At 49.5% G+C, this 119,094-nt stretch overlaps 3 protein-coding genes across 10 annotated transcripts; all 3 read left to right on the plus strand.

Annotated features, from left to right (window-relative positions):
- The first annotated feature begins 5,369 nt into the window (after positions 1 to 5,369).
- Positions 5,370 to 8,620, plus strand: IL1F10 (interleukin 1 family member 10). The gene is given in 4 exon segments (XM_036872397.1): positions 5,370 to 5,401; positions 7,667 to 7,754; positions 7,985 to 8,110; positions 8,408 to 8,620. Coding segments are annotated over 4 exon segments (459 nt in total).
- Positions 8,621 to 52,506: 43,886 nt separating this feature from the next.
- IL1RN (interleukin 1 receptor antagonist) lies at positions 52,507 to 58,834 on the plus strand. 2 transcript variants are annotated; one of them, XM_036874056.1, is made up of 5 exons: positions 52,507 to 52,701; positions 52,841 to 52,892; positions 54,891 to 54,979; positions 56,115 to 56,227; positions 57,495 to 58,834. In XM_036874056.1, the coding sequence occupies exons 2-5, from the start codon at positions 52,879 to 52,881 to the stop codon at positions 57,708 to 57,710; spliced, it is 432 nt and encodes a 143-aa protein (XP_036729951.1). In that variant the 5' UTR covers positions 52,507 to 52,701; positions 52,841 to 52,878; the 3' UTR covers positions 57,711 to 58,834. The 2 variants fall into 2 exon arrangements, with proteins under 2 accessions (XP_036729951.1, XP_036729950.1); XM_036874055.1 differs by lacking the exon at positions 52,507 to 52,701 and having other exon boundaries at positions 52,752 to 52,892.
- Positions 58,835 to 72,868: 14,034 nt separating this feature from the next.
- PSD4 (pleckstrin and Sec7 domain containing 4) lies at positions 72,869 to 113,570 on the plus strand. 7 transcript variants are annotated; one of them, XM_036873429.1, is made up of 20 exons: positions 72,876 to 73,000; positions 93,443 to 94,528; positions 95,615 to 95,740; positions 96,038 to 96,116; positions 96,609 to 96,990; positions 100,451 to 100,660; positions 101,109 to 101,189; positions 101,326 to 101,438; positions 101,654 to 101,712; positions 101,874 to 101,963; positions 103,016 to 103,059; positions 103,430 to 103,590; positions 104,566 to 104,636; positions 104,741 to 104,904; positions 105,432 to 105,576; positions 105,866 to 106,009; positions 107,530 to 110,334; positions 112,882 to 112,934; positions 113,045 to 113,128; positions 113,550 to 113,570. In XM_036873429.1, exons 2-17 carry the CDS (start codon positions 93,554 to 93,556, stop codon positions 107,785 to 107,787), a joined length of 3,102 nt encoding a protein of 1,033 aa, XP_036729324.1. In that variant the 5' UTR covers positions 72,876 to 73,000; positions 93,443 to 93,553; the 3' UTR covers positions 107,788 to 110,334; positions 112,882 to 112,934; positions 113,045 to 113,128; positions 113,550 to 113,570. The 7 variants fall into 7 exon arrangements, with proteins under 7 accessions (XP_036729328.1, XP_036729324.1, XP_036729322.1 ...); XM_036873430.1 differs by lacking the exon at positions 113,550 to 113,570 and adding an exon at positions 86,409 to 86,480 and having other exon boundaries at positions 72,984 to 73,000; positions 113,045 to 113,398; XM_036873427.1 differs by lacking the exon at positions 113,550 to 113,570 and having other exon boundaries at positions 113,045 to 113,398.
- The last annotated feature ends 5,524 nt before the right edge of the window (positions 113,571 to 119,094 follow it).

The raw sequence follows: 119,094 nt of genomic DNA on the forward strand, positions 1-119,094 counted from the left end.
GGAGAAGGTATAGGTTAAGTCAAGTCAAGATTTTTAAATATTTAGGACCACAGATTTTAGAAAGTAACTTCAGAAGAAATCATCTAGGCCAGTGGTATTCAACAATGTTTGGTGAAGCTTGAGTTTCCTTAGAGATGCCCCAGTGCCTTTTTGTTTTTTGAGTTTTTTTGCAGTGTACGTTATTTTAGTTTTATTTTTTAAAAATTTAAAAAATTTTTAAAGGTTAATTTTTATTGGAATATAGTTGATTTACGTTGTTGTGTTAGTTTCTGCTGTAGTGCAAAGTGAGTTATACATATACATCTTTTTTAGGTGTATACATCCACTCTTTTTTAGATTCTTTTCCCATATAGGTCATTACAGTTTATTGAGTAGAGTTCCCTGTGCTATACAGTAGGTTCTTATTGGTTATCTATTTTACATATAGTTGAGTGTTTAGTTACCAAGGGGGAATGGGGGCAGGGATAAATTGGGAGATTGCGATTGACATACACACCCAGTGCCTGCTTAGTAGTCAATGCTAGCTGGGTCCTGGTGCCACCATCATTCTCTGCTTCTGCAAAAGCAGGTGTCTTTTATCCATTTAACTTTCATTAGTGTCTGTGTAAAATTTCCTTGTGAAACCTAAAATAGTTTTGAAAAATATTAACCTTGTTCAACCTCTCATTCCAATGATAAGAATTTGGAGGCCTAGGGAAAAAAGGAATTTTCCAAGGTGACAAAACAAATTGGTAGCAGAGTTAGGTCTAGAACCAACCTTGCCATCCGAATCTGCGGTGTGTTTCTATGTCCTGCTCATAAGCACCGATGTGTCTTAGTTGGGGCAGATGGAGAGGGCTACAAGCTATGCTTTGTGGCTTCAAGAGCTTGTTAACTTTTATAAGGGAAAAAATGCCTATACATAAAACAATAAATAACACACTGAAATTTAATGGGAGTTCAGAGTAAGTTTGCAATGGAAAAGGAAAGAGTCTTTAAACTCTGAGTCATGGAATCATTGATAGTTTGATCTTGAAAGAATCTTAATAACCACATACTCTAACTCCATGATTTTATAGATGCTGAAAACTGAAGATTGGAGGTTAAGTGACATGAACTTGTATGTCTGAGCTGTTTCTCTGAGCTGATAATTAACTTGGCAGAACTAGATACTCAACCTATAGATAATAATGCCATGTCCAGTGACCTTAAAGTCAAAAGATTTGAATGGACAATGGTGAAGAGGGATGACTTCTGAGGTAGGGAAATGAAAGATAACTTTGAGTATGCCTACTGAGAAGATAAGAAAGAGGTCTCATTGCTGGGGAGGTGGTTTAGTGTCCACGGAGAAGTGAGATACACTTAAGATAAGTATATCATACAATGGGAAGCCAATGTAGATTCTAGAGCTGGATGGGAATGTGATGAAAGCAGTACTTAGAATACAAGTCCAGGAACCTCACATAGGTTGGGCTGGATTGAAGGCAGAGGAACCAGGAATACAGGTGCAGTTCCAAGGGCTATGAAGAAAACAAAGTTATATTTTAAAGAAGTTATTTATTGGGACTTGATAAATCTGACATAGGGTCAGGAAAAGTGGGAGAAATTGTCAACAGTTCTCAGGATTTGAATCTCACTGTCTAGAGAAAGATTATGGCAGTGAGAGAAATGAAACCGGGAGGGATGAATGAGCTGGGAGGAGAAGGTGAATTTGACCTTAGATGAATTTGGTTGGGTATGATGGCAGGATATCCAAAGGGCGGTGTCCTGTAGGCTGTTGGAGATAAAGGAGGATGTTCAGTCTGGACTTGGAAGGCATTAGAGAAAGATGATCATGCAGCTGTGGAAATGAATGGATTGCAGCTTCATGGGGTATGAAACAGAAGAGCTTAGGACCTTGGCCGGTGACTTCCAGGTTTAGGGGTGACCCCCAAACAAAGGGAGAATCTACAATGCATCTGAGAAGGAGAGAATGGAGAGGTGTGAATCAATATCAAGGGCTCCCACGGGGACAATGGCCAAAGATCAGAGGAATCAAAAAAAAAAATCTTTGGATTTGGCTCCACAGAAGTTGATATTTGTCTTGGAGAGATCAGATTCCATGGAGATAGTGTGTAGGAGGATGAAGGAGAGGCTGGAACAGGTGTGATGTGCAAAAGAGCATGAGGAAGCCCAGGGCTATTTGGTGGTGGTATTTGATCCAGGATAGGTGAACTGATGAGGTCTGAGACAGCCAAGGATGGGGTCCAGAGAGGGGTATAGACCAAAGTCCAGTGAAAGGTCACTTGGGGACAATAGGGAAGGGAAAGCTTGGGGAATGGAGTTTGTGGTGCACTGGGAGGGATCATGGCAAACACTCAACACCAGGAGCCCAGGCTCAACACCAGGAGTCAATTTCTCACTCCTACACAATCCTCACTTCATCACAATCTATACCAGGACCCCAGGCAGGGGTTCCTGATATGGGAGTCTGTAGGAGAGACACTGGAATTTGGGGCTGGACCAGGACAAGAGGACCCCAGTGATCCAGCTGGACTTGACCAGTCCTGAATTTCTGCCGGCTCTTTGAGCTGACACGGACCAAGGATGGGAGTCATCAGCTTGCCTATCCAGCTTTACACAGGGACCCTCCACTTCGTCTGCCCCGGCCAGCCCTTGGCACAGCTGCTAGGCTGCCCATATTTCTGCTGCTCCGACCAAAGAAGCCCCAGTAGCTTGGCCAAGGGAGAGCACAGCATCTCACTCACATGGGCTTGCACGGAAGCCATGCTGCTGTCGACCTATCAGGGCTGGGGGATCATCTGGTTCTTTGATACTAAAAGTGTGGTCCAGGGACCAGCAACATTAATATCATTTGGTTGCATGTTTGAAACGCAGTCTAAGGTCCCACCCCAGACCTAGGGAATCAGAATCTGTATTTTAACAAGAGCTGCAGGTGATTTACACGTTTATTAGAGAGTGAGAAGAACTGAGCTAGTGTATAAGTTCCCAAGACCAGTTGATCACTGAGTCACTTCAAGAACCTTCAGCCCAGGAAATAGTACTTCTCAAGAGTCCCCCAGGTGATTTGATGGGCAGGCACATTTTGGAAAGCCAACGACTGTAATCGAACCCTTCATTAAAAAAAAAAATTAAAACTTACCATATACTACAAAGGAAATTTATATTCATATAAGGAAAAATGTTGAAATGTTAAAGTAAATAAATAAAAATCACCCATAATCTTGTCAGCCATAGATAAGTGCTGTAAAATATCGAACATCTTTGTTTCTCTGTATGTGGGCAGATTTAAATGGAATCATAATGCACACATTATTTATAACCTGTGCTTTTCACTTAATGTATTTTGACTATTTTTATATTTATAAAATGTTTTTCTACATCGTCTTTAATGTACACATACTTTCTTATTTACCATAATTTTTAACCAATCACCTATTATTGGGCAGGTAGATTATTTTCAGCTTCTTGTTATTATTAAAAATGATGCCATGAACATCTTTTTTATTAAACATTTGGGCAATTTATTATTTTCCCATAGAATAAGGGCAACAGATGAAATTACAAACTACATAGAATGCTTTAAGACTTTGATTCACATCACCAATATCCATCCAGAGTTTGTACTCCTATTGGTGTCCTGTGATCCTTTGCTCTCACCAACACTTAAGCTCTCACTGCAAAGCCAAGGGATAGGAAATGACTTGTCCAAGGTGATCAAGTGGCAGATCCAGTACTAAAAGCCACCTTGGCTAAGTCATCCTTCTTCTAAGATCCAGGCCATGTTGCTCAGGGATGCTGAGATGGCCGGAAGTCCTGCCATCAGCATCAATCTGCTCCTCCTTACCTGCTTCCCAAAATGTCCCTCAGTGTCACTCTCTCCTGCTCTGAGCCCTGCTTCTTCATTCCTACCTTTCTCCCATTTCCTCTTCTTTTCTGCTTTCTTATCTTTTCTCTTCTCTTTCCCTTCTTCCTTGGTGAGAGAATCAGCCCTAGCCATCCTTGCTTTTACTTTTCTGGGCTATTCTCCAAGTCCTACCACCCTCATGCCCTGATTGGCTCTGGGTTTCTTTCCATGCTGGATTCTGGAATGGCCTTTCTGGAGGTGGTCATTTCAGGGAAACGCTCTAGGGACGGATGATCCAACCGGAAGGAGTGGAGCCATGTGAAGCTCTGTGGTTTAGGGTCTGTACAGGAACACTGGCATCAGTTTTTAGATCATTCCTCCTCAAAAACACAAGTCTGTGTATCTCAAGCCTGTGCTGTTTTCCATCTGGAACAGAACGGGGGAGTGTGCATGGTCTCTCACAGATCACAGTCTTGGCAAAGCGATCCAGTCCCCAGAACGACACTCTCTAACTGCAGAGAGACCCCGACCTGGCTGCAGGCGGGAGGTTCCTCCTAGTAGTGCTGTCCAGAGGAGGCAGGGGGAGGTGGTGACTCTAAGGCCAGGATGGGAATGGGACAGGGTTTCAGTCAGGTTCATCCTTTAACTGTGAGGCTAGAGCTCACCCCACCCCAGTCTGAGCCCCAGGAAGGGCTCCTGGCCGAACTCTTTGGGAAACCTGTCATCCTGTTTCCCAGAACCGGCACCAGTGCACAGTCAAGCTCACACCCCTGCCAGCTCGACTCGGATGGCCCCAAAAGAGGGAGACTCAGAGCTGCCTGGAGCTTGCTGGGCTGAGGAGCCCTTGGTGGATTCTGGTATGCCTCTTATAGATAAGCACCTAGTGGGAACTTTCCGCCCTGTGATTGGGTAATTTGGCTCCTTGGGATGTCTGTTCCCTAGCTCCACCCCCTTCTTTCTCTGACAGCCCCCCTTTTTTAATAAATTACAGCCATTCTTTTTTAAAAAAAAGTTTACTGAAATATAGTTGATTTACAATGTTGTGTTAGTTTCAGGTGTACAACAAAGTGATTCTTTTTTAGATTCTTTTCCATTATAGGTTATTACAAGATATTGAGTATAGTTCCCTGTCCTATATAGTAGGTCCTTGTTGGTTATCCATCTGTTTTATATATATTAGTGTGTATATCTTAATCCCAAACTCCTAATGTATGCCCCCTCTTTCCCCTTTGGTAACCATAAGTTTGTTTTCCATGTTTGTGAGTCTATTTCTGTTTTGTAAATAAGTTCATTTTTATCATTTTTTTAAGATTCCACATATAAGCGATATTATATGATATTTGTCTTTCTCTGTCTGGCTTATTTCACTTAGTATAATCTCTGGGTCCATCCATGTTGCTGCAAATGGCATTATTTCATTCTTTTTCATGGCTGAGTAATATTCCATCGTGTATATATGCCACATCTTCTTTATCCATTCATCCTCTGACAGCCCTTTTTTCCCTTCCCTCTCAGCAAGGACCAGTCACCCCTGATTGCAGGAATGTGCTCCCTCCCCATGGCAAGATACTACATGTAAGTCTTCCTGGAGTCTTCCCTTTCCTAATCAGGGGGTCTGGAGATGACAGAGGAAGAGGAAAGAGGGCTGAGTCAGAGGGATGAGTCTCCTTCTCACCCCAGAAATCTCAAATGCCCCATAACTAAGCTTAATCATCATCATAATCACAAGAGCTTTCTTTCCTGAACTTCTGCAAGATGCCAGCCATTCTACTGCCCTGCCTCCAACCTGAGAAATCTACAAAGGGGGCATTACTAAGCCCATTTTATAGGTTTGGAAACTGAGGCTCAAAGAGGTTATAAAGTACCTAATGTCACACAGCACCAGGACTCAGACTCCAGGTTCTCTGTGCTGCTCTGGCCTCCAGTCTCTAAAAGCTCAGAGATAATTTTGAATCTCAGTGACAGCATCTTTGTATGTTAGCCTCTGTGGCCTCTATTCCCAGTCTGGGCTTCCAACTCTTACCTGCATTTTATCTCACTTGACATTTGAGTCTTTACTTTTAGTTTACCACTTTATTGTCTGTGATTTTTGTTGTAAATGATCTCAAGCTCTTCGAGGAATGAGTTTAGGCATAATAAAAATAAAATAAGATTGACACCTGGGATGCATTTCCTCAGCTTCTCCATGGGCCCATCCTATCCTAGACATGGGGGGCCGGTCAGGGCCTCTGGGAAGGTACAACGTAGCTGGGAAGACAAGACACAAGTGCATGGCGCACGTAAATGACAAAACAGATGTCAACTCTCTGGAGTATCTAGCCTGGGCTCTGGTCTCTGAACAGAATATTGCTGGCAGCTAAGTTAGCCACAGTTCTTGGTTGTGCAGGTTGGAGGGAGAAGGCCAGCTGGCAAACCCAGGCTCTTTCCAGATCTTCATTTTTTTTTTTTTTAATTAAGATTTTACAACTAGGAAGTGTGGGAGCAGGAGGTATCTTAACTGTGACTTTAAGACTACATACATATTCTCTGCAATGTCTTCTAGGCTCTTTTTAAAAATTTATTTATTTATTTATTTTTGGCTGTATTGGGTCTTCGTTTCTGTGCGAGGGCTTTCTCTAGTTGCGGCGAGCAGGGGCCACTCTTCATCGTGATGCGCGGGCCTCTCACTATCGCGGCCTCTCTTGTTGCGGAGCACAGGCTCCAGACTCGCAGGCTCAGTAGTTGTGGCTCATGGGCCTAGTTGCTCCGTGGCATGTGGGATCTTCCCAGACCAGGGCTCAAACCCGTGTCCCCTGCATTGGCAGGCAGACTCTCAACCACTGCGCCACCAGGGAAGCCCCAGATCTTCATTTTTATTGGACAGGGGAACCTGCTTTAAACACATGCAGTCATTAGCCAAGGGTGTTATAATTAGCTGTTACTGAGAGAGTAGAATCTCCTGGGGGCGTGGTGTTGGCCAGGAGGTTCTGCTCTTGAAGGTAAGGAGGGCTCCCCAGGCCTGAGAGCAGCCAATGACCATCTCTGAAACCAACCAGCCATGGGCTAGTAGCATGGGCGTGGCTTTGGTGCTGCACGGACTCACCACGGTTCCTTCTCAGCCTCCCTGGCACGCGTTTACCCCCCAGGCTGATCGTCAGAACCACAGGCAATCCCAATGCCTGTCATCAGGCCCTGCTCCAGCCCCCTGCTAACCACCTGTATTTGGCATCCATAGCCCAGCCCAGCCCAGCCCACCCCTTACACACTTGCACACTCACCGGAGCAGGGTGGCCAGGCTGGCATGCTTACCGTCACATCGGACTTTTTTTCCCCTTCATTTGTGGATTTTCTTCTATAAAGAGCCTTTAAAGTATCTGGAAAACAAACCACACGTTATTGTATACTCAACTAATCCCTTTACTGAAGAGAATAAACATATGAAAACTTGGGTGGGCCCAGAAAATCTGGGATAAGGCTCAGCATATCCCAGAGGCATCGGAGCCTCGTTAGGAAATTTCTCAGGGGAGGCACGGAAAAGGGCTGGAGCATCAGGAAAACTCTCTACCCTTCAGTGGGAAGACGCAGGCTCCCGTCACCACCCTGAGGGCCTGACAGAGGCCAAGCCTGGTAGAGACAGAGGTGCGGTCTCTGAAAAAATCACGAGCCCTGGGAAAACTTCCTTTGCCTAAGGCTGACCTGGTCTCGACATGCTCTTGGGTGGAGTAGCACCCCTACTTCTCTCCTGAAGAAGGAGAAGCGCCCCTAGTGCCCCATGTTGTCCTTCAGAGTGTGGGGTGCGAGGGGCGTGGGGCTCAGTGGTGCCTGAAGGGGTCGCGCCATCAGCACTGCCTCCTGTTTCAGAGTTAAGGATGCATATCTGGAGGCTCTGTACATGAGAGATGGCCACTTCCTGGTGGGAGATCCCGACGCAGACAACTGTCGTGCAGGAGCATCTGGGGTCTCGACGCCCTGGGACTCACCCAAGCTCCGCCTACCCCAAGCTCTCCCTTTCCTACTGAAGGGTCAGGACCCCTGTCGGAGTCCTAGCTCACCCTGCAGCATGCATGTAGGGGTCAGGCCAGCTGTGCCCTGGCCCAGCTCCTTCCTGTTCAAGCCTTAGCTTGCGATCTGGGGTCCCCTCATCTCCTGGCTCTCTTTTCTCCTCCATCCCCCCCAGAGATGATCTGCATACTCCCCAACAGAGGCCTGGGCCACACCAGTTTCCCCATCTTCCTGGGGATCCAGGGAGGCAGTCGTTGCCTGGCATGTGTGGAGACAGGGGTGGGGCCTTCCCTGCAGCTGGAGGTGAGAGACCGCACCCTGTTCTGGGGGAGCCTGCAGACCTGGCCAGGCCTCCAGGGTGCTCTGGCATCTCTGTGCTCATCTGTGGGTTCTGGCCAGGCGCACACATCCCTCCTGTTCAGGTTTCCACCATCTTTCCCTGCATCCAGCACCCAGACCCTTGCCTCCAGAACCTTCAGAGGGCAATTCCCTGGGGAAAGAGCCACCCTCTCAGGTCCCTTGTTGGCCAAGCCCCAGAAGCCTCGAGGGCTGACACGCAATCAGCAGTTTTATCCAGCAGCCGCCGCCTTGCCCTCACAGGATGTGAACATCGAGGATCTGTACAAGGGCGGTGACCAGGCCACCTGCTTCACCTTCTTCCAGAGACGCTCGGACCCTGCCTTCAGGCTGGAGGCTGCTGCCTGACCTGGCTGGTTTCCCTGTGGCTCGGCTGAGCCCCAAGAGCCCGTACGACTCACCACGGAGAGTGAGTCCTCAGCCTGCACTGAGCTCTACTTTGAACAGAGTCGGTAGAGAGGCAGGAAGCTGGGTTCCGGCCTGGCGCCCCCAAACCAAGCTCATCCTGCTAGGGTCTGTGGGAGGCAGAATAACGGCCCCTCCGCAAAGAGGTCCACATCCTGATCCCCAGAACCTGTGAATATGTTACCTTACATGGCAGAAGGGACTTCGCAAATGTGATTAAGGCTGATCCATCCTGTAGTATCCCAGTGGGCCCAAGGTAATCAAACACCAGGGTCCTCCTATGAGGGAGGCGGGAGGGTGAGAGTCAGAGGGAGACTGGAAGATGCTATACCGCTAACTTTGAAGATGGAGGAAGGGGCTGTGAGCCAAGGAACGGAGGTGGTCCCTAGAAGCTGGAAAAGGGCAGGGAATGGGTTCTCCCGTAGAGACTCCAGAAGGGGCACAGCCATGCCAACAACTTGACTTGAGCCCAGTGAAAACCATTTCAGACTTCTGACCTCCAGAACTGTAAAATGATAAATTTATGTTGTTCTAAGCCATTGCATTTGTGATGACTTGTTACAGCAGCTGTAGGAAACTAACACAGGGAATGAGTGGGCCTCTGTGTGCAGTATTCAATGCAAAGGGACTGGATAACTTGGCGAGTCCTTCTTGGAAGCATGGCCATGTCTTCTCCTCCGGCATCTCTGCTCCAGAGCTTCTAGAAACAACTGAGAAACTCCAGGCAGAACCCAGCTCTCCTCCTCTGTCCATGGACAATGTCTTGGGCTGCTTACAATTTCAGTTTTAGTTCAGGTCACGATTTTTCTATCAGATACTTCACAACGAATCAGTCGTCCAACCGACTGACCGGTACCATTAGTTGCCTGCTAGTATTGATGTGTGAGGACCAAGGAGGAGCAGTGATGGAAAGGCAGTGAGTTTGGACTGGATGTACTGAGCTTAAGGTTACTGTGGAACTGATGAGTTGAGTTGACTGTTTACAGCTGGGAATATAGGGTTGGACCTCAACTGAGAGTTTGTAGTTAGAACTGACACTCATCCTCAGAGCCCCAAATCCCTCTCCATTTCGTAGAGGATCCATGGTCAAACAAGCTAGAGCAGAGAGCCCGTGGTATCAGGGCTCAGAGGGGTGGACTGCTGGTTCTCTTCCTCTTGTACAACCACTCAGCATCTGTCCAACACGTACTGTGGGCCAGGACATTTAAGAACAGTGTATCTTCACCCTCACAGTGACCCTGCAAGGCAAATATTCTTACCTGCATTTGACAGGTAAAGAGACTAGACTAAAAGAAGTGACATACTTAACTTGCTGAAGGTCACATAGGCTGTATATGTACATCTGGTCCATTTGACGCCAACGTCGTTCCACAAATTTTTATTCCACTCTTATTCTAGGAGCAGCAAAACTAAGCTTCCTTGGAACTGATAATTGAGTGGAAGAAACACTAAACAAGCAAATTCACAAACAAGAAAACAAACAAGGGCAATTTACATGAGGTGAGGGCGGTAGGTATTCGATGGTAACATTAGAGAGGGTGGTCGGGGAGGTGACCCTGACTTTTTGGAGGAGGTGACATTTGAGCTGAGGCTGAAGGGCAGGAGGGACTGGGACTAGGAAGTGATGCAGGAGAGAAATAGCAAATGCACAGCCCTGAGACAGAAGGGGCTTAGTGTGTCTGAATAGCAGTGGAAGGCTGGGGGGCTGGATCCTGGAGAGGATTAGGAGGTGGGCAAGAGAAACAGGGGCTGGATCATGGGGGTGTCTTGAAGGCAAATAAAGGTTTCTATTTATTTTTAAGTGAAAAAGGACGCTATGGGAAGATTTTAAGCAGAGGAGAGACATGCTGAGATTTATGACTCTGATAAATTTAGATTCTTTCCCTGCCTCTACATGGCCTTCATGTGCCCCATTATTTTATCACCTGGCGATCACATCATAACTATGTATTTATGTGCCGGGACTACTCTGTGCTTTTTGAGGGCATGTAGTTCAATTTTGTGTCACCAGTGCCCAGGGCAGCTGCTGGTACATTGAAGGTGATGAGTAAGTGCAAAGTCTTGAACAAATTAATGGATGATCATTTGGTTCTTGTTAGACATTCAGGATACAGTGTGAGGACATCTATGGCAGCAAGGTAGATGGACGCCACTGTAGTGTGGAGGTGCAGCTGGTGGAGAGGGCTGGACGGGTCTTCACAAAGGAAAGGGCATTTAATCTGGGCCTCAAAGAAAAAGTAGTTTCAGGGCAGAGAATGTGTGGATGGGCATTTCTAAACAGAGGGAGCAACTAAGGAAGGTGTGATGGAGGAGAGCTCCCAGCACACCTGGGGTGTGATGAGTCATCCACGTGCAGGGACCCGAGGCTTGTGGCTGAGGAGTTGCCAAAAATTAAGAAGATGTATGGGGCCTGACTGTAGATGCCTGGTGAAGGAGTGAAGGAGGAAGCCTGGAGGAATCATCCAAATATTTCAAGTAAGACCCAGATTTTAAGCCTGGGCCCCGAGGTCAGCACTGGACCAATCCGCCTGCTTCTAGGGCTTCTGCTCATCTCAGCTTCCTCTTTACCCTACCTCTTGCCCCACCTGCCTTCTGTTTGGCTCTGCCCTGGGATCAGCTTTGATGCTGTGGTTCCATGGTTGGCCTGACCCCTGCTTCATCCTTCCATATCAGCTCATCTCCTTCACAGGTGGTAACTCAACTTGACCCAGCTTGGAGCAGGGCCAGGAGTGGGAGGAGACCTGGGTATGCCTGGGTGGGTGGCAGGCACATTTCACAAGAGAAGGGCCAGCAAAGATGAGTTGAACATGTTCTCTATTTAAGTAAAAACACATTTGGAGCTTGAATATATGTCAATTCTATATGAATGCTTCGGAGAGGAAGAGGATACAAGAGATTTAGAAGACACGGTCCCTACCCTTTAAAGACATATGGTGTGGGTGGGGACACTAGACATTATGAACAAAAGTCAACATCAATTGACTGCTTCCTATGGAATGACTAGTAAGCACTCCAAACATTACTCAGGAAGCCTTGGGTTGAAATTCTGCAGGGCTCAGGTAGAAATAATGATGGGATGCTGCTATTATAATTATCATTAATAATAATAATGATAGCAGCTTCTGATAGACACCCCTCCCAAGTCTTGTCCCTGAAATTCTTCCACGCCAAAGGCTTCATTCCACAACCAGCCCATCAGAGCTGTTATTATGTAAATTCCTGGGAGAGGCACACTTTAGGTCATGTCCACTATTTACATCTCAGAGTGAACTGAACTGGCAGGTCCTGAGCCAGAAACTAGTAAACAAGCGAGTAGAACACAGTGTGGTAACCTCTCCTTCAGGCAGTACCAGGGAGCTGGACTACTGAGTGGTCCCATCCCAGGGGGTCAGGAAAGGATTTAGAAGAGGTGATGTAGGCATGGGGCCAGCCAGGTGAGGGGCAGGGGGAGGTGTGGGGCAGGCAGAGGAGACAACCTTATACAGGCTTGAAGGAAGTCCTGAGTGTAGCTGCGTGTGTTAGTGTGTGCATGTATGCATGTGCACATACGTGTGTGCACATGTGTGTATGGTGTGCATGTATGCATGCATGAACCTGTGTCTGCATGTGTGTGTATGTGTGTTGACAAAAAGCTCCAGATATAGGCAGTGACTGATGCATAGAGGAACTTGTCTTTATTCCAAGAAGATCTGAAGCAACTTTATACAAAAGGGTGATGTGTTCAGGGTCTCCTGCAACCTGTGTGTCCTAAGTCACATGGATTGAAAATCTATCACACTTCCTTTGTGACCCAAATTTTCATCTTGTGATCGCAAGTCCACACTATAGCCCCTATATTACTATAGTCTCTACAAACAAGTGCTAAAAACATCACACACAGGAAGCAACCTAAATGTCCATCAACAGAGGAATGGATAAAGAAGATGTGGTACATAGATACAGTGGAATATTACTCAGCCATAAAAAAGAACAAAATAATGCCATTTGCAGCACCATGGATGGACCTAGAGATTGTCATACTGAGAGAAGTAAGTCAGACACATGTCACATATTATATGATATCGCTTATATGTGGAATCTTAAAAAATAAAGGGTACAAATGAACTTACTTACAAAGCAGAAGTTGAGTCACGGATGTAGAAAACAAACTTATGGTTACCAGGGGATAAGGGAGAGGGAGGGATAAATTGGGAGATTGGGACTGACATATACACACTACTATATATAAAATAGATAACTAACAAGAACCTGCTGTATAGCACAGGGAATGCTACTCAATAGTCTGTAATAGTCTATATGGGAAAAGAATCTAAAAAAAAAAAAAGAGTGGATAAAGGCATATGTATAACTGATTCACTTTGCTGTACACCTGAAACCAATACAATGTTGTAAATCAACTATACTCCAATAAAAATTTTTAAAAACACAACAACAAACATCACACACAGAATTACACAGGCTACACAACACATGGAAGTTCTGGGGAAGTCTAAACCCAGATTTAGGGAGGGAAATAGTAAAAGTAAAGAAGAACACTCTAATGGAAACCAAAATTTCCTGGATACCATTGGGCCCACTCACCTGTGTGCAGTAAAATCAATTTATTGACACCAGGTTGTGGTCAAGGAAAGTGCAGCATTTACTGCAGGGCGCCAAGCAAGGAGTACAGGTGGCTAATGCTCAAAAGGCCTGAACTCCCAATGGCTTTCAGGGAAAGGTTTTTAAAGACAGGGTGAGGGAGAGGGTTGCAGGGTACATGATCAGCTCGTGGACATTCTTCCGACTGGTTGGTGGTGAGGTAATTGGGAGTCAGCATCATCAACCTTCTGGTTCCAACCAGTCTGGGGTCTATGTGCTTCTGGGCAGCATACAGTTAATTTTTTCCACCTGGTGGGGGTTTCAGTATCTGCAAAACAGCTCAAAGGACATGACTCAGAATATTATCTATAGCCCTTGAGGAGAAACTAAATGTCCTTAACGTCATTTAATGGCTAAACTATTATTATTTTGTCTTGCTCGACTGTTTTCCTTTGTTTCTGCATTTTCTCACTTCTCTGATTAAATTTATTCTTTGGAACTTGAGGAAGACCTAGGAAGCTAAAGTTTTCCTAACAAACAAGAGGCAAGCAGAGGACACTGGGGAGGCGGGGTGGTCTGTCCAGGGAAGTCCCCACAGGGTCCTGCTCGGTTACACCATTCTACTACAATATGCAACCATTTCATAAATGATCATGACAGAAGTGAACATGACGAGCATAGACAGAAAAGTTAATGTCTTAGAAGCACTAGCATTTGACTACATTTCCAGTTGGATTTTACATTTGTGTAATTAAAAGGGTTTGCTAGTGATTCAACCAAAACAAAAAGTCTATCTATGCCCGAAGTAAATTCCAATCTTGGCCCCCTCAATAGGCACAGATTCTGAGCAATCCAGGATCTACATCCCATGGGCCCATTTCTGAGGCCGGGAGCCTGCAGTGGGGCCTCTGGGCTGCGGGTGGCGACAAAGATCAGTTTCCCTGCACTGCTTGTTGGGTCTGGCGCTGTGTGAGCAATTAAATTAATCCCTCCGGTATTTGGTATCCACTGTGTGTCAGTCCCTCTCCCTGTGACAGAGACGCTGCAGTGAATCATCCTCTCCTACACTCATCCCCTCTGACTCCCTTGGGACACCCTTGCCCAGACTCTGGTCATAGAATTAGAGTGACAGAGGAGGCTGGAAGTCTGGAGTTTCAGCACAGGCTCTTTTATACTGGACTGTTTCCTGCAGACGTTTTCTGAGGGCCCATCACTCGTAGAACCCGAGACGCTCAAAATACCAGTCACGTGAGTCTGTCTGCTCAGAAGACTGCAGACTTGGGTACCTCCAAGATAAGTATTTTCCAGACTGGTTCCAGGGAACACTATTCCAATGTATGTTCATGGGTTTATGGGGAAAATGGATTATTGTGACAGTTAATTTATGTGTCAGCTTGGCTGAATTAAGGGATGCCTGGAGAGTTGGTTAAACATTATTTCTGGGTGTGTCTGTGAGAGCGTTTCTAGAAGAGATTAACTTTTGAATCAGTAGAATGAGTAAAGGAGATGGCTCTCACCAATGTGGGTGGGCATCATCCAATCCACTGAGGCTAAGGATCAAACAAAAATGCCAAGGAGGGGCTTCCCTGGTGGCGCAGTGGTTGAGAGTCTGCCTGCCAATGCAGGGGACACGGGTTCGAGCCCTGGTCTGGGAGGATCCCACATGCCGCGGAGCAACTAGGCCCGTGAGCCACAATTACTGAGCCTGCGCGTCTGGAGCCCGTGCTCCGTAACAAGAGAGGCCGCGATAGTGAGAGGCCCGCGCACCGCGATGAAGAGTGGCCCCCGCTTGCCACAACTAGAAGAAAGCCCTCGCACAGAAATGAAGACCCAACACAGCCATAAATAAATAAATAAATTTTAAAAACAATGCCAAGGAAGGGTGAATTTGCTCTCTCTTTTCTTGATCTGGGATGTTCATCTTCCCCTGCCCTTGAACATTGGAGCTCCTGATTCTAGGGCCTTCGGAGTCCAAGATTTGTACCAGCAGTGCCCCCTGCCACCACAGCCCCCCTGGTTCTCAGGCCTCTGGACTCAAATTAAATTATACCACAAGCTTTCCTGGTCCTCCAGCAGATTGACTGTGGGGCTTCTTGGCTTCCATTACTGTTTGAGGATATATATATATATATATATATATATACACACATATATATCTGGAGAACCCTAATACAGTTATCTCTGATCTATTCTCCTACATGCTTCTCCCTGTTTACTCTGCTTCAGCCACATCAAACTCCTCACTGTTTTCCAGAGACAAATGCTCCAGGTCTGATACAACCCCAGGACCTTTGCACTAGCCTTCTGTCTGGAAGTCTCACTTCCTCAATGAAAGCTCCTCTGATCACTTCATTTATAACTGCAACAGGGACCCATCTCTGAATCTCAGCTCTCTTGAATCCCCTATTGTACTATCACATTCTAACACAACTATGATTTATTATTTATTTATTATTCTGTTGACAAAAAATTAATCAGTAGTCAATCTAAAAAAGAAATGGAAAATTTTACTTGAGCCAGCCTGAGGATTATAACCCAACAGACAGTCTTTCAGAAAGCTCTGAGGACTGTTCCAACCATCAGAGGTCACAGCACAGTGATACACATTTTTGAGATAAAGGGTTACACGTCACTGACAGTTTACACAATCCAGATCTGCACGTACAAAGCGAGTAGTGGGTCATCTCATCGTGACCCCTTACGAGATTAAGAAGGAATGTTATCTCCTAAGGAGGTCTGGTTAATGCAGATGCACAATGCACACTAAAGGGGAGGGAGGAGGCCTAAATGGGCAGAGGAAAATGTTATGTTAAAATTTTTCTTGTCTTGCCATAAAATATGAATTTTATTTCATTAGTACTTCTTCCCTTCTCCTTCCACTAGAATGCAAGTTCCACAGGGCGGAGGTTTTTGCCCATTTTGTTCATTTATATTTTACGAGCACTTAGAAGTTTTTATGACATGCATCAGATACTCATCAACATTTGCTGAACAGATATGGGAATAAATGCACAGGTAAGTTGGGGAACTATTGGTTAGTCAGGTCACCATGGGGAGCAGTCCCAGAAAACTCCAATAATAGTCCCCAAATGGTCTGATTTGGAGGTCAAGCTCTATGGAGAATAGCATGAGGACACCTGTACAGATTTGTCAGGAAGGACTGTGGAAGTGGGAGGGAGTAGTAGAGAAGGGTCTAGTTTCCAGAAGGAGAGCTGGTGGGGGTGGATGGGGCCTCAGGACTCCCAGACAATGTCTGAAGCCCTTTGCATGGTGTCTCAGTTAGCTCTTGCTGTGTAACAACAAATTACAAACTTACCAACTTAAAACAACAATTTATTATTTTTCATGATTCTGTGTGTTGCCCCCAGCAATATTTATTATGACAAAGGTACTTATGCTATTCTTCTGATGTTTCCTTCTTTTTTTTTTTCCCCTCCTTCCCTTCCTTCCATGTGTATTTACTGAATCCTACTTTACATTGTGTGTGAGGAGATACATGTAAGATTTGGCTTCCTAGTGTAGGAGAACAAAATTTACCACTCCCAAATGTCTTTTTGGCATGTGGATAATTTTGAGCTGAAAACAATCAAGGCCAAAAAGATTCTGGAAGAAACTTTGACCTTCCCCCTAACTGCCTAAAAGAATGTAGGTAAAGGACCTGTTCCAGGAAGGGAGATGTCACCATAGATAACTAGAGTATGAACTAGGTGTGTAGACAGGGAGGAACCTAGCAAAGTTTGTTTGTTAAAATTCCTCTCTGTTTCCCATTGTCTCTGCAGGGCCAGCAAACATTTACCAAACGTTTGCTTTTCCATTTCCATGTTAGTTGCCTTTCTTGCCTTTGAAGCCCCAAACCACTCTCCACCCTCTCAACATCCTCTTTTGTCTTTAGCTGAAGATGGTATTTAAGGTGAGAGTTTTGGCCATTTTGGTGAGTTACACAGGTTTCCTGGGTCTCTCCCATGTGTACATGTTGTTAAACTTTTGTTTGATTTTCTCCTCTTAATCTGTCTCATGTCAATTTAATTCTTAGACCAGCCAGAAGGACCTAGAAGAGTAGAGGAAAATTTCTTCCTCCCCAACACGAGCCTTCTCAAATTCTTACTTCCTTCTTGCTCTCCAAAGCCCTGAATTCAGTGTCGAGCACACAGTGAGAGCTTAATCAATGGCTTTGAATGATTCTAAGCAAACTACAGATGCAAAGAACATTTCCACCGATATCCTCAAGAGTAGCCTGACCCTCATCCAAGACTATGTCCCCTTCACATCGTACAACTCCAAGGATGCCGTTCACATTGTAGACAATTTGGATTTGTTTACTATGTTAAATTATAACTTGCCCTCAGAGCACCAGAGGTTCTCAAATGCTCTTGACCACTTACATCAGAGTCAGCTAGTGAAAAATGATTCCTGGGTCCCCATCTCCAACTGGCTGATACAAAACTATGTGGTTGAGGTATTTCTGAATTTCTAGGAAGCCTCTAGTTGATGCTTAGGAAGACTCTAAGGATCCCCAATGTATACCGAACTTCCTTCAGCATCAACTCCACAGAAATTAGATCCCGGTCAGAGTACACAATACTCTGTATGTGTATGTTTCCATGACCAAAAAGGAATAACTAAAACAGGAAGTTGAGAATCAAAACATAAATCTCCTGTACAAAAATATGTGCCTCAAATGTGACCCAATATGTCATTTTATGCTCAGGCTCATTAGTCATGGAAGATGGAAAATCATCCTCATTATGAGAGGTTGCTCATCATTCATTACTTCCCCATATACCCTACGAGAGAGGGGAAGAGGGTGATCAGCATGGAAATTCAGGGAAGCTTGGTTAGGAGAATTCACTAGAATAGACTCCACTGGGGCAGGAGGTGCTTTGCCCAGGCAGGGGCATAGTTTTTGGGTGACAGTTCAAGGCTGATGTTACATCCTTTCCTGTTCTGGAGGTCGGGTGTCTCTCCTTACTGTGTTGTCCTTGGGTACACTTTTGCTGTACCTGGTAGGTGGCACTTCCTAGGCCTGGCCAACCGCTTAACCAAAGGGATGGTAACTCCCGCCCTGAAGATATCCTGACAAGGGAATATGGGTGTGGCAGAGCCCATTCTTACTCACCCCCAATACTCTGCAGGCAGCAGGTGAATGCTTGTCCCTTTGTCAACATTCTTATTATATGGCACCAGACTGTGAGCTCCTAAGGGACAAAGACTTTGACATTTTCATTTCCATATGCTCATAAATGAGAACAAAGATGCTGGAGTCACCTCATACAGTTATGTAGGTTTTACCCCTCGGCTCTAGGGCTCATCACCCACATTTCGATATCATACTCTTTAATATTTATTATGGCAATGTTATGGCAGTCGTCAATAAACTGCCTTGTACTAAAAAAAAAAAGGTATTTCTAATGACTTTCCAGCTGATGAGAATAAAATCAGGAAAGGAAACCTTTTGCTAATTCACTGCAAGGAGCCACAAATAGCTGGAGCAAAGGGTACAAAGAAAGAGGAAGTGGCAAAGATGTGGCTTAGAGGAAAATCGAGTCCAGATCATGAACTTCATTATGGCATAACTTCATTATGGCATGCTAAAAGCCTGGTTTCCAACAGGAGGTCCCTGCAGATGACTTCAAGCAGGGTAATGACATGATCAGATTTGCCTCCTAAAATTATTGCTTCTGGCTGCTGGCTGGGGAACGGATGTTGGCACAGCCTCTCAAGTGGTTTTTCCTTGCTCCAGCATTGCTCTCCTTCGATCCAGTTGAGAGATGAGTGTCAAATGATTGTTGCAGGGGATTTGAGAGAAGTCAATGGATTTAAGGAAAAGGAAGAAGGTAGAGTCAATAGATTTGGGTGATTCATTGTATGCAGAATGAGATTGACCACCAAATTTCTAGTTTTGGTGTCTATTAATGAATGTTTCTACTGATGGGTGGTGATTCTATTGATGGATGGTGATTCCATTTACCGACAAAAGGGAGAATGGAAGAGAAGGTGGCAGTCTAGGGAGAAAGAGAATAAGATCTGCTTTTGACTATGTTGAATTTTGAGGTGTCTATAAACATCCAGACAGAGGTTTGCAGTGAGCAGATCTGGAGTTTGGGAGAGGAATTTGGAATGGAGATATAAATTTCAGAGTTTTCGGCATAAAGAAGATAATGGAACTGAGGGGGTGAATGAAATGGTGAGAGAGGTTAGTTTAAAAGAGAAGATGGTTAGGACAGAAAGATATGTGAGAATCAGGCAGAAGATTCAGAGGTTTCTGGAGGCTTAGGAGAAGCCTTCAGAGGTAGAAGGAGGACCATGAGACATGGAGTATGGATGTCTAGAGAAAAGAGGGTTCGAGGTGAGAATCAACAGCATCAAACTAACAGCACATCAAGTCTGGTCAAGTTTGAAAAGTGTCCGTGGGATCCTGGAGCTAAGACACCCTGGAGAGCTTTCAGGAAGAGGGCTGTGCAAAAGTGAAAATGAAGGGTCTTCAAGACTGAGTGGAAGGTGAGAAAGAGGAGGCAGTGGGTAGAGATAATTTTTTCAATAAATTTTGTTGTGAAGGGGGAGAGAGAGATATGGGTGTAGCTAGAGGGAGACATGGGTCTAATGGAAGAAATTTTCAAGATGTGACAGGTTTAAACAAGTGTAAAAGCTGATAGGAAGGAGGTAATGAAGAAGGACAGGCTGAAAAAAACAGGGTGGGTATACAGTATGGGTTCCTGGGTACGTGCATGGGCTCTGGAGAAAATCCATCTGACTTTAAATTTCTACTCTGCTCTTTCTCATCTGAGTAAATTGATTGAAATAGACATACTCAAGTTCCTTTTAAAATTATAAATGTCTCAGAGTCATACGCTTTTATCTTTCCATAATGCATCTGAAACAAAAGTGCCAACGACCTTCTTCAGTCTTAACAAGAAATCTTTTAGATCTTTATACCACTTAAGGATCTGGAAATGCTTTTTCAGCATTATTTCTGAGGCAACTGTTTCATTTATCTCTTATTGTGAAATAAACCATCCTGAAACTTAGTGGCTTAAAGGAGAAAAAAAAGGAGACAATATTTATTCTGCTGTGAGTCTGCAACTGAGCAGGGCTCAGGGGGGAACCTCTTGTTTCTTATCCACCCAGTATCAGCTGAGGGAGCTCAGAGGGTGGGAGCATCTCCATCATGCTGGGACCTCAGTGGGGCTGTTGCCCAAAACACCTTTGCACGTCCTCTCCATGCTGGTTGGGCTTCCTCACAACATGGTGACTGAGTTCCAAGAGTGAGTGTCTTGGGGGAGAGCCAGGCAGAGGCTGTATAACTTTTGATGACTGGCTTTGGGAGTCATTCAGCATCACTTCTACCACATTCTGTTGACTGGAAGTGAATCACTAATGTCAGCCCACATTCAAAGGAAGGAAAATTAGACTCTACCTCTTAATGAGAAAAAATCCCCAGGAATATGTTGGCATGTTTCAAAACAACAGCAACACATTACCAATTACAACAACTCAAAGAAAGAGGAAGAGGCAAAGATGTCTTTTTCTGGCTTACTTTTTTGGGACATAACAACTTCTGAAGGCTTCAGTGTTGTATAAGACCCTTTTGTTCAAATACTACTTGCAAGGGCATATTTATTTTAACTAAGAACAGAAAAGTTGGAGATAGTAATGAATATTCATACAGCTCATAATGCACAGGAAGAAAAAGTGATAGTCTTGTGGCTGTTCTCAATTTAACGTTTCTCAACATGGATTCTTTGAATTAGTTTATGTTGCAGAACGATTCTCTCTCCCATGGAAGCTGTGAGGGAAAAGGAACACCTCAGGTATTGCTGAGGTTTTTTGTTTGTTCGTTATGAAGACTAGTGCTGGAGGGAATATTATTTGTATGATAAGCAAACAGCAGGCCTTTGGCTTAATTTTGCCAGCAAAAATGGGAAAAGGACTAAACAGAATTTTATTTAGTGTTGGTGGAATAAGGACCATAAAGTGTTTTTCTCCCACCGTGGGTAAACTTGGACTAGTTAAGGGGGTGTATACAAATAGTGACCACCACATCATAGCCTTTTAGAAGAGGACTGGGTAAGCTAATGCCACAAGCCATTAGCATGGGACCAGGCACATAGGGTGTCACTAAATGATGGAGAATTACTGATGCGGTGAGGACCTTGAGGAGGCTGAATGGGATGGTATCCAAAGCAAAAGTATAGGGACTGACCTTGGATAAGAGTGGGACTCCTGCTTCTGTTGGATGAGAGGAGAGAAGAAAAGACTAAAGAAAGATTCAACAGGTTTTAAAGTGGGCTGCTGGGCAGTTGAGAAAGTCTTCTGTTATTTTGCTTCTGTTCCTTTGCTGTAAGTGAGAGATGAGGAGGTAGGGTGGAATACTGCTGAAAGTAGGGATGATTTCCTGTGGAGAGGTGACAGCCATCAAATTACAGAGACACTGAAGGGTTGCTAAAGCAACCATAAAGGTCAGTTGGTTTTGGTCCTCAATGTGCAATAGGATCCATGTTCTCTTGAGGTGATCACTGACTTTGGTGCAGGATCTGAGAGGGCAGATATTGGACAGATCCAGAACTTTGCCAGGCGGTGTAGTGAGAGGGCTGAGGGGCCAGGCAGCGGGGAATAGCGACAAAAGGCTGTCAAGTGAGGGGCTGGACGGAAGTGAAGACAGGAGGAAACGATGGAGCCAAGTTGAGTCGGTCAAAGGATTAGAGATCTCTGGTGGCTGAAATACGCAAACAGTGGGGAAGCTGGAGAGAGTGAGGAACAGAGGGAGAAGGAGAGGAGGCAGGCAGAAACAGGCCATAAAAATGGTCTGTTGTGGTCAGAGAACAGGATGTTTGAACATTTTAGAGATGAAGAGGTTAAGAGTGACGATAAGGCACAGGGCGTGACTCTGGGGGTGGATGGAAAAGAAAGTAGAGGCGGAAGTGACTGGGTGAAAAAGTCAAGGGGCTGAGAGGTCATGGTGTTGGTCATCCAAATGGGCGTCAAGGTCAAAGAGGTTTAGGACAAAGAGGAGGGCTTGGTTCCAGGTGCCAAATGTTTAATAAGTGGAGGGGCCTGAGCAGGTCAGTAGCTGAAAGCTACAAAGAGAGGTATAGGATGGTATAAACATCAAAGGACTGGGGTTTTTGTCTGTTTGGGTGGGTTGTTCATTTTACAAGGTTGCTCATGTCATATTATGATGTCAGTTGAGAGGTGACCCGATTTTGGCCCCAACTTCCTGGCTGGGAAATATCTGTGTGTAGAGGCATGAGTTCTTTCTCCTTGAGAAAGCTTCAGGGAAAGCATGGTCTTCAGAGGACAGCCAGGTTTCAGCCAAGGCAAGAATTGGGGGAATATTTAGAAAAGAGAATCAAGAGATAGAGTCATTCATTTAAAAAATAACTGTTGAGCACCTGCTTTGCATATGATCCTGTTTGAGGTGTTGGAATGTATTAAGGAATTTACATTCCAGTGGCAAGAAATGGAGAATAAACACAAAGCAAATACATACTGAATATAATTTTGGTTAGTGATGCAAGCTGTAAAGAAAAAAAAAAATAGGGCTATTAGATGGAGAGTAAAAGGTGTGCAGAGGAAGTGGGGATTTATTTGTCTCAAACTGTGTGTCTCTAAAGGGAATGGAGGGTTTTGTGGGAGTTGTGTCAATGCTAAACCCAGATCCATTTTATTGGATTAATGCTTGCTAGAATAACTGGCTCTGCTGAATAGCAGATGGAGGAAAGCACATTAGGGTGTGCAAACCATCACTGTGGGATATGAGATTTTGCAAAATAACTGTCAGGGTTTTCACAGAAACTATTTCCCATGTGGCCCCCTGGAGACGTTCTGGCCAGTGCATGACCTCTCCTACCTGTTTGACCTCAAGGCCAATGACAGACACTTGCAATCCCTGCCCATGGCTCCCATGGGTCACCGAACTGTGGAGTTTGGAGGCAGCCTCTAGGACAGTCTCAGTTTGCACACAGCTCACGAAACGATGGAGTAAAGGGAAGTGGCTAGCATTTCAGACATGACACTCATTGAGGCTTAGAGGAGACAGTTTTAGGACAAAGAAAAGGAAGTTTTACTTTTCTAGGCGTTAGTAAATATAGGAGATTTACTTTCTGAATCAATCTCTAAATAAGGTCAAAGGAAGACCAGGAACAATACCTAGGGGATAGAGCTATAACTTATTGGTAATGGGAACTGGGGACTTTGGGGAGGGTGCCCTCCGTCCAGGTGACCCAAGAGCATCCGCCCCAGGCTCCTGTGATCCTCTCTGGTGCCCTGATTTGCCAGGGCATTGGAAATGTCACTCAGGCCCAGATTGGTGCCCCCATCCTTGCCTGATTTTCCTTTTTCGTGAATCTTAGTCTTATATTTCCTGATTCTCTCTTCACCTGTGCCTCTCCTTGAGATCACATGGAAGGTATATTTTTCTGGTTAGTTAAAGCCCTTCCTTTTTAAAATGACTAAATTAACTCATTATTGATTTATTTATTCCAACTTTTTGAGCTCTTACTCTATTAAGGCACTATTGTAGAAAAGAGAATTGAAGATAAAAATGTTAGAGTTCATAATCCAACAGAGAGAACAGATCATTTTTTAGATGACATTACAAAATAATAAGTGCTACAGGGAACTATATTAAATATCCTGTGATAAATCATAATGGAAAAGAATATGAAAAGGAATATATATATATATATATATATATATATATATATATATATATATATATATGTATGTATAACTGAATCACTTTGCTGTACAGTAGAAATTAACACAACATTGTAAATCAACTATACTTCAATAAAATAAATTTAAAAAATAATAATAAGTGATGAAATACTGGTTTGTCCTTTATACTACACTTTCTCTCTCAGGCATCTCTTGGACTTCAACCATCACTTATAGATCTTTTTCTCTAGTTCAGTCTTCTAAATTCCAGGTGTGTAAGTCCAGCTGCCAACTGGACACCTCCATTTGGTGTCTCATCCACATGCAAACACTACACAACTTAGGTTGAATTAACCATCTCTCTCCACTACCCTCAGAAACAATCTGTTCCTCCTTCTTCTTGTATCTTCTTTCTCAATAAAAGGTTTTAGTGTCCTCCCATTATCTAAGCCCCAAAATAAGAATATCCTTGATCTCTCTTGTCCTTCCAAATTCAAGAGTCATGTCCTTCATTCAGTAGTCACTAAGTCCTAGTGAATTTACCTCCCAAATATTTCCGGGGCCTTTTGTCCATCTTGATGGTCATCATCATAGTTCAGACCCTTGTCTCAGCATCCTTGAGTTTCCTGAGGCAACTTCCCTACCAGCCTCCTGACCACAGCTAGCCTTGTTCTACACCTTGGTCCACACTGCTACATCTGGATGGTATGGTACCTTTTCTTCAATGGCTCCCATATGCTTTTAGCACAGACAAGATCCCTCATATTCTGGGCCCTGCAAATCCCCCAGCTCATCTCTCAGCTGCCCTCCCAGCTCTCTGCACATGCAACAGGTTACAATCCTTGTGAACCTCTCACAGCTCCTCCAGGACACTATTCTCTCTCACAAGATGTCTCTGCACAAGCTGCTCCTTCTGTTTTAGAAAATCATTCCTCTTCCACTTCCCTGGCTAATATTACTCATACTTTGGGACTCAGCTAAGGACTCAACCCTTCAGGGAAACAATATATAGCCCTATGGCCAGATTAAACATCCCTGTTCTATGGTCCAATGAGACCCTGGATCACCCCCATCATAGCACTTGCCAAACTACTTCTTAATTGTGAACCTTTTCGGTTAATCTGTAAGCAACCTAAGGGCAGGACCTGTGCCCTAGGAGTTTTTGAATCTTCAGTGACTGTCTTGTAGTAAGTGCTTCATAAATGGGTGATAAATGAGTAAATGAAAGAAGAGAAAGAATGAATGAAAGGAAGAGAGAGAGGAAAGAAGAACAAACAAAAGAATGAACAAAAGAAAGAAGGAAGAAAGGAAGAATGAAAGAAAGAAAGAGAAAGAAAGAAGGAAGGGAGGGAGGCATGGAGGAAGGAAGGAAGGAAAAAAGAAAGAAAGGAAGGAAAAAAAGGAAAGAAGGAAGGAAGGAAGGAAGGAAGGAAGAAAGAAAGAAAGAAAGAAAGAAAGAAAGAAAAAAGAAAGAAAGAGGGACTTCCCCAGTGGTGCAGTGGTTAAGACTGCATGCTCCCAAGCTCCCAGTGCAGGGATCCCAGGTTTGATCCCTGGTCAGGGAACTAGATCCCACATGCATGCCGCAACTAAGAGTTCGCATGCAGCAACTAAGGAGCCCGCCTGGTGCAACCAAATAAATAAATAAATAAGAAAGAAAGCTAGAAAGACAGAAAAGGATGGCGAGTGCATGGAAATGAGGAGGATCAGGAACTAAACCATACTGGAAGCAGGAAGTGAAGGCTTCAAGGAAGAGGTGATGTTTGAGCCAAGTGTTGAAGTATAAGTAGAATTTATCTAGGCAGAGTTAGGGCAAGAAGACTGTTAGACAGAGCCAAGAACACATGTTAAGGCAAAGAGGCGAGGAAGATGGTGGACTGTTGATTTATTTGGCAGGATTCAGCTGCAGGTAACAGAAAATACTCCAGATGGTTTAATCAGGAAATGTTTTCATATGAAGAATTGGGGACTTACAGAATCACCTGGAGGACTCAAGGAATGGTCTTTGCATTAGGCATCCAGGAATAATCCCTGGGGGAACATTCTAGAACTGGCTTGCTGGGGGCACCGTCATCTCTGCCACAATCAAAAGATGCTGTCACAACTCCTGGCTCCAACTCACACCACTTGAGCCCAATGCAGGGGTCAGAAGGCAGTTGCCATGGCTGTCGGCTCCAGAAACACAGGGGCTCACCCGTGATATGGAGACCAGAAAGCCACCCCCTGAAGCATGCCTGGCTTGCTAAAATCTGCAGTGAGAGAATGGATGACTCACCCCAAGCAATGCATTCTAAATTCGGGTCTCCCGTGGAGGTGTCTGGCAGACTTGATATCACAGGGAGTCTGAGAGATGTGTTTTCAGCTTTCCAGGCCCTGCAAGGACAAGCTGGAAGGAGGCTGAAAGATGAGGCCCAGGAGCCAGGCTACCATGTGCACTGCCCCTTCCCATGCCTACGGACTCATAGTAACCAGATGTGGTCCACATATGACCTTGGAGAGAAGGCAAAGCTCTACGCAGGGCACTTGCCTCCCACTCCCTTCCTCCCCTCCGACTGTGCAGGCTTTGCAGGGCCTTATGCCCACAGTAGAAAGCTGAGCCAAAGCTCTCGTGTTCTTCTCCATTGAAGCCCGTGCTCCTTCCTGGGTTTCCACCTTGCAGCTTGGAGCCCAGTTTAGCATCAGCATGTGTGGGGCTTGTGCTCATGTGGTGGCAGACTCACAATGACAAGTCTGATATCCTCTTATTGGGTGTGTAGTCATCAGAGCACTGGACCGAAGGAAAGGGGTGGGCTGAAGTCTTGCCCTACCATGAACTCTACTCTGCAATAGCTCTGTGACTGTGGGCAAATTACTTTGACATTCCAGATCTCATTCAGTGCTTCACGTCATCAAGATGCTCACCCATAAAGGGAGGGATTAGAATACCAGCAGCTGCCACCACTGCCATGGATAACTTAATGCTTTCTTTTTAAAAAAATTTTTATTGAAGTGTAATTGATTTACAATGTTGTGTTAGTTTGTGCTGTACAGCAAAGTGAATCGGTTATGCATATACATATATCCACTCTTTTTTAGATTCTTTTCCCATATAGGTCATTACAGGGTATTGAGTAGAGTTCCCTGTGCTATACAGTAGGTCCTTATTAGTTATCTCTTTTATATACAGTTGTGTGTATATGTCCATCCCAATCTCCCAATTTATCCCTCCCTTCCACCTTTGCCCCCTGGTAACCATAAGTTTGTTTTTTACATCTGTGACTCTATTTATGTTTTGTAAATAAGTTCATTTGTACCATTTTTTTAGATTCCACATATAAGCGATATCATATGATACTTAAACTGAGTGAAGTAACAATGCTTTCTGTGTCTTTGCGTCACTCCCTCAAATTCAAAGTTCTCAGTCGGAGCACCCAGCCGTCCCCTATTTAGTCATGTGCCCATCCCCTCACTGTCCTGGGAAGAGGAAAGGAGTATTTCGTTCTTTCAAATTATGAAATGGAAAGCAAAACCCTACTTCCTACCCAGACAAGATCGGTGGGGGATTTATCCCCAGTGGGAAGCATGTTTAGTTGGTGGCTAGAAAACAAAAAAATAGCTATACTACAGATGCATTTTTAAAATAGGAATTATCCATTTTACCCTCCTCCTCCAATGATATCCTTAAAATCACAAGTTAAATGTGAAAGCTGTATTTGTTTCTATTACATCTGAGAAAAACACATAATTATACTATTGAAATATAAAAAATATATTCTGAGAGGGACTTCCCTGGTGGTCCAGTGGTTAAGAATCCACCTTCTAACCTAGAAAAATGGTACAGATGAACCGGTTTGCAGGGCAGAAATAGAGACACAGATGTAGAGAACAAACATATGGACAACAAGGGGGGAAAGCGGCCGGGAGAGTGGTGGTGGTGGGATGAATTGGGAGATTGGGATTGACATGTATACACTAATATGTATATAATAGATAACTAATAAGAAAAAAAAGAAAGAAAGTTCTTCCTAAAAACAAAAAAAAAACCACCCACCTTCCAATGCAGGGGACACGGGTCCGATCCCTGGTCAGGGAAGTAAGATCCCTCATGCCATGGGGCAACTAAGCCCGCGCGCTCTAGAGCTGGCGCGTCACAACGAAAGATCCCACATGCCACAGCAGAAGATCTCGAGTGCCGCAACTAAGACCCGTCGCAGCCAAATAAATAATAAATAAATGAATATTTAAAAAGTTGAGATTAAAAATTTATATATATACACATATATACGTGTATATATATATATATACACGTATATATGTGTATATATATAAATTCTGAGATCTGAAATTGTCTCATAGACGGCCAGTGAGAGCCGTCACGCATTTAGTGACCTTAAATGTCTGCATGGCAGGTGGAGTGTTGACAATAATAGTGTGAGAAGCCAATCATTGTTGACAGGTCCGTCTTTATCAGCCGGGATCTGTGGGAAAAGTAATGGAAAGGGACTCAGACTAGCAGAAATAGAAAAGTAATGTATTGAAAAAATTATCAGGTAGTTTCCAGAAGTGACAGGAAGGTTGGAGAACGGGCTCAGAAAACGAGCAGAAATCAAGGGAGGCTTTTTTTCTGCAGGCATGGGGGTGGGGCGGGGCAAATGGAGGAAAAAAGAGCCAAGAAAGGATAGCGAGAAAGGCCACTCACAGAGGAGGGAGCATCCTGCTGCAGCATTCTGTTCTTTCTTTAAAGCTGGAGATATTCTGTGGTTAGACGCATCCATATTCACACCACCAGGGGCTAGTTGAGTCCTGTTTCAGGAGAAGCAGAAAATGCCAAGACGTAGTACCAGGACAGAAGCCCGCCAAGCCAAGGGCTGGATACGGTGGGAGATGGAAGAAGTGGGTCCTGGTCTTAATATCGATGAAGTTGGCCTAATGGCTGACCTTGAAGGTGCTGTGTCGAGCACGTTACCTTGGGGCGCCTCACATCAACACTTTCAGAACCCATCTGTGTTTTCAGCCCACTCAAGATGGCTGTCCTCTTGCTCTCTGTACATCCCCTGCCCGACCAGTGCCTGCTTCACGCTCACCCGTGTACCTGTGTACTTACACCAGGTCCCAGCTAGTGACAGTTTATCAAAGGGGTGGTGAGGGGTGTGCCCCTCTACTGGTTTCCCTGGTAACTAATGAGCTAACCTGATGTCAATTCCCCTATAACTGGCCATCTCCCCATCCCCATGGGAGCAAACACTGCCACAATGTCCTGCCTGCTGTCTGCCACATACAGTGGGGTGTAGCTCCAGGACCTTGCTTCAGATATGTAAGATTCCTCCCATCCATTAAACCATTGATGTCTCTGTTGCTGACTCCGGGCTCTTTCTTCCGTCTTGAAGCTGGGCAAGCACAGGACTTGTAGGCCCGTGAGGTGCAGCTGAGGTGCAGCCCAACACCATCATACAAACGAAGAAACAGAGGCTCAGAGAAGTTAGGTCACTTGCCTCGGTGAGTAAGTTTTGTAGACTAGATTCCAGTTCAGACTTTCCTGACCAAAAGCCCGTATTTGTCATCATCATTACTCACTCCTCCTTCTTCTGAGTACAGGGTGCCTAACAAGCTCAAAAAAGCCAAGTTTTAGAGCTGCCAGGAGGGTCCAAACAGCCTGTGAGGAGGAAGTGATGGCAAATGGCTGGGGCATCAGGAAGGCTTCAAGGAGGAAGCAGCATTCTGCGTGGGCTTTGAGGGTCCACCAGGATTTCAACAGGTGAATATAGGCAAGAAGGAGGACGTGGCAGTTTGAGGGAGCAAAACAAACCGAAGGAATGGGGAGCGGGGAGACTTCCAGAGACAGTAAAGAGAATTCCCTGGCAGTCCAGTGGTTACGACGCCACGCTTTCACTGCTGAGGGACCCGGTTCGATCCCTGGTTGGGGAGCTAAGATCCCACAAGCCACGTAGTGCGGCCAAAAAAAAAATAAAAATAAATTAAATTAACTAATTAATTTAGAGACAGTGAAGGGTCCATGTGACCTGTGTGGGAACGTGTGGAGGGGTCTGAGCAGGTGGGGAACCTGTTGTGAAGACCTGGGTTGGCAGAAGAAGCAAGACGGTCTCCTTTTGCAGGCAGAGGGAGGCATTAACATGTTTAGACTGAGAGTGGATTGGAGGTAGGAAGCTTACTGTGATCACAGCTATGATTTAAAACAACTCTTCACAGACTATTGAATAACTCATGGCAATAATTTTTTTTAAATTGGGGAAATCCCCTTTTAATTTTGACAAAGACCTTAATAAAAATAACAAGTTCCAGGGATTCCCTGGTGGCGCAGTGGTTGAGAATCTGCCTGCCAATGCAGGAGACACGGGTTCGAACCCTGGTCTGGGAAGATCCCACATGCCGCGGAGCAACTAGGCCCGTGAGCCACAACTACTGAGCCTGCATGTCTGGAGCCTGTGCTCCGCAACGAGAGAGGCTGCGATAATGAGAGGCCCGCGCACCGCGATGAAGAGTGGCCCCCGCTCGCCGCAACTAGAGAAAGCCCTCGCACAGAAACGAAGACCCAACACAGCCATAAGTAAAATAAATAAATAAATAAATGTGAAATTCTTAAAAAAAAATGCATTCAGTGATAGGTATGAACTTTGTATAGCATTTAGATAGGTATTTAAAAAAAACAAAAACAAAAACAAGTTCCACCTATTATCACCATTACTTCATAAAGGAAAGGCCCTTTTTACTCCCCTCTCCTCCCCCAATGAGAACTGCTTGTCCAATATACTGTATTATCAGAACTGCTTGTCCAAAGTATTGCAATAGCCCCTTTCGAACTGAAACCCTTCCTCTGCCTGTAATCCCTCCTCGGCTCCAATCTGCCTTCTATACTATTGCCAAATCTTTCAGAACAGTCGTTTCTACATATTGGTTCTTAGACTAGTACCAAATAAAATGAGAAAAAATGAGAAAAGTGAGGGCCCTGTACTTGATGCTTAAATGTGTTGGGGTACTGCTGACAACTCTGCTTTTTGAGAAGGGCTGTCCTTTCTTCTGAGAACATATTTTAGGTGGGAGGAGGGTGTAAAATTCGCCTTTTTTTTTTTCTTTTTGCGTTTCAAGCCATTAAATTTTGGTCATTTGTTACATACAGTAGTAATAGGAAACGAATACAAGAAGGGTGTGTCATCAACAGAAACAGAGTAGTCTGAAGGGTAGAGCGGGAAGCTGACGGATTCTGTTTTGGGCATTCTGGATGTCATATGTAGGGTACCTTTTATTGGGAACATGTCCCTCCAACAGCTGGAACTTCAGGGATGGAAAGTAAGGAACAACAATATTTTGAAAGGAAGACAAGTGGCTAATCAATATTTGTTGAGTACCTACAAGGTTTCTGGTTCTTTCACTAAGTTATGGCGTGTAATCCTCATGGCATCTTGGAGGTTCATTTTTTTTTTTTAACCTGATTTTCACAGGTTAGTAGCCCAGATAAGTGTCCAGAGGTTAGAAAATATGCCAAAAATTACTCAGCTAATAGCAGACAGAAACCAGCCTCACCTCTGGGTCCAATCTGATTCCAGATTGTGTGATTTTTATCATTCATTATGCGTTGTTATGGTTCTACAGCGGTTCGGAGGAAGGAAGTCAAGGGAGTTCCTGACAAATGTCTTAATTCTTCTCAGTAACACAGAAGATGAGGTCCCCAACATGGAATTTCAGGGTTAAGGAGTCACTTAGAGGTAAGTTCAGAGCAACAGTAGTAGAAGCAGAGACAAATCTTTGGTTACCTGGAAGCGATGCTTCTCAGAAGGAAAGTTTCTTCATGTCATGAGGTCATCGGCTCCAAGACCAGTGGGTGTCATGCATGATGTTGATGGTGACTCACTGTCTGTTGGCCCAGGACACGGAGGGGGCAGAAGCCCGGACAGTGGCTCAGGGTTCTGACTCCTACCCCTACAGTGATCTATTCCTGGGCCTCCTCACTGCGGGGGCAGAAGGAGATGTGTGAAGGGATTTCCCCAATGTCTGAGGGCTCCAAGGCATTTCCAGAGCTGGACTCTTGTTGACTCAAGGAGCTGGGTGTTCTGCCTATCATACACCTCCCCTGGCCCAGAAGGTGCTGCACTAAGTTGGGAGTCAAAAGACTTTGGTCTTGGTCTACACCAGGGGTTCACCGCCTGAGTGCATAGCTAACATTTGTTGGGCATTTAGCATGTGCTAAGAGCCTAATGAACAGTTTTTCTTTGACCTCTATTGTATTGATGAAGAAACAGAAGTTCAGAGAAGCTCAGCAACTTGTCCAAGGTCATAGAGCTTGTGTGTGTGGCCAAAATCTAAAATCAGGTTTATCCAACTCCAGATCCCATACCTGATCCATTTTGCTATGAATTCAACATGATTCTGATTTGGAGAAACTCTCAATCTCAGTGAGGAAACAGATGGAATGGCAATTTACTGTAACACAGTAGAGCAGTGTGGAAATAAAAAGAAGGGCAGGGAAGCCCTGGAAAGAAACTCTAACACTGATGGGGAATGCATCGGGAACGCTTCTCAGAGGAGGTGGCCTTTGAGCTCAGGGGTAAATGAGTTTCTGGACAGAAGAAGGGCATTCTGGGTAGAAGGAGTATTACACAGACATGAAGATGGTGGAAGTGTTTGGCAAGAGTGAGTAGGCTGGTGACCACGATGATGAGTCAAGAGCCTATGGCATCAGGGGTTACTGTTGGCATGAATGACGGCTGGAGAGCCTGTGAAAAGAAAACCCCTTCCAACTGAGTCCTAAAGCCTTGCTGGTTATACATTGTCCCTCATGAGAACAGAGTAGGTGAACATTTGGGTATACTTATTATTCTGTTCAGGAATCACTATGTTGCTCATTTGGTATGTGCCAGAGTAACATTTTTGGTGAGATTTGTTTGCTGAAAACTGTAAACTCTATACATGGAGTCATAGGCTTCTCAGTTTGTTACTCATACAATATGGTCATCCAATCATGAGGCACAACTATCTGCTCAGAACTTTTTTAACATAGAGGGAAATTTGCATCCTAGCTCCATATCTTCTGAGAACTGTGCACCTCAGAAATCTCCTTCTGTTTTCTGAGCCTCTAAGATGACATGAGTGTGTTATAAGCATTTTTCATGTTTGCTACTCAGTCTTTAAAATTAAACGTTTTAAATTGTTGCATAATTTTCCATCAATGTAACATTATTATTATTTTTGGAGTATAATTACTTTACAATGTTGTGTTAGTTTCTGCTGTATAACAAAGTGAATCAGCTATATGTATACATATATCCCCATATCCCCTCCCTCTTGCGTCTCCCTCCCACCCTCCCTATCCCACCCCTCTAGGTGGTCACAAAGCACCGAGCTGATCTCCCTGTGCTATGCGGCTGCTTCCCACTAGCTATCTATTTTACATTTGATAGTGTATATAGGTCCATGCCACTCTCTCACTTCGTCCCAGCTTACCCTTCCCCCTCCCCATGTCCTCAAGTCCATTCTCTATATCTGCGTCTTTATTCCTGTCCTGCCCCTAGGTTCTTCAGAACCATTTTTCTTTTTTAGATTCCATATATATGTGTTAGCATATGGTATTTGTTTTTCTCTTCTGACTTACTTCACTCTGTATGACAAGCTCTAGGTCTATCCACCTCACCACAAATAACTCAATTTCATTTCTTTTTATGGCTGAGTAATATTCCATTGTATATATGTGCCACATCTTCTTTATCCATTCATCTGTCAATGGACACTTAGGTTGCTTCCATGTCCTGGCTATTGTAAATAGTGCTGCAGTGAACACTGTGGTACATGGCTCTTTTTGAATTATGGTTTTCTCAGGGTATATGCCCAGTAGTGGGATTGCTGGGTCGTATGGTATAACATTATTAATTAATTTTCCTTTTTTGCACATTGAGGTCTCTTCTAATGTTTTGCTGTTTTCATCTATGCTGAAATAATCATGTGGTTTTTATCCTTCAGATTATTTTCTGTTGAAAGAGTCCCTGAAATGGGATTAAAGGATCAAAGAGTCATGATTTTTTTTTGATACATGTCACACAATCGCCTTCTGAAAAAGTTTGAACAATAGCTTGTCACCATCATCAGATTTCACTGCAACATCACCCATGTTGGGAAGTGTGCTTTTCCTAATTTTTGCTAATTCATCAGGTGTAAATACCTTATTTTATCTATGATTTCCTTGTTAATGGTGAAAGCTAAGCATTTTCTGTATTTCTGTTTTGCATCTGATTTCAACGTTTTGTAAAATTTCCTTTGCTCATTTGTCTACTGGAATTTTAATATTTTTCTTTCAAATTTGTATGACTCCAAAATCACACATGAGAAAATAAGCTAAGGTCTCTCTTGGAAGCCACAGAAATGAAGGAATGGATTAAGAAACAGAACAGTTAAGGGGATAGTGAAGAAAGATACAAAATAATACCTGAGGGTTTATTTTCATTTCTGAAGTTTCTCCGGAGTAGTGATTCTTAACCTTTTTTGAGATTATACATCCTTTTTAGGTATGAGTCTTTATCCCCAAGATGAACCTGACCTATGGCATAAAATTTAAATGAGTTTATGGCCCTCAGGCCTATACATAGACCCCTCTTAGGTTGGGATCCTTTGTTTTGTAATAACTGCTTTAACTAAAATGTTCATTTAATTATTGCTATTTTTAGCTATCTTAAAGAGCTAAACTGTTATGTTTTGTGTTAGAAGGTTAATGTTATAAATAAAATTCAATGTGGTCTTTATTTCTTTTCCTTTTTTTTTTTTTTAGGAGAGTTTTGAGGTTATTGCTGGGTGGACTTCAAATCCCAGATGGAAATTTGACCTCACCATTCAGACCTCCAACTTTGGGTATAAGATAGTCCCAGTGATGTGGGAACCTCAGAGTCTGAAACAAAAATAACAGATTGAGACCCCCAAAGACTTCAGATTTATCAGATTCAGAATTTTAAATAACTACTTGTAAAATATTTAATGTAAAAATTGAATCAAGGGCTTCCCTGGTGGCGCAGTGGTTGAGAATCTGCCTGCCAATGCAGGGCACATGGGTTCGAGCCCTGGTCTGGGAAGATCCCACATGCTGCGGAGCAGCTGGGCCAGTAAGCCACAACTACTGAGCCTGCGCGTCTGGAGCCTGTGCTCCACAAGAGAGGCCGTGATAGTGAGAGGCCCGTGCTCCGCGATGAAGAGTGGCCCCCGCTTGCCACAACTAGAGAAAGCCCTGTCACAGAAACGAAGACCCAACACAGCCATAAATTAAAAAAAAAAAAAAAAAGTAAAAAAAAAAAAAATTGAATCAAAAATTGAGCAAGAGACAAATATAACAAATGATCTGGCAGTTTGGGGAAATAAATTGAGCTTTTAGAAATAGTAAATATAGTTTTTAAAATAAGAACTCAGTGAGTGGGTTTAAACAGCAGAATGAATGACTAATTAAAGAAGAATTATTGCACTGAAAACTCCAGTCCAAAAAAAAAAAAAAAATCACACAGAATGCAAAACAAGGAAACAGGGCAAATTCAATATATGACAGACATGTTAAGACACTGTAAGCATAGCATGAGAAAGTGTAAAACATACATCTAATTACAGCCCCTTAAGGTGGAAATAGAGAGCCGGGAGAAAAACAATACTCAAAACGTTAATATCTTAGAATATTCCAGAACTGATAAATAAGTGAATCCACAGATCCAGGAAACAAAGCTCATAAAAAGACATATAAATAAAGGTACACACATAGATACATTGCAATGAATCTGTAAAACACCAAAATTAGAGATTATTTTTCCAGTAGACTGACAGCTGACTTCTCCATATCCATGGAAGCAGGAAGACAGTTGAATGCCATCTTCAAAGTGCTGAGAGAAAATTAACTATTAATATAGAATTGTGTACCTATTGAAACTATCTCTCAAGAAAAAGGACACAATAAACATATTTCCAGATAAATAATAAACGAGTTTACCACCAATTAGCTCTCATTAAAAGAATAGCTAGGGACTTCCCTGGTGGCGCAGTGGCTAAGAATCCACCTGCCAATGCAGGGGACACAGATTCAAGCCCTGATCCGGGAAGCTCCCACACGCTGTGGAGCAACTAAGCCCGTGCGCCACAACTACTGAGCCTGCGCCCTAGAGCCCTTGAGCCACAACTACTGAGCCCACGTGCCACAATTACTGAAGTCTGCGTGCCTAGAGTCCATGCTCCGCAACAAGAGAAGCCACCACAATGAAAAGCCAGCGTGCCACAACGAAGAGTAGCCCCCGCTCGCCTCAACTAAAGAAAGCCCACGTGCAGCAATGAAGACAATGTGCAGCCAAAAATAAATATATAAATTTATTAAAAAAAAAGAATAGCTAAAGAGTGTTTTGAAAAGAGGGAAAATGATCCCAGAAAGAAAGGTGTAATTAGTTTTTTAATAGCTGCTATAACAAATTACCGTAAACTTAGTGGCTTAGAACAACACAAAATTATTGTCTTCCATTTTTCTAGGTCAGGATTCTGAACAATTCCAGGTGTCAGCAGGGCTGCTGGAGGCTCTAGGAGACAATCTGCATCCTTGTTTTCTCCATCTTCTAAAGGCTGCCCGCATTGCTTGGCTTGTGGCCCCTTCCTCCAACTGCACAGCCAGCAACGGGGGTTGGGTCCTTCTTATATCATATCACCCACTCCTCTTCCACTTTTAAACACCCTTGTGATTACATTGGGCCCACCCAGATAATTCAGGATAATCTCCCTATTCTAAGGTCAGCTTATTATCAACCTTCATTTCCCCTTGTAACATAACAGATTCACAGGTTCCAGGATGGAGATATCTTTGGGGCAAGGGGCGTTATTCTGCCTATCACAGGACATCTGGGATATAAGTAAGAATTGTGAGCCAAGAAACCAGTAAACAGGTAGGAAAATCTAAACAAACCTTGTCACGTCTGTAAAAAAAACAAAACTAAACGAAATGTGGGTTAGAGGGCTTCCCTGGCGGCACAGTGTTTAAGAATCCGCCTGTCAATGCATGGGACACGGGTTCGAGCCCTGGTCTGGGAAGATCCCACATGCCGTGGAGCAACTAGGCCCATGAGCCACAACTACTGAGCTCACGCGCCACAACTACTGAAGCCCGCGCACCTAGAGCCCGTGCTCCGTAACAAGAGAAGCCACCACAATGAGAAGCCCACACACCGCAACGAAGAGTAGCCCCCGCTCGCCACAACTAGAGAAAGCCCGCATGCAGCAACGAAGGCCCAACACAGCCAAAAATAAATAAATACAATAAATGTGCGTTAGAAAGGACAGAAACTAAAATGCCATTCTACAGTAGGCTGAGGGGGAGATAGCTGAACTTAAAAAAGTGCTCATAAATCCACGTATTTTGGGGGAAGGAAGTTTAGATATTTATTACCTCTGGACTCTGGAAAGTAAAATATTCACAGTAAAATTTCAATAGTAACTACTGAAAGAACAGAAACAGAGTATGTAACTTCTAAGCCAATAGGGGAGGGGGAACGCGAATAAAAAAAAATCTCCCCACCAAAAAAAGGCAAAAGAGGAGACATAAGAAGCATTGAAAAAGGGCTAAAATAGAAATTTTAAAAATTAAGGTAGTAAAGCAAGTCCAAATAGATTAAAGATGACAACTAAATGAACATGAACCAAACTTCCTAATTGAAAGACTGTCAGATTGGATGTTAAAATCTGGCTTAATGATATTTACAAGAGACATGACAAATATTAAACAGAAAAGTTAAAAGGGAAAGGAAAAAACACAGCCAAGCATGGACCAGAAGGGAGCTGGGGTCACTCTGAATATCAGAGCAGAATTTCATTGAGAAAGCACGAACAGGAAGGGGAGGGCCACAACCTAGTGACCAAGTATTTAATTCACCACAAATATATGACACTTCTGAACTTGTATGACTGCAAAATAAACAAACAAACAAATAAATAAATAACCTTGCCATACATAAAATTTTGAAAGAGCCACAGCCATCAGCTGACATGTACATACTACGTCCGCATTGCTCTACTAAAGTTTCTAGTATTATTAAAGTGTTATCATCATTCCCATTTCACAGATGGGGAAACTGTCCCCATACAGGAAGGGGTTATATCTGAGCCATGCCTTGGCATCTCCTGGGCTCCACTCCCTCCTCATTGAGCCCACACCTCACCTGGCGAACTTTTTTTCATCATCTGTTAGGATGAGGATGCCGTGCTTTTACCCAAGGAACGAAGTCACTCTCAAAACAGATCTGGATGGACTCTGGTTTCAAATGAATCAAGAGGCCCCATGGTACATCTGACCCCAGGTCAAGCACTGTATACACACACACACACACACACACACACACACACGGCCTTCTCTCAGACTAGCAGTGGTGCCAACACTCAGATCCCAGGTCCCACTCTGGAGCTCTTTGAGGAAACTGCTGTCATTCTGGGCTATAGGAAGGCCTCTTTTCTGTGCCCCTTTTTCCTTATCCTGGGGTTTCTTTCTGTGCTAAGGGCTTGAAATCCTAGCTTCCACAGCCTGCAACTTTCTCTGATCAACCATATCAGGTGCCCTAGCTTATGAACCCCGGAAAGGGCCTCAGACCAATCCCAAAATTAAAGAAACAGATCTTGCTGCAAGAGACAAAGGCTTTCACTCCCTTCCACCATTTGAGCTTCTGGGTCGAAACAGGTTCAAGTGCTGGCCAACCTGTGACGCTCCCAGCATCCCCTCCACAATGACTCTTGTGGCTTTGGAGCAAGCTCTTCACCGGGCAGGAGGCAGGAGGTGTGCTGTGGATACCTTAGACCCCGTATCCTGCATGTGTAGTAAGAATGTCATCTTCTATTTGTATAGGACTTAGCGGTTCCCAAAGCACACCCGCAAATCCAGTCTTGTTTTTAATTGGTCTTGGCAACAATGCAATGAGGGAAGTAAAAAGTAGGTCAAGTGTTATGATCCCCATTTTAGAGCTGGGAAAATCAAACCCTAGAAAGGAATAAAGGCTTGTCTGGGAACAGTCCGTGGGTGAATGAGAAGTTAAGGATTTTGGAACTGAGGTTTCCTGACTGGATGTGCTGATCAAGCACATCTAGTGCTTGATTCGTGAAGGAGGTGTTTGGATAGTTAAGCAGCCTCCGAGTCAAACAGCTCTGTCCCTCAGTTTCCTCACCTGTAAAATAAAGAGAATAGTTATACATTCTAAAGACTGTTGTGAAAATTCAGTGACAGAGTTCATGTGATAGCATGACAGATGTCATTAGTCATTGCCACTGTAGTAGATGCTGGGGGGTGCTACCCAGATCACCACCCTCACCAGCCCCATTGAGAATGGGCCACAGCCGTAGAGGTCACCTCTCCTTTCCAAGGGAAATGACCAGTAAAGGTGGGGACATAAAGGCTTGACTCCCTTCCCAGGGCCACCCTAGCTCCAGATTTTCTAGGGGATGGGTGGAGGCCTGTGTGACCGCATTGCAGTTCAGCTTTTCTTTCGGCTTAGTTCCTTCTTTCTTCACACCATACAGGTGTGGATTCTGAGTTAACTCCCCAGTGAATGCCTGCATGTTAATCTCCATTGCCTGCTAGATTCTGTGCACACATATAAAGACCACCCTCTGTCAGTCAGGCATGAACCACAAAGAGGAGTGAATTTGCAGTGGAACCATCCACACAAAGCCCTCTTTCTGGAGTAGCAGAGAGGCTGGTCTGGCTTAGGTGTGCACCCTGTGTTCCTGCAACAGACCAAGACAGGCAAGCCCTCCTGAGATCCAAGTCCATAACCCTGGCCCCCAGTGCTGGGATCCAGTCAGCCAGGGTAGCCTCTAGGTGTGGGGCAAGCCCAGACTCTGGACCGTTCTGTTCTTGGGCATAGGCTTCTTTCCCCAATGATGCAATACTTTGTAACAGACCACAGGTCAATTGCACGTTCCTGTTACCCACCAAGCAGTGGCTTGTAGCTCAGTCTCTCCAGGAATTCTGATGTATCGCAAGACTCTGTGGTTGAAATGCATCTACTTTCCCCATGAAAACCCCTGGTCTCAGAAAAGGAAGCATTCTCAGGTGACTAACATGTGGGTCAGGGCTTCCCAGGGTCCAGTCACCCTGAGACATGAAACAAACAACAGAGGTACACTTTAGCTCAGGTTGTTTTTCTTTGGGAGGGTGAGGTGGGGTAAGATAACTACCATCAACTCCCCAACTCCTCCTCCCCCAGATAAGTGTACCATGTAAAAGGGAAAATGCAAATTGAAAAGTTGCTAGCCTTTCCCCCACTTCCAACCTGATTGTTACCCCAAGTCTCCCCTGTTGGAAGTTCTGCAGCTCCCAGTTCTGCCAAAGTCCAGAGCCCTTGATGGGGTAGATGGACAAGGGTCTGGATGCCAGGGCCCCCATCACCCTGTAGGCTCCTCCCGTTGCTTTTCCCCTTGAACTCTACATTTTGGCTCTGATGACTTATAATTGCCTGAAGCCCCCAGCAGTGCTTTCTCTCCCTTTGGGGCCTCTGTCCCATCCTCCTCCCTTACCTGTCCCATCTCCCTCCTGCGACCCCACCCCCAAGCCTGATTGGGGTGCCCCTGTTTGGAGGGAACCACCAAACCCTGTGCTTCCTTTATCCATGCACACATCACCCCGTGATGTCCTTTCTCTGGACGTGTGAAGACTGAGTCCCGTGAGGATGAGGACACGCCCACCTCACTCACCTCTGTGCCCTCAGGGTCTAACGTAGCACCTGGTGGGGGTGGGTGGGGAGTGAATCCTCTTGCAGCAAATGTGCTTTAGGTTTTGATTGTTGGTTGGTGTTGCAGGGACTAGCCCACCTTGAACTAGCTGCTGGGAAAGCACCCGGAACTGCTCCTCTTCCTTCAGACAGAGCTTGGACCACCCCAGGAGGATGCAGCTGGTTCTGACTCCTGTCCTGTGCCCGATGCAGTGTGGCCGAGGACGGGGTGAGATGGCTGGAGTGAGAAAAGGAGGAGCAGCTTGCCAACACGAGGCAGCGTGCCCGACAGACAAACCTCAGACGGCACTACTAAAGCATGGGCTCACCCAGGAGCTCGTGCACCGGATGGACCATACAGATGCAGGAAATGATTCTTCCCATCATCCACCTGTGCCTTCCTGGACTGTCCCTTCTGGAATTTCATGTTGGTTGACTGCTCAGTTTCCTTACGTGCTGTTTGTTGGCTTTTAGGGGATTATTTAATTTAAGGCTTCGGCTGCAGGAGACAGGACACGCTTGAGCTAGCTTCAGCTGTGATGGGGAGTTTGTTTCGGCTGTGATGGGGAGTTTGTGAGACAGGACACAGCAGCAGGAAGTACAGGATCTCGTGAGAGATCCTAAATGGGAACACTAAGGTTATGAGATATGGAGGCATCATCGTCTATCAGCTGAAGGCCACTGCCTCCTCACCTCTGCGTCTCTCTGTCTGTCTGCTCCATTCTTTTCTCCCATAGAATCTGCTTCTCTCTCTGTACATCTGCCGAGAGTGGCCCCTTCTAGAGCTGATGGATTCCGAAGTCTTGGGGTTTGAGAGCAACTACACGTGGCCTGGCCTCTCTGCTTTTTACTTCCTTATTCCTGGCAGTGGGTTAGTTTGAAGCAGTTGGCCTCACAGGTCCAATCAGCTATGGCCTGGGGACAGAGTCAGGACGTTGAAGGTGACTGTCCCCGTGTGATGGGATGCAGATGATGGGGGTAGTTCCCAGAAGAGGGGATCATGGGTTAAGCAGAGTCGGCATGTCTTGACCTTGACGGATGTGAACTTGTGTGTTTCAGTGTGTGATCACTTATGAATGTTATGCTCGGGAGTCTCGGTTATCTGTAGTGATGTATGTGTGTGTGTGTCAGAGAGAGAGAGGCACCGTGTCCACGCGTGGTGGCTTCCTATCCATTCTTTGTATCATTTCTCCATGTTGCAGATCCTGTGCTATGGGTCAGGGACACAGCGGAGAAAAAAGCAGACACAGTCCTTGAGGTGACCTGCCAGGGGGGCGGGCGTTGCACGGAGTATCACACAAATGAGTGTCTGAGCTGAGGTCTTCAGGGAGAGGCTGGTAGACTAGTCAGCAGATCAGGGGAGGGGAGGCAGTTCCATGCAGGGAACAAGCAATGCCAAGGTCCTGAGGTCGGGGGAAGAGGTGAATTTGAGGAATCAAAAGCAGGCCTGTGGGGCTGCAGTTCAGAGGACAAGGGGGTTGTTTTGCAAGCTCAGCCCAGACCTGGTGGCGTAGACTCTTAGGGACGCTGTAAGGGCTTTCGGGTTTATCTAAGACCATGGAAAATGGCTCAAGGGTTTACAATCCTCAGAATCGTAAAACCGATGCCATCTCTTCTCACAACTCAAGGTCAGTGTCGTGGCCTCATGTCCCTAGAACGGCAGGAACCAGATCGGCCCCTGGGTGTTGCTCTCCTGGCTGCAGTGGAGGGAATCCCCCCCACCCCTTCTTAGTCTTTCCACGGCACCAGGGGCCCTGCCTTGAGCCCAGCTAGTGGCCCAGACTTCTGTTTCCACATTATGACCTCCCTTTAGGACCCTGGGGTCTCTCCTGCCAGGAGACATCACCTGCGACCGTCTGAATCCAAGATAGGGGTTCTAATGATGTCCAGCCTCAATATCTCACTCCCCCACCCTACCCCGCTGCCCTTCTTCCTTGTGCAGGGGGCTGGCCCAAGGCAGGTCAGTCACTGCCACTGAGGTTCTTCAGAAGCACCCCGACCTCCATGGCCAAGGGGCGCAAGCCACCAGGAATCCCCAAATTCCCAAATGCCAGCTCTTCTCGCAGCTGCCAGTCTTCCACCTCTGGGACATTCGGCTCCAGGCTTCCAAGGGGCTCTGTGTGCTCAAGGCCAGGCTCTGATCCCTCAGAGTTTTGCAGATTTGGAACAGTGCTGGCAGGTCTGGAGAGGAGAGTTCTGGAGTTGGGCCAGGCCCTGGGGGGTTAGAGGTGCCCACAAGTGGTCCTCCCACCCTGGATGTGCCCCGTGTCAGGGAAGCCCCAGCCTCTGCTCTGATCCACATGCCATCCCCGGGCCCTGACAGGTAGGCCAGTTTACCATCTCCTTACTGACCCCAGGCCAGGCCAGGCCCCTGGTTCCCCAGGGGAGACATCAGACCCATAGCCTGCGAGACTCTAGCTCATACTTAAGTAATGCTTCCTGTGTCCTGAGCGCGTTTATTAGCTCAGTCCTCACAACCCCTCTGCAAGGGGGGCCACGGTCTTCCCCTCATTTTCCAGATGTTCCCAGAATCCCACAGATAGAGTTCATGAGGCCAGGGATCTGAATCTGCAGGCACCAGAGTCCGTCTCCCAGAGCGGCCCTCCTGATGTCATAAGAGACACGCACCACTCCAGGTTGCCCCAAGGCCCGACTTTCCAGGTTTACAAAATTGAGTTCCTGATTCTTTAGCGAGAAAACATTTCTCTACAAAAGCTGCTTCAAAAATTCCCAGCCCCGGCTCAGAGGCCCTGGCATTCTAGGTGGTGAGGCCGGGCTGCAGAGAGCAGGAAGTGAGACCCTGTGGGAAGTCCCTGTGGTTGGGACACCAGGATGGGGCCCTGCCCTGCTCCAGCACCCTGCACCTCTCGGCCTGGCTTCAGACCCCATCCTGAATGATGGGCACTTCCTCAAGCGACCGGCCTGTCGTTCCCTGACAGAGGCGCGAAGGTGACAGGATTAGGATGGGGGCAGCAGCTAGGCTGGCCTCCCCTTCACCTGCACCCTATGGCATTGCCTACAGCAAGGCCCTGCTTCAATGCGCACAATTTATAAAGCATTCTAGAGTCTGCCCATCATTCCTTCTTCCAGCCAGCCCCTCCGCTACGGCAGGGCAGGGAGTGACCGCCCCCTCTGCAGTTACCAGCATGAGGGCCTGGAGAACGAAAGGGACACATCCAGAGTCATGCAGCTGCAGACCTGGGGATGAGACCCAGGACTTGGGGCCTGGCGGGAAGACCCTGCCGCTGTTCCCATGCATCGACCTGGGTGGTTTTAAAGATTGCTGAGTTGTCTGCTTGCTGCTGGCAGGGTCCAGGGCATGAAGCAAGTGAGCAGGTCAGCTCTGAATGGCAAAGAGGAAGAGAGGGTTGAGAACACAGAATCTTCCAGAGAAGGTGGGGAGAGAGTATGTGACCTCGAAGACAGCCTCATGCCAGGGTTGGGCATGGGACCTGAGGGTAACTGGAGGAGGGGACGCGTACTCTCTGCTCCCTAAGCCAAGCCCCAACCGTATGGGCCACAATCCAACCATGAGGATCCCACCCGAGGGCCTTTGTGTTTGCTGTTCCTCCACCTGGAACACTCTTCCCCTTCCTTAATCATTCAGATCTCAGCTCAAATATCACCTCAGAGAGACTTCCCCTGACCACTTTCCCTAAAATCGTACCCACCCCACGTCCCTTGAAAACCTCACGTTTCTTCTTTCCCCTCTAGCACTTACTGCCATATGAAGTTAGTTTGTTTACTTGTTTCTGGTCTGCCTTCCCCATTAGAACATCAGGGGCCTTCTGTGGCTTTCCCCCGAGGCCCAGAAAAGAACCTGGCACACAGGGTTAAGTCCACCCACGTTATCTGGATGAAGGCGTGCATGCAGGCACCAGCTGACGGTTGTTGGGTTTGGGTGGGCACAAAGGTCCAGCCCCACTAAGCCAGCTCAGCCCCTCTCACGTGACCTCCAGCTTTATGCAGGTAAGAACCAGTTTGACTTCTGTTAGCCTGAGTCACCCTTCCGGAAGCTGAGCTTGCCCACCTCCTTGCGGTGGCCAGCCCTGCGTGGGTATGTGAGAAGGCAGGCTGGGGCTTCTCCTCTCATCCTCCTCAGGGAATCAAGAAGGAGGGAGCAGCTCTGTCCTGGGAGGTGCTGGTGGCACAGGAGGGGTCTGGCCTCTCCTCCTTCCTGTGCCAGGGCTCGATCTGGAGCCAGAGGCTGGAAGACCTTGGAACACCTCTTCTTCTACCAGGCCCTCCCCGTGGGTTTAGGTAAGTTCCTTCCACTCCTATTTTTCCATCTGAAACATGGGAATGAAAAGTATCTGCCAAATGCTCTCAGACTCTGAAGAGTGAGCTTCAAGGGGAATGTCAAGGGCATGGAGCTCCAGGCTTGTCTGGGAGACCTGGCCACTGTACAGACAGCAGCCTCCGTGGACAGACCATGCAGATGCTCTGAGGCAGGGGCTGAGAGCCCCGTGCGTGCTGGGTGAGCAGGTGAACCGAGGAAGCATGGCTGCTGTGCAAAAAATCCTGAAGCCCTTGGAGTCACTTGGTCATTTCCCACTGTTGATAGAGATGTGGAAAATTGGAGAAATGTTTCTGTAAAAAGAGAGAAAGAACAGTGTGAGCTAAATGAGAAATACTAATAGAATCTGGCCCTCAACCGTAGATCTGAGGGGTAATAGGGAAGGGTAGGGACTGTGGAGAATTAGGGGTTGTCACCAGTCAGTTCCACAGGTGGGTTTTTCCATGAGAATGCAGGCCCAAGTGGCCAGAATTTCTCATTTTTCTTCTTTTTTTCCCCCCGCACCATGCGGCATGTGGGATCTTAGTTCCCCAACCAGAGATGGGACCTGCGCCCCCTGCAGTGGAAGCGCAGAGTCTTAACCACTGGACCGCCAGGGAAGTCCCAGAACTTCTCATTTTTCAAAAAGAATCAGATATTCTGATTTTGTGATGTGTAGCATTCTGATTAAACAAAACAACAAAGTGAGAAAATAAAATATTTAATCTATGAGTTACTGGTTTGCAACCTCTGGTTAAGTAAGATACATGAGGGGCAGAGAAAAGATCTTAGGGTTGGTGGTCTGAAGGTCCAGTTTTTAATTCTAAATTGGCCTCTAATGGGTAGATTATTTCTCCTATCTAGGTCTCACTTTCCTCAATGTCAAGAGGAGGCTGGCAAACTCGGGGTTTCAAGGACACAGTAATAACTAATATTTCCACAGTGCTTACTACAAGCTGGGTATTCTGCTGAACTATTTACATGGTTTACTTCATTTAATTCTCACAATAACCATATGAGGAAGGACTATTATGGTTCACATTTTCAGAAGAGGAAACTGGGGCATAGAAGGTTAAATAATTTGCCAAAGGCCAGACAGCCAGTATAAGGGGAGGAGCTGGGCTTGACAGCAGACAGTCTGTCTCCAAACCACTGGATATGCTCTAGGGGTATGGAGATCAAATGAGATCAGGGAGCGAGAAATGCTTTGTAAACCACAGCAGTGATTCCAGGAGCAGCAAACCTTCGCCCTTCCCCCAGTGGGTGTAACAGTCTCCAGTGGAGTGTGTTAAACTGTTAACCCATGGTCTTACGTATTTTTCAAATGTGTAAGGGAAGATGCAACTCTCAGAACCAGACAGTGATATGCTGTGAAGGAATCACTATACTTATAAAAGGTTCATTCCAAAATATTTTAAGCTGGCACATAGTAGGTGCTAAATAAAGTGTATAACTTGAACTGGATTGAATTCAGGAGACAATTGCATGTAAGTCCAGTGAAGACACCATGTCTCCTGGGAGGAGGAACCACATTCTCCATCTAATGCCAGGAACATGGGTGGTACCACTGACGCCAACCAGAGAACGGAGATCTGAGAAGAGAGAACCCAGTGAGATTCATGGTTTGACAGAAGAGCTGGGAAAGTGAGGACAGAGACAGGATGAAGATAGAACCACTCTGTGTGTATTCTGCATTACCCTGGACAAGCCATTTACCTCACTGGACCTCTGTTTCCTCTCTACACTGCTGACTTTATAGCTAATGGGTGTGAAGAAGGGGGAGGAGGTGAAGAAGTAACAATGAAAAGGTAAATCCTTTCTACGCCCTAAGTTTGAAAACAATTTTAAGCTACTGAATGTTGACCATATCTTGATTACATAGTTGGGGGAAATTAAATATGAATGGCTTAATTAAAAATTAACTTGATTAGAATGAGAGTGATTGATCAATATTATATCTGCTATAGTCTCTTTTCTTGAGTGGAAGACTTACTAAGGTTTTGGGGTCCTCTGGTGTGCTTTACCTATATGTCTATTCATCTAATAAAATGGACAACATCTCTGCTACTAGGCTAATTGGCAAGGTACAATGATTGATAGTTAATTGTGCCTGTAATTTGCAGCACTAGTCATGAGGTGGTGCCAATACCTTCTAAGGGTTTGTATGATAAGGCAATCATCTGTTTTCCAGGGACAGAGGGGTTTCCTACGATGCAGGGCTTTCAGTATTAAAACGAAGAAAATCCTGGAAAAACTAGGGCAATTGGCCACCCTAGTCCATAACAAGGTAAAGAGGTTTCTCTTTAACCTATGTAAGGTCTTAGAATCATCTTTTCTTTACTGGCAAAAAACCTCCTAAAATTTCCAAACAGTTATAGAATAAATCATTGCTCTGTAAGATGTGAGTTCAAACCAAAAGGAACAGCATAAGAACAAATATAATTCTTGTTTCTGTGCAATGAAGCAGAGAAGAAAAAATGTCACCTGCCTCTCTGGCAGGACTGCAGTGTAGGAAGAACTGGATTCAAATCCTGGCTCAGCCAGGATCTGGGGCAAGTGATTTAATCTTTCTGAGCCTCGATTTCTTATTCTACAAAGTGAGTATAAGTATATCCCCATCTTGAGACTGGGGGGTACATATACCTGCCTTGCACAGCTATATGAGGACTAAATAAGATCTGTATGAAAGCGTACGACACAGAGGCCGAAACACTGCAGGCAAGAGACAGAATAGTCCCCTCCCCCAAGTCCCTGTCCTTCCCCTTCTCCTACTGCCTGCAGAGAAGCTGCCTTACAAAGCTAATCAATCATCAAAGCCCAGAAGGCAAGAGTAAACATGTACCTTGGAAAAACATAAGATAACTAGGTAAATAATGGCTTTCAATGCAGATCCATATCAAACCCAGAAACTGCGGGAACAAGGATCATCTTGGAAAACTCTGAACCTCAGAAAGGGTTCACAGTGAGTTTACCATTTACATCTGGGAGGAGAGCAAGCGTCTTGCATAGCAGCAATCAATCACAGTTGGCTTTATACACAGTCTCCTGATGTTGACCAGCCAGGACAGCCAACTTGGTCATTCTGATGGCTGCAGATTGGTGGGCAGAGATGCCCAGGAGAACACCTGTCTCCAAACCTGACCTGCTGCTGTAGGGAGCTTCTAATAAACTAACAGATTTGGTTAAAATTGACTTGGCTGCCTGGCAGGGCAGGGTAGGTGGAGATTGACAAAGAGAAGACAGCAGATTATACTATGGGGGCCTGTAATTCTCATCCTTTTTCCTCCTCTTTGTATTAATATATTTACTCATCTCTTGGAGAGAGTAACGGGAGCCTTCGTGCCATTATCTTAGACAAAATTTACAGAGTTTGGACAATAGCGCTGCCTGTATTGTGTGGTATGTGCTGTAACACTCAGGCATTCAAGAATTGGCTGAAGATTCTGAATATGAGATTTAGCCATTACAATGTAAGGTGCACACCTGTCCGCCCAAGCCTGTTGCTTAGGTGTTTCCCAAGGACACTTGGATGACAACAAATGCGGCTCCAGGAGGCGCAGCTGGAAATGCACCAAGATTCATTGATGTTTTCTGATAAACGGGATTTATTGGTAGGGATTGTTTCTTGGGAGGGGGATGGGACCTGTGGGGTGAGCCATTTGGGCTGAGGAGGAGGAAATTTGGAGTTGGGAAAAGTGGGGACAATTTCTCTCTAGAAAGACGAAAGAGGACTCAAATCTCCCTGTCCCCTCAGGGTGCTGGAGCCAGGAAGAGCCCGTCTCTTCCCAACTTCGCACTCAGTGATGGGGGTGGCTTGAAATCATCCGTGGTGGGCGTATCTACACCAGAGAAATTGGCAAATGCTACAAGTCAGAACTCCTTTTGGAGATCCCACTGTCAATACCCACTGCCAAGATCAGGCTTACACCACTGCCCTGCTTTCAGGTTCAATCACCCCAAAACTCCGTCCAAGTCTAATCCATCTGGCCGCTGTTCCCAGGATGGTCTTAATAAAACAAATATGACAGTGTCACCCTCTGATTCAAGTTTCTTTTAGATAAATGCCCTGCTCCTTGAAGTGGAATTAAAGGCCCCTCCTTCCCTGGTTCCTGCTCAACTTTTCAATCACATCTTTGGGCAGACTCATGGGGCTCGGGGGCGGGGGAAGATGCAGTTTGTATTTTATCTCCCACTGAGTAGGAAGGGCTCCCCCCCCCCCACCAGACAACCCAGGTTTGGGCTGGGACCCTGGAGCGTGAGAAGTAGACAGAAATGGATTTCCCGAAGCCCAGTTCTGACTCATCTCAAGCCCTGTTTGGGTGAAGTCACCTGGGGCTGCCGTGCTCCTGGCCTCAGTGCCCAGAGGAGGCAAAAGTGAATTGTCTCTGGGTACATACAGCATCATCCAGAGTCTCAAATCATCCCTACAGGTTTTGCTACACAGTGTCCAGCAGTTAATAACAAGTAATCAGGCATAGGCAAGGCAATGTGTGTACCAGAGAAAAACAGACAATAGAAGGAGACCCAGTGGGGATTCAAATAATGGAGTCAACAGGGGCAGCCTTTGTAAGAACCCTGAATGAATAATAGGATCAAGGGTGTAAAGGACAAGATTGCAACTTTTGGCAGAGAACTAGAAACTCTACAAAAAAGGAAGCAAGTGGAAATCCTAGAACTGAAAGATGCCATTAACTGAAATTGAGAAAGAGCTCGCATGTATTGAACACTTCCTATGTGGGCAGACTGCCGTGAACACTTTACTGGCATCAACAATGAAGGTTCACCCATGTGGTCTCCATGGAGTCTGTCTCGTGTCACTCTTAGGACCCGGACTTAGCCTGGCTGTCCTGTTACCCTTTAAGTGGGTTTTAGTCATTTCTGTTGTCACCGGTGTCTAGCAGGGCAGGGCTCGGCACGTAGCAGGCACCAGTATAGCTGTGATGCCTGGTGCCCGGGGAAAGTACAGGGTGCTGATTGGGAAGCAGAGTTCACTCCATGGCGTGGTCATTAACCTTAATTCGGGAAGCAGAGTGAGTACTAGAAGGGAGAATACGTTTAGTCAGAGATGCCCTGTGGGTGGGCAAACATCACAGGGACACCGACTGATTTGATGAGACGGAGCCAAGAGTGGAACTGTGGCCAGAAGCATGAGGAAAGGAAGGGGGATTCTCCTCCCCACTTACTTCCTCCCCTGCCCCCTCCCGTTTCCCCCCCACCCCGCCACAGGAGTGAATCTCTCCCCTTTGGAGTCAAGCAGCCTTGCTGGAAATGTTGGCGGGGATCAGGGCATTGTGACTGTCCCCTCCCACTTTACCTGGGGTGATGAATCAGACATCATAACTCCCTATTGTTTGAGTAGTTTCTACGTGCCAAGGTCGGGGCTAAATACATCACGTGCAATGTCTCCATCCTCAAAGCAACCCGTAACAAGGCTTCCTTCTATTATTAGTCCCATCTAATGGATAACGAAACTGAGACCTGGAGAGCTCTGGCACGTTGCCTGGGTGGCCCAGCTCGTAACTGACGCAGGAGGATGCAGCCCCAAGTCGGTCTGACTACATAGCCTGGCCCCAGGGACTCCCGCCCCCATGCCCAGAAAGACTTGTCAGGCCACAGAAGGAAAAGGATACAGATCTAGGAGACGGGGTTGGGGGGAACCCAGGGCCTCTGCTCTCAGGGAGAAACCTGTCTCTTAGAATTTGGGCTGGGAAAGGAGGAACATTTACCCAGGCACTGCAGTGTGGGCAGGACATTGACCCCTTGGTCTCACCTTGGCAAGTCACTGCTCTTCTTCAATATGTAAGGACAATTTTTTTTTTTTTTTTTTTTTTTTGCCGTGCCGCATGGCATACGGGATCTTAGTTTCCTGACCAGGGATCGAACCCGTGCCCCCTGGAGTGGAAGCCCAGAGCCCTAACCACTGGACTAACAGGGAATTCCCTTTAAGGACAATTTTTGAGTGATGCTGATTTAACAATTGAGGAGTACTTCAGAAGTAGCCTAAGAAAGACAAGTAGGAGAGAACTTATCCTGGGAGGTGGCAAGCTGCCTTCTTCCCTTACAGCAGGTGTGATGACCAAGGTATGCACCCAATGATTCATAAGTGTTCCAGAAATTATAAAACCCAATTCAGCAAATACTGGAAGTGGCAAATAACCAAGCAGGTTCATACACATCTCCTCCTTTAGCCAGCCCCCCAAAAAAACAAACAAAAACAATCAACCCCCCGACACAGCCCTCAAAGGTAGACATTATTTCTTACATGTGTTTCAAAGGTGAGTAGGAGCCCTCAAGGTCGCATAGCTTGTGAGAACAGAGCAGGGGATGTGCCTACGTGCCATTTTGTCCTACTCAGGGAGGCGACAATTTTTGCAGAAATGTTTCATTTGCTCTGGAAGAGGAGCTCATAAAAGATCTGAGAAATTCATTCGCAAACTTCCTCTTTAAAACATTTTTTTATCGAGGTATAATTGACATATTACATTACGTGAGTTTCAGAGGTACAACATACTTATACAATTATTTTTTTGCTTGTGATAAGAACTTTTAAGACCCACTCTCTTAGTAACTTGCAAATATGCAGTGCACCCTACCTCTCTGATGGATTTTACCCTCATTTGGACACAGCCTCTGATTGGTTGGTTGAAAATAAAGTCAGACTCCTCAAGATCTGCTGCTGTAATAGGAGACCCCTGGGTGGGAGTCAGGAGACCTGGATTTCTGGCTACACCTTTGCCATGGTTGAGCTGTGTGACCTTGGGCAGGTGCCCTCCCCTCTCTGGGTCTTTCTGGGTCTTCTTCAGAAACAGTGCTGGAGTGAGGTACGATGATGCTGAGTGCCCATCCGGTTCTCAGAGGCTGCAGTCTGCGCTTCTGCACCAGCGTTACATTCTCCTACCATTTAGATCATGTAGGACCCGCTTCACCTCTTTTCTGTCCATAAATAGGAATATACTTTCTTTTCTCCTAACTGTCTAGAATGTAGTAAGAAAGGAAGTTAACGTTTCTTAGTGCCCACTATGAGCCGGGAACTTTTGCCTTCCAACCAACCTTCCTTCCTCCCTGCCTTCCTTCCTCCCTTCCTTCCTTCCTTCTGTCCCTGTACCTATGAGAATGACATAATCGACCTCATTCTGAGTGTGAGGAGAGAGAAACAGAGACCCAAATAAGTGACCTGTTCCAGGTCACACAGGTGGCAAACGGCAAGTGCTAGAGGTAGATTTTGGATTCATTTCCGTCCCATGCTGAGTTCAACCCCATTTTCCCGAGACCGTAACTTCAAAGACGTCGATAACAGGAATAGGGTTGGTTTCAAAGCCCCTCTCAGGAAGTTTACTCTAAAGCGAGAGGCAGCAAACTTCAGGCCAAATCCAGCCACCACCTGTCTTTTGTAAATAAAGTTGTATTGGAACACAATTAAATTAGCTTGTTGGTTTACGGATTGTCTAAGGCTGCTTTTCAGCTACGACAGCCGAGTTGAGTAATAATGACGTACGGCCCCGCAAATTCTAAAATGTTTGCTGTTTGGTCCTTGACAGAATGTTTGCCAGCCCCTGGTCCAGAGTGCAGCAAGGTTGTCCCTCAGAACACAGAGTGGCCTGAGTCTGTCACGTGTGCTGGGAGCCCTGCCACTTGATTTCTTAGGAAAGGGGGATATTTCTACTCAAATCTGTTTTTTCAAAGTCTCAGGATACCTGTCGGGCAGATGAGGGGCTTTGGCTTTCAGTGGGCTCTTCTTCCCAGGAACTCGGTGAAGGGGAAATAAAAATCTCAATTTTGGGGAAATTGCACAGAGGAAAAGAGGAGGGAATGGGTTACAACATCCCATTGCGACACTCAGCAGGGCTGAAAGTGACAACAGCAAGGTTTCTCGTTTTGAAAATGTGAGGGCGTTTCCGTTTCTCACAGTGGGACAGAGTGGCCGCAGCCTGGTCTGGGTGAGCGACAATTTTCTTTATAAGCAGCTTCTCTGGGTCTGAAATGGCAATCTCCCATTGCCTCGTGGTCACAGGATGGAAGTCTGCAGGTGTCACTACGGTTACCTAATCTCTCTCCTCCTTTTCCTGTTCCATTCAGAGACAGCCTGCTACCCCCTGGGAAAGAGACCCTGCGAGATGCAAGCCTTCAGGTAAGGCCGACCCAGCGGAGGTGGGGCTGGACGGGTAGAAAATGGAGACAGAACAGAGCCGTCTGTGGATGCCAGGCTCAATGAGGTTTGGGCTGGAAAGGGATGCTCGCTATTCAAGTAAGAGGCTGCCACATCCGTGGTCTTCGGAACTTGTATTTCAAAATATCCCAAATGTGCAAAGCTTGGCTGGAGACCTGGCTGACTTCCCCAGAGACCCTGGCAACTTGGTGACAGACACGTGCCCAGGAGCCATGCTGGGGTTTGGGCCTGGCAGAGCATGCCGGGCAAAGAGGCAGAGAGGGGCGCTGTGGGCAGGGCACAGCCCAGAGTTCCAGACTGATTGTTAACAGTGCCTGTCTGTGTTGATACGTCAGAGGGTCCCGCTCCCCTGGGACCTCAGTTTCCCCATCTGTGACATGGGGTTAACGTTAACCCTGCCTGCCTTACAGGGTTGATGTGAAGGTCAAATGCACAGATAACAGTGTGACGATGTTTCATGAGCAGTAAAGTGCCTGGAACCGATTACGATTGTTAAAAATTGGGGCAGGGACTTTGTGAGATGTCATCATCCCTGGCTGTAAAAATAGCAGGCTGTGATGCTGATAAAAACAGAACACTGTCTGAGTGTGGCCTCTGGGCTATGATGTCCCAGGACATGTCAGGGTGATCTCATCCTCCAACTCTGAGTTTCTCTTGCCTGAGGCTACAGGCTGGGACTCTGCATGCCTGTGTGTGTCCCAGAGAAGTCCCTCCCCCAGGGGTCTGCCTCTGTCTCCTCCCATAGGCTGGGAGCTCCAGGAGATGCTCCAGGGATGTTTAATCCCTCCAGATGGGATTCAGCTCATCCAGGAACTAAGAATTATCACAACAGGTCAAATGCTCACTCGTGCCAGGAATTTTACAGTTTGCCCGACCCCTTCTCATTGAGCTCAGGGGTCCTCACAGCCACCTGCTGAGGTGGGTGTTGCTAGCCCCCTTTCACAGGTGAGGAGATGAAGCACAGGTCCAAGGTCATGCTGGTGGGCGGCAGGGAGTGGAGGGTCCGTGTCGCGTCTGGGGCTCTGTTTACTGCAACTCACCGCTGCAAGCCCTGCTCTCAGCCGGACGGGTCCTTCACCAAGAAGAAAAAACTGGAAGCCAGAAACAGGCCAGGGGGTGAGCTGGAGGGGAAGCTGACTTGTCCCTGGGGACAGCGGCCCCTGCCAGACCCAGAACAGGCCACTGGCCAATAGAGGACAGGCTCTGGAGACAGACCTCCACGGTCTAAGGCTTGGAGGGAGTTAGCTGCAAGGGGCTCTGACCCTCGAAACTTCTAACCCTGTGCCGTGGGAGCCACTAGTCTTGGATGACTTAAAATTTACATTTAAATTCATAAAAAGAGAAGAAAATTTAAAAATCAGATCCTTGGTCGCACTACGTTTCAAGAGCTCAATAGCTGCATGCGGCTGGTGGCTACCACATTGGATGGTGCAAGCATAGAACGTTTCTGCACCCAGGAAGTTCTGCTGATGGTGTTACTCTAGAGCCTGCTTTGCTGAAGTAGAAGGTGGCTGCCCTGGGAAACTGAGGATGAGGAGAAAGTCAAGGAGAGGGGTAGAACGCAGGTGCACGGCTCACCAGCTGTGGGAGTTGGGCCTGTCTCTTTTTTTTTTCATATTCAAAATATATTTCTTATTTAAAATATTTTTAAGTTGTTATTTATTTTATTTTTTGTCGAATATTTTATTTTATTTTATTTTTAAAATTTGTATTGGAGTATAGTTGATTTACAATGTTGTGTTAGTTTCAGGTGTACAGCAAAGTGAATCAGTTATACCTATACATATATCCACCCTTCTAACCAGTGTTGAGCTCAGTCTCCACATCCATGATATGGGTGTGTTAAATTCTACACCCCGGGCAGAAAGTTGGACGCAGATTCAGCAAAGTCTGGGGAACACAGGAAGGGGCTGGGCACGTAGAAGTTGTCCGCTACAGCTAGGTCCTTCTGCTTTTCAGAATCTGGGATGTCAACCAGAAGACCTTCTACCTGAGAAATAACCAGCTAGTTGCTGGATACTTGCAAGGACCGAATACTAAATTGGAAGGTGAGTGGTTGCAAGGAAGGCCAATGTGATGTGGGCACTGGTCCCATTGCCTGGGGTCTGCAGCACTGTGGCCCAACCTTGGGAACTTTAGGTGTGATGTCCTAAACCCTGCTGGTTCTTTGTGGCCGAATTTGAAGCTGGAGAGGCCTGACCACTGAAGGACACGTACAAGGACAGCCTCAAGAAGGCAGAGAGGGGCAGAGTCTAGGTTGGGAACCACCACCTACAGGCACCATGATCCCAGGGCCACACCTGCGGGGCAGGGAGGGAGGGCCCAGAAGGCAAGATCAGCCCTTTCCTTCCTCTGGTGCCTAGGAAGCCCCCATGTTCCTGTGTGATCAAACTCTCACTCCCACCCAAAAGTAATACACCATCAACAAGGCTAGGTTATGTCCCTTAATCATGGACACCACATTTAGTCGTTTTGCAGATCCATGTCAAACTGGATGAACTTGAACAAGTTTCGCCCACTCTGTTCCTCACTTTTCTCTTTAGTAAAAGAAGAGCAGTTGGATGATGGGACGTGGGATTCTTTCAGCACCAGCCCTCTAGGATGTTTTCACGTCCCTGTTGGCTGGCTTGGTGTCGTAGGATGGCATTAGCCCCATCCCCTTGTTCTCTGCCCCCGTCTCACTCTTAAAGGGTGTGAGACCCACCTTTCCTGTCCTTTTGGTAATTCTCCTAATGAGAACTCTAAAGACAGAGAGGCTGAGATGTTCACTCCCTCACGAGGGCATGGAGACCACCGAGGGGAAGAGGCGGTTTCAGAGTCACCCAGGCTTCTGTGGACCAAGCCCCCGGGGCCCCACTCATGACCTCGTGTGCTGTTTTCCCTGCCCATGGGCAGTCCACCTGTTGACCTAGAGCGCAGGGGGCCTAGGGAAGGGAGGGAAGGCTAGAAATCACCTGGAGCAGACTCTAGGTGCCTTGGACCTTGAGGAGTAGCTAGCTAGTGTGCTTGGTTTGATCTTCTGTTTGGATGCAGACCAGGAAGGGGGGGCCTCGCTGTCCTTCTGACCTTGGGGTTTTACTTAAGGGGCTGGAAGGATTCCCAGGGAGAGTCCAGCCTGCTGTGTCTTCGTCATCTATGCCTCCTCTTCTCTACAACCTGAACTTCCCCTTTGTTCTTCCCCAGAGAAGATAGATGTGGTGACCATCGAGCCCCATGCTATGTTCCTGGGGATCCACGGGGGGAAGCTGTGCCTGGCCTGTGTCAAGTCTGGTAATGAGATCAAGCTCGGGTTGGAGGTAAGGACCCGTCTCAGCTGAACAGCCACCCCAAACTCGGGGGCTTAAAACAAGCACAATGTGTTCTTCCTCATGATTCTGGGGGTTGACTAGGATCAGCTGGGCTGTTCTGTGCCACATGCTGTAGCTGGGGTCCCTCCTCCAGCCACATTCAACAGGGAACCTGGCTGGGCCTCCTCCTCCAGGCTGTCTTCCCACGGGGTCTCTCTGAGTTCAGTTGCCAGCTCGAGCTTCCTTACAACATGAGTGCTGGCTTCCAAGAGGGATTAGTCCAAAAAGACAAGCCTCAGTGTGCAAGCGCTTATTAAACTTTTGCTTGTATCATACCACTAATGTCCCATTAACCAAAGCCAGTCACGTGGCTAAGCCTAGCCTCAACGAGGAAGGGGACTACCAGGGTGTGGACACCAGGAGGCATGGCTCCTTTAGGGACCTCGATCTCTGTATGCTGCTCTCTTGCCCAAGGGTCCCCAACCCACTTGGACTTGCCCTCTTTTCAATAAAGCCAACCTCTGGTACCATTCTCTTCCAACCCTTATCTACTCAGATCCATGAGCTGGCATCCCATCCAAGACCCTGTACTCCCGTGCAATATTTCTTTTATTTTTGCGGGGGTGGGGGGGCCATGCCGTGCGGCTTGCAGGATCTCAGTTCCCGGACCTGGGATTGAACCCGAGCCGTGGCAGTGAAAGCCTGGAATCCTAACCATTAGGGCAGCAGGGAAATCCCCTGTGCAATATCAATGGGCTACCAGTCCTGGGAAAAGAGGGCTTTGTATCAGGGGATTGTTGGACAAAATCTTAACTCAAATTGTGAGTGGCCGTAACTATGGCACTGTCCCTTCTGCCCACTAGTGGACAGACACTTGATTGGAGCGGGGCTGCATGCTCTGTGTGGAGTAGGAGTGACCACGATAATGTGTGTAACGTCTCGCACGGACTGCGGTACCCTGCCCACCTTCTCCACTCCCCCCTCTCGGAGGTGCAAATGCGACAGACAGCCAGCCTCCACAGGCCTTGGCCTCTGCTGATGGTGCCATGTGTTTAACCAAACCTATTGGCCGAGGGCTGGAGTGAGCAGATTTCCCCAAACCAAGGCGTAACCGTGGGACAGCCTCCTTGTGTCACAGGACCTGGGACACTCGGTGTCCTGCCACGGTCTTCGGGCCAGCATTTGTCCGTGGGCAATCGCGGGGCCGGGTCCTGGGGGCTGGGCTACAGGGACCCCACTGTTCCTTGGCTTCACCTGCCCCTCCCCTGGCCTCCAGCCGGTGAACATCACTGACCTGAGCAGGAACAACGAGGAGGACAAGCGCTTCGCCTTCATCCGCTCTGACAGCGGGCCCACCACCAGCTTCGAGTCGGCCGCCTGCCCCGGCTGGTTCCTCTGTACAGCGCTGGAGACCGACCAGCCCGTGGGCCTCACCAATGCGCCTCAGGATGCTGTCCAGGTCACCAAGTTCTACTTCCAGCAGGACCAGTAGTGGTGGCGTTCAGCTTCCCCTGCCCCCGCTCCCAGCACATCCATGACTCCAGAGATGCCTCTCCCTCCTGCCCGGGGGGGCTCCCGGTGGTGATGGCAGTGCTCAGCGGGGCGGCCTTGGCCGGGGTGGTGGTGGGGGGGACCCTCGGAAGGAGGTCCAGGAGCCCTGGGAACAGCTTCTTCTACTCACCCAGCCTCCACGAGGCCTCCGCCAGGTCTTTCTAAAGTGCAGATGGAATCACGGCCCCCGCTCGAAGCCCTCAGGGTCAAGTCCAGGCCCCCAGGCCAGCCCTGGCTCCTCCTCCCCCCTCACCTCACTTCCTGGCCCCAGACCCCGAAGGCCACTCGCTGACCTCCCCCCAGGAGGCTCCCATTCCTCTTTTTGCAAACTGGTGCTGCTCCAGGGGCAAGAGTTTTAGGCTCTGTGGCAAAATGGAAAATAAGGGTTTCCTGGTTTTTTTTTTTTTTTTAATTAAGCCAGCTTTGAGAGAGAGTCCTTTATTTGGAGATGATGTCCTTTCTGGAAGAGGGTAGAAGATTAAAATATCCCCTTGTTTAGGAAATGATGGTGAAAGGAGGTGATAGCTTTTCCTGTTTGTCTTTCTTGTTTTTGTGATGCCCTGACCTGTAAAAATGAAAAGTTAGTGGACTAGGTTGGTCCCCTAGTTTTTTTCTTTCTGGAATGTTCCTAGAAGTCTAGACGCACCCCCACCCCGGCCCAGGCCCCGAGCGCCCTGTCCACTGCAGACCTCCTGCAGCTGCCTGCAGTGCTGTCCCCTTCCCTGCCCTCCCATCAAAACCCCCCAGCTCCCAAGACACAGCACAAATGTGGCTTCTCCGGACCTCCCGGGAGGAATGAATCTCTCCTCGACCATGTTAGCACTTCCGACACCCTGAGACTTGTTTGGAAGATGTTGTGCCTCTGTCTGTCTCCCCACCATCCTGTGAGCCCCTGAGATCAGGGACCTTGACTCCCCCCCCCACCATGTCTTAGGTCTCTGCAGGGCCAAGCACATGGCCTGGCCCTCAGTAGGTGCCCTCAGTGAACGTATGTTGTCTGTGTTGAGTGGAAAGTTTCCTACTCCCTGTGACTTGAGCTTTGTTTTACAATAAAACCTTGAAAACTTGAAAACTCATCTACTTTGCTGGCTGTGTCCGTGGCCTTGCCGGGCTTGGGGCAAAGAGAACTGGAAAACGGGGGTGGGGTGAAGTGTCGAGCGACAGGCCTTTCAAACCCTGGGGCCGGGCCTGGGTGTCTCTCCTCTGAGGCCTTTCCTCCTTGGGCCTCGCTGTCCTCGAATAACAGGAGAGCAAATCTCTCTGCCAGGAAGGTGTGCAGCACCATCGTGCACAATAGCCTCCAACTGGAAACAACCCAAACCCCCAGCCCAGAAGAATGAACACGTAAACCGTGTACGTTCACACATACAAGGTAACGCTCAACGGCAAAGAGAATGGATAAACCACAGCTGGCTGCAGCCACAAGACGGATGGATCTTACAAACATCTTGTGGGCTTCAAGAATCCCAAAAGCATGCACAGAGCACGATTCCAGTTACATACAGTTCAAAACAGGCGGATGGAACAGTCATGGGGAGGGATGCAGAGACACAGAGAGCAGCAAGGATGCATCCTGCCTGAAAGCCAGGTGGTGGCCCGAGGGGCCAGGCAGTGTTCTATTTCTTGGCATGGGCGTGGTTAGGCGATTTTCTGTATGTATGTTATATTCACAGTTTTGAAATGTCTAAAAATAAAAAGCCTTGCCCCCTCCCCCCATCCTGGGCTGTGAGGGAAGGGGGCACCTGGGAAATGGTGAAATTAACAGGTGGAATGTTGAATGTGGCCCCGTGAGATGGGAATGCAGGACTGCAAGAAGGACCGTTTATCAAACACCCCTCGGCTAAATAGAGTCAGGCCACCGTTGGGCGCTGTCCCTTCCTGGGATTCTGCTGACTTCTGGGCTGGGTCCCGGGAGTCCTAGAGTCAGGCCCCGCTGGGCCCAGAGCCTGCTGTGTGATTTTGGCCAAGTCACCTCCCTTTGCTAAGCCAGGTCCCTCCTTGTCCCAGGAGAGTGTTGACTTAGATTGGAGTTTTCCAAACAGAGCTCCTTGGATGCCTCTCTGAGGTCCCTGGAAACAAAGCCCATAAAAGGGAAGTGGAGATGCCAGGCTCTGTCCCCAGAACTCAGCTCCCACCCAGCTCTCTGCTTCCCAAACTGGACTTCCCTGCAGGGCTTTATTTGAAGAAGAGATGTCATTGCTACAAACAAACAAAACTGAGCAGGTTAAAAGGCAACTGACTGGGAATTCCCTGGCGGTCCAGTGGTTAGGACTCCGTGCTCTCACTGCCGAGGGTGCGGGTTCGATCCCTGGTCCGGGGACTAAAATCCCATAAGCCATGTGGCACGGCCAAAAAAAAAAAGGGCAACTGACTGGAGAAAATCTTTAAGATCTCGCCTAGATCCCAGATCCTAAGAAGACAGTGAGGTCGCCCCATCACTCAGCTTTCTCTTCCTCGTGTGTAAAACGGAAGGAGCCACCTGCCCCACGGGGACAATACACGATGAAGTGAGACAATATGAGTGAAACGCTGTGTGTGATAAGAGTGTGAGCGTGGCTGATGTATTTTCAATCTTGGTACAAGGAGGGCGTTCAAGGCGGAAAACCCTTCCAGGCTTCACGGCGACAATAGCAGCTAACATTTGTGAGGCTCCACAGCCATCCTCCCCTCATGAAACAGGAGGTGAAGCCCAAGGCTCAGACACCATGCGATCTGGTTAAGCAGCCAACTGTAGGTCAGCAACAGGCGAGGCGGTCACATAGCCATGCACGCACCTGAGCCCTGGAACTCTGGAGCCACTTCCTGGCTCTCCTGTTTTGCAACTGTGCTCGTGGATGAGTTAGTTAAAGTCTTGGAGTCTCAGTTTTCCTACCTCTGATGCAGAAATCAGCCGATGCAAAGGGCTGAGTTATTTAATCTTTGCAACAACTTTCTGTGGTTGGTAGGAATGTTCTGATTACTAGTATAAATCCTGCAGGAATCAGTGCTCAGAGGAATCAATCTGTTTGAAAGCCCTGTTGCTCAAAAGGTGGTCCATGGCACAGCAGCAGCTTCATCTGGGAGTTAAAATGCAGAATCCCAGGCCTCACGCCAGACTTACTGTCTTAGGGTCTTCCTCTCAACCAGGTCTCCAGGTGGTTGGGTGCATCTTACAGTCTGAGCAGCTCTGCTTTAAAAGGAAGCACTCATACCATGTCTAAGCTCTGGCATTTCTGTTAAACCGACTCTTGTAATTACAAACCCATACCACATCCTTGCTATCCCTCCCGGTAGCTCCCTGACGGTACCGAAAACTCCCCTCTTAATATCTCCTCATTTTGGCTTGAAATGTTCTTTAAGAGAGGAAAAGCTTTAAGCCGCCCTCATGTTGCTAGAATGTCAGCTCCACACACGCAGGGCTTTCATCGGTTTTGTTCCATGGTGTATCCCAAGTACCCAGCTTGGAAGATACTGGGTGCTCCATAAATATTTGGTGAATAAATAAATTGGCCACTGACATCTCAGTAGGGATTAACGTATTTCATTGGTCAGAAAATTTAAGCAGAGAGAGGACTCGGACCAGGGAAGTTTTAAAAGAAAACTTAGAGAAAGGGAAAGGCCTCAGAGTCTAGGAGGCTTGAGGTATTTGGAGGCTGATCGAGGAAAAAGATCTGACCACCAGGTGGCAGCAGCACACACAAGCTTTACTGGGTGATGCCTTCGGGGAGGTACATCACAGCAGGGGTCCGTCCAGAGGCTACACGGTAGCAGGTCTCTGCTTAGAAGGAGAGGAGGACAAGGGGACTTGGGGGAGGGGAGCTCCTGTGTGTAGGCGATGTCACTCAGTAGCACAGCAGGAATCTCTGGGTCAGAGAGCTCCAAAGGTCAGCAGAGGACATGCGGGGGGCCAGGGTGGGTCTGTTCGGGGAAGGCCCCATAGGCTCCTGCTTGGTTACAGTCTCTCTTTTCTTTGATACTCCTCAGTCTTGTTGGGGGAGAGGTATGGGACAAGAAAGGGAATAATACAGTTTTGGATAGAGAGGTTAATCATAAACTCGGCAGAGGAACTCAGTTTTAGGGGGATTTGGTTTCAGTAGAAGAAGGTTTTCTATTTTCTTAGTCTTGTTAAGACACTTTGAGCTTAATTTTGGGGGGACGTAGATTGTGCTATAACTGAAGGTGTTAAATCAGGGCAAAATTCTTGCAGATCTTGGGGAAACCAAATAACTTTGTGTTTTCTCTTCACATAATGATGAAATCCCTAAGGCATAATGGCAGATCTCAACATGCTTGATATTAAACCCAGCTCTCAGAAAAGTTTGGATAGTGAAATACCCTATTTCTGTTGGGGCTCTTAGCCTGAGAAAACTTAGAGAGATGTTCAACTTTCAAAAGAAAATTTTGCCTCTGGGTCTACTGCTGTTACCCAGACTAGGGGGGTTAAAAACGCAGTTCAAGAAATGTCCACCAGAGGTCAGCATTTTCCTGAAGATAGTCCTATTATTCTTTTTTTTTGGGGGGGGGGGAAAGTCTTAGTTTTGGGAAAAATCTTGGGAAGACAAATAACTATTTCAGTTTATGCTCTCAGGGGTGAAGATTTAGTCTTTCAAAGATTCCCTAAGAAAAACCTGGTTTTTCACTCCAGGGAAAGTTTATTCTCATTCACCTGTCAATTGAGCTGTAGTTTAGTCCTGATTTGGGCTATTTACACGTAGGAGTCTGACCCCTGACAAGCACCCAGCAAATGTTGTCTTTTATCCATGTCTATTCTCCAAAGGGTGTGACCTGAGAGATTCTAAGGGTCTTCTTACACCTGCTTGAAAGCCAACATATCGCAGTCCTGTTTCCAGCTGAGGACCGCTTACCTGGATGATTGATTGACATGTGGAATTAACCTCACACCCCCCCCCCCACCCGCACCTCCACCCGGGAAAGAACACACACCCACCTTGCCAGAACTCAACACAGGAACCCCTGCGGCATGTCTGCAAGGGAGACGTGCACTTTTTCATGTTGGAGGGTGCTGGCTGGAGCTCTCCGTAATAGAAAAACAAAAAAGCCAAGACCCTCATTACCATGAGGAGTGGATCCATAGAATGAACAGCTGTGCCTGCGTCCTCTCCCCAGGGAAAGTCCACGCAGAGTCAGATGACTCGGAAAATTTGACTTGAAGTCAGAGCAGAGGAATGATCTTGGTGGCCAGTGAACTCAGACAGCTGCTCCTGTTACCCCACCTCCACTCTGAGGGTCTCCCTGCAAAGGGAGGGGAGTTCTATGTCCTGGATTCAGGCACCCCCTTCCATGGGCCGTGATGGAGTCACTCTGCCACTTTCTTCTCTCTCCTTGGCAGCATTCCTTATGAGTCATGGATGTTTTCTTTCCTTGCATCACAGGCCATGTGGCCGGAGCACGAGGACGGGGGAGAGGTAGGCAGGGGCTAGATCCTGCTGGGCTTGGCTAGTGATGGCTAGCATTATAGTCTGTCCTAAGGCAGGAACAGGCTTTGGAAACTCTGAATCCCATACCCTTCCACCACCTTGTGCCCTAATTTGGAGTGCCCACTCTCTTTCTCTGCACCAACTAATTCCTACTCAACTTTCAAATCCAGGCTCTTGGGCAACTTCTTCCATGAAGGCATTGAGGACCATCCATGCCAGCCCTCATTAAGCCCACTTTCTTGAAACTTCCACTAGGACCCGTGGTCCAGAACCCTGATTTGCATAATACTGATGAGGTCTTTCCAGGTGGGCATGTTTTAGCCGTCCCCTGAATAACCTAAGGTAGGGACTAAGTGTTTTGCATTTTGCAACCCCCAGAGCACCTGACCACTTACCTGAAACTGATTTTAGGTTTCTACCCTGTCCTGAAGTAGAGCGTTCCTGTGAAACCTTTCATAAGCCTGAATGGCGTAAAGTGAAGAAGAAATTAGCTTAGGACACATCTTGCTAACAGATGCACAAAATAAATTGAGATAAAGCACAGATGCTCACAGACACAGTTCAAAGCTACGGCGCCTTGATGCTGAGATGCTGAGTATAGTTCCCAGGGAAGGAGCTCAGGGGTGCTTAGGTGTTACTCCTGCTTCTGGAGTGTGTGCTGCCTCTGTAACGTCTAGCTACAAAACAAACGCTGTTGCTATTTTTGCTTTTCTCCTTTTTTTTTAAAAGCGAAAATCCTCTTCGGATTCCATTGGTGAAAACGGGTACTAAGTAAGTCTTCTGTAAAAGAGAAGCGGTGTAATGCAAACTTTCGAAAAGCGGGGGATACCTGTAAAACTTATTGCAAATACATTCTGAAGTATATTAATTTCATGTGCATTTCCCTTTTACTCTTCCCTTTTCATCTTCTTCACTGAGACCTCTGCAAAAATGGCACCTTATCCGAGAGGTCTCTTTTGACTATCCTGCCTAAAATAGCATTCTATCACCCAAAGCCACCTGTGACTCTTTCATTCGCTCTCTCTGTGGCCTGTTTATTTTTCTTTCTAGCAATGATTACTTTCTGACATGTTATATATTTGCTTGTTTGCTTATTTGTCTATTCCCCTACTACATCTCAAGCTCCATTAGGGCAAGGACATTTCCCCACCTCAGTGCCTGATTATTAATTCAACAACCTTCATGGAGCAAGGATTCCGCGTCAGTTCCAGGTGCTGGAGATGACACACATAGCGCCCCCTAGCGAGCTTAGCCAGGAGTGGAAACCAGTTCAAATACCCACGCATAACTGGTAGTATTTTCCCATAGTTAATTGGTATTTCCAGTTTTTGTCTTCTTTCTTGTGTGTTGTGGGGTGAATTGGGAAAATAACGGTTCCTTCTCCTGGGGTAGATATGGGGGTCTGCGAGGACAAATTTGGTGTCTCTGTGTCCCTGTTGTGAGAACCACAAAAATCTCGGTAGGGCTACTTAAGCTTCCTGAGGCTCATTTTATTCATTTGAAAAACCAAAATCATTATACTTCTCAGAGTCGTTTGGACGATTAAATAACATATGTGAAAGTACTCTGTATAAAAGCTCTCTATAAAAACCGTTTTAATAATGTTATAACCCAAGTGTCTCCAGATGTCTCCAGCCTGTGGAAGCAAAGCAGATCACACCACCTGCGTGTCGTGGTCCTGATCCAGCTCCCCCTTAAGCCCCTCACCATCCTCTGATAGGAAGCCACTCTCCACCCAGTATTTCTGGATGACCCAGTGGGGGACCCTCACTCATGTCTGTCACAACCTTCATCCCCCATCTCCCTCCACTTCCCTCCTCTCCTTATCCGTCAATGTCTGTGCCAAAGGCAATCTCTCCAGATAAGCCCAGAGTCTCCAGTTCTCCAGGTGTCCAAGAAGGTTCCAAGAAAGGAAAAGAACATCTATTTTCTCAGCTTCTGTACCACTAGGGTAGCACTTGTGTCCCCAAATAGCACTCGATGCTGCCCTTAGGTCCCCAGTGAAAAATCTGGCCTGTCATCATTCGTTTCAAAAATACACACATTCCCAAGAAGAAGCAACATTTTGTAGGCATAGTAAAGTCTGATCCCAGTTTAGAGAAGAAACACAGGAAGCTGTGTGCAGAGATGGGGCCCTTGGTCTCCTGTTCAGAGTGCTGCAGTGATCACTGGGGTGCATGTATATATCTTTTCAAATTACGGTTTTCATCTTTTCCGGATATATGCCCAGGAGTGGGATTGATGGATTATGTGGTAGTTCTATTTTTAGTTTTTAATGGAAACTCCATGCTGTTCCTTTTTTTTTTTAAATGGAGTATAATTGCTTTACAATGTTGTGTTAGTGTCTGCTGTACAACAAAGTGAATCAGTTATATGTATACATATATCCCCTCCCACTTGAGCCTCCCTCCCACGCCCACCCCCATCCCACCCCTCTTGGTCATCACAGAGCACCGAGCTCCCTGTGTATACAGCAGCTTCCCACTAGCTATCTACACGTGGTAATGTATATATATCCATGCTGTTCTTGATAGTGGCCGCCCCAATTTACATTCCCACCAACAGTGTAGGAGGGTTCCTTTTTCTCCACACTCTCACCAGCATTTGTTATTAGTAGACTTTTTGATGATGGCCATTCTGACCAGTGTGAGGGGACACCTCATTATAATTTTGATTTGCATTTCCCTAATAATTGGCAATGTGAGGATCTTTTCATGTTGGCCATTATTTTAATTGAGTTTTTATTTATTAATTGTAGAAGTTGAATATAATCTGAATATGACTCTTTTGTCAGATATATCTTTTGTAAATATTTTCTCCCAATCTGGGGTTTGCTTATTCATTTTCCTAACAGGTTATTTTGATTAACAGAATTTTAAAACTTTTTTATAAAGTTCTGTTTATCAGGTCTTTTTATCCATTTGTAGGAAATCTTTGCCACCCACAAAGTTGCAAAGGTTTTCTCCTGTTTTCTTCTGGATATTTTATAGTTTTGGTTTTTATATTTAGGTCTATAATCTATCTTGAGTTAATTTTTATGTGTGTTGTGAGGTAAGGGACAAGATTGTTTAGGATTTTTTTTCGTTTCTAACAGTTTGAGGGAATTCCCTGGTGGTCCAATGGTTAGGACTCAGTGCTCTCACTGTCGGGGACCGGGTTCAACCCCTGGTCAGGGAACTAAGATTCCCACAAGCCATGCGGCAAGGCCAAAAAAAAAAAAGAAAAAGTTTAATTGAGATATCATCATTCATATGTCATGCAATTTAAAGTGTACATTCCAGTGGTTTTTAGTATTGTGATGATTAATTTGATGTGTCAACTAGACTGAGCTAATGGATACTGTAAACCCAGACAGCTGTAAAACATTATTTTGAGGTGTGTCTGTGAGGGGGTTTCTGGAAGAGATTAGCATTTGAATGGGTAGACTTGAGTAAAGGAGATGGCCCTCACTATTGCCAGAGGACATCATCCAATTTACTAAGGGTCTGAATAGAACAAAAAAGGCGTAGGAAGGACAAATTTGCTCTCTTTTCTTGAGTTGAGAGATCCATCATCTCCTGCCCTTGGACATGGGCTCCCCTGGTTCTCAGGCCTTTGGACTCAGAGTGGGACTTACACCAGTGGGTTCCTGGTCCTCCAGCTTGCAGATGCCAGATCAGGAGAGAATTCCTATAATGAATGAATGAATGAATGAATGAATGAATGAATGAATGAATGAATAAATAAATAAATAAATAAATCCTCTTTCTATTTCTCTAGAATAGAAATAGTTCTATTTCTCTGGAGAACCCTGGCTAATACAAGTGTTTTTGTAGAGTTATGCAACCATCAACACAATTTCATCATTTTTATCACCCTAAAAAGAAATCTCATATCTTTTAGCAATCACTCCCCACTTCCCCTTTCCCCCAGTCCTAGGCAACAATTAATCTACTTTCTGTCGCTATAGATTTGCCTATTCCAGACATTTTATATAAATGGAGTCATGCAATATGTGATCTTTTGTGCCTGAGTTCTTTAACTTAGCATAAAGTTTTGAAGTTAATCCATATTGTAGTTTCATGGGCCAGTATGGCTGAATAATATTCCATTGTATGAATATATTACATTTTTTTAAAAAAAGGTGAGACATTTATTTTATTTTTTTAAATATTTTTTTAGTTATTTGTTTGGTCGTGCCGGGTCTTAGTTGCGGCTTGAGGGCTCCTTAGTTGTGGCATGCAAACTCTTAGTTGCTGCATGCATGTGGGATCTAGTTCCCTGAGCAGGGATTGAACCTGGGCCCCCTGCACTGGGAGCATGGAGTCTTACCCACTGCACCACCAGTGAAGTCCCATTACATTTTTTTTATTCGTTCATCAGTTAATGGACATTTGGGTTGTTTCCAATTTGGGCTATCATGAATAATGCTGCTATGAACATTCAAGTACAAATTTTTATGTGGACGTGTATTTTTATTTCTCTTGGGGATATAGCAGAAAATGGGATTTAGGTCATATGGTATTTCTATGTTTAACCTTGAGGAACTGCCAAACTGTTTTCCAAAGCTGCTAGATCATTTTATAAGCCCACCAGAAGCATATGAGGATTCCAATTTCCCTATATCCTCACAAACACTTGTTATTATCTTTTATTATATCCAGCCTACTGGACGAGAAGTAGTATCTCATTGTCATTTTGATTTGTATTTCTCTGATGGCTAATGATGCTGAGCATCTTTTCATATGCTTATTGGTCATTTGTGTATCTTATTTGGAGAAATGTCTATTCAGATCCTTTGCCCATTTTTTATTGAGGTGAAATTTTCTTTATATATTCTAGATACAAGTCCCAAAGTTCATTTTCTTACCATACAGATTTCTAGGTGTTCCAGAACCATTTGTAGAAAGACTTTCCTTTTTCCATTGAATTACCTTCATACCTTTGCCAAAAGATGCCAATTGACCATACATGTGTGAACCTATATTTGGACACTCTACTTCCATTACATTGATCTGTTTATCTATCTTTATGCCATTTCAGTTTGAAGTATTTCCTAATTTTCTCTGTGATTTCTTCTTTGACCCATGGGTTATTTAGAGGCATATTGCTTGATTTCCAAATTTTGGGGCATTTTCTAGATAAAGTGCTGTTGTTGATTTCTAGTTTAATTTCATTGTGATCAAGAAGACATGATCTATACAATTTCAACCCACTGAAATTTAGAGATTGTTTTATAGTCTATATAGTTGGTCTTGGTTAATGTTCTATGTTCACTTGAAAAGAATATGTATCCTGCTGCTGGTGTAATATTCTATAATGTCGATTTGGTAATGATGAATGATAATGTTTATATCTTCTGTACCATTACTGACTTTGTACTTGTTTTATTTATTACTGAGAGAGGTGTTAAAATATTCAACTATGATTGTGAATTTTATATTTCTCTCTTTGGTTCTGTTAATTTCTGCTTGATATATTTGGAAGTTCTGTTGTTAGATTCATACATATTTAGGATTGTTATGTTTTCTTGATGAATTGATCCTTTTATCTTTATAAAATGACACTTTTTATTTCTGGGAATACTCCTTGTATTGAAGTCTGCTTTGTCCAAACTTACTATAACCACACCAAGCTCTCTCAGGCTTAATGTTTACAAACTATATTTTATCCATCTATTTACTTTCAACCTGTCTATATCTTAGAGTATATCTTTTATACTTAAAGTGTGTCTTTTCTAAACATAGGGCTGGGTATTTTCTTAGCCATTTTGACAAGTTCTGCCTTTTAACTGAAGTGTTTAATGTAGTTAATGATAACTTTTCAATATTGCTATTTGTTTTATTTGTGTCCCCTCTTTTTTTTGTTTATTTTTTCCTTACTTTCCTGACTTCTCTTTTTCAGTAGTTATTTTTATATCTTATACTGATATTACTCTGAATTAATATTATAAAGCTTCACATATAGGAACCTTACAACAATATGGTTTTATTTACCTTCCCCTTGTATGCTTTGTGCTTTTCTTGTCATATACCTTACTCTACATGTGTTATAAATCCCCCAATATTATTGTTTTTTATCTAAGTTGTCAGTTGACTTTTAAATCATTTAATACAAGAAAGAAAATTGTCTTTTATATTTACCCATAAATTTATCATTTCCAGTTCTTTTTTCCTTTCTGTAGATTCAAATTTTTATCTTACATCATTCCTATCTTCCTGAAGAATTTCTTCACTTTTTTTTTGTAGTGTGAATCTGCTGGTGGCAAAAACTCTCAGGTTTTATTTATTTGACAATATCTTTATTTGGCTTTGTATTTAAAACATGTTTTAAACTAGATACAGAGCTATAAGTTAATAGATTTTTTTCTTTCAGCCCTTAAAATCAATGTCCCATTGTCTTTTGGCCTACATTGTTTCTGATGAGAAGTTAGCCATTATTCCTATCATTGGGTCCCCATATGCAATGTGTATTTTCTCCCCTGGTTCCTTATAAGATTTTTCTCTTTATCTCTGTTAAGTCAGGAGCTGTGAAAAAATCCGAGATTTGATTTTACTCTGCTTGTAAGCCAGCAAGTTAGCATGTCACAGTTTTCATAGACACTGGCAGAAGATAAGAGATAATTTATGACTCATAGCAATAGAAGAGGAACATTGTTGCTTAGGTCTCCCTACCCCAATTCCCACAGGGCGATATGATGAGGTCCCGATGTTGCCTGCACAGACAGTGGGCCATGCTATAGCAGAGGAAGCCCAATGTTGGGAGGCTCTGATCTTATGCAGAAAGTGACAAACTTGCCTATCTCCCCTCTGGCAGGGAAAGATTGAGGTGTCTCTTCATTCCAGGTTAATACAGATAGAGATGTTTCCCTCCCTGGAGGAGATATATTTATATTCCTTTTGGTTGTTTATTTTAAAAATAATGGGGATCATATTTCTGCTGAAATTCCCTCTCTCTTCACCCTTTATATCTACCTTTTGCTGTAGGTTCTCTAACATTTTTATCATAATTTTTATTTTTAATTCTTTATTTTTATTATATCTAATTATTTTATCTAATTTTTATTTTTAATTTTTGATTCCAACATCTTATTTGTCTGTAGGTGTGATATTGTGATATAATAAGAAATACATATTTGGTCTTTGCCCCTGGTTTCTGACACAGAACTCCTAAAACCTCTTGTAATTTCCTGAGTAAGAAGGTGATAGGAGCATCTTTTGTTATAATACTTGGGGGTTTTTTGTTTGTTTGTCTGTTTGTTTTGTCCCCAGTTTTTGAAATAGCTCTGCAGTGACAAAGGTGAGCGTTTTTTGTTATTCATAACAGGCAGCTTTCAACAACACCTGAGTTTATGTTAATGAGGTGACTTTTGGAAAGCTCCTATAGATGGGAGCTGGTTGCCAGGGGAACCAGTCATGTGATTAGATGTTTGGAACTTTCAGTCCTACCCCTTGACCTCCAGGGAGTGGAGAAGTGCTAGAGACTGAATTCAGTCACCAGTGGTCAATGATTTGATCAATCATATGCCTACGTAATGGAACCTCCATAAAAACCCTAAACAACTGGTTTTGAAGAGCTTCTGGATTGGTGAATGCGTCCATGTGCCAGGAGGGTGGTGTGCCTGGAGATGGTATAGAAACTCTGCAGTCTTTTTTTGTCCTATGTATTCATTGCATTTGGTTGTTCCTGAGTTATATCCTTTATAATAAGCTGGTAATAGTAAGTAATGTGATTCCTGAGTTCTGTGGGCCATTCTAGCAATTAACAAACCTGAGGAGGGGGTCCTGGGAGTCCTCAATTTATAGCCAGTGGGTCAGAAGTACAGGTGACAACCTGGGACTTGCAATGGGGGGCAATCTTGTGAGACTGAGCCTTTAACCTGTGGGGTCTGCACTAACTCTGGGTAGTGTCATAATTAAATTGTAGGACACTCTGTTGGTCTGAAGAGTTGGAGAATTGATTAATATGAGGGGAAAACCCACATATTTGGTGTCAGAAGTACTGAGAGTATAGAGGAAAACAGTTTTCCTTTAGTGGGTATATTTTAATTGACTGGATTTTTTTTTCCCCTTTTGACCATAGTTCACATTTTCTGTTCACAATGTCTACTATTTTGTTGTTTTTGTTATTGTATGGTAGACATCGTGAATGGTGCATTGTAGATGCTCTGGATTCTTTTATTTTCCTCTGAAGAGTGTCACGTTTTGTTCTAGTAGGAAGTTAAATTATTGGAAATGCAACTTGGTTTTGCGGGGGCTTGGTTTTAGATTTCTCTTGGCTTGTCCCTAATCCTGGGGTATATCCCTTAATCCTGGAATGCAGTCTTTACTCCTTAAGTGTGGTCATTCCGAGGTGTCAATGGACAGTCCAAAGTGTTTACCAAGCCCCTCTAAGATAGCAGGACTTGACTCTAAATTCCCCAGCAGCAGGCAACTAACTGCTCAAATCTCTGCTCAGCTATACTTTTCCTTTGGGTCATGTAGATTCTTGCCCCATGCATGTTCATTCAGGAGTCAGCCAAGGATTTGAGGGAAGTTTGCAGGCAGATGTTGGACCTCTCCCCTTTGTGGTTCCCTCCTCTCCAGGATTTTTCCCCTCAGGGAGCAACCCCTCACCTCCCAGCCCCAGTTTACATCACATCACTGCTTATCTCTCCCGCTAGGCTGCAAACTTTTGGAGTATTTGGTTCAGCCTTCTATCCCATAGTGACTAGTCAGTGTCTGACATACATACAGTAGGTGCACAATAAATGTCTGTAGCGTTAACAAATGAATTACTAGTAAGTTGTAGGATTGATGACCTAGCATCAGGGGCTCATCCTAAAAAGACAAAGCAGCAGCATTGTGTGGTAGTGACTGTCTATGTGGCCTTGGTCAGGTTATTTCCCTTCTCTGTGCCTTAGTTTCCTCATTATATGGAAAGCTGCCTACCTTATAGGGTGGTTGTGAGGATTAAGTATTAAGACGGGTAGAGAGCTAGTGCCTGGCACATCAATAACACTCAAATTAAGTATTAGCTGCTGTTGTTGCTTAAGGACCTGCAGCATCCCATAGAGACGGACTTCTCTACGTTGTCAATCTCTAAGGACGCTGAAATATCACTGGCTATACTGGAAAAATGGAATCAACTTCTATTTTCACATATGGTGTCTTATATAGTTACAGAAATGGAAACCAGAGAGTGGCATCAAGTGGGACATTAAAAAACAAGAGCTTCTTGCCAACATCACTACGTCTTAGGACATGTTTGCTAAAACAAATTGAAGTTTCAAGACACAACTATTTGCCTCCAAGCCACCGATCCCCAAACCAGCTACCGAAAGTTCACCAGTTGTCTGTAAGTCAACAGTTACAGACAGCTGAAATTCTGAGCTCACATAATGCAGTTTTTTCTTGCGCTCACGAAAGAACTGGCACAGAATGGGTTTGGAGGGACTCGGATTTTGACCCTGCTCGGGGCCTGCACCCGTCTGGGGCTGGCCTGGGTTTCCGGCTGGTTTCTGAGCTGGAGGAAGACACCGGAGAGAGGGCTCGGGGCGCCGGCGGCCCAACGGGGACAGCGCAGGTCGTGCAGGAGACGCCCGCCCGCCGCCGTCAGACCAGTCGGACGGCTTCGCCCGCCCCGCCCCGCGCCGCCGGCCCGGCCACCGCCCTCCGTCTCCCCGCCGGAAACCCAGTGCCTCGCGCGAGCCGCGCGCCGGAGCTGGACCGGCCTGGTCCCCCGCGCAGCCGCCGCTCCGCGTTCCCCGCCGTCCCCGGCCCGCGCCTGGGCTCCGGGCCATGGGGCGCCCGGGCGGGCGGGCGGGCGGCCGGAGTAGGAGCCCAGCGGGACACTGGTAAGGGCAGGTGGGGCCCCGCGCCGCCCTCGCTGCGGAGAGCGTGCCGCGCACTGGGGGCGCCGCCGAGCGAGGGAGCATCTGCGCAGCCGGGGAGAGCGGCAAGAGGCTCCGAGGGGGCGAGAGCGAGTGGGGCTGGTGGGGTCCTCAGCGTTCAACCTCATCAGGGGGCGGGGCCACCGACAGCAGGGGGACGCTCACTGGGAGAGTCATACTGGCCGGCCTGGGCTGCGGTGGCTCCTCCAGCCGGGCGGGGTGCACCTGGTTGCAGGAGGAGCCCTTAAAACCATCCAGCGTCAGACCTGGGCGACACCGAGAGCCTAACTCCTTATCTCCCGTTGGCCTCAGTGGCCCCTAGGCCGGTGACCCGGCGGGGCCCTCCTCCCTGCTCCCTGCTTGCTGGGAGCCTGGCCAGTCTGGCAGGCGGCCTCCGCCAGGAGCGCACTGGGATGGAGGAGAACGCAGCTCTTCCCCACTCCCTTGGAGGCTAGCCCCTCTCCTTGGCCCTTCTCCTTGGCCCTTCTGGGTGTGTCTGGTCAGAAAACACCAGAGGTTCCTAAGAAGGTAACTAGTGTCTGCTCAGCAGACAAACTCACTTTCCCCTCTAGGGTTCTTTCTGGCTCTAGGATTGAGTTTAGCTTCTTTCAGTAAAACAGTGGAGCCAGGGCTGTGAGTTCCTTGCAGGTGTTTTTTTCCCACTTTGCTAAATGTGCTGACCCAGGCCCTTGTGTCCATGGCCTGCATGTCTAGGTCAGGTGGGCAGCATCAACGTGAAGGCCAGGGCACCTGGGGGCTCCACCTGCCCCTGAACCTCATTAACCCAATCCTTCCCCTGGCCCAGAGCTGATTGGATGTAATTAACAACTAATTGGATGTCTCTGAGCCCCTCTACATAAGAAACATCAAGGTCAGGTTTAGACAGCAGATAGTGCCGAGTGATTCATTTCTTTCTTCCTTTATGTGAGGGTTCTGAAGAAGGGTCATTCATTCATTCATTCATTCATCCATCCATTCATTCAACATATATTTACTGAGTGCCAACCACTAATCAGGCATGAAGGCACTGGGAATACAGCTGCTCTCGTTTACGTGAATTGCGGGAGAGAGAAAATAACTCAAGTAAGCAGATGAATCACATTAGTTCAGAGAGTGATTAAGTGCTGTAAAACAAAACAAAACAGGATGATGATGGGCATGACCGTGAAACAAATCAGAGAACTCGGCCCTGAGCTAGAAAAGGTAGCAAGCAGGCTCTCTAAATGAGGTGGGAAAATGGTACCATCTTCAGGCCCTCAAATTCTGGGGGCACAGGATAGGATGTCCTCTGTGACCATGAACAGGGACTTATGAGCTGCCTACAAGGGATCAGTGAATAAAGGATGAGTGGTGAGTAGCCCCCCTGTGGAGTCCTGAGAATGTCCTTCTTGTTGGGAGGCTTAAATCTGAGGTGGAGATTTAAGCTTCCCCAGAAGACATATCCTGTTGACTCGATTATTTGTTCATTCATTCAACAAATACTGAGGGCCCATATGTTAGGCACTGTTCTGGGTGTTAAGGATACATCGCTGAACAAGACGGTCTTTCCTCTCTAAAGCTTATTTTCTGGTGGAGAGAAATGGATAGTAACAACAGCAATTTTAATGTCATGTCAGATAAATGCTGTGAACAAAAGCAAAGCAGCTTAAGGGGTTAGAAGGTGAGGGGGGCTCCCGGGTTCAATAGGGTGGTCAGGACAGGCTGTGCGGAGGAGCTGGATGTAGACAAGACACAGGCATGTGACTAGCTGGGGGAAGAACATTCCAGGCAGAGGGAACGGCAAGTGCAAAGGCCCTGAGACGTGAAGGAGGCTGGAGCAGGCTGGGCATTGCTGAACAGGAGGGAGGCCATGGTGCCTCTGAGAGGTGAGCAGGCATCTCTGAGGCTCTCATTAGAGGAGGCAGGGGCGGGGCTCAGCCTGCTGACCGGAGGCATCCAGGAAAGCAGGTGATGCTCTCAACTGCCGCGACAGGAAGATTTACATGCTGCCGAGAAAACTCAGGGTCAGGCCTGGAGGTTTACACTAGCAGGGGAACAGGCGATCACCAGAGATGGAGAGTGTGTCTCTTGGCAGGAGAGGTATCACTTGCTTTCCTTATACCCAGCATCCATCCAAACAACATGGGCTAAAGTGGGAGGTACACACCAAGTTTTCCAAATCAGTAAAGACTTGATATGGGGAGAAAAACTGTTGCCTTCTAGGAAAATTCCACTAATCTTCTGTTTTTCAAAAGAATGATCTCATTAGTAGACTTAAAAGGAAAACAGGAGAGGATATCGGGCATGTACTATATGCCAGACTCCCCTGAGCACTTCATGTGCAAACACAAATCATTCTCACAGCACGTCTGTGATGTATGGACCACCCCGTTTCACAGATGAGAAAACTGAGGCCCAGCGAGAATAAGAAAGTTGCCCACTTTTACACAGCTAGTAAGTGAAGAATCAGGATTTATAATCAAGTGGTGCAGTTTTAGAGCCAAGTGCTCTGAAAGAGAGAGAGAGAGGTTTTGGCTGAAGGAATGTTTGTCTGCAGTAGAAAGGGTCTCCAGGGTGCCTCACAGCAGGGGCTGGTTAGAGAGAAGACAGCAGGACTTATGGGTGCATTCCACTTCTTTGCTGTTTTTTAAGATAATATTTTCATGGGTTAAAAATTCTTTTAAAAATATTTTGAAAAGTACTACTTGCCTGTGTTAAAAATCTTTCTACAAGCGTTCGTTCAAACAGCCCTTAAGGAACACAGTGAGAAATCTCCTTCCTTCTACTGTCCTCTGATTCCCAATCTTCTTTAGAGGCAATTGAGAATACTTGCAGACATATGTTCTATTTGTAAATGAGCATATACGTATTATACTTTTTCTTTTCTTTCTTTTTTTTTACACAAATAATAAGAATACGAATACTCAGGTCTGGGACTTCCCTGATGGTCCAGTGGTAAAGACTCCGCGCTTCCACGGCAGGGTACGGGGGTTCAATCCCTGGTCGGGGAAGTTCCGTGTGCTGTGCAGGAGGCCAAAAAAAAAAACAACAAAAGAATACTCAGGTCTGTACCTTGTACCGCGCCCCCCTTCTTTTTTACTTATTCAGATTCAGGACATATAGATGTGCTTCATTCTTTTAAAATAAATGTGTACTATCTCACTGAATGGATTTAACATATTTATCTAGCCATTCCTTTATGGTCTTCTAAATTGTTTTCCCCATTTTCATCTGTTTGTTTGCTGTGATAGACAACTACGCATTAAGGATACTTGTACCTACATCTTTGCTCACTTCTGTGACTGTTTCAGCAGGAGAAATCCATAAATGTGTAATTACTGATTGAAAGGCTCTGTGTATTTTAGATTTCAATTGATGCCGGCTTGGTGTTCTAAACTGTTCTTGCCAACTTGGCAGACCAAAAAAATGGCATCACGTTGTCGTTTTAATAGGTATTTATAGTGAGCGGCGTTGTGAGTCTCCTGTATGTTTTAAGCCCTTTGTCTTTCTCTTTCTGTGGACTGTTCAGGTCCTCGGCCTATGATTTAACTTGGATTTTTGTCTTGTTGTAATTATTGAATTATAAGGGGTCTTACGATGATTTTCTCTTCATCCCTCAGCTCTAGTCCCACTGACTGCCCTTCACCATCTTCCCTACCTTTGTGCACAGCAGCTACTCTGATATATTTATGATATGTTTATCCTGGGATCTGGACTATTTTAGAGACATTTATGATGTTGATTTATATATGCATGTATTTTAAACTTACATACGTTGTATTGCGCTACAAATCATGATCTTACTTTTAAACCCGGTGCTATTTTTTAAGAAGATTTATCTAGCTGCTCCCTGGGCACTCGGTTTGTTGCTTCTGATTGCTGCACTGCTTTCCGTGGTTGGAATTATGGAATTATCGTAACAGTTGATTCTTTTTTATTTATATTTATTTTTGGCTGTGTTGGGTCTTCGTTTCTGTGCGAGGGCTTTCTCTAGTTGCGGCGAGCGGGGGCCACTCTTCATCGCGGTGCGCGGGCCTCTCATTATCGCGGCCTCTCCTGTTGCGGAGAACAGGCTCCAGAGGCGCAGGCTCAGTAGTTGTGGCTCACGGGCCCATTTGCTCCGCGGCATGTGGGACCCTCCCGGACCAGGGCTCGAACCCGTGTCCCCTGCATTGGCAGGCAGACTCTCAACCACTGCGCCACCAGGGAAGCCCGTAACGGTTGATTCTTAGTGGCTTGGTCTAGAAAGCTTGTTTGGAGAAATGGCATGATGGGGGTGAGCCCTGGAGGTTGAAGAGGATTGGATAGGTGGAAAGGAGGATGGGGAAGGGAACAGAGCTGACCAGAAGCACAGCATGAGGACACGCCAACGTGTGAAATTTCCAGCAACTATTCAGGGGAGCCCCATAGACTGGGGGTGTGGTTCAGGGTTGGGTGTGTGTGGTCCTAGGAGAGGCTGGGGGTCTCAAATGCCCGTGTTGGGTTTTCCCTAAAGACCATGAGGAGAGGTAGTGGGGTGGGGGTCAGCCAGGAAGGATTTTCAAGGGCAGGAGTGATCTCCTGGAGGAGAATTGGGATGGACTGTGGATGTGAACCTGAGAGGCAGGAGGTCCCTGGGGTTCTCCAGATAGGTGAGGAGCAGTGGGGCTGCCCGGGAGGGAGAACCAGCAGGACTGAGCGCTGGAGGCATGAAGGGTGCCTGCTAACTTGGGAAACGGGGCACATGCGATGCTGCAGACAGGACCTGGAGTGCAGGGCTGGGCACGGGGTGGGGGGGGGGGGGGTGGAGGCATGCTCATGGGCGTATGGACAGGCTATCGGGCACCTGTGGATTCTGAAGTCCTGCTCACCTGGCTGGAGGATTTCCGTTGGCATTTAGGACTCTGGGCTGGGGAGGGTTCATGAACCTTCAGCGAGTGGGTAGGAGATGAACGTGTGGGAGTGGATGAGGTCACCATGGGAGAGCATTAAGGGCAAAAGAGGCCCCAGTGGAACAAAGCCCCGGGTTGTGGATGAACAGGCTTGAGAAGTGGACGGGCAGGCTGGACCAGCAAGGAGGCACGGATGCACTTCCGAACTCTGCCCTTTGCTGGCTCCACAATCTCAGGAAAGCATCCTCTCAGCCTGGGAACCTGGGCAGGGGTGGGGCGGGGGTCCTTATAAACAAGGACGGCCAACGAGGGGTCCCAGCCTTCCTGGCATCTCTCAGTGTGCCCTTGGAGGATGAGTGGAAGGGCTGAGGCAGACAGGAGAGAAGAGGCCTCCGGAAGCACAGGTGTGTGGGCTGTCTCCCTGGGGAGGAGCTCGGGGCCCCAGGGCTGTTCCTGCTGGAAGCTGCCAAGCCAGGCTGCCCGCTCTGTCCCTGTGGGCAACTGTTGATAGACATGATCTGTTCCAGCTGGCACAGAGAGGGCACCGGGGAGCCTAGGGCTTTGTTGCTCTGGGCAGGCTTATGTGTGAGCATCCCCAGGGTAACACTGACCTTTTGGGGGTGGGGGGGGGCCCAGACAAAACCCCCTCTGAGTTTTGTCTCCCTCCTTCGCTATGTCAGCATATACCTGTTCTCTCTTTTTTTTTTTATAAAGTTTTTTTTTTTTAATTTTTATTTATTTTATTTTTGGCTGTGTTGGGTCTTTGTTGCTGCATGCGGGCTTTCCTCTGGTTGCGGCGAGCGGGGGCTACTCTTCGTTGTGGTGCACGGGCTTCTCATGTGGTGGCTTCTCTTGTTGCGGAGCACAGGCTCTAGGCGCCTGGGCTTCAGTAGTTGTGGCACGTGGGCTCAGTAGTTGTGGCTCACGGGCTCTAGAGCACAGGCTCAGTAGTTGTGGCGCACGGGCTTCGTTGCTCTGCGGCATGTGGGACCTTCCCGGCCCAGGGCTCGAACCCGTGTCCCCTGCATTGGCAGGCGGATTCTTAGCCACTACGCCACCAGGGAAGCCCGCCTGTTCTCTTTTTTATGTAACACCAGAGCCTTGCTTTTCCGCTGGTTGTGCACCTGAATTTCCTGTTCGTCAGTCAATGGCTGATGAAGGCTAATTAGCATTATAAGGAAGACCCTCGACCCCCACCCCGTTCTTCCTCCAAAAGAGTAACTGCTTGAAAGGTTGGATTCAGCCCACTCATTTACATAGCTTGTCATGATTTTTGACAGAAGAGTTTTCCACCTATACTATTTTATTTCATATTTTTCCTGAATACACACAATTTGAAAAAAACAACATGAAGTAGGCATTATTTACTTTAGCATGATCCTTAGCAACAATATCTGTGAAATCATGTTTTTTTAATGCATATTCAAATACATGCTTAACTATTAAAAATGTTTATTATGTGTACCATATGCCTACTTAGGCAAACACAGCTTTAGATTAGTGGATTCATGGAGGAGATAATCTTCGCTATGTGGGAGAGGGGGAAAAAATACTTTTCCTCTGCCCTCTAAGATTCTGTCAACTGGGACCTGCGAATTAAACTGGCAAAAGATTAACAGTAGAAAAAGGTTTATTGGCCTGCACGTGGGAGCCAGTCAGAGAAGTAGCTGGCTTGTTAAAGGGTTAAAGGCTTATATACCTAAATTAGTAGGGGAAAGGGAGCACGGAGAAAAAGCCTTCTCTGGGAAGAACCAATAGGTTTCTTTTCCAAAGACAAATGGGTTTTTAGAACAAATGAGAAATGACAAAGTAGTGATAATGTTGGTCTCTACAGGTGTGAGTGTTTTTGCAGTCTCCTTCTGGGCCATAAATCTCTCCTAGAGAAGGGGTTCGGGGTAGATTTTATTGAGTTCTCCCTTCTGGGAGTAGATCTGCCCTGCGGAAGGAATTTATGGCTGCCTTATTTCTCAGAATTTGCTGCTTTTAGTCAGATAAGGAAAACTCTGAGAAGGCTTCTTACTGTAACTGTCAAATCTCAAATGTCTTCATCTCAAACTTCATCCCAGTTCTGGGGCTCCGAGTAGGTCCCTACACCAACATCAGAGAGGTCACCCTGCAGCCAGTCGAGCGGTGGTAGCAGTGAAGGGTCAGAAACAACAAATACCCACGCAGACCCTCTTAGGCCCGCCCCCGTCTCACTCTAGTCGTCCACTGGCAACCTGGTGGGTAGAGGGGTTGGCAAAGAACCTCCCAGTCTTAAAGTGAGCAGAGAAATTCAATCATTATTTAATTCAACAAATTTAATTTATTTTTGCTGATGACAAACATCATACATATTTATTTATTTATTTGTTTTTTGTACATACGTATTTATTTATTTATTTATTTATTTATTTTTCAAAAATAAATTTGTTTATTTATTTATTTTTGGCTGTGTTGGGTCTTCGTTTCTGTGCGAGGGCTTTCTCCAATTGCGGCAAGCGGGGGCCACTCTTCATCGCGGTGCGCGGGCCTCTCACTATCGCGGCCTCTCTTGTTGCGGAGCACAGGCTCCAGACGCGCAGGCTCAGTAGTTGTGGCCCACGGGCCCAGTTGCTACGCGGCATGTGGGATCCTCCCAGACCAGGGCTCGAACCCGTGTCCCCTGCATTGGCAGGCAGACCCTCAACCACTGCGCCACCAGGGAAGCCCTGTACATACGTATTTATTTTTAAACAGCAGGTACACACCAAAAAAACATAAAGAACTTAACATCACGTCCATTGTTACCACACACAGATAGCCGCTATCAACCAGTGTTTTGGTATTTCATTGCCTAAATACACACATTTTTTAAAAAATTGAGACCATACTGAATGTATAATCAAGTTTCTTACTTAATAATATGCCGTGAGAATCTTTCCACTTCATGAAATACTCTTCAAAAACAAGATAGTTCAAGGTTGCTGAGGTTCGCTCTATGGTTCTATGGTTATATCATAATTTCTTTATCTGGTTCCTGGTGGATGCTGAGGTGGTGAGCATTTTTTGCTTTTAGAAGTATCTTAATGCACATGTATTTCAAGAGATGTTTGTAAGCATCTTCTGGGTGCCCAGGGGGCTCAAGGACAGATGTGAATAACTGTAGAGCCCTACTCTCTGCTTACCTAAGAAGGACAGACCTGTGACAAGTGGCTGCAGGGAAAATGCTAATCTGAAAATACAGGGTGGCTTTGGGAGAGAGCAGCTGGGGCCGGACTTTGGTGCCAAGGAATAAGAAGGCCAGGGAGTGGTGGCCTGGGCACCTGTCCACAGGCTGGGTAGGGACGCCTCCCAAGGTTACTGTACCCACCACGGGATTGGGCAACCAAGTCCAAGAGATAGAAGCTTGTCACTCACTTTTGTAATAATCACTTCCTGCCCTTGCCCAGGAAAACAAGGGCAGCCTTGGTGCCCATGTGTGTAGGGCGGTTGGTGATGGTGCTACCGCTGGCCCGTGAGGCCCTGCCTCTGGGAGACCTCTCCCTCCCAGTCTAAGACCACAGGTGTTAGGGAGGGGCACCAGTGGCCCCTGCCATGGGCTCAGTCCCTAGAAGCCCTCACCCTGGCCCTCCCTCCCAGCTGCTGGCCAGTGGGACAGTCACCATCTAATCTGGCAGAGGAATATTTAGGAAGGCAGGTGTCCTCCTGTCTGTCCTCCCTGAGGGCCCAGGCTTGTGGAGGCCTGAGAGCTAAGAGGGAAAAGGGCATTTTCTGGAGGAAGGAGCAGGTGTCTGCCTTACGCCCAGGCCTCCCTAAAGGACAGAACCTCTACAGTGACAAATTCAGGGACGTGGGGGCCCGTCGAGGTGCTTCTGGCCTCAGCTCTCCCCCGGCCTGGTAGCCGGTACCCCCCGGAACGATGGCAGTGAGTTCCATCACTGTTGGAGTTTTCATAAGCTCTGCATTGTAGAAATGAGTTCAGGCCGGGCCGTGAGGAGCCCTGCTCGCTTGGAAAGCAATCCTGTTCCTTCATAGCAGCAGCGTGTAAATGGCAACAGGGTATAGCAGAAAGTGCATTTGGTTTGGCAGTCCTGGGTTCAAGTCCAGCCTGAGAGACTGCTCTGACCCTCGGTCTCTTCATCTGTTCTGTGGCGTGGGGATCATAACACCCCACCCCCACCCCAGACTCTAGGGTTTGGAGATGCTGCTTGTAAAGGGCCTTGTGAGTGTCAGCCCCTAGGGGCCCTCTGTACAAGGTGGTTAGAAGTCAGGTGCCCATTCCCTTCCTCTGCTGCCTCCCGCCTCTCACCCCTCTGCCTCTCAGGAGGGCAGGCTGTGTGCTGAAAGCCCCAGAGCTCCTCTCCTGGAAGGTGGGCTCCACTCCGCCATCCGCGCTCAGTGTGTGAGATGCCACCTCCCCACCTGTGCCGAGCAGCTTCCGCTGCGGGCAAACAGGAAGTCACTCACCTCAAGGGAGGCAGGAAGGGGCTGCCTGGCAAGGCTGCCTGCCCCTGGGCTGTGGTTGGGTCCAGAGGCTGCGTGTCTGCTGGGCCCCGGGGAGGGGGACAGGGGGCGGGGACCCCCAGAAGTGGGAGGGGCACCAAAGATCAAAGCTCACCGCCAGCAGGGGCTCTGGGCGCAGGAGCTAGTTGCCCCACGCCTGCCCACACTGAACCACACGCCCTGTGAGCTGAAGGCCCTCCTTGCCTGAGGACCACCCTTCTCCCCGCCCATCCAGTTTTGCTCCTTGCATCTTGGGAAGGAGGTGAAAGTGCTAGGAGACGGACCAGAGCTGGTGGCTGCAGGAGTCTGGGAGTCTCTTGGAGGAGTTTGCTGTAAGCAGGAACCGCCCCGGCCACACCCCAAATCGCCGCACATGCACACACCAGACACGTATAAGACCCGCTGCCCGGGAGGAGAGGGGAGAGGCAGAGTCCGTTTCCCACGGTGCTGCTTGATGTGATTGAGGGTCAGAAGATGAGCAGCTTTGACTCATTCATTCATCAGAAGGTTTTGGAGCAGTTATGAGCCAGGCCCTCTGCTGCACAACCTGGGTAGCGGTAGAGGCGAGTGGACCAGTCCTCGCCCTTGAGAAGTTCACAGTCAGGGGAAGGAAGGAGACTCATGAATACACGGAGGAAGCCGATCGCTGGTGCCCGGCCTGACCGGCAGCATCTCAGCCCCAGGGAGCCCAGCATGCCGAGGGTCCCCGGGATGGGTTCAGAGCTGGGAGTGGAGGGGGGAGACCCTTGTCCTGGGCTCCTAATCAGTCTTCACCTCATGGTCGCCTGGCTTCTGCCCCCATCGTGCCTCCAGCCCCCACCCCCAGCTTGTCTGTAACCTCCGTGTGGCCTCATTCGATGGTCACTTTGCTCCTTATCTTGCTCTACTTTCCCGTAGCGTTTGACACAGCCGACCACTTCCTCCTTCTGAAGTTATCTGTCTCCTCTCTTGTCTTTCTTTGGTGATGACACACCCTCACACTGTTTCTCTTACCTCCTTGACAGCCCCTGCTGTTCTCTTCTGCGGGCTTCTCCTGGGGAGGCTCCGCCAGCCCCCAGCCTGGGCCACCTTCCTGCTGGTCACATAGGAGCTCCTTTCTTCAGCCCAGCCCCCCCGTCACCTCCAGGTACCAGCTGCTCCTGCTTGAGTATCTCACAGATATCTCAAACCTAATATTTATTTATTTTTTAAATTATATCTTTCTATTTTAACCTTCCAGTATATTATTGTTCCTGCTTTATACAGTTTTAATGTTTACTGCATCTTTACCACTCTTTGCTTATCATTTCTTCTTACATCTCAGACCCTCAATCTGGGAGAATTTTCTTTCCTCCTAAAGTGTATCCTGTAGAATTTTCTTTAGTTTGGGATCACACTTTCTTAGATTTTGTGTGTCAGAAAATGTCTTTATCTCATCCTTGTTCTTAAAAGATATTTTCATTACATATGAAATTCTGGGGTGACAGTTATGTTTCTATCACCGCATTGAATATTTTATCCCACTGTCTTGTGGCTTCTATCACTTAAGTTGAGAAATTTGCTATCAGCTTAATTTCAAACCTAATATTTAAAGAATGAAACTCTTGGTTTGCTCCCTGAAGCCTCATCTCCCCACATCTTTCCCGTTTCAGCAAATACCATTACTACCCATCCAAGTTGCTCAAGCCAGAAATCTAGAAGTTGACCTTGACTTCTCTCTCATCACTTACATGGCAGATTCTGCCAAGCATCCCCGATATAGATCCCACATCCTCTGTCTCACCTTCTCTGCCATTTCTGCTGCCCTCCAAACCACTGTCCCACCTCCCCTGGACTGTCACAGAGCCCCTGCCTGGTCTCCCCGCTCTCACTGAGCCCTCCACTGTCTGTTCTCCATGCAGCAGCAGGTGATCTTACAAATAAATACACCTGTCGCTCCCCTGCTTAGCCCTGGGGACCCCGCGGGATCTGGCCCCATCCTCTTCTCCCACCCCTCCCCTAGGCCAGCTGCACTGGCCACGCTGGCTGGCTTTCTGTTCCCTTCACTCCTGGAGACCTTTCCGGTCTCGGGTAAGAAATGAGACATGCAGTTTCATCTGCCTAAAATGCCCACCCTACACTCTTTACCTGCTGGCTGCTGTTTACGGGGATGTGGTGCCCCCGGTCTCCCTCCGCAATGAGCTTCCGCACTGCTCACTTTCCTCTCTCCCCGTCCCATCCCCCCGCCAGCATTTATCACAGTTTATAATCACACACTGATTACTTCCTCGCCTGTTTATTTTCTGTCTGTCCCTTGATTGGAAGCTCCTGAGGACAGGGGTCCTGTGCTTTATTCCTGACGGTCAGCAGCTTCTCGCATTGGGATGGCATGGGGCCGGCGCTGACTGAGCCCTGGCCACGTGCCGGACACCCCGTGAGGCTGGAGGCCTGAGGGAGTGTTTGCGTTTAGGCCGAGGCGACTTTAGGTTTCTGGTTGACCTGGCTGGGCAAAGTGTTGTAAAATCCTCCACACAGAAGGAGGAGCAGCTTGGGGAAGGTAACGAACCAGGTTTGTGTTGCACTGACCTTGAGATAAGCCTGCCCCTAACATTTGCGAGCCCCAGAAAAGGGAACAGTGGAGGCCCCCCACCCCAAGATGTGTTCGGATATGTCAGTGTCATAACACCGCACCTGATGAACTGTTATATAAAGTGTGTCCTCGTTTCCTGCCTCTCACTTGGATGATGACCTGGAGGTCCAGCTCTGAATTAGGATTCGCAGCCTCTGCTGAATGTGGCAGCAGAGGCCGCCCCAAGCCTTTAGCTCCTTCCCTTTCTCTCCCCTGCCCTGGCTGGGTACCGCACGTGCATGGAGGGGGTCGACCCGCCCCCAGGTCCAGGGCCTCTCCACCCCCTCACTGCCTCTTCCCCTCCCCCCAGGTCTAGGGCTGCACAGAGCAGGGATGTCCCCGGGGAGGGGCAGGAGTAGAGGTTCCATGGGTCCAGGAAGCAGAGAATCTCAGACTTCTGGGTGCCCAGAGAAAGGCCTGGTAGGCACGTCCCTGTGGACTCCTCTCCGTGTGCGTGTGTGTGTGTGTGTGTGTGTGTGTGTGTGTGTGTGTGTTGGGGGGTGCAGCTGGAGGAAGGCTCGAGCTGGAGCCACGCCCTGTGCGCTGTGGGCCTGGCCGGCCTGGGTCTGAGGCCCTTTGATTATGGGCCTTGCAAGTCGAGGAGTCTTCTGGGCGGTTGGATTTATGAGGACTAGCGTTCAGGGAGGGGGGCGGGGTCTTTGGACCCTCAGCAGGGAAGTTGGTGGTCACTGAGACTGGAGAATAGATTGTGCGGAGGGAGGACAGAACAGTCCGGTGAGCCTGGTTCCCCCAGCCTCGGACTCAGACTCCTGGACCCCTGTGGCCTGTGGCCTGCAGACGTACGTTGGGAATTCAGCCATGGGAGACGGACGACAGTCGGTCCCTGTGGTCAGATGCTCTGAGTTCTAACCACAGCTTTGTGATTTCCCAGCTGTGCCACCATGGCCAGTGGCTTTACCTCTCTGAGTCTGCCTCTGGATCCATGTAATGGATATAGTAACACTTCATAATGTAAGTGAGGGGGGGACTCAGGGGCTTTTGGGGAACCCTTTGTCACTGTAGGACAGTTATACCAGGTGCCGTTATTACCTACATAAGACATAGCCACACACAGATTGAGGGAAAAAGAAAAGTTACCAGCCCCAGGGCCCTCCCGAGTCCCACCGAGTGCCCTGCCAGGACCTGAGAGCTGGGCAGAGATGAGAACCTGGTGACAGGCCTCAGGGAGGAGGGACGGGGCGTGCTCACAGTCTGGGGCGCTGCGCCTTCCTCTTTCTTTCTCCCAGGCCCCTGATTCGGGGCTGCGCGGAGGGTGGGGGACCCCCGGGAGCAGGGGCGGGGGGCTGGGGCCAGAGGCGCCGGGCCTGGGAGCGGGTGCTCTTGTCTCGGGGCAGGAAGTGTGAGGTGCAGCGCAGCTGGGGAGCCCCGGAGGCCTTGGGGCAGCAGGGGGGTGAGTGTGGTGAGGGGAACGGAAGTCGGAAGCTGCAGCCGCCACGTTCCCCATTCACAGGCCAGACGGACGGGGCAGCAGGACCGCTCCCGGGGAGCCGGGCCCACGCATCCCTTCCCGGGTCCTCTGGAGGTGAGCAGGGTGGGCCTGCTTCGGGTGGGGGGCTCGGAGGGCGCCGGGGGGCGGGGATGCGGAGAGTCACGTGTGGGCCCTTGTGGTGACCGCCGGGGCAGGTGGGCAGGAAGAAGGGCTCCGTAGGCCCCTGCGTGTGCACCTGCTGTGCGCCCGGCCTTGGGCTGCAGCCCTGTCCTTCCCCCTCCTCCTCTCCGTCAACCGACCCCCTCCCAATCTGGCCCTTTCTGTGATTCCTGCTCTGGCTCCCACGTACCCCAGCCTTCCCGGAGCCTCTGGGGGTCTGCAGTCATGAAGTGGCCAAGGACCCTCCTTCCTAAAGCTCCTGTGAGCCTCCCCAGGTCCCTGGTGGCTGCTGAGACTGGTACCCAGCGGGGGCTCATGTGGCCACAGGCCCCAAATGAGCCTTGACCCCTCGACCCTGGAGAGAAGGAAGCCATTCGGGCTGGGGCTTTGGAGGGGGCGCAGCTTTGGGTGCGGTCACCGTAGGAGCTCGGACTTGGGGTTCCCAGCCCCATGTTGCCTTCAGGCCCCCGCAGGGAGGACGGGTTGAGGGGAGGGGCCCAGCGCTCGCTTGTTCGCCTGGGCCGTTCTGGTTTAGGCCTGTCGACCTGTTGGGTAACAGGAACCAGCGCACTCTCAAAGGCTTCCCTGTTTGGGACACCGTCAGGCCTCCTAGTTGTAATTGTTCATCTCAGCCACTGCCCCCTTATTCTAGGGCCTGAGATCCTGTGGGTGGAGTCAGTCCTGTGCTAAAAGGCTGGGGAGGGCGACCTGTCATCAGCTGATAATAAGTACCCCAGAGGACTGAGGGGCCTCAGCCAGGAGGCCTGTCTCCCAGGGCTTTAGGGCATCACAGGGCTCCCTCCTCTACAGATAAGGAACCAGCCTAGGCTCTTCTAGAATCCAGGCTCTAGGCTCTTTGTAGTGGGAGGGGGAGATCCAAGAAGGGGTGAGGGACGCCCAGCCTGGCCCTGAGCCTTTGTTGCGCTTCACAGGCAGTAGTTTCTCTGGAGATCCTTTGGTCCTCTCCGCCCCCCCTTCCCCCCGTCCTCTCTGCCCTCTCCCTTCTCTGTCTCTGCCTGAGTCTCAGCTGACCCCACCTCAGGGTTCTCACCACCAACTCTGTGTGTGTGGGTGTATGTGTGTGTGTGTGTGTGTGTTTCTCTCTCTCTGCACATTTGCATGAAGCCTCCTTCCGTGTGGGCAGGATGTGGGGTGGCCCCTACTCATGTACCTTGGGTGCTCTGGCCCCAGGTTCAGGCAGGGGCGTCTGTCCTGCAACTTGAAACCGGAGACGCTCGGGGAGCTGTCCTCTGGGGCAGCACCCTTAACCTGGCTTCCGCCCAGGGCTGCTGAGGGACAGGACAGGTCACCTCCTAAATCCCTGGATGGGCCAGGAGCCTTTGCTTTTTGCATAGGAAGGAAACATTTCCAGGGCAAAAGGAAGCAGTTTTCTGAGTTGGAAGCTTAAAGGGAGAGAGAGAGATGCACACTCCAGATAGGACATCCCGGGCCGACTCCTGGGGGACTGAGGGAGCCCACTGGGCTGAGTCCGTGCTGTCAGGGAGGGTGGTTTGTTTGGCTGCAAGCCAAGTTAATCTGAGCAAGACGTAGTGTTTCTGAGCACCTCCTAAGGACCGGGCCCAGCATTAGCACTCAGACCCCCTCCCATTGTATAGCAAACCTCTCAAGTAGCTTTATCCATCTTATTTCCTTCTTTCACAGGCAAGGAACCAGGTGAAGTTTTGGACCAGAGTCGCATGGCTCGTCCAGTGTAGCTAGGATTTGAGTCTAGTCTGTGAGCCTCCAGGTGTAGGGCGAGTGGGGGCCGAATGCAAGGCATTCACGCTGTCATCTTTCACACTCAGGCAGGCTCTCCCCGCCGCCTCCCATGGCCTTCAGCAGCTCGGCACAGGCTCTGTGCCCAAGCAGGGGGTGGAAAGCAAACCCACTCTCAAAAGGATGATCCAGGTGCCATCTGGGCTCCTTCCTGCCCTAAGATCAAAAAGACCTTGCCTTGAAGCCCAGGGCGGGTGTCGGGTGGTGGTGGGAGGGACTTATGTCCCCCTGGTCCCCCAGCCGTGGATTTCTGTGACCTTTATCTCCCATCAGCTAATGCAGGCTCAGCCCCTGCAGAGGTTACTTGGCTCAAGACAGGAGCCCTGGGGGCTGCCTGGTGGAGCGCTGGCTCTCTCCCCCAGCCCCATCCTCAGCTTCCTCCCTAATCCTTCCTCTCACTGGCTTCTGGACTCAAAGCATTTTTTTGGATTCCAAAGAGCCATTGCACTTCTTCCAGAACTTTTCCTTAAAAGTTTTCTCTTCCTGAGCCATCATGATGCTTAGAAAAATGAAGGGCTACTCATTTCAGAGATAACAAAGCCTACCTAAGAAGCCTGTGGCAGACACTTTCTCCCGCCTTTGTTCTGGTTAAGATGCCTGAGGGATTTCAAAAGCCATATCACTAAGCATCAAGGGTGAAAAAAGAAAGGTAAACCAAGAAAATGCTAGACACATGAGACCTAGGCTCTGCTCCCCAGTTCCTGTGTGTGTGTGTGTGTGTGTGTGTGTGTGTGTGTGAGAGAGAGAGAGAGAGAGAGAGAGAGAAAGGGAAACTTCTTAAACTCGCATTTCTAGTGGAGAGCACAGACAAGGTGGTTGAACGGGTCCTGAAGTCTCCTTCTCTCTGTCCAGCTACTGCCTCAGAGCCAGAACCCAGATGAGCATTTTGGGTGCTGGGCTGGCCTGGCAGGAGCCACCTCTGGAAAAGCTCTGCGCTAAGCGTTCTGGGCTTCCTGGAAGGAAGGTGTGATTGGCTCATGGCCAGACTGGCCCTCAGGGGGAAGTCTTCATGTCATAATGAGGCTAAATCTCCTTCTCCAAGCCTCAGTCTCCCCAGTCCTGTAGTAAGGTTGTTGAGGAGGGGGTTTTCTGAGGATCCATCCACCCATCCACCTACCCATCTATTCATCCACCCCTCCATCCATCTATCCATCCAACTATCCCTCCATCCCTCCTTCCACCTTTCCATCCATCCATCCATCCACCCACCCACCCATACACCCATCCATCCATCCACCCACCCATCCATCCCTCCATCTCTCCATCTTTCCTCTTATTTTCACAAACATTTCTGGAGTGCCACCTCTGAGTCAGGCAGGCCCTGAACAGTGGGGGAAAGAGGTGAATTAAAGTGACTCCGCATCAGAAGAAATTCGTGCTTCGTTCAATCCATGAATGCCCAAAAGAATTGATTTATGGGTGGGAAGAGAGAGTGCTGCTTAAGGGAGCTACAGACCTGGGTTCGGATCCCAGCGTCCCCACCCACCAGCTGAGCTCCCTGGGCACATTTCTGAAGCTCTCTGAGCCTTGTTTCCTTATTAGTAGGAAGGCGATGTCACCACGTGTCTCACTCGTGGGACTGAGCTCACAAGACTGAGTCTGGGGCTGCAAAGCCTGAGCTGGATGAGTGGCACACCGCAGGGGCGGGGCACTCTTGACATAGGGTTGGGTTGTCAGATACAAGACAGAATGCAGAGCTTAATTTGAATTTCAGATAAATAGTGAGTCCGTTTTCAGTATAAATATGTCCCCAGTATTGGGCATCCTCTATTGTTTAGTTGCTAAATGTGACAAGTCTACTGAGAGCCCATGTGCACCATGTGGACCTGTCTGTCTGCCTGGAACCAGGACACCCGCCACCAGCCTCTGCAACCCCAGGTGTCTCATGGGTGGTCCTGAGCTTCTCAAGTCAACACTAACCCTCAACTTTCTAACCACTGGAACTAGAGGATAACGATATACCACCAGAACTTTGAAGTTGGAGTGGGTATAACACAATTGGTCACTAAAGCGATTGTCGGTCACCATTCCCACAGCGAGACAGCAGTAGCAAGAAGCTCAGAGAACCTCCTTCTTGGCGATTACATTTTGGGAAGGGAAGGCAAGCTAGAACCACGTGGGTTAACACACTAGAAATTACGCTGTGGAGTAAATGCTCTGAAATAAGAGCGAGAGGGATGGCGTGCAGACACACCTCTTTCCCCACCACGTGCTGGATCTGTCTGTCCCTGCTTCCCCCCCAAGTCCCCACCTCACCTCCCTTGGGTCCTTCAGTTCCCCTCAGGCCCCAGACATCTGTTGTCTTCTCTTTGGTCTCTGGAAAGCTGCTACAGCTTCTCTGATTTTTCTTTCCCTTTGAATCCATGGAGGAAGACCCCATTTCTTCTGGGAAGGCCAATTCAATCCTCGTTTATGTCTAGCATGGTCATTAACATTTACCTGTATGGCTGCTTTGTTTCATATACATATTTATTTATAAGGACCTATTGGCAAAGAGGGACGTGTGGGACTCTTATCTTGTTAAAAATTGCAGGGCACCCTTTCCACCAGCCACTGCCCACCATTTCCCCTTCCCATTATTGGCATTTGAACTTTCCTGTCAAGTGATTCACTGATGAGAGGAGGAGAGTTGATGTCATTTGGGCAGAATGCTGTGAGGCTCCTAAGGCGGGCACACATCGGATGGAATGTGTGGAGGAGGGAGGACGGGGTGGGGTGTTTCCAGAGGGGAGCCAGCTAGGCACAAATAGACCAGGTCTTGGCAGGGAGGGAGGGAGGGTCAAGGGGTCTGGGAAGGGAGGTGGAGATGCCTCGTGTTCAGGTGCCTGTAAAGTAGGTGCTTCCCGGCACCTCTGCCTACCATCTCCTAAATGGAGCTGCCTTCCCAGAGTTTCCTGTATCCTAAGGGCTGGATGCTTGAGAAGCCTGCGGTGGTGGGGGGGGTGGGGGGTGGGGGGGGTGTCTCACCTCCTTACTCACACTTGGTCATTCTCCAGGCAGGCCTGGGGAGGGAGGTTGGACCCAGAGGGCTTGCCGGAGTATAGACAATGGATTCTGGGTGCACTCCCTCCCTCCCTCTTGGTGATAGGACTATAGCAGGGCTCTGCCCTGGGATGGAGAGGAAGAGCCTCGAATGATGGCTGAAGCTGAGCTAAAGGGGTTGGAGACCCAGGAGGAGCAGAGTTCAAATCTACTGGCCTCAGAGCATCAAATACAAGATTAAAAGTAAGAAACGGCCCCACCTCTTGGGAAGCCTCAGTCTACTGGGGAGGCCAGCTGAGAACTCAGTGGTAGATGGGCCCTTCCTGGGGGCTAAAGCTTCAGAATCCTGAGGCCCCAATTCAGCAATTACAGATTCTTGCTATGCTCACAGTGAGGAATGTGAGGATTGGGACAGAGGGAGAAGTAAAAGCCCAGAAAGGGATTCTGGTTTTGAGAGACTTTTTTTTTTTTTAACATCTTTATTGGAGTATAATTGCTTTACAATGGTGTGTTAGTTTCTGCTTTATAACAAAGTGAATCAGTTATACATATATCCCCATATCTCTTCCCTCTTGCGTCTCCCTCCCTCCCATCCTCCCTATCCCACCCCTCTAGGTGGTCACAAAGCACCGAGCTGATCTCCCTGTGCTATGCAGCTGCTTCCCACTAGCTATCTGTTTTACATTTGGTAGTGTATATATGTCCATGCCACTCTCTCACTTCGTCCCAGCTTACCCTTTGAGAGACTTTTGGGAGGATGCTTTCAAGGGGAATTAGAAACTGAAATTCGTGTGGGTCCTTTCTCTCGTCTCTCGGGCGCCTCCTGAAAGAAGGAACAGTGCCCGGCCGAGCTTTCTTGGTGCCCTTAAACAGAAGGACCCCACCCAGCCTTTGTTTCCCAGCTCTGAGTGTTCCCGTTGATTGAGTGTCTCGTGGTGGGCCATGAAGTAGGTGGGAGTGAGTATCAGGAAGTTACGCACGGTTACAAGTCAGGAGCAGGGGTGTGTGTGTGTGTGCACGCGTGTGTGTGCTTTTGTTCCGCCAAATATTTCAGAATGGCTTACACGCACACACAGTCCTCAAAATAGAGATCTGTGAGTGAGGAAAGTGAGGCAAAGGGAAAATAAAAGCTGTGACGTGGTCTGGGGTGCACTCAATACAGGAAATGCGTGCATAGGGCCTGCGGACTTGACCTACACTTCCTGAGGGCCAGTTACCGAGGGAAAACAGGTCGAGTTATGAGTTTCACAGTGTCCACAGGATCAGAACAAGCCAGTTGTTCTGAAGAAGCAGGGCCACCCCGGAAGCCCTGTAACCTGGGGACCACGTGCAGGGGATGGAGATGCATGCTTCTGGAAAATGCCCCACAAGAATCCTTGGCTGCGTCCGATTAGGCCCGGCTCAGAGTGCCAATGTGGCCGATGCAGCGGGCAGCTCTGAGCAGGTGTGGGGCGGCCCCAGCTCCCCGCTCCCCAGAGGGCAGCCGCCTCCTCCCCGTGCAGCCCAGGTCCGCCCCGTGGGCTGAAACATCCTCCTGAGCCAGGCTGCGTGGCTGGAACTGAGAACCGGCCAGTGAGCTGTGGTGAGGATGCAGGCCCCAAAGACAGGAGCCTTGGGAAGGGGAAACAAGACCAGCTGCGGCCTTCCTTTCCTGGCTGCCTGCTTCTCCCTCGAGTCTGTTCCATTCCCCTCACCTCTGGCCCATATCTGTTTGGCTCCCACGTACGTTGGTCTCCCCATCCATCTTTTGGTTTGCTGCTACCTTCCCGCTATTTTGAGACATTTCCACCTTCTGCACCTGCTACCAACCATCTTAGCCTTGACCTTCTCCAATCCAGGGTCCCCAAAGAAGGGTCTGGCTTGCCCAGTTCACCTCTTTCAGCTCAGCCACTCGGGCCACCCTCAGCCAACAGACGAGTGTCTTTGGGGCGGGTGCCGCCCTGGCGCGAGCAGTTGCAGTTGTGGGTCAGACGGCGTGTATGGTACCCTCCTCATCCCCGCAGGGCTGCGGAGGGCAGTGGCCCTTGGCCCGGGCTATGGATGTGGCAGGCACTCGAAACCACGTGTAACTCACTGGACGTGCGCTTCCAGGGGCTGAGAGCCCAGTGCTAACCTGCCTTTGCTTTGGGTACTTCCAGGGTAGATGTGGGGTCCCAGTCACCCCCCTGGCCGGTGCTCCCTCTAATCTACACAATGGGCTTGTGAAGGCGGATGCTTTTGGGGACTCCTGTGCAGCTTGCACTCTGTGGATGATGGGCGACGACGGACTCTGTGAACACCCCAAACCCATGGAATTTCTCGACATCTATTTGGGAGACCACACGCAGCTCCACCCAGGAGCACACCTGAGAGAGACACGCGGCCACCCTGACCCTCTCGAACCTTGCGGGGAGCAGACCTGGGCCTCTGACCCTCCTGATTCCACGAGGCGAGATGTTCATCCCAGGGGCTCCAGCCCAGAGCCCACGCATCCGGGGAGCGGCTCTTCCCAGGAGGGGGCAGGGCAGAAAGCAGCATCCCCCGGGTCACCCCGGGACAGCCATCCTCTGGGGAGCCCAAACCAGAGCCAGAGCATGTCCACCCAGGTGGTGTTCTGGGCGGGCATCCTGCAGGCCCAGATGTGCGTCCTGGACCTGGAGGAGGAGCTGGAGAAGACGGAAGGGATCAGAGCTGAGCTGAGATGCTGCCTCCCCACGGCGTCTCCCGACCTCCCCGCTTTACGCTCCAGCCCGGCGGGACCCCGGGACTCAGGCCTCCACCCCAGCCCACCCGTGGACGTGCACGAGGCCTCGGGGGAAGATAGCAGCGGGCCCGAAGGGGAGAACCGGAACCCGGCATGGCCGAGGGAGGGCGTGCCAGACTTGTCCCCGGAGTGGGGTCCCGAGGAGGAGAGCATATTCTTTGACAACCCCCTCTTCCTGGAGAGCCCTTCCTTGGACCCCAGTGTGTCTGAAGCACGCTTTTCCTGGGGGTTCTCAGATCCCTGCGCAGATGTGAGGACCGGGCCCCAGACCCCGCAGACCCTGGAGCCCTCACCCCCAGGAGGCAGCGTGCTGTGGGAGCTGGGCAGTGAGCCGGATCTGGGGGACAGCACAGTGGATGCCAGCGGGCACGCCACACCGCCATTCCCTGTGCCCACCTACAGGCTGCACTCCTCCTCCTGGGCTGTGCTGGGCACCGCCGAGGGGGCTCCCGCAGCACCTCCCGGCCAGGAGGAGAGCGAGGTAAGCAGAGCCCTGGGAACCAACCCCAGGCTGTGCGTGGGGACACGGCAGGAAGGGCCTTCCTCTGTGGTCGCCAGGCCCAGAACTCTCTTCCCAGATGCTGGGGCCTCTGGGGATCCTGGAGCAATAGAGCAGAAAGTCAGGCCCAGTGTGGCCTTCAGAATTAGAGGAAATTTTACAGGCGCCGTGATGTCAACTGAACGTGATGGCAATTAACGTTAAGGCACAGATGTCTCCCCTCTCGCCAGCTCCAAGGGGCTGCACGTGGACACATTTGGAGAACAAATAGCTCCTCCGGTTGCGGCGTGTTCCAGGCCAATCTCGGGCTCTCCCTCTCCCACCTCGAAGACATTCCCAACTGTAACAGGGCAGGGGTCAGCCTGCTGGGGTGACCTCTGCCCCTGGTGGGGAGGCGTCTGCTTTAAGAGGCCTCTCTTCTGGGGAGAGATTGCAGCATTTTGTTACTTTTAGCTCACCATCTTTCATTGTATCCAGTGTCACCCGAACAGGCCCACGTGACAATGGCAGAGGTCTTGATATCAACTAGCACGAGCTGTAGGGACAAGTTACGTGAGCACATTTTTCCCAGGGAGGCCTCTGCGTAAGAGATAAGGAAACTCAAGATGGCAGAGCAGGGCTGTAACTTTCTAATCTCTGTGGTCCCAGAGAACAACGGGGAGAGCTCATAACCAGAGCAGCTCTCTCAGCCGACCCCGAGATCAGAGGACTGGGGTCCCTGTGCAGGGCAGCCATGCCTGTGTCCTGTGATGTGCTTTCTGGGGCCTGGTTGCTCCAGGGCCCCGGGAGTCCTCAGAGGGAGGCCTGGGAGGCCTGTCCTGGGAGCTGGCCATCTGCACTCATCTGGGAGGGCAGGGCCCAGCCCAGTGCCTGGGGGCTGTCACCCTCTCTACAGCACAGCCCCTCCTTGGGCAGATGCTGCATGAGACAGGGCCATCTGAGCAGCCGGATAAGAGAAGACTAGAAGTCAGTGAACATGGATGAGGCCCCAAGGCCTGAAGGGTGTCGGGAAGGCCCTGGGAGCAGTTTCCCTTGGGCAAACCTCTCTCTTCTCCTTTTCTTTCCTAGACTCCTCTGGGAGACAGTCTTGCTCCTGCCCGATCTGCAGCATCCTGGGTGGACAAAGCATTGACCTGGGAAACAGAACGTGTGGGATCTGATGCCAGCCCTGCCACATATCCTGTGCAACCTTGGGCAAGTCACTTCCCCTCTCTGGGCCTCAACTTTTCCATCTGTAGAGAAGGAACATGAAGCCAGTGATTTCCAGGGCCCAGCACCAGCACCCCTAGGATGTGGGTCCCATCCGGGGTGCCTCTTCTGAACTGAGGCCCAGACCAGGGTGTGAGGTCTGGGTGGGAGGACAGCAGGGAGAGGGGGGCCCTGTATACTCATGGTCCCTCTTCCCTCCCTCTCCTCCCCTGTGCCTTCACTGCCCCCTTCACCTCTCAGTGCCTCCAGGGCTCACAGATGCCTCTGTGTCTCTCTCAACAGGCTCTGCCAAGCCCCGAGGGCTGGCAGACCAAGGACGTTCCTTCCTGGCCCCAGGGGCCTCCTCGCCCCCAGGACAGAGGTGAGATCCAATATGGGGTCTGGGAAATTGGGTGGTTGGAGGCTTTGGAATCTGGAGTGGGGACAGAGAGCGTTCCCCAGGGGTGTCATTAAGGGGTCCCCTTGTTCTGTGTTGGAGCCAGACAGACTTGGGCTTAAATCCTGCTTCTGCCTCTGTGACTTCATCAGTACAATGGGTTTTAAAATACTCATCTCATAGAGTAAATGAAGAAATGTACAAAAGTCCCAGCCTTTTGGATGCCTGGGTCTCAGTGGTTTAGCAAGCCCTGAAACCCCGGTTGCCTTGGGGCTGAAGTTTTGGGAGTCGTCTGCCCACTGTCCCTACGTGTGGTGGGTCACTGCCCGACGAGGGACAGAATGTGCAGCTCCAGGGAGGAGTCCCGGGACGGGGGGAGCTGCTGGGGGTGGCAGCCCAGGCTGTTCCCTGGCTCTGCCCCTTGGCCCTCAGCCTGCCCCTCGTCCCGTGCCAGCTTCACTCTACACTCCTCCTCAGGTGACAGGCATGCAGAGTGTGCCCAGGAGTCTGCTCCCTGCACCGTGTCCCCCGGCCCCTGGGGGAGCCCAGCCTCTTCGCCGGAGCCGAGCAGCCCTGAGTCTGAGGCCAGAGGCCCCAGCCCCCGGCCCAGCCCCCTGTCCTCCCAGGAAGGCAGCCCGCAGCTCTGCAGCCACCCCCCGGGCAGCGTTCTTCCCACGTGGATGCTAGATTCTACAAGCCCTTCATTCCTGGAGACGGATGGGGCAGAGCCAAGTTCCCTGGAGAAAGAGAAGGCAGGAGAGGCCCCAAGCCCAGGGAAGGAAGTAAAGAGTGAAGGCCCAGCCAGGACTGCCGAGGCTGGAGCCAGCCAGCCTGATGTACCCTTGACTTCTACAGAAGGGTGAGTGTCGTTCTAACCACCCCCTGCCTCCTAATTATGCAGGCATTTAAGAATACCCGGTGTGATTCTTTTCCCATATAAGTTCCTCCAAAATATTGAGTAGAGTTCCCTGTGCTATACAGTAGGACCTTGTTGTTTATCTATTTTATATATAGTAGTGTGTATATGTCAATCCCAAACTCCTCATTTATCTCTCCCTGCCCCCCAACCCTTTCCCTTTTGGTAACCATAAGTTCGTTTTCTATGTCTGTGGGTCTATTTCTGCTTTGTAAATAAATTCATTTGTATCCTTTTTTTTTTTTTTAGATTCCACATATAAGTGATAGCATATGATATTTGTCTTTCTCTGTCTGACTTACTTCACTAAGTATGATCATCTCTAGGTCCATCCATGTTGCTGTAAATGGCATTATTTCATTCTTTTTTTATGGCTGAGTAATATTCCATTGTGTGTGTGTGTGTGTGTGTGTGTGTATACACACACATACATACCACATCTTCTTTATCCATTCATCTGTTGATGGACATTTAGGTTGTTTTCATGTCTTGGCTATTGTAAATAGTGCTGCTGTGAACACTGGGGTGCATGTATCTTTTCAAATTGTAGCTTTCTCTGGGTATGTGCCCAGGAGTGGGATTGCTGGATCATATGGTAACTCTAGTTTCTTAAGGAACCTCCATACTGTTCTCCTTAGCGGCTGTACCAATTTACATTCCCACTACAGTGCAGGAGGGTTCCTTTTTCTCCACACCCTCTCCAGCATTTACTATATGTACACTTTTGGATGATGGTCATTCTGACTGGAGTCAGGTGACGTGAGAAAAGCACACTGGGACTTAACATACTAATATCTATTAAGCCAGGATTATATGACTGAAGGGTTTGGTAGCACAAGAAACCAAAGAGCAGACAGTCATACACGTGGGGCAGGACTTGAATGTGTCGAGGCAGAGCCAGGGAGACGTGTCCACGGCTGGACACCAGGAGAGGCCGGGGCAGGGGGTGGGTGTGCAGCGAACCTGACCTGACCAAGGCCATGTGCCGGGAAAAATGGGGGTCATGCTAGGCAGGTCTGGGGAGAGGGAAGGTCAGAGCTTGTGATGTGGGGATGACATGCCACTTTGAATTTGAGGATGTGTCTGGGAGGCCCAGGGTGCTGACTCGGATCTCAGGGGAAGCTGGAGCAGCAAGGAGAGGTTTGATTGGGACCAAAGGAACGGTGGATCTTGGGGTCCATAGCAGGACTAAGTAACCCTGGAATTGTGACCAGGGGTAGGAATAGTCCAACTGGAAAACCATCCTAGATGCCTACCTGCCCCAAGGATGCTGCACGAAGGCTGTCAGCCCCTAGGATCTTTACATGGGGAAGGGGTTTTGTTGGCCAAATTGTGGTCATATGAAAGAGACCAGGGGAAACCAGTGATGGTTCAGGTCGTGGACCTAGTGTTGGACTAACTGGAAGGTTAACTCCACTCCCATCTCGAAGTCATTGGGTGATGGTGAACCTCAGGCAGTGCCAGAAACCAAAGAAGCCTCTTCCTTCTGCAGCTGGAAAGCTACACTGTCCCTGAAGAAGTTCAGAGTAATCAGAAGAGTCTCTAGGTGTCTAAAAAGAGAGGGATCATGATACCAAAAATTAAAGTTAATTCAACCCCAAATAAAAGTAAAATCACCTAAAATGAGAACCATACTTTCATAGTAAATAATGAAAAAAGGTTTAATTGATGCTTTTCTTGGTAAATGACACTAAATATTACATAAGTAAATTTATTTAATCTTATATTTAGTACGCTATAGGAGATTAATTTTCCTGGCTTAATTTGGTGGCCCAGTGAGATGTCTTTCATTCATCCTTAACTTTCACAGTGAGGTCATAAGGGTCTATTTAATTTATCATTTTATTTTATTTTTTTATTTTCGGCTGCCCTGAGGTGGCATGTGGAACTTCCCCAACCAGGGATCGAACCTATGCCGCCTGCAGTGGAAGTGCGGAGTCTTAACCACTGGACCACCAGGGAAGTCCTATTTCATTTTATTTTATTTATTTATTTATTATTTTATTTTATATCAGCTTTATTAAGATATAATTCACATACTATACAATCCATCCATTTAGAGTATACAATTCCATAACAATTTATATTTGCCCTGTGGGGTTTTTTTTCCTCAAAGTGCCTTCCCATCTAGATATTATTTTAGTAACAACACTCACTGACTAGGTCATTTTTGTAAAAGTATTTGAGGGCTTTGTCAGCTGATAATCTAAGTAGCTCTCTTTAGATGTGACAAGCGTGTCATTTATTTTCTCCTCTTCAGTTGTTCACTGGACTAACTCTTCCCGTTCCTCACTTGTCAGTGGCTTCCCAGGTGATCCCTGGAATCTTCCAGCATCACTTTCATGGCCTTCATAAAATCCTTTTTGGCAAGATTTGTAATTTCACTTTTCAGTTGGCTTCCATTACGTTTGCCCTGCCTTGTTGGATGTGGATGAACCTCAGGAAGCAGTGAGAAGTTACCAGCAAAGACGCTGACCCAGTTGGGGGCAGAGATATACATTTGTGTTAAGTGGAAAGGGCTGTCAAGTGCAGCCGAATTTTATAAGTGGGTAGTCTGTCGGTGAACATTTTCATACTGTGATAAGTTTTGCTTATCTGTACAATCCCTGACTGCAGTAACCTGGACGATGACCATTCCACTAACGAGGATACCCCAATACCTGGTTGCAATGTTGCAGGGAAAACGCAAGAGTCAGGGAGAGATTGGGCCGGGTGACCCCTGAGATTCTGAGTGTCCTCTGAGTCTACCGTGAGGGTTGCTGGGGCCTGTGCACCCTCTGTAGGGCACCATCCAAAGCCCCTGCTGGAAGGGCCCCTTCTATACCACAGGGCTGCCGATACGGGAAGGCAGGGGTTGGAAACCACCTGTGGCAATCCCAGCTGTCAACATTCTTAAAGCCGGTCTCGCTTTCTGTTCTTGCTTCACCCTTGCACCTTCCTTGGCTCCAGATCTAGGAGTGGAGGCTGGAGGCTGGAGCTGGGGGAGGGGAAGGGGGGCAAGGAGGCATGATGGGGAGGGCAGGACAGGTGAGGGACACAGGTGGCTGCTGACATTTGGGGAGGTATTCCCACCCCTCCTTGGGGCGGACTAAACACCACTGGGGTCTTCAAAGGGCTGCACCTGCCACCTGAGGAAGTGCTGGTACCAAGCTCGGCTCCAGCCCTTGCTAGCTTTGTGTGAATACTGCCCTCTCTGGGTCCTCCTGGTGCCCAGGTCAGGCCAGGCAGGCTGTGACCCTGCCTATTCCCCGGGGGAGGCCCTGGTCCAGCTCTTCCCCGGCCACACGAGGCCCTGGAGCTCCAGCTCCTGCCCTGAGCTCTGGGCGTGGACTCTAGGCACACCCGCCCCCTACGACTGACCCCAAGGACGCTTGACCCAGAGCCCCTTTGTATCCATCCCAAGCGGGAGTCTGAGGTCACCGATGGACTTTCGCAGGCCTCCTGAGAGCCCCGTGCCCGAAGCGCAGCCCCCAGAGGAAGGCCAAAGGTCCCCAGCTGGAGACAAGCTGGCGAATGGCGTCAGGACCGACAAGGTGGCCTGGAACTTGGCCTCCCGCCTCTATCGCCTGGAGGGCTTCCGGAAGTCCGAAGTGGCCGCTTACCTGCAGAAGAAGTAAGGGGCTTTGAGCCTGAGCGAGGCCGGAGGTCGAGTCAGGAAGGGGGGGAGCAGCCGGTGGGCTCCCTGCCCGCCTGTGACCCTCCGGCCCGACCACTGACCTCTCAAGCCTTCGTTCCTGTCCCGTCCACCGCACCCCTCTCCCCTTTGCCCCCAGACCCTTGCCATGCCTGCCTCTTCCTCTTAGTCACACTTGTGTCACCCTCGACCCCTGCTTAGAGCCGCCGGACCCGGCGACCTGCCTTCCCCCCACCCCAAACCCCTGTCCCTCCCACTCAGCATCGGATGGGGTGCCAGTGCCCTCTTGGGAATTAGGGTCCAGCCCGGCTGTGCCTTTCCCTTGATCTCACCCCCCAGCCCCCGTCAGGCCCCAGGATATGTGCAGGCCCTGGGGCCCCCAGTCCAGAACCCCAAAGCAGGCTTCATCCCCACTTTCCCTCCACAGCGACAACTTCAGCAGGACGGTGGCTGAGAAGTACCTTTCCTTCTTCCAGTTCGGAGGCCAGAGCCTGGACCGTGCGCTCCGGTAACACCTGGGGGCCTTCTCTGGGGAGGAGGGAGGGATGGTGGGGGGCAGTGGCACCCCCAGCCGAGGCTGGAATCTGATTGGCCCTGAGCTCTGGGGCTGCTGGGCTCTGCCTGGATTCTGGCCCTCCTTCCAGGGGCTTCCTCCACGCCCTGGTGCTCAGTGGGGAGACCCAGGAGCGGGAGCGGATCCTCTACCAGTTCTCCAAGCGCTTCTATCACTGCAACCCTGGGCTCTTCTCCTCAGTAGGTAGGGAGACGCCGGCCCTTTGGGGGGACCGGGGAGAAGGATGGCAGGGAAGTGTCCCCAGTCTGCTTGGGGGTTCACCGGGTGGTGGCTGGTGGGAGTGTGTTTGGGGGGGGGGCTCTGGGGGGCCCAGAAGCATTTGGGGGTCTCCCCGCCCAGGGTGGGCAGAGGAAATGCAGGAGTCCCAGTTCCAACGAGCTTTCTCTCTGGGGGGGCAGACTGCGTGCACACCTTGACCTGTGCCATCATGCTCCTTAACACGGACCTGCATGGACAGGTGAGAGCCTGGGGGGTCCTGGAAAAGGGGAACCGAGGCCTGGGATGGGGGGGTCAGGGAGGGCCCTGGGGACCTGGGGAAGGTTCGGAGTAGCTGGCCGGGGGTCTTTCTGTTGGGGTCGGGCATGTGTGCCAGCGACCCCCCTCTCCACATGGCCACAGAACATTGGGAAGAGCATGAGCTGCCAGGAATTCATAACCAACCTGAACGGCCTGCGGGACGGCGGGAACTTCCCCAAGGAAGTGCTCAAGGTACGGCACGGGGGCTGCTCAGGGCCTGGAGCCTTGGCTCTTTGTCCCAAGGGGAACGTGAGCTCATGCCTGGCTTTGCCGAAACATCCTTGAGAGGACGGGCCTTCCTTACTGAAGGGAACTAAAAGTGTGGGCCCCGGGCCAGCAGTATCAGCATCACCTTGGAATTTATTAGCTTGTGTGAATACACAGGCCCCCCGCCCTGGACCTACTGAATCAGAATCTCAGGCTGGGCCCCTACAATGTTCTGTCATGCTTCTGGGTGATTCTTAGGCCTGTGAAGTCTGAGAAGCACTGGTTTTTGGTTCTCAGGGCAGAGCTTCACGTGGTAAAAGTCTAGAGCTAGGATTCGGGAGCCAGAGGTTCCAGGGTTTGGATTCTAGTCTTGGGCAGCTCACTCCTTGGCCAAGGCAAGTTCCTCCGGGGCCAGTGACCATGTTACAGGGTTGTTATCACAAGCTGCTTAGCCCAGGGCCTGGCCCACAGTCTGCTTTCCTAAGCAGTTAGAGCATTTATTCTTTTGTCTAGTCAGTGAACATTAATTGAACACTTACTAGGTGCCCGGTGCCCCACTAGGCGTGGCCAGGGCTACAAAAGCCAGCCAGCCACATTGATGTGAGTACTCTTGGTCATATCATTTCAAAGTCGCAGCACCTCGTTTATTCATTCACTCACCGTACACTGACTGCCCCTGTAGTCAGCTGCTCCTGTAGCGTCAGATCCCTCTGGGCAGGATGGTGTGTGGGTGATTCGTTTCCCCTTCAAGGGAACTAGTTCAGGCCTCGCTAAGCTCAAGTAAGGACGAGGATTGCTTTGATCATCCTCGTGTCTCTAGCTCCCAGCACAGTGCTCGGCACACGGCAAATGCCCCGTACATTGCTGCATGTGTGCGCGGATGCGCGGATGCGTGGGCTGCCTCCTGCTCGGGGCAGAAGGGCAGCTGCATCGGGGTGGAGGCGGCAGGCTACAGCATGCCCGTCCTACCTCTGCCAGACAGAACGTGCGCCCCACGGCCCGAGGCTCCCGGGCCCACCTGTGTGTTTCTGTTCCAGGCCCTCTACTGGTCTATCCGAAGTGAGAAGCTCGAGTGGGCCGTGTAAGTGAGACCCATCTTTCCTCCCCTCCCTCTCCCCTGCCCTCCCTCCACCCACCCACCTGAGTTGGAGAACTCGGGCCCCTGGACAGTGCTCCCCTCTGCGTGGGTGGAGCCGGAGGCGGGGCAGCGGGCCAGTCTCAGAAGAGGGTGCAGTGGGCCAGGGAACACCTGGAGGAGCCAGAGGTGGCGAGGGTGTGGGGATGATAGGGAGTGATGGGTTGCCTTTGGCGGAGGACTTCTTCGGGGGTGGGGGGTCCTGAGGTGTGGCTGCCCAGCAAGAGAGAGAGGATGGGGGTCCTGAGGTGGTGGTGGGCACCTCCTGATGGCCTCTGGCCGGTCAGCACCCCCAGCCTGATTCTCTGATGTCCAGGGATGAAGAAGACGCAGCCAGGCCCGAGAAGGCCCGGCCGTCTGCCCTGGCTGGCAAGATGAGCAACCCCTTCCTCCAGCTGGTCCAGGACCCCACGGTGCCCACCTACAAGCAGGGCATCCTGCCCCGGAAGATGCATCAGGATGCGGATGGCAAGAAGAGTGAGTGTCTGCCTGCTGCCATGCGGGGGCATCTGTGTGCCCGTGAACGGGGGTGTGTGTGCAAGTGCCGCGCTCAGGGACACCGTGCAGAGAGACGGCACGGGCGGAGGACAGGCAGCCCGTGTTCCTTCCTCAGTGCTGACCGTGAACCGGGGTCTGTGTAATGTGCTGGGGGCTGGGGGAGGGGTGCAGAGACAAGACAGACCTAGGGACCCCCCACCCCCGAACCCCTGTGCTAGGGTGGGAATTAGACAAGCACACCAGTGTCTGGGATAAAAGGAAGAAAGAGCTGCGTGGTGTAGGGAGGCCTCCACTGAGTATGGGGTGTGGAGGAGGGCAAGGTTTCTGTTTTTGTTTTGGGGTGGAATGTGGGGGACAGGACAGTTAAGGCTTCTGGGACGCAGTGGTCTCTGAGCTGAACCTTGGAGGAAAAGAGGGTCTGATTATTTGTAGTTGGGCAGAGGGATCCCCACTGAGAAAAGAGCACGGGGCGTGTGAAAGAGGATGGCGTGAGGTGCATTGGGCCTCATCCTGCAGACTGTTGAAGGCTCTGGAGCCGGGCAGCCACGTGACCAGAGCAGGAATGGGATCCCAGATGGGCTGGGGTACGGTGACCAGCCAGGGAACTGGCATTTGGCTGTGAGAAGCCACATGAGCAAGGGCAGGAGGTGACCGTGGGGAAGCAGGCCTTCTGCCCTAGCATCTGAGCCCCTGGGCCTCTCTGGATGGAACCAGAAAGATGTCTGAGAAGAGCTGTGCTTCTGGGCGGGGGGGGGGGGGGGGGGGGGGCGTGTTTACACGGTACTGCCTGTTTGTGATCGGTTGTGTTGTGTTGTGTCGGTGTGCTTGGGCATGTTTCTCTACACCCTGGGGAGGGACTGGAGTTGGGGGAGGGGAAGGGGGTGGGGGACAGTGTGTGTCTGAGGGTCCGGAGGGGGGGCCACCACCCACCTTTGTGTTCTGCTCCTGGGGCAGCGCCGTGGGGCAAGCGCGGCTGGAAGGTGCTCCACACCGTCCTGCGAGGGATGGTCCTCTACTTCCTGAAGGTAGGGAGGGAGTCTGCACCCGCGACGGGCAGCACGGGGGGGGGGGGGGGGGGGACGAGCAACTGATGCAGACCTCTCTTCTGAGCCCGTGTGCCCTGTGGCAGGGAGAGGACCACGGCCTTGAGGGGGAGAGCTTGCTGGGGCAGATGGTGGACGAGCCGGTAGGGGTGCACCACTCGCTGGCCAGTCCGGCCACCCACTACACCAAGAAGCCGCACGTCTTCCAGCTGCGCACGGCCGACTGGCGCCTCTACCTCTTCCAGGCACCGTAAGTTTCGTGGCGGGGAAGAGGCAAGCGGCAAGGCCCCAGCTTTCCTCCCTGACCCTCCTCTCATCCTCTGACGGCTACGGGCCCCGCCCTGGGGGGGGGAGGTGCCGTCCTGACCAGGCCACCTGAGATGGGCTGCTGGCCGGGGTCCGGCTACAGCTGGAAGCGGGGACTTCCTGCTTCCGTCCCCTGCCCTTGGCCCACTCCGCCACTGCACCACCTCTTCCCTGAAAGTCCGACTGAGCCTCGCAGTTCCAAACAGAGGATTCCAGGAAGTCACTAACACTCGATCATTTCTTGGCATTTGATATAAACTCTATTGCCTTCCCAGATGTGCCTCTTTGTCCGCTGAGAAAAACCACAAGCGGCGGTCAACCACCTCGGCCAGTGGCGGGACTTCTGGCTTTTGTCGGCTCTGAGTCCTGAGCTGCCGGGCTGCTGTGCAGACCACGGGAGGCTGGGGGCGGGGATAGGTGATAGCACCGGACTCTGTGGTCCTGGGGACAGACGGCCACCTCTCCCTGCAGCACTGCCCAGGAGATGACTTCCTGGATCGCGCGCATCAACCTGGCCGCCGCCACGCACTCGGCGCCGCCCTTCCCCGCCGCGGTGGGCTCCCAGCGCAAATTCGTCCGGCCCATCCTGCCCGTGGGCCCCGCCCAGAGCTCCCTGGTACGGCCCGGGGGAGGGGCGGGATGCCGCGCGGGAGGGGGGTGCACCCCGGAGGACTAGGAGGGACATGAGAGGCTGTGCAGCTGGCCTAGGAAAAGGGCTGGGGAGGGGGGAGGGGGAGGGATGGGCTGAACCCCTAGGCCCGGGATCGGGGATCGAGCTGTACACCTGGGCCCAGGAACGGAGGCGGGGGAGGGGGCTGTTGGGGAGGATTCTTGGGCTGCCCACCTGGGCCCGGAACGGAGTGGGAGGGCTTGGAGCAGCTTCCCCCACTGCCTCCCGCTCCCAGGAGGAGCAGCATCGATCCCACGAGAGCTGCCTGGATGCTGCCTCCGACGACCTGCTGGATCTGCAGAGAAACTTACCGGAGCGGCGGGGCCGCGGCCGAGAGCTGGAGGACTACCGCTTGCGGAAGGAGTACCTGGAGTACGAGGTGAGGTGCCCGCGCCTCACCTTCCGCCTGGACCCTCTGCCGCCCTCTCGTGGCCGTGGCCGTCCCTGCAGCCTTGGCTCAGGGCAGGGGGAGGTGCTCCTGGGAGAACACGGGGTGCTGTGTGCGCTGTCTGCGCACGAGTGTGTGCACACGCGTGCGCAAAGTGTGTGTGTCCGTGTGCACTCGGGCCGCTTCCCCTCTTGTCCTGGGGGCACATAGCAGCTGTTTGTCTGGAAACACTCTTAGGGAATGTTATTTTCATACGTGTTTTTTCTCCTAAGAGTATATTTGGCTTTTCCTACATTGAAGGGAAAGCTATATTTTAACAGAATTATTTCTCCTAATACCTACCTAATAATAATAATAGGCAATATTTCAGAAGCTTGCATTGCATGGATTATCTTATTATCTAACCACTCTGGGGGTAGGGGCGGTGATCCTCATTTTACAGATGAGGAAACTGAGGCACAGCGAGATTAAGCGACTTGTCCAAACCTGATACGTTTTCAAGAGACTCCAGTTACATCCGTGCCTCGTGTATGGTCGTAACTGAGGAATGACCTTTATTAGCTCTCTGATCGATGCTGAGATATTTTTTCCCACCCAACACCCACCCTGCACCCAAATTCAGGAGGAGGGTAGGTGAGGGGCAGTGTGGGAACAGAAGGGGTCAGAGGCCACCCAGGGGCAGAGCGGGGAGAAGGGAGCGTCAGTGTCACCTCCTGGCTGTGCCCTCCGGCCCTCGCGCTGCCCTCTCCCTTTCTTTCTGGCTTATCCCTTTGGCGCGCTGGCTGCATCCATGGCTGGGAGCGTGCCACTTCCCAGAGGCCCCGGCGTGTGGCCGATAGGACCCAGCTCTGCCCGTAGCATTCCAGCCTCTCCCTACCACTGACTGACCAGCTGGGACCTTTAGCAAGGCCCACCCCTCCCTAGGCCTCACTTCCCTCTTTACAAAGCAGAGCAGTGACTCCCACCCAACCTCCCAGGGCCGGGTTGAGGATCCAGCGGGCTGGAGGGTGGGAAAGCACTAGGTAAACTGGGAACTGTATCCGAAGGATGCTAGTTACAGAGGCCCAAGGAGTGTTAAACAGATGAGGGTAGTTAACGTCATACTCTCCAGATGCCAATTGTTAAAACGCCACGCAGACTCAATTAGGGTTGAGTACAGATGTGTGCTGTTTGTGTGCAGTGCTGCACAGCTCTCGGGCCTAGCGGGTTACGGATCTTTTAGTGTCTCAGCGATGTAACGTGCTCCAGAGATGTCAGTTACGGCACTACACGGGGTTGGCTGTTAGACCAGGGCTGGACTTACAGGTGTAACTATAAAACACCCAGGGCACGGCAGGGTCTGCAGACACGGTTGCTCAAGCAGATGCTAGCCTTTGGCCCGGCGCTCTTTCTGCAGGAGTCTTTATCGCCATAGCATCATTCACATGTGACCTGTCTGTCCCTCACGATCCCAGGCCCCTCCCGACCTGGAGCCAGGGTGGTGCTAAGGTGGCGGGGCCCGTGTATTGCAGAAAACCCGTTACGAGACCTACCTGCAGCTGCTGGTGGCCCGTCTGCACAGCCCGTCGGATGACCTGGACCTGTGGGAAGAGCAGCTGGGGAAGGAGGCCGGAGGCCCGCAGGAGTCCAAGCCCAGCCTGAAGAAGTCCCACTCCAGCCCGTCCCTGCACCTGGATGAGGCCCCCACCACGGCCAAGGTCAAGCGCAACATCTCAGAGCGCAGAACCTACCGGAAGATCATCCCCAAGCGGAACCGCAATCAGCTGTGAAGCGGGTGCCCCCTCACCGACTCTGCCCCCCACGGCCTGGGGTGGATGTGGGATGAAGCCCCGAGGAAGAGCCTTGTCTCAGCGGGTGCATGATGGTGATGAGGCCCCGCCCCTCCCCCCGCTGAAGGACAGCCTTGCTTCCCTGTGGTCCTCCTTCCCTCCCTCGTACACAGGAGTTTTCCTAATACTGCTGCCCCCCCCCCCACCCCCCGGCTGCTCCCGAGGGCGATGGGAGGTCAGGAATTTGGCTCCACTCCCACAGTTCATCCCATGTCACCCTCCATCCCTTCAGAAGCCACAGCGGACACCTTTCCCAGGCCTGCGGGCAGCTCAGTGCTTATTTGAGAGTCAGAGTGCTCGGGGACCCCCGGCCTCCGGGACAGAGGCTGGGGCAGCAGAGCCCTCTGGGCAGACAAGCTAGGGGAGTCGCAGCCCTGAGGGTGGTCTTGCTCTGGGAATCAGGTGGCCTGCTGGGAGAGGTCCTGGGAGACCCCAACCAGGCCCCGCCCACTGGGGGGACAGCCTTCTGGGTAGGGGCAGGGATGCGGCGAGTTCAAGGGCTCAGTGAGGCTGACCCCGGGGGCCCCTGCCTTTGTCTCCTCTCCCACACATCACCCACTCGCAGTGGGCAAACGAGAGAGGCCCTGCCTTCCACGGCCAATTGCTGATGATCAGAGCAGAGCCGATGGCGGCAGTGAGGGCCGGAAGGGGTGGCGGCCTCCAGAGCTCGGTGGAGAGCCCTGGAAAAGGGGCCTCTGCCTCCCCAGAGCAGGGAAGGAGTTCTCTCCGGGTTCAGACCCTAGGGAGGCTGAGGGTAAGAGGTGGTGACACATTCGCATCCCCTGGGGGCTCTGGAGAGTTGGGGGAGGGGGGTGGAGGCCTGGCTCCCTTCCCACACACCCCTTCCCTGAAAGCTCCGTTCCCGAGGGGCTCCAGGACCCTTCCGGACCCCTCCCCTGCCCCAGCCTGCTCCCAGGCGCCTTTGCCACCCTGCCTGGGAAGTCCCCTCGTGCTCCCTCGGGCTGGCTCCCAGCTGGGCTGTTCTCTGGGGGAGGTTCCGGGCCCTCGCGGACCCGAGGCTCTGCCTGTGGGAAGGAGGCTGGGCTGCAGGGACAGCCACCATTGTCTCTGTTCAGCCAAGTGTGCGAGCAGGCGGCCCGCCAAGAGGGGCCTCTCCACTGCCCGCCTGCTGGCTGACACACGGCCCCTCCGGCCTTCCTGCCGGCCCTGTCCTCCCCTTCATGCTTGTAACCAGCCTGGAACTCCACCAGGTGGGGCTGGCACTTGGGGGCCACGGCCGGGGCCCAGGGCCGGGCCACACACCCAAAGCGTGCACAATAAATGCCAACAGAGGAGGAGGTGTGTACGAGTGTAGGGGGAGGGGAGGGTCAGCCAATTCCGGGCAGCTGGGGCCACCTGCAGGGTGGCAGGCCGCATCCCCCTTGCCGTGTGTGCGTGCGTGTGCGTGTGCATGTCTGTGGGCGTGTATGTAACACACTGAGCATGTGCAGGAGTCACATATGTAGGCTGTCACAGCTGGAGGGGACCTCAGAATCATTTACTTATCCACTCAAGTGTTCATTCTTTCATTTCACAAGTCATATTAGCTACCTTTTATGGGCCAGTACTATGGGATTCAAACACGGATTAAGCACAACCCTGGCCTCCAGGAGATGACCATCCTGCTCTCTGGTTCCCAGTTGGCAGTGTAGAGACACGCTGGAGACATTCCCATCCTACACCCAGGGATTCAGATACAGTAGGTCTGGGTCAGGGACACCAATAGGTATTTTTAAGACTCCCTGGGCAACTCTTGATGTGCAGTGGCAGTTAACAGTCACGGCAGAGTCCGGTCGTCTCATTTGATTGAGGTGGGAGCCTAGCGCCAGGTGGACGTGACTTGGCCCAGGAGCGATGCTTACAGGCTGAATGGCCGTGAGTGGGTTATTCGACCTCACTGACCTGTATGCTTATTTCTAAAACCCGAATAAAAGGCAGAGGTTTGTTTGCATGGGTGCATGTGTGTGACATTTCCATGCTTCTTTGCTCTTGTAGAACTGGCATCTCCCTTTCCCCTTGGGCATGTGAGGCCTTCAGAGCCAGGTGACCGTGGCTGCCGGGTCCCCCTCTGGCCAGTGCTGCCCAGGCCCCCGCTGGCCTGGAGGCCTGGGGAGGTGGAGATGGGTTGTTGGGCTGTGGTTATGACATGTGACCACCAGGGGGCGGGCTTGCATCTTCCAAGCCTGGGCGGCCCAGTTGTCCAGCCACAGCTGTGCTCCTGGAAGAACAGGAAATTAGGGTGCCCCCCCTGCCCCCCCCAACCAGAACCAGGCCCTTCCACTTCCCCAAACCCACAGTGGCCCAGCCAGGCCTCCCACCATCTAGGGAGGTCTGATCCAAGCAAAGGGTTGGGACTTTGACATCTTCCTGCAGATGGAGAGGAAGAAGTTTCTGGAGTCTTATGGGGACAGCCTAGAACTCCCTACAGAACTGTCCCAAGGAACCTACAAAAATGGAAACCAAATGAGTCCCCAGTCCCAGTCCTGGGTATGGAACGGATCAAACCCCACAGGCCTAGACTCACCTCGTCTCCACCCTACTCTTCTTTCCCACTCAGCACTGGGTTGGTCCATATCTTCGCAGGAGAAGGGGCTGGGCACAGGTTCTTGGTGAACAGCTCAGACTCCATAAGGCTGGTTGAAGTTTGCCCTCAGTTCCTCCTTTCCCACCTAGGGAGTTCAGCTAACCAGGAGATACCCCAGATGTAACCTCTTCCTGGTCTCTCAGCATCTCTGCTCCATCTGGTTTTCTGCTGAAGACATTCATTTGTTTGTTGTTTGCCAGGCACCAGGGAGGAGTTAAAATCATTAGGGCCCGAGGCCTGGGTCCTTTCCTCTGGGGGCTCCGAGCCAGATGGAAACAAGTGGAGCGTGTCCTGCTCGGCAGGAGCTGGGCTGGAGGGTTGAGGTGGGATAGAGTGAGAGACACACAGTGGTCAGGGTGGGCCGAAGCTGGATCGTAAAGGACCTGGTGTGCAGCCCAGGAGGGTGGGTTTCCAGCAGAAGAGTGACGGGCTCATGGCTTGGGAGATGGTCTGGGAGTTTGGCTTTAAGAAGATGGAACGACTTGAGTAAGTGAGCCCAGAATAGGGTAGATTATGGCCTGGAGATGTTTTATACTATGCATGCAAATTTTCTGTAAGTCTGAAATAAAATGGGGGTGGGGAAGAGAATGCTCTGGAACCTTGGCACAACCTGGCCATCCACATCTGGCCACATCCCTCTCCCTTACCCCGACCCCCCAACTTGCTTGCTGCCCGTACTTAGGGGGGTTCCTGAATGCCACACTCTGCGTAAGGGCCCCTTCCCACCTCCCCCTCTGCCAACACCTTTGCCTCCAGCTATCCTGCATCTAACTGGCCCCCATCTCTACCTGTTCCCTGCCTTCTGAGGAAGCGATGCTCCCTGCATTCCTGGAACTGACAACCCCCCAACTCGTGCCCACACCCCTCCCCCTCCCCATGTCCTGCCTACCCTGACCTCGCCCTCAGGGGTCCCATCTGGGTTTTCGGCCTATGCTCTACCCCTTCATTATCTTTCCTCGCAAACAACTTGAAGTATCGCCATCATGAGGAAAAAGAAAAGCCTGCACTTGACCATCTGATGCCTGTAGCCGAGATCCACGGATGTGTGGTCTTTGCCAGCCCTTTCCCACCCTCCCTGGTCCCGTTCACACCTGGCACGTTGGCCTCCAGCCACTGCTCCCCACTGATGACCCTCAATCATCAAATCCAAAGTCTTCCCAGCTTCCTCACCTCTCAGCGACCCTCGGCCCCAGCTGCCCCCTGACCTGTGGAACCTGCACGAGGCCCAGTGTGGTCCGGCCAGTTTGTTAGCTTCTTGTGCTTCCGTTTGCTTCTCTATAAAATGCGGATAATAGCACTACTTACCTCACAGAGTCCTTGTGAGGATTAAGTGAAATTATGCACGTAAACAGCTCAGAACAATGCCTGGCACAGAAGGAAAGCCTGTTAGCTATTAGTACCGGCCTTACTGGCCTTCCTCAGGCACCCTCCCGCCTCTGGACTCCGGTTTACATTCTGCCCTCAAACGTGGCGTCCTGCTCCGAGGCTGGGCCTCTGCGCTCAGCTCTCCCTCTGCCTGGACTTTGCAAGTGACAGATGTAACCTCACATGGGCTTTAGCAGAATAGGACATTGTTTGGCTCCAGTAACTGGACAGTCTGTGTCCAGGTCGGGCTCCACACTGAGCCAAGAACCTGTTTCTCTCTTGCTCCCAGGCCTAGGAGGGCAGGAGCAACCCTCACGGTACCGAGGTGGCCCCAAGAGCTCCCAAGACTCCCTCTTCTTGGTACAAATCTGGCGCGCAGAGAATATCTGTTCGTTGGAAATTTCAAACTCAAGTCCAGGGTAGGGTCTCTTTGAGCAGCATACCTTGGGCCACGTGCCCACCTCTGAGCCAATCACTAGGGGCCTAAGGTAATCAGAGGCCTCCTTCCGAGATGGGGGTGGGGTGTGGAGGCAATGCCACCCAAAGGATGGAGACTGGGACCGGCTGCTGAGCAATTTGGAGTGCTAGGACTGGGAAGAGGCAAAATCCACTGCTGTCCACATGCCATCTCCTCCGTGAAGCCTTCCTTGAGTCCTTCTCGCCCGGTATTCCCTATCACATCAAAGCCTAACTTTCTACGCCCCTCCCCTGCCCTCCCCTCCTGTCTTTCCTGTCTCTTTGCTCCCAGTAGAACATAAACCTCCCAAGGGCGGGAACAGGGCTGGTTGTTTTCCATGGTATCCCAGGGCCTGACTCCTGGTGTTGAAAAAGGTAAATCTCAAAACTTCATCCTCCCTGGGCTTCCGGTACTCCATGTTCTCCTGGTTCGTCTTCTGCTTTCTTGCATGTTCTCTTCTGTCTTCCCTCCGCTTGCCACCTCCCCCCTCCGCCCAGCCTGAACTCAGCCTTTTCCCAAGGGGGACTCTCAGAGATCTCACCTGGCTGACTACAGGGCTGTCGCTTTAGCTTCTGGGAAAAGCCTCCAAATCTAAGCTGTCAGTCCTGATCTTTGCTCTGAATTTCAGACCTGGAGTTCTGTCTGCAGGACGTGGTCCCTCAACAAATCCTCCTGGAAATGGTAAATTTCTGTACAGATGTTACTGATTACATGGGAGAGTGAACTTAGGATCATCTCCCCTAAACCTGTCCCCGGCTGACTCCCCTTTTCTATGAATGATTCTGTGACAGGTCGTCCATTGCTTTGAAAGACAACGTACCAGGATGATGAGGAGATTTGAGCCAGATGGGCCTTTGCTTCACCTTGGGTGTCAGGTAGAAGCTTCTGATTTTCTGGATCTCTTTGTCCCCATCTGGTGTGACACAGACAGGGTTGGGGGGGAGGTACATGCACAGAGAGGCGCTGACTCCCTCACTGAGCCAATGAGGCCTGGTAAGTGACCGTGACAACCCTTTCACCTGGCCGCCGAGAGACTCCAGGCCGATGTGCAGCTCAGGTGCAGCCGCTCAGGACCCACTCTTCCACCCATTCTATACTTTCTGTGCTCCTGATGCTTTATTTCTTATTTGTATTTCACTAATTTATTGCATGCATTTCCTGTGAGCTGTCTCAAATCCCCTCTGGAACAAGGTGGGAATACATTAATATTTAAAATAAAATAAACAAAATGTCAGCTTGTGTGTGTGTCTTAGGCTGGAAATTCCTTAAGGGCAGGGACCATGTCTGTTTATTTAGCACCTGGCACGGTGTCAAATGGAGGCTTAACAAATGAATTTTGATGAAGACGAGAAAGAAGCTGCCAGCACGAAGATACAGAAGTTTGGATCTCACCCTCAGGCCAGACCTCATCCAAACCCTCTTTTCGCAAGGGGTAACCTTCCTCAGGCCCCAGCCAAACCCTCACCCTGTTCCTGATCATCCAGACTCCCCATAACCAACCCCGCCCTCACCCACACTCCGCTCTCACAAATGCTCCCCTTTTTCCCCAGTCACCCCTCACTCGGGTCTTCAGCCCAAAACGCCCAGCCCACCCTTCTACCCTTTCACCCCGTGCCCCAGCCCCTCAGGCCCAGGCTGGGCAGCAGCGTGTGGTGCTAGGAGATGCCACCGGCTGAGTGTTTGTGGTGCCAAGGCACGCGTAGGGCCCTCCAGCCAGGCGGGGACCTGGCAGAGGGAGGGGAGGGGATAAGGTGCTTCAAACCTCCAGATGCAGCAGTTAAAAAGAGGACAGAGGCAATGATCCTTCAAATTGCCACATCTGTATAATCTGCCTTTTATTTTCTGCTTCATGAAGTTTTATTTCCCATTATTTATTCACCTCCCCTTCCTCCCCTCCCCCACCTCTGCTCCTCCTTAGCAGGCGACATGCTCAGATGGGCCCCGAGCCTTGGCCTGGGTCTCCGCCCACCCCCGCCCGGCTGCTGGGAGAAGGCACCTGCTCGCCCTCCGGTGACTCCCTCTCCTCTCCCCATCGTTGTGTTCCAGCCCCTAAATGCCCCTCCCTCCCTCCTCCAAGGAGAGCTTGGTGGAAATGTGCATGGGGGAAGGGGTCACAGAGGTGAGGCCTGTCCCCAAGGTCCCGGTCCCTGTAACCACCCCGAGCCGGAGCTTATGGCCGGGAAGAACCCAGGAGATGGAGGTGTCGAACTCACAACCAGGTGGTGTCTCCACCCCACGTGCCATCCACCCGCCTCCTCTCCCGGGCCTCTTCCCGACCCTCTCTACCCAGGACCCTCTTCATCCTCTCTTCCCTCCAGTTCTTGGACCTGTGGTCAGGGAGTTGGGCTGGCCCCAGCCTGGTGCAGGGGGTTATTGAGATGGGGAGGAGGGGGACCAGCCAGGATTGCAGGGAAGTGAGCTTTTAGAGGCCCTGAGCATCCCCCCACGCCCCCCCCCCACCCCGCTCCCACTGTAGGAACAAAGATGCAGCTCAGAGAAAGACCTGGGCCATCAGGTTCTAGTTAGTCATGGGGGGCGGGGGGAGGCAGGCCCACAGTGGCTGCAGTGGGGTGAGAGGGTGGGAAAGGGCGCTTACGTTGTGAGTCTCCTCGACGTTTAGTCTTCTTGCCTAGCGCCCTCCTTAGCCCTCCGTGGGACACAGAAGCTCAGGACAATAGTCCTTTTTCAGGCCCGAGGTTGAGGGTTTGCAGTCTGTGTTCTTAGAGGCTGCTTCTTGAAGAAGCTATGGATGCTCAAGGAAGGCCTGGGAGGGGCATGCGGGATTTTGCAAATCTTACCTGAAACTGGACAGCACTTTATATCACCTCTACTTTTGGCTTTTCTCCCTTTCCCATCTTGCCCTGTACTGACTTTTATAAAAGTCTCATTTTTTTTTTTTTTTATTCACACACACACACACTGTATTTTATTTTTACAAGACATAAATAGACTGACACCAAGCATTGTACCTGGATAAGTCTCATTTTTTTTAATAAAAGCTCTGATGTTTCTTGTTTTTATTTTGGGTGACGGTGGTGGTGGTATAAATCCTGTCCAGTTCATCTTGTTTTCTCCTAGGTGCCTATCACGGGGTCTGGCACAGAACAGGTGGTTTATGACCTATTTCTGAATGAACGAATGAATCAATGAATGTGAGAACTATGCCTTCTCAGGCCCCAGACTGTATTAACTGTGGCGAATTCACTTCGCTCGGGGTTTCTGATTTCTGTCCCAGCCTGGAATCCTCTGGAAGCCTGGCTTTAGCCCAGCCAGCTGAGGCAGGACCCCAGGGCCCTGGGTGGGTGGGTCACCAGAAGCCAATGCCCCCACCCCCAACCCCAAACAGAGACCGGATTCCGCATATGGAAATATGGTGTTTGCCTGATGGAAAATTACCAGGGGAATTTGGGAGAAAGAGGGCTTCATACCTGAACCAGCCAGGTGAGTCTTGTAATGCCTTTCACTGCCCCAGTGACGACTGAATCACGATGTTACAGCTGGACATCACTCTGGCCTGAGCCACGCATTTTACGGCCAGGGAAGCTGAGGATTTCCCTGGGGTTGCCAACCGGGAGGCGACCAGGGCAGGGACACAGCCCCACACCCAGGCCTGAGCTCTGGAGCAACGCCGTTCCCCAGCGGGGTAGACAGAGGTGTTATGATGACCATAACTAACAGCTCCAGGGACACCACAGCCTCAGCCCCTAGAATGGCCGGCGAGCAGCCCCTTCCCTCATCGTCATCATCAGCAAAGAGGGTGGCTCTGGGGAGGGCGTGACTGTACTTTCAACAAGTAAAACCTCAGTCCTCACCGCGGCCGAGAGGCCTTGCCCCACTTCCTTCTTTCTTACCCTCTTCTCTTTCTCTTACTTCTTCCCTTTGATGGAGAAGTAAGTTTCCATTCAGACCGAGCTCACCCGTATTGATGAACAATGTCTTTGCCGCAGCAAGATCCCCTGGGGAGGCATGTGGGTGGGCTGGGGGATGCTCTTTGGGCCGCGCCCCCGGGGGTGCACTCTTCTCCCCAGGGGTTGTATGGGGGGGAACCAGCGTTGCCCACAGCTGGGGGCCTCCACTCAGGGCCCCCCAGGAGGCAGGAGCAGGACGTGAAAATTGGGACCTGATGGCAGTGGAAGGGTGGGGTGGAGGGGGATGTGAGTTCCCAGGCCTGGGCTGTTAGTGAAGCTAACTAAGGCCCTCCTCCCTGTAAAAAGCAAACACATCTAAAACAAACAAAAAGATTTATTTGTAAATGAAAGCGGTTCTCGTTCAAGGCCGGGCCCCCGGAGTTGGGGCAGCAGGCAGGGCTGTGTGTGTGATTGTGTGCACGCACGTGTGGGCTTAGGCTCCCATTACACGGGGGAGGGTGCCTTGGCCGGAGAGGAGGGGGAGGGGAAGTGGGGAGTCTCAGAGGAGGGGGGGGACCGGGAGGCGCGGCGGGGGGAAGCGTGTTGGCTTCACGCTGGTACTAGTTTGATTTATCCCTAATGAGTTCTCAGCACACGGCTGCTCCCGGCTCACTCCGGGGGCCAGCGCGGCCTCCCGTGGGCCCCAGCCCGCCCCCGACTCCACAACAGACGCTACTCACTCAGAAAAGAGCCAATTTCCACGCTGCACAGTCTGCTTCACTCAAGGGGAAATCACATTTCCCCGGGAGAGCCGGAGGCAGCGCTTCACTCCCCAGCCTGGCCGGCTGCCACCGGGTACAGACGCGGAGGAGCTGGGCCCTGACCTGCCTTCTCCCCCAAAACAAAGCCCCACTTCCCCCAGCCCTCGCCCCAAATCTCAGGGCAGCCTCTCAGCAGCTGGGGCTTAGCCTTTGCCGCTCAGCGAGAGAAGGAGGAAGGGTGATGTCCAGGGGCGGATGCTGCCGGGGCCGGGACCGGCCTTGCCTGCTTCCTCCAGCTTTGTCCAGGAAGCCGGGCACCTGGTTTGGTTTGAGGGGCTTAGAGATGTGGCGGTGGGCTTGCTGGTGGTGTGGGTGGGTGCATGCGCTCGAGCAGGGAGGAGTAGGGAATCGGGATCTGCCATTAGGAGATAAGGACCTCCAGCATCCGTGTCCCGAGAGCCCCCAAGAGCCAGAGGAAGAGACTAAAGTAATGAGAAGAGTAAGAAACCAGAAGGGATGGAAGGAGGGAGAAATGCTTCCAGCCTTTCCTGAGCAGACACGGGGAAACTCTAAGTACTCCCGAACACTCACCGGAGACACAAAGGTCTCTCAAAGGAATAATTGCTTCGGACTCAGCAGAAGAGGGAGTGGAATAAGAAATTAAAAGAGGTGGGAATGGACTTGAGGACACGGGGAGGGGGAAGGGTAAGCTGGGACAAAGTGAGAGAGTGGCATGGACATATATACACCACCAAACGTAAAATAGATAGCTAGTGGGAAGCAGCTGCATAGCACAGGGAGATCAGCTCGGTACTTTGTGACCAACTAGAGGGGTGGGATAGGGAGGGTGGGAGGGAGGGTGACGCAAGAGGGAAGAGATATGGGAACATATGTATATGTATAACTGATTCACTTTGTTATAAAGTAGAAACTAACACAGCATTGTAAAGCAATTATACTCCAATAAAGATGTTAAAAAAAAAAAAGAGGTGGGAAAAGGAAAGAGAAAGGAGCGAGGGAGAGAGAGGAGGCGGCCTTTGTGGGCCAGGATGCTTTCATCACAATCACAGCGGCAGGTAGCAGGCTGGGTCACTCCCTGTCTGCGGGTGTCACACAAACTGAGGCAGAGGAACAATCAGACCCCTGCGGTGGGAATGCTTTATGACCCTAAAGGTTGGAGGAGGGGTGGCCTGGGGGGACATTAAGGGTCAAGGATGGAGGCTCCCCCAGCACTCTCCTCCAGCCCCAGTGCTCCTTCCCGACCTGCAGGCTGACCTCTGGGCCTTTTATCCAGGACTATTCCCCAAGTTGGGAGTGTGTGGCAGTGCCCCAGGTGGCGAAATAACTCTGTCCCTCCCTACAAAGTGATGGGAGCCTGAGGTCTCTGTAGAAGCCTGGCCACATCCAGCTATTCAAGGACTTAGATTGGGATGCAGATTTGGCCTTAGATCAGGGGTCGGGCTGTGGCCCCAGCTCCTCTGAATGACCTTGAAAGATCAAGTCATCTCTTGCTCTCAGTTTCCCCAAGGGCAAAATGGGGCCGATGTTCAGAATTGGAGACACAAACGGATGTGAATGAGTTTTGAAAACAGACAGAAACTAAGCCTATGGGAGAAGGGTTATTCTAACTTCTGAGGATGGGGGAGTTCAGGGAGGGCCAGGGAGGGAGCCCCAATCCTCCCTGAAGCTCAGGGCACTGACTCGGGACCCCGAGGTCTCCAGCCCCCTTGTCCTGTGCCCACCGCCAAAGGACGAGCCTTCGGAAGACTCTGGTGGGAAAAGTTGTGAGCATCTGGGGAGGGGGCCAGGAGGATGGTGAGGGTAGCGGGAGAGGGGAAACCTTCGCAAGCCCCTCACCTTCTCTGGCCTCCTACTTCCCCATCTGTAGACTGTGGCCACGCTCTCCTCTCACCTGAGATTGTTGTGAGGGTTGAGCGTGTGTCTGGCACACAACGGGCAGAAAGTACATGTTTTTTAGTAACAACCAATGCCAAGAATATTGGTGAAGAGACAGGAGGGACTGGCCTTGGAGCAGGACCCCCAGCTGCCCCTGCCTCCCCCCGCCGCAGGCCATGGGGTAGGGGCCAGAGGGTCACAGCAGCTCCAATCCACCTTAGAAAGATGGGTTCTGCCCTACTTGGTGGGCCCAGGTAGGGTTCTAGCTGCTCTGTGTCTCCCAGCAGGAAACCCACCACCGTGCAGGGGCTGCCTGGCCCACACAGACCGCTGAGC

The sequence above is a fragment of the Balaenoptera musculus genome, chromosome 13 (assembly GCF_009873245.2).
Source record: "Balaenoptera musculus isolate JJ_BM4_2016_0621 chromosome 13, mBalMus1.pri.v3, whole genome shotgun sequence".
Classification (NCBI taxonomy): Eukaryota; Metazoa; Chordata; class Mammalia; order Artiodactyla; family Balaenopteridae; genus Balaenoptera; species Balaenoptera musculus.

What these genes read in the sequence shown, in the direction of transcription:
- IL1RN (XM_036874055.1), top strand. Translation starts at nt 52,777, where the DNA reads ATGGAAGTCTGCAGGTGTCACTACGGTTACCTAATCTCTCTCCTCCTT. An exon ending in TGCGAGATGCAAGCCTTCAG is followed by an intron (nt 52,893 to 54,890) that starts GTAAGGCCGACC and finishes TCTGCTTTTCAG; the next exon opens with AATCTGGGATGTCAACCAGA. An exon ending in AGATCAAGCTCGGGTTGGAG is followed by an intron (nt 56,228 to 57,494) that starts GTAAGGACCCGT and finishes CCTGGCCTCCAG; the next exon opens with CCGGTGAACATCACTGACCT.
- PSD4 (XM_036873429.1), top strand. Translation starts at nt 93,554, where the DNA reads ATGATGGGCGACGACGGACTCTGTGAACACCCCAAACCCATGGAATTT. An exon ending in TCCTCGCCCCCAGGACAGAG is followed by an intron (nt 96,117 to 96,608) that starts GTGAGATCCAAT and finishes ACTCCTCCTCAG; the next exon opens with GTGACAGGCATGCAGAGTGT. An exon ending in GGATGCGGATGGCAAGAAGA is followed by an intron (nt 103,591 to 104,565) that starts GTGAGTGTCTGC and finishes CTCCTGGGGCAG; the next exon opens with CGCCGTGGGGCAAGCGCGGC.